The sequence below is a fragment of the Rattus norvegicus genome, chromosome 15 (genome assembly GCF_036323735.1).
Source record: "Rattus norvegicus strain BN/NHsdMcwi chromosome 15, GRCr8, whole genome shotgun sequence".
Classification (NCBI taxonomy): Eukaryota; Metazoa; Chordata; class Mammalia; order Rodentia; family Muridae; genus Rattus; species Rattus norvegicus.
In genome coordinates this window covers 26,041,835-26,186,013 of record NC_086033.1, presented here as the reverse complement: position 1 = coordinate 26,186,013, position 144,179 = coordinate 26,041,835, and the positions used below count along the sequence as shown (strand labels likewise).

At 39.4% G+C, this 144,179-nt stretch overlaps 5 protein-coding genes and 1 long non-coding RNA gene across 10 annotated transcripts; all 6 read right to left on the bottom strand.

Annotated features, from left to right (window-relative positions):
* Nucleotides 1–13,433: 13,433 nt before the first annotated feature.
* Nucleotides 13,434–14,369, bottom strand: Or11g26 (olfactory receptor family 11 subfamily G member 26). Its single transcript, XM_008770625.3, has one exon. The coding sequence runs from the start codon at nt 14,367–14,369 to the stop codon at nt 13,434–13,436; it is 936 nt and encodes a 311-aa protein (XP_008768847.1).
* A 41,128-nt stretch (nt 14,370–55,497) lies between these two features.
* On the bottom strand, nt 55,498–63,533 carry LOC134481959 (uncharacterized). Its single transcript, XR_010057909.1, has 2 exons — nt 61,287–63,533; nt 55,498–60,828 (listed from the first exon to the last, which is right to left on the bottom strand). It is a non-coding gene; the product is annotated as an uncharacterized LOC134481959 (long non-coding RNA).
* A 244-nt stretch (nt 63,534–63,777) lies between these two features.
* On the bottom strand, nt 63,778–101,549 carry Or11g26b (olfactory receptor family 11 subfamily G member 26B). 3 transcript variants are annotated; one of them, XM_039093558.1, is made up of 2 exons: nt 101,433–101,549; nt 63,778–65,119 (listed from the first exon to the last, which is right to left on the bottom strand). In XM_039093558.1, exon 2 carries the CDS (start codon nt 65,106–65,108, stop codon nt 64,173–64,175), a length of 936 nt encoding a protein of 311 aa, XP_038949486.1. In that variant the 5' UTR covers nt 65,109–65,119; nt 101,433–101,549; the 3' UTR covers nt 63,778–64,172. The 3 variants fall into 3 exon arrangements, with proteins under 3 accessions (XP_038949486.1, XP_017455255.1, NP_001000839.1); XM_017599766.2 differs by lacking the exon at nt 101,433–101,549 and adding an exon at nt 78,257–78,381; NM_001000839.1 differs by lacking the exon at nt 101,433–101,549 and having other exon boundaries at nt 64,173–65,108.
* On the bottom strand, nt 75,015–101,556 carry Or11g24 (olfactory receptor family 11 subfamily G member 24). Of its 2 annotated transcripts, XM_017599768.3 has the most exons (2): nt 101,433–101,556; nt 75,015–78,494 (listed from the first exon to the last, which is right to left on the bottom strand). In XM_017599768.3, exon 2 carries the CDS (start codon nt 78,481–78,483, stop codon nt 77,548–77,550), a length of 936 nt encoding a protein of 311 aa, XP_017455257.1. In that variant the 5' UTR covers nt 78,484–78,494; nt 101,433–101,556; the 3' UTR covers nt 75,015–77,547. The 2 variants fall into 2 exon arrangements, with proteins under 2 accessions (XP_017455257.1, NP_001000840.1); NM_001000840.1 differs by lacking the exon at nt 101,433–101,556 and having other exon boundaries at nt 77,548–78,483.
* Or11g1 (olfactory receptor family 11 subfamily G member 1) lies at nt 100,700–118,949 on the bottom strand. Of its 2 annotated transcripts, XM_006251847.5 has the most exons (2): nt 111,639–118,949; nt 100,700–101,670 (listed from the first exon to the last, which is right to left on the bottom strand). In XM_006251847.5, exon 2 carries the CDS (start codon nt 101,657–101,659, stop codon nt 100,724–100,726), a length of 936 nt encoding a protein of 311 aa, XP_006251909.1. In that variant the 5' UTR covers nt 101,660–101,670; nt 111,639–118,949; the 3' UTR covers nt 100,700–100,723. The 2 variants fall into 2 exon arrangements, with proteins under 2 accessions (XP_006251909.1, NP_001001003.1); NM_001001003.1 differs by lacking the exon at nt 111,639–118,949 and having other exon boundaries at nt 100,724–101,659.
* Nucleotides 118,950–136,343: 17,394 nt separating this feature from the next.
* Or11j4 (olfactory receptor family 11 subfamily J member 4) lies at nt 136,344–137,282 on the bottom strand. Its single transcript, NM_001000841.1, has one exon. The coding sequence runs from the start codon at nt 137,280–137,282 to the stop codon at nt 136,344–136,346; it is 939 nt and encodes a 312-aa protein (NP_001000841.1).
* Between the last annotated feature and the right edge of the window lie 6,897 nt (nt 137,283–144,179).

Genomic DNA, 144,179 nt, shown 5'->3' with positions numbered 1-144,179 from the left:
CATGTACTCAATTCTCAAACAATTAATAAAACAAATAACATTAAAAATATTACCTCAAATTTCCTTGTCTTTTGTCTATGTTTCAAGAATGAATCCTAGGATTTTTGGTACAGTCTTTACTGATAAGTGGCAAGAAGGAAATAACACAATTTTAAAACAACTAATGAATTCAAACCGTTTAATCACAGAAGCTAAGACTAACACACACATGCTCACAAATCATTGAGTAACTGTATTTGTGGTTTAACTTAGATAAATGATAACTTAAAAAACCCAACTCAAACAACTCATTGCCTAATAGTGGCTGAGCGTTTTGATATAAATAGTTTTACCAATTTTTCTAAATTCTCAACATTTGGACCAACATCTACTTGGACTATTTACTTTTGAAAGCAAAAATAACTGAGTAAATATTTCAAGGCTGTCTCTCTCTCCTTTGCAATGTCTTAACTACTCCATTTCCCTCAACTTCATATACAACAACGAAGTTGTCACTCTCACAGGCCCAGTTTCCAATCTGTCCCCTTATTCCTTGGTTGGTCTCTTTCCTATCCCACTCTGTGTACCTCAGGCTCAAGCCTTCATTACCATATCTCTGCACCATTACAAAATCTTTCTGACGGAGTCCTCTGATTTTTCACATTCATGTTGTAACCATATTGATTTTTTATAATTTGATCAGAAAACATAATTTCTTTGGATTGAGTAACCTTCCTACCCTAGTGCAATATCTAAGTACCAATTGACTGTGCACAGACCCCTAAACAATCTGGCCTTTGTGAATGTTTATTATTTTCCCACTTCTATTTCCTAGTCCTCCACCACATTTCCCATTTTTTTTTTCAGTTCCTCAGGACTACTTTCTCTAGAAGATGCCTGTTTTGTTCCTGCTTAGAATTTTACCTGCAGGTTTTCTCTTTGCCTAGAAATCTCACCTAATCTCATGAAGGTTTTCTGGCTCCATTTCATTTTTGTTGTCCTGAAAAATACACTGGGAAAAGTAATCTCACTGTTAAATATTAGAGTTTGTCACAGTGGAAAGTTCAATGGACCAGCAACTTGAGGCTGATGGTCCTATTTCATCTACAGTCAGAAGAATGTCATAAATGCATTGATGTCAGCATTTGGATCATTTTCTCCACTTGTACACAGCTCAGAATCCCTTACCTTTGGAGAGGAACAGCCACAGTTGCATAATCAAGACAGTAACCCACACAGTGGACATAGACAACACCTCACTGAAACTCTTCCCAGGTGATTCTCATCAAGTTGTCAATTAAGGCTAGCCAAATCAAAACAGATTTCTCAATAGAGCAATCACAAATGGCTGGGAAACACTAAGAAATGTTCAATGTCCTTGGACATCAGCCAAATGAAAATCAAAACTATTTTGAGATTCTAGCTTACGCTTGTCAGAATGGCTAAGATCAATGGCATGGGTGACAGGCCATGTGGCAAGGGTGTGGAGCAAGGGGAATACTCCTCCATTGTTGGTAGGAGTGTAAACATATACAGCCATTATGTAAAATTTTCTGAGTGTCTCAGAAAATTAGAAATCAATCTACTCAAGACTCAGGTATACCAATCTTGGGCATATATCCAAAGGACATTGCATCCTACCACAAGGACACTTGCTTAAATATGCTCATTGAAGCTTTATTCATAATACCCAGAAACTGCAAACAACTTAAATATCCTTCCAATGAAAAATAGAAAAAATGAGGTACATTTACACAATGAAATACTACTAAATACTGTTGAAAAAAATGACATCAGGAAATCTTCAGTCAAGTGGACGGAACTTGAAAAAAATGATCCTGAGTGTGGTAACCAGATGCAAAAAGACAAATATAGCATGCCTTCATTTGTCAGTGGATATTAATCATTAAGTAAATGATAACAAATGTACAATCCACAGACTGAGAGAGGTTATGTAAAGGGAGGGCTCTAGAGAAGATGCATGGATCTCCCTGGGAAGGAGAAATAGAAAAGATTTTATGGGTGGACTGAGGGAAGGTGTGTATGTGAGCAGGATGGATTGGGTGGGAGGAAGGGATGGATCGAGAGTGAGGGTAGAGACAGCTGGAATTGGGAAGTTCTCTCTCTCTCTCTCTCTCTCTCTCTCTGTGTGTGTGTGTGTGTGTGTGTGTGTGTGTGTGTTTGTGTGTGTAAAACTGGAGCAATGGGAAACTTCCTGGAATCCACGAAAGGAGAACTTAGTGGGCCTTCCTAGTTATGGAGTATATGGAGCCTGATGATAGGACACAAAGTTTCTCCCTGAAAACTGACCCCAAAGTGTCGTTGCAGAGGACAATACCACACAACTCACTGAAGGTAAAGAGGTCAGGGTGGTTCCTGCATGTAGCATTCACTCCTATGTTTTAGTCTCTTTGAAGTGAGAAGATACTCTGTAGACTATGGAAAGAGAAGCCTGCAGAACACTTGACTTACAATCTGTTCTGCCTGCATGATGTGCTGAGGTAATGCTGGCACAGAACTTATGGGAGGGGACAATCAATGTTTGGTTTAACTTGAGCCCCATCCCATGAGAGGAAGCCGATGCCCTACACTGCCTGGATACTGGAGCCTGAATAGTCCAGACACCTAGGTTGAAACCAAACCTGACTGGCAGACAATCAATCAATTAATCAATCAATCAGTCAATGAAATGATTCCTAATGATACTCTGCTATACTCATAGATTGGTTGTAATCAGAGAGACTTCCTCCAGCAGCAGATAGGAGTGAGTTTAGAGATTGCCAGACAATGTGCAGAACAAGTTCAGATAGGAGGTCTCCATTTGGTCTCTCCCCTTGGAGCTCAGAGAACCCAGCAGGGGAGAAAGTAAGATTGTTGGAGTCAGGGTGTATGGAAGACACCAGGAGAACATGGTCCAATGAATCAACTTTGCAGGACTCACTTGGGATGATGGAGACAGAAACTGCAACCCCAGTATCTGCACCATGTCCTCTGCATATATTATGGCGGTTAGCTTAGTGTTTTGTGGGAATCCTAACAGTGGGAGTAGCTGTGTCTCTGACTCTTTTGCCTGCTCTTGGAACTCTTTTCCTTCTGTTGAGTTGTCTTATCCAGCTTCGATATGAGGTCTTTTGCTTTGTCTTATGGTATCTTGTTTTGTCCTGTTTGACTGTTGTCTCTTGAATGCCTGCTGTTTTCTGAAGAGGAAATTAAAAATAATGGACTTCATAGAGAAGATGAAGTGTGTGTGTGTGGGTCTGGACAAGTAAAGGGAGGGGAAATTGTGGTCAGGATGTATTGTATGAGGGAAAAATTTATTTTCAATTGAAAAAATCAAAAGCTAGCCAGAACACTTGCACACTGTGTATAAAGAACTCTGACTTTTCTATGTTCATAACTTGCCAGCTGTTTTATTTCTGGGACTTTAAGCTTTTTGAATGTTTTATTCTTCCTCATTTATCTCCCCTTACCATCTACTATTTTGTTAATTTATTATTTATTATGTTTGTAGCATCCAGAAGTGTTAAATAAGTAAGCAGCTCTGTTATCACTTAAATATTTTTCTGTGTTAGGAACCACTAAGAGCAGCTATTCACCATAGCAACTATGATGGGTTCATCCCTATGGCATCACACCTGACCCAGTAGTTGAAAGAATCATAGAGAAGGTGGGTTTTTCAATGCAGTGGCTGTATGATAGGAGGTCTAGATCTTAGAGTATTCTAATTATGAGCTCATTGAGAAGCCTATTTGACTTATTGTTTCAAGTTTGTTATCAAGTTGGTGGTTGGTTGGCATTTAACCAAAAATAATTTGAAAACAGGTACATGTTAAATTTCAACCGCAACGATGAATTTTCTAGCACAGAGAGGAGATGGACAACTGGGTCTTTTGTGTTTGTGATGTCTGTCCTTCCTGGTACCCAGGACCTTGCGTCCTTGCCAATTCTTGCTAACTAAACAATAACGATGTCTAGTTGTAATATTTGGGACCAAATTGGTTAAAATACTGGTTACAGAATGGCTTTATCTTAACTTAGCCACGCCTAAGAAAATGTACACACTAAGATATTAACACACATATCACATTTATCAAAGCTCCAGAACATTACAAAAGAGGGGGTAAAATAGAATGTAGGAGCCGCACAGTGATAAAGAATGACATGGCTGCCTCATATTCATGAACTCGCAGCTCTGGGATTGCCTACTAGAACTTGTACATGTCTAGGATGGACAAAATTCAGTCATGGATAAGTAGGAATTCTTGAGTTCTAGCTCCTCCAGGGACAGTCATTACCAGTTGATGAATGCTGAGGGAGGAAGAGAAATTGTGTTCAGTGTTGGCGCTCATGTTCTAGTCAATATCTCCAAACACATCCTCACACTGGTGGCCCTGGTATATACAGTTGGCCATACAGCAAAATGATACAGAAGTGGCCGGAGGACTTGTTGATAAGAAGGAGGTTATTGAGAAAGAAAAGGAATAAAAGAAGGTAGAGAGTTGAGTGTGAACATTGTGCATTATAGACATATATGGAATTGAAAATAATAAAAAACTAGATATTTAAATATATTTGTAAAATTTTGCATATTGTATAAAATTTCAGCATGTTTCTGATCATCAGAGATCTTTCTGATCTCTCTTTCTGAATTTCTATGTTAATAGTTAATTCATAAATGATGCTACTGACTTAAGCTATACTTTCTATCATCCCCATAGTTTGTGTGATTCAAAGACCTGTTCCTTTACGAAAGCATTGGATGGTTCCTCAGAAAGTACTTGATGTTTCATAAAGTAAAGTACTGGAACAAAGGACCCAGCATTGCTATTATAGCAGACATGCACTATTATAAGAGGCCTTAGATAATAATTAAAAGTTTAGAATTGGTTGCAGAATTTCCACAGTGAGTTTCTGGGAGACAAGTAAGTACATGAGTAAGAATTAACACAAGGTGATTTCACATGGAAAAATACTCCACAACAAAGACTTCCTTCCATATACAGGAAAACAGTCCTATAAGGTACTTGTGACCACTTCCAATCATACAAAATTTCAGGAGAAAAACTCTTAGGTTTGTATTTCTTTCCTTAAATTTGTTATCAGTCCATGTCATATCCACATAAGTTCAGAAAATCTGGGTAACACTCATTGTTAACAACAACAACAGTTGAATACCTGAAGTAACTAAAGTCAAGGCCCCTCTTGTAATATTTCTACTGATTCTGATTTTTTATAGTTCCTAAATCCATTAATATTTAGTTTTTCTAAAGAATTTTCCAAAATATTTTGAATTTCCCTTGCTCTGCTCCTAACTGACAAAAATAATGCTAATTTTATTTTCAAATTTACATTTATAGCTTTATGCATTTACTTTGTGTGTGCGTGTGTGTGTGTGTGTGTGTGTTTGTGTGTGTGCTGTGTGAATGTATATGCATGTGTATTCATGCATTCATGTGTAAGTTCATCCATGATATGGTACATAGGTGATCAGAGGACAGGCTACATGAGTTGTTTCTTTGATTCTACTGTTCACGTCCCCAGGTCTCATACTCAGGTCAGCAGGTTGGACAGCAACACCTTTACCCATAAAATTATCCAGGGGATAAGCAGCTCTATATAGCCTTATATTCAATACATCTACAAATGGGGATATAATATTCTTTCACTTATAATATTTTTGCAATAATTTTGTGCTTTCTTCTCACTTAACCTATATTGATGTTATAAGAGATTCAAATTTTTCACTGTATCTCATAACAACTCTCTTATTATTCAAAATAACTTGAATAAAAGTATAGTTTTATAGATGACCAAGACATTTTTAATCTTCCAGAGGAACCCCATTTTGAGTACATTTTCCTTAGATCCAAATTCATGGAGACAAACCAAAATGAACTTCCTAATAGGAAGAAGTAATAACATTTATTAGGTCCATAAAAATAGATACTTTTATAAAGCTTAATTTATGAGGGTAGAAGAGACAGCTCAGTATCACCTGTATCTCTAGGTTCAGCAGGATCCAAGAATTCTAGCCTCTAGAAGTACCTGAACTCATATGCACATCTCACAATATCCACAAAATTATAAAAACAACAATGAATTAAAATTATCTATGATAAATGCCATAGATATAGTAAACAATTAGAAGTATGATGCTAATTATGTTTTCAAGTTTATATTCATTTTGATGTATTTAGTGTGTGCATGTATGTGTAAGTGCTTGTATATACACATGTGCATGCATGTATCCATGTAGGAGTACATACATGCCACGGTGCACATGTGGAGATGACAGGACATCTTACAGGTGTTAGTTCTTTCCTTCCACTGTTTAGATTCTCAGGAATCAGGCTCAGATTGCCTGAGTATAGAGCCATGGTTCTGAGAAACACTATGATACATTCAGACTTCTGCCACCTCAGAGTTGCTTCAGACTATTTTAAAAATAATCAAAGATTTAATTGACTCTTTTGTATTGAAAGTGAACAAAACAGCCACATGGTATTTCATAACTTGAGAACTCATGCCTGTATTTATTCATTTTTTGTATTTATTGGTTAAGCGATCTATAATACTTGTTGAAGACTTTAATAGCAATATTGGCTATTGAGGGTAAATAATCAATAGTACAAAATTACTTTTATTGTAGTACAATTTTCCTTTCCAATTATAAAACAAGAAATAAGATTTAATTAAGCCAAAAAGCTTGATTTATAAGTCTGGATTTGTTTTTATTCTTGTTTTTGGAAAAGTCAAGTATGTTAAAAAGTATTACTGTATTGTTATCTGAATTCTTTTGAAATATCCATAAATGAAAACCTTATGTACTATCAACATAACAAAATATTTAAATTATCAATCACAAGTAAGAATTATAATACCTTAGATATTATGGCAAATCTCCTTTGGAATTAGAGCTAATTACTCCTCATGAGTTTATAAATATGGAATTTTCCAGAAGGAAAATAAAACTAAAGGATGACAAACTATTTCAAATACTCCAAGCATCAAATAAAATATTTCATGTAGTATAGGTAACTACAAAAACATACAATCTAATCAAAGATTATGATTGGCCACCCAAAGTATCTGTTTTCGTGCACTGATATCTTTACTTCTTTAGGTCATCCTGTGTTCTTGACTGTCTCAACCTTAGATATAAAATTTCCATTATGTCAAAGGTAAATGCTGTGTTAGTTTCAGAAGGTGGAATAAAGAGAAGTCACACCCAAATAATAAAGCCTGATGAATTTGATAGCATGCAAGAATGAGCTCCTTAGTGGGTTTACTTTTCTCCTCTCCTGAAGACTGTGTTCTTGCCTTCTCAGACCCACCTTTATCAGACATGAGCAGTTCTAAGATATTTAACTTCCACATTCACAGAGAGTCTGATAAATGCACAAATCTATAAATTTCTTTATTGTGCAATCAATAAAATAATGTAAACATTTTCAAAGTGTAAGGCAACCTGCATTTCTGGGCATCTATGTAGGGTAAACTATTTCTTATCTGTACTGAGGTGGGAGCGGTGGGATTCTTATTAACATCATGCAGTGTGTTGTTTTGTGCAGCTCCCTCTCAGGGTAGTTTCCCAAGGATAAGCTTTAAGATAGTCTCCTGGAAAATTGGAAAATTTTGGGAGCTTTTAAGGTTAATAAAATTAGATGTGAGTTGAGGAAAGAATGTTTTCACTAGACTGCTGTCACTCAATTTTTGTCCGTTAGTGCTTGAATATGAAAAAATCTACTCTGCCAACACAATTGTGCTGAATTGACCAGTTCCTTCTAGTGTTGACCACTTTGTGTTGAGTCCTAGGAAGTGGCACTTAGAAGTAGGACTTCAGGGCTCTGTGGAATTTTGGACAATAATTTAATATCCTGGGTGTTTTTCATGGTTACTTCCTTTCCACTTAAAAATAAGTCCCAGAAACCAAGTAGAGATCATGTTTTGCATTTTTGCTAGTTAATTGTCCACCGATTCAGACAATATATACATCAACATATTCCATGACTCCACTTGCCTGAAAAGCATGTGTGGAAAGGCACAGATTCCAAAGATAGACCATGGGGGTTCAAGGACAGCCTCTGTGCTGTATATTTTAGACAAGTTATAATAACTTCTTCATATGTTGCTTTCCCCTTTGGAAAATGTAGAGTAACAGTCCTGTCCAAGTCATTTGTTTTGAGAATTAGATGAATAGTATTTGTTAAGTGCCTAGCATCCAGTTATTTCTCTCTATTGTATTTATAAAACCAAGCTCTCAAGAACATCTGTGTACTCTAAAAGCAGTGTTGTCATGGAAAATAAGATCCCAGCATAGGTTATGGCATTTAAAGACATAACTGAGAAAATGCTATGAGTAAATATTTATTTCTTACTTTCTTCTAATATCAAGTGGGTATGATAATGCCTTCCAGAAAGGGTTGTTATGAAGTGTGCTGAGTGAGATAGCGAATAGACAAAGTGCACTGTGCCTATATCTGACACATCAGACACTCACAATGTGAACAGTGGACCTTTTTCAGGTGCATAGATTCATTAACTATATTTCACCGTTGTCCTTATTTAAGCACTATATTACCTTTCTCTTTGAATGGGAAGAGAAGGTATGAAGACAAGCGTCTTCAATAGATTCTTCCAGGATTTTCTGAGGGCAGAGGTAGTTGACTTGGTAATAGACAGCTTGAAGATCAGACGCAAAAGTAAACTGTGAAATTCAGTGAAGCGTTTTCTCTAGAATCCTGGGATTTTAAATAGAGCTTCTCTGCTTCTTGACTATTCCTAATGCTAGAGATCAGCATCAGGCACAGCTCTCTAATACTTATTCCCTTGCCCACTCCCTTCCTCTGGGCATTGTGCCTGAATTTCTGATTCCTATTTTCACCCAAGGGTAAGGAAGTCATTCATTTTATTTGGTCTTGATCACTTAGAGGTCTTTGGAGAGACAATTTTAAATGTATCAGTCACTCAGCATATCTGTTCTAGAAACTTGTCTTATGCTCACTAAGCCCAGAGTATTGTGGTATTGTCACTACAGAGGTTTGCTCGTCTTTGTGACAAGTTAACTTCAATTGTGGCTTCTGATGACAGATCCTCCTCCCTTTTAGATAGAGATTCATGGGGGAGTAGTGGAGGGGTCTGTGGAGTTTCATCATAAATTACCCACTATTTGAATCATTATAGTGGCCTTTTTCTCCTTGCATTCAAAGCTCCTGAATCTTGTGGGGGGATTTACTGGATCTGAGGATACTCAGGGGATCAGACTAGGGTCATTCTGTAGAAATGTGCACAGAAGCTACAGTATGGAGTGGCTGAGTTTCAAGTTCATCATCCCTAATAAGGATAGTTTCCTCTTTCATTATTTTCTATGTTTTTATTAGTTCTTAGAGAATTTTGTAATATATTTTGATCACTCCAAGTCCTACCATATCTATTTCGCCACTCACTCAAATCTGTATCCTATTTTTTAACCCGTCCAGTTCAGTTTGTACTTCCCTTTTACTTTTAGATGTGGGACCTTCCAGTCTAGCATGACTCAACTATCATGGGCCACATCCTTAAAGAAAACAGATACCCCTCTCCCAGCAGCTATCAATTGCCAGTAACTCCTCAGCTAGGGACAGACTTCACTACCAACTTCTTTTTCCATGCTAGGGTATTTGTTTTTCTAGAGCATACATATATTATTTCTGCTGTAACAACCACTGTGAGTTCATACATGCAACTGCCCTACTTTATTTGGGAAGCATTCTTTCCTTATAGTCATCTACTACCTCTGTCTTTTGCAATTTTTTTGCCCCCTCTGCCCTGATAATCCTTGAACCTTTGGAGGTGGGGTATGATATAGATTTAGCATTTAGGAAGGAGAATTACAGTCTCATATGTCTCATGTCTTAATGTCTTGCCAAACTGTGGATCTTTGTGTTAATAACTATGTACAAAAAAGCTAGCTTTTCTGATGTGGGTGGAAAAATGTCCTATCTATGGGTCTAACAATAAGTCATTAGGAATCAGTTTAATAGTATATTTGTTTAACAGAATAACAGTAGGTTTTCCTATAGGGCTTTGAATCTGTCTAGATATAGGTTCTTGGCCCTCATCACCATGTTAATTATAGGTTTTACCTCATGTGACAGGCCTTAAATCTAATCAGAAAGTTGTTGGTACTCATGACTTTGCACCACTACTGCACCTTTGGCCATGTCTTGCCAGGCTGATCATTATTTTATCAGAAAACCACCACTGCTGTGTAAGACTGATGATTAGTTCTCTCTGGTAGCTTGCACAGCACTTTTCTGCACAATGAAAGCTAGTCAGTAGGGATGAGGGTTCTAGGTCAATACCAGCTTGATTTCTTCATGCTTCCCCCCCCCTTTTTTCCTTTTTTTCTTCATGTTTTCTAACACAGTATGAACTATCTCCAGTAATAGGGTCATCATGTTCTGAAAGATAAACATAAGCAATGGCTTTATCCTTTAAAGTTTAGGGGTCTACAGGAACATTCTGACTAGCAACTCCAAAAGAAGTAACTTATTACTGTCACTAGCCTTTCCTATTTGCTAATCTGTGGTATCTAGAGGAAATGTTTTTATCCCACATGGAGTGACTCCACTTTAGCTCTTGTTATAAATGTGTATGTGCATATTTTAGGAAGATTCTGCAGTTGTAAGCTTTCACAAGACCTTCCTTCCTTCCTTCCTTCCTTCCTTCCTTCCTTCCTTCCTTCCCTCCCTCCCTTACTCCCTCCCTCCCTCCCTCCCTCCCTCCCTTCCTTCTTTGTTTCTTAAATTTCTTGTGACAATGTTTCAGGTGGCCCACAGAGGTCTTGGACTTAGTAAGTATCAGCAGATGGCTTAGCAATTCTGATCGTCCTGCCTTCACTGTGAGAAGAATGACATATGTGTACCACTGAACCTAATTTTATATAAAGCTGGGGATATGACTCTGAGATCTCTACTTGCTAGGTAGGCTCTTGCCTACCAACTCTATCAACTCATCAATAGCCCACATCTCTTTTTGGATTTAACTACTTCAATATGCACTGATGTAATTCCTTAAATGCATGCAAATGTACACTACCTGTATTGCTTCTCCAATTGCTTTCTATTTCCTGCCTTTACCCCATTTATCTGTCTATCTATCTGTCTGTCTATCTATCTATCTATCTATCTATCTATCTATCTATCTATCTATCATCTATGTATCTATCTACGTATCTATGTATCTATGTATGTATCTATGTATCTATGTATGTATCTATGTATGTATGTATGTATGTATGTATGTATGTATGTATCTATCTATCTATCTATCTATCTATCTATCTATCTATCTATCTATCTTTCAACTTTACATCCTAATCACAGTCTTTCCTTAAACTTTCCACCTTCTGTTGTCCTCCAAAAAGGCAGAGACCCCAGTGGCCTTTACTCTACCCTGACATATCAAGTCTTTGCAGGACTAAGCTTATACTTTCCCAATGAGGCCAGATAAGGCAGTAGTTCAGTTAGGGGAACAAGATTCCTATGCAGGCAGCAGGTTCAGGGATAGTCTTTGCTCCTATTTTTGAGAGAGCTACATGAAGATCAAGGTGTCTATCTGGTACATATAAGGAGGGGTATCTATGTCCAGCCCAGGGTTGATTTTTGGTTTGTGGTTCAGGCTCTGGCAGCACCCAAAGGGTAGATATTCATTGAATCTGCTCTCTCTCTCTCTCTCTCTCTCTCTCTCTCTCTCTCTCTCTCTCTCTGTGTGTGTGTGTGTGTTGACTGTATCCCTTTTGGGTCCCTCAATCCTTCCCCCAACTCTTCCACAAGACTCTGTACTTGGTCCTATGTTTGGCTGTTTCTGTTGTTTCCATTGGCTGATGGGCAGAGCCCAACAGAGTATCATTAATGGTGTAAAGGATTGGTTCTTGTCCATGAGATAGATTTCAAATCAGGCCAGTCCTTATTTGGCCATTCTCTCTGTCTCTGCTCTATATTTGTCCCTGCACATAATGTAGGCAGGGCACATTTTGAGTCGAAGGTTATGGGAGAATTGGTGTCCTTATCCTTCCACTGGATACAGGAGGTGGCCACTTCAGGCTCTATATCTCCCACTGTTAGGAGTCTCAGGTAAGAGCCACACCTACAGACTCCCTGGATCCTCCCCTGACCACATCTGCCCCACCCATGGCAGATTTCCTTCTCTCCCTCACTACCAAGCACCTGCCTCGTTCACTACTTTCTCTTGTATCAAATTTAGTGCATCTGGTTTTATGCTGAGGTATTTGATCCACTTGGTTATTAAAGATTAATAGCAATGTGTTTGTGTGTCAAGTTGGCAAGTGACCATACATATTGCTTATTTTTTGTCTACTTGACATAAATTTTAGTCACCTAGAATTCGCCTCAGTTGGATTGGCCTATGGGCATATCTATGTGACATTTTCTTTTTTATGATTGGTGTAGGAAGGTCCATCCCACTGTGGGTGGTTCTGTTCATGGACAGGTGATCTAGTTTGCAGAAGAAAGCAAGTTAAGCAAGTCATGAAAAACAAACCATTAAAATATATTCCTTCATGTTCTCCAGTTCAGGTCTTGCTTCCAGTTTCATGTTTTAAAATCTTGTCTTGGTTCTGCAAAATGATGGATTATAATCTGTATACAACATAATCCTTCTCTTTCTTAAATTGCTCTTGGTCATGGTGTTTACTATAGCAAGAGGAGCAGTATCACAGACATGGGCCATTATGTTTTTCTATTTTGTTTTATGAAGCATGATCTTGCTGTGTATCCAGGCTCCCTTGAAATTCTGATCCTCTAGTTCTGGGATTACATATATATTCTAATGTGCATAGCTCTATATTTTTATTTTTAAATGATACGGCATTATACATATTTATGTAGTAAAAGTGATATTGAGTTTATAAGTATAATGCATATCATAATGCAATTATTATAAATATTATTTAAATGTTTATCATATTTTTTATGTTGAGAAGACACAAAATCTCAGTCATTTTGTGTTAAACAGAATTAATATCTGACAGACATATTTACTATATTATATTATCAAACACAGATGTTGAGTAACTATTCAATGGCACCAGCTGCAACCACTAACTCTATTGCTTCTCCTTATACTTCTTAGTTTCTGGTAAACATTATCCCATTCATTTTAAAACTTTCTACACATAAATGGGAGCATGCAGTATATGACTTCCCATAACTGACATATTTTACTTAACACAAAGTCTTCCAAATGGAACTGATAATGGATTAATGATGCTGTAAATGGCACAATTTAATCATTCTTGTGGTTGAATTATATATATATATATATATATATATATATATATATGTGTGTGTGTGTGTGTGTGTGTGTGTGTGTGTGTGTGTGTCTGTATTAGGATATATAGATGACTTTGACAACTATATTTAAATGTGATTTACATGCTTAAAATACAATTTTTATGTTCTTAAAATCTTCAGCAAGGCGTTTTTCATATCTTTGTTCCTCAGACTGTATATCACAGGATTAAGGAGTGGAGTACCCACAGAATAAAACAGAGTCACAAGCTTCTGCATTCCAGCTGCATGCGCAGATGTCGGGCTCAGATACATTTTCATCACTGAGCAATAAAAGAGTGAAACTACAGTCAGATGAGACCCGCAAGTGGAGAAGGCCTTTTTTTGTCCATCTCTTGAAGGAACTCTAAACACAGTTCTTAGGACCAATATATAAGATGCCATGATGAAGAGGAAAGGAAGAACCAGGAGCAGAGTCATTATAATTGTCCAAAAAACCTCCATCAATGGGGCTCTGGAACAGGCAAGGGCCAAAAGAGGACCTGGGTCACACAGGAAGTGGTCTATAATTCTGGACCCACAGAAGGACATCTGGGAGATGATGATGATGGGAACAGGGAACCAGAGGAAACCAAGCACCCAGCAACTGATCACAAGGATGTTGCAGAGGCGTCCGGTCATGAGGGCAGGGTAATGTAGAGGCCTGCAGATGGCAAGGTAGCGATCAAATGCCATGACTGCCAGGAAAAAGCATTCTGTAGAACCAAAGGAGAAGAAGAAATAGAACTGCAGGAAGCATCCAGAGAAAGAGATGACCTTGGTTTCAGAGAGGAAGTTGGCTAACATGTTGGGGACTGTGGAGGTGACATACCATATCTCCAGGAAGGAGAAATTGGCCAGCAGGAGGTACATGGGGGTGTGGAGTCTCTGATCACAGCACACAGCACAGATGATGGAAGCGTTGCCCATGAGGATGAGTAGGTAGACAATGAAGAAGAGGACAAAGAGGAGGATTTGCCCCTCCCTGGGATAGGGGAAGCCCAAGAGGATGAAGCCAGTGATGGTGCTGGAGTTTATGGTGCTGCTGAAGGTTTTCATCTGTCTGTGACCTGTGAAAGCACCAGAAAATTTTGAGTATTCTAGAAATAGCTGAGGGAGTTTAATTTTTGCCCAAACTGGAAACTGAATAGTTTGCTCATCATCTATTCAATATTTATTGGAGTCTTATTGTTTTCTAGGTATTTTTCTGAGTACTGGATATTCAGAATTGAGAAAAATAAGATGAAGCCCCAAATCTGTGTTGCATAACTAGCCATTCCTCGGTTTCTCTTCCATTGATGTAAAAAGACCAGGTTGAATGTTTGTTCATCAGACACCATTGTAAGCATAGATTGATGTAATTGGTATATCAAGGAATATTATTTTGAGTGTGATGGGAGATATGCATTATCCTTATATTTAGAAATATCTCTTGGTTAAGAAAAATGAGTGAAATCTGTTAATGGTTGTACATACCTGCACTTGAAAGGTTGAAGCAAGTGTGTTAGGAGTTCAAGGACATTGTCAAGCATATACTAAATTTGAGTTTAGCTTGGGCTACATGCAATCCTGTTTCAAACAAAAACAATCAAACAATGAGCTAAACAAATGAAAAAAGAAAAAATGAATGAATATATTTCATTAGTATTCTTTAAATTGTCACCCGGTATATTTGTTTTTAGATGTGTACTTGATAACTCTTAGCAGAAAAAAATTGAGAGTTTTGGATTATCATTGTAGCTTAATGGGAGAATACCCACCCAACATTCATTAAGTCCTGGCCTGGTCCTCAAGACTGCCAAAATAAGAAATGGAACTTTAATGTAACCTAATATTATTGGCAAATACCTGTATTTCAGCCTAATCTATTAAGTCATTACTTTAAGTAATTTACTCATGTATAAATACATAAAAATTTGTAGTAGCTGTTCATGAGTAACTAGAACTTAAAGACATAGGCAATGAAAGTTAAATTCAATATCAATAGTTTGATGAAGTTGACATGGGCTCACTAGGAGTTGTGTGTCTCTCTCAGAAGAATATTTATTTGGGTTTAGGATGCAGCTCAGTGGTAGCTGGGATGCATCTTAATGATAGAGTACTTGCTCCTCATGTGAGATACTCTGACATTGATATCTACCATTAAAAATCCAGAAATAAAGTGCCCTCCCTCAACCCCCAACTAGAAGACAACAACTGCTCTTAGTCTTTGTCAAGAACATCTAGATTATCCAAATAGAATAAAAGGGCAAGTAACATATGAAGGCAGACCTATTAGAATTACACTAGAATTCTCAACAGAGACTATGAGAGTCAGAAGATCCTGGGTAGATGTCATACCAACGCTAAGAGAACACAAATACCTGCCACGGCTACTATACCCAGCAAAACTCTCAATTAACATAAATGGAGAAACCAAGACATTCCATGACAAAACCAAATTTACACAATATCTTTCCTCAAATCCTATAAAGGATAATAGATTGAAAACTCCAACACAAGGAGAGAAACTACACCTTAGGAAAACCAAGAAATCAATTTTCTTGCAACAAACCCAAAAGAAGATAGTCACACAAATGCATAGTCCACCTCTAACAAAAATAACAGGAAACAATCACTATTCCTTAATATCTCTTAACATCAATGGTCTGAATTCCCCAATAAAAAGACATAGACCAACAGACTGGATATGTAAATAGGACCCAGCATTTTGTTGCATACAGGAAACTCACTTCAGTGACAAAGACAGAGACAACCTAAGAATAAAAGACTGGGAAGAAATGTCCAAGCAAATGGTCTGAAGAAACAAGCTGGAGTAGCCATTCTAATATCCAATAAAATCAACTTTCAACCGAAAGTTATCAAAAAAGATAGGGAAGGACACTTCATACTCACCAGAGGAAAAATCTACCAAGATGAACTCTCAGTTCTAAACTTCTGTGCTCCAAACGCAAGGGTACCCACATTCATGTTTTTTTTTTTGAGTTTTTTTAATTAATCATTTTATTTGTTTACATTTCAAATGTTATCTCCCTTCCCGGTCTTTCCTCCATGAACCCTCCCATCCCAACTCCCTTCCCTTTGCCTCTAAGGAGGTGCTCCCCCACCTGCCCTCCCACTCCTGCCTCACCTCTGTACCATCCCACTTCTCTGGGACATCAAGCCTCCCCAGGACCAAGTGCCTCCTCTCCCAGTGATGAGAGATAAGCCAGTCCTCTGCTACATATGTAGCAAGAGCCATGGAGCCGCCCATGTGTACTCTTTGGTTGGTGGTTTAGTCTCTGGGAACTCTGAGGGGTCTGAATAGTTGATACTTTTGTTACTCCTATGGGGTTCCAATCAACTTCAGTCCTTCCCTACGTCTTCCATTGAGGTCCCCGGGCTCAGACCAGTGGTTTTCTGTGAGTATCTGCATCTGTTGCTGGCGGAGGTATCAGAGGCTAGCCATACTGGCTCCTGTTTGTAAGCACCTCTTGGCATCAGCAATAGTGTCACGGTTTGGCGTCTGTGGATGGACAGGACTGTACATCGGGGCAGTCTATGAATGGCCTTTCCTTCAGCCTCTGCTCTGTTTTTTTATTATTATTAGATATATTCTTTATTCATAGTTCAAATGTTATTCCCTTTTCTGGTTTCCTGTCTATGAGCCCCCCCCCCCATCCCTTTCCCCTCCCCCATACAAGTGTTCACCCCCCCATTCACTCCCCTTACTGCCCCTGTCAGACATTCCCCTGCACTGGGGGTCCAACCTTGGCAGGACCAAGGGCTTCCCCTTCCACTGCACCCACATTCATAAAAGAAACTTTACTAAAGCTTAAGGCATGTAGAAGAATGCAAATTGACCCATTCTTATCTCCTTGTACAGTGTTCAAGTCCAAGAGGATCAAGGACTTCCACATAAAACCAGGTACACTCAAACTAATAGAAGAGAAAGTAAGGAAGAGCCTCAAACATATAGGCACAGGGTAAAATTTCCTGAACAGGACATTATGGCTTATGCTCTAAGATCAAAAATCGATAAATGGGGCCTCACAAAATTGCAAAGCTTCTGTAAGGCAAAGGACACTGTCAATAGGACAAAATAGCAATGAACATATTAAGATAAGATCTTTACCAATCTTGCATCTGATACAGGGCTAATATCCAATATATACAAAGAACTCAAGAAGTTAGACTCCAGAGAATCAAACAACCCTATTAAAAATGGGCTACAGAGCTAAACAAAGAATTCTCAACAGAGGAATACCAAATGGCTGAGAAGCACCTAAAGGGATGTTCAACATCCTTAGTCACCAGGGAAATGTAAATCAAAACAACCCTGAAATAGCAACTCATACCAGTAAGAATGGCTAAGATAAAATTTCAGGTGACAATAGATGTTGGCAAGGATATAGAGAAATAGGAACACTCCTCCATTGTTGGTGGATTGAATGTTGGTACAACCACTTTGGGAATCAGTTGGACAGATCCTCAGAAAATTGGACATTGAACTACCTGAGGACCCAAGTATACTGCTCCTGGGCCTACAACCAAAAGATGCTCCAACATAGAACAAGGACACATGCTCCACTATGTTCATAGTAGCCTTATTTATAATAGCCAGAAGCTGGGAAAACCCAGATGTTCTTCAACAGAGGAATGGATACAGAAAATGTGGTACATTTACATAATGGAGTACTACTCAGCTATCAAAAACAATTTCTACATGAAATTCTTAGGCAAATGGATGGAACTAGAGAATATCATCCTGAGTGAAATAATCCAATCACAAAGGAACACACATCTTATGCATTCACTGATAAGTGGATACTAGCCCCAAAACTTGGAATTCATAAGAAAAAATTCACAGATCATATGAAGCTCAAGAAGAAGGAAGACCAAAATGTGGATGCTTCAGTCCTTCTCAGAAGAGAGAACAAAATACTCACGGGAGGAAATACAGGGACACAGAGTTACAATTTGAAAACTTCTGAAAGTTGATGCTAAGGAGGTAGCAGCAAGAATCTTGGTATTGACCGTGGGCAGACATGTTGGGAGACTTCACGATTCTGCAAGAGCTTTCTCTGAAACCTCCTAAGGTAGAATTTTCTTGGTAAGAAGGAAGGATGCCAGGAGCCAGATGCAGAAATTATAGGAGACACGTAGAGAAATGATAGAAAAGGCACTGAGATTCAGCAGAGAAAAAAAAGGGGGACAATATTTGAAATGTAAATAATTAAAATAATTAGCAAAAAGTCAACTAACATAATCTCTTACCTAATACTGACTATGTGGTTTGGTATAAGTCGTTTTACCAATTTTCCTAAATTCTCAACATATGGACTAATATCTATTTTTGACTATTTTTGAAAGCTTAGATAACTGAGTAAATATTTGAGGACTGTCTTTCTCTCCTATGTAGTGTCTTGCCTATTCTCTTTCTCTTTTCCTTGATACACAACAACATAGATGTCACTTTCACAGGAACTGTTTCCAATCAGTGCCTCGATTCCTTAGCTGGTCTCTCACCTATGTGTACCTCAGGCTCAAACCTCCATTGCTGTATCTCTGGATTGTCCTGAATGAACACTCTGTTTTTTCACAGTCATGCTCTAGCCAAACTGAGTTTTCACAGTTTGATCAGAGAACATAATCTCTTTGGATTTAATAACTTTTCTACCCCAGTGAAAACATAAGCACCAATTTATTGTGTATGGACCCCTAAATAATCAGGCCTTTGCACCACCCAGTGCTCCCAAGGACTAGACCACAAACCAAGGAGTGTACAGGAGGGGATCCATGGTTCCAGATATAAATGTAGCAGAGGATGGCCTTGTTTAACATCAATGGGAGGAGAGGTCCTTGGTCCTGTGGAGGTTTGATGTGCCATTGTAGTGTGATGCTGGAGCAGTGGGGCAGGAGAGGGTGGGTGAACGCCCTTATAGATGTAAAGGGGAGCAGGGAGAGGGTAGATGTGGGATGGGGAGGGTGTTAGGAGGAGTAACCTGAAAGTGGGATATCATTTGAGATGTAAATGAATGGAATGCTTAATAAAAACATCAGGCCTTTACCTATGTTTATTCATTTTCTCACTTCTATTTCCTGGTGTCCCATCACATTTCCCATTTCTTTTTCCAGCTCTGCAGGATCTTCTTTCTGTAGAAGAAGCCTGTTTCTTTCCTGCTTAGGTTTTTGCTGAAGGTTTTTTCTTTGCCTGGAAATCTCACCAAATCTACATTTTTTGTTTGTTTCCAGCTCAGTATCTCATGAAGGGATTCTGGCTCCATTTCATTTCTGTTGCCCTGACAAAATACCCCGAGAAAAGCAACCTCATAGTTGGAGGTTGTAGTTGATCACAGTGGAACTGTCAGGGCCCCAGCAACTTGAGGCTGCTGGTCCTATTACATCCACAGTCAGAAGAATGTTATGACTGCTTCAATGTCAGCATTCAGCTCACTTTCTCCACTCGCACACAGTTTGGAATCCCTTGCCTATGGAGTGGAGCCACTCACAGTGGCATAATCAAGACCCCACACACTGACCATAGACAACATTTCTTTGGGACACTCTTCCCAGGTGATTCTCATCAAGTTAACAACCAAGGCTGTCTAAACATAATCAGAATTATCAATAGAGCAATTTCAAATGGCTGGGAAGCATTTAAAGAAACACTCAGCATTCTTAGCCATCAGGAAAATGCAAATCAAAACTATTCTGAGATTTTATCTTACGATTGTAAGAATGGCTAAGATCAATGCTGTGGGTGACAGGTCATGTGGCAAGAGAGTGGAGCAAGGGCAATACTCCTCCATTGTTGGTAGGAGTGCAAACATGTACAGCCATTATAGAAATCAATATGGTGTTTCCTTATAAAATTGGAAATCAATCCATTCAAGCCTTATTTGTACCCCTCCTGGCATATACCCAAAGAAAGTTGCATCCTAGCAGAAGGACACTTGCTTATTTATGTTCATTGCAGCTTTATTCATATTATCCAGAAACTGAAAACAACCTAGATGTCCCTTCACTGAAGAGTAGATAGGGCAAACGGGGTATATTTATACAATGAAACTGTTAAAGACGTTAAGAAGTTTTCAGACAAACGGATGGAACTAGAAAAAAAAATCCTGAGGGAGGTATCTAAGACCCAGAAAGACAAATACAGTATATCATCATTTATCAGTAGATATTAACTGTTTAGTAAATGATAATCAAGTTAAAATACACAGACACAGAGAGGTTAGGTAAAGAGGAGGTCTCTAGGGAAGATGCATGGATCTCACTGGGAGTGAGAATTAGAATAGGTATTGTAGGTGGACTGAAGGTAGGTGGGTCTGTCAGCAGGAGGTGAGGGGAAAGGATGGAGAGAGAGTGAAGGGAGAGACAGCAGTAATTGGGGAGTCTCTCTCTCTCTCTCTCTCTCTGTGTGTGTGTGTGTGTGTGTGTATGTGTGTGTGTGTGTGTGTGTGTGTGTGTGTGTATGTAATCCTAGAGTAATGGAGGCTTCCTGGGATCTATGAAGGAGAACCTAGTGAGCTATGCTAATTATGGAGGACATGGAGCCTGAACTGAGGATCTTTTGTGGCTTGATAAGGCCTCCAGTGATGGCACTGGGTTGTATTTGAAAGAGTTGTTGGCTAAGGGAATCCAATGGAAATCTCTAATCAACTTAAGCTGATGCTAGGACATAAGGTTGCTCCCAGAAAACTGATAGCAAGGTGCCGTCGCAGAGGACAATATCTACACACCTCACTAAAAGTAAAGAGATTGATCTAGTGCCTGCATGCAGAATTCACTCCTATGTTCTAGTCTTTGGAGTGAGAAGATACTCGGTAGGCTATGGAGAGTAAGGTCTACATACCAACCCAATTACAAAACACTTGACCTAAAATCTGTCTGCCTACTGGTACAACCATTCTGGAAATCAGTCTGGAGGTTCCTCAGAAAATTGGACATTGAACTGCCTGAGGATCCAGCTATACCTCTCTTGGGCATATACCCAAAAGATGCCCCAACATATAAAAAAGACACGTGCTCCACTATGTTCATCGCAGCCTTATTTATAATAGCCAGAAGCTGGAAAGAACCCAGATGCCCTTCAACAGAGGAATGGATACAGAAAATATGGTACATCTACACAATGGAATATTACTCAGCTATCAAAAACAATGCCTTTATGAAATTCATAGGCAAATGGTTGGAACTGGAAAATATCATCCTGAGTGAGCTAACCCAATCACAGAAAAACACACATGGTATGCACTCATTGATAAGTGGCTATTAGCCCAAATGCTTGAATTATTCTAGATGCCTAGAACAAATGAAACTCAAGATGGATGATCAAAATGTGAATGCTTCACTCCTTCTTTAAAAGGGGAACAAGAATACCCTTGGCAGGGAATAGAGAGGCAAAGATTAAAACAGACACAGAAGGAACACCCATTCAGAGCCTGCCCCACATGTGGCCCTTGCATATACAGTCATCCAATTAGACAAGATGGATGAAGCAAAGAAGTGCAGGCCGACAGGAGCCGGATGTAGATCGCTCCTGAGAGACACAGCCAGAATACAGCAAATACAGAGGCGAATGCCAGCAGCAAACCACTGAACTGAGAATAGGTCCCCCGTTGAAGGAATCAGAGAAAGAACTGGAAGAGCTTGAAGGGGCTCGAGACCCCATATGTACAACAATGCCAAGCAACCAGAGCTTCCAGGGACTAAGCCACTACCTATAGACTATACATGAACTGACCCTGGACTCTGACCTCATAGGTAGCAATGAATATCCTAGTAAGAGCACCAGTGGAAGGGGAAGCCCTGGGTCCTGCTAACACTGAACCCCCAGTAAACTAGATTGTTGGGGGGAGGGCGGCAATAGGAGGGGATGGGAAGGGGAACACCCATAAAGAAGGGGAGGGGGAGGGATTAGGGGATGTTTGCCCGGAAATCGGGAAAGGGAATAACTCTCGAAATGTATATAAGAAATACTCAAGTTAATAAAAATAAATCTGTCTGCCTGCAAGAAGTACTGTGGTAATGCTGGCACAGAACTTATGGAGTGTCTAATCAATGTTTGGTTTAACTTGAACCCCAGGCCACAAGAAAAGTCCAAAACCCTACACTGCCTGGATAGCCAGGAACTGGAGACTGAACAGTCCAGACACCTAGGTTGGAACCAAACATAACTGGCAGATAATTAGTCAGTCAGTCAGTCAATCAATCAATCAATCAATCAATCAATGAAAAGATTCCTAATGGTATTCTTCTATACTCATAGATTGGTGCCATGGTCAGTTGTCATAAGAGACACCTACTTCAGCAGCAAATAGGAGTGAGTTTAGAGATCATGGAGAAAGAGTCTAGATTGGAGACCTCCATTGGGTCTCTCCGCTTGGAGCTTAGGGAAACACAGCAGGCGAGGAAGATAGATTGTCAAAGTCAGAGTAGATGGAGGACACCAGAAGATCACAGCCCAGTGAATCAACTTTTCAGGGCTCACTTGGGATAATGGAGACAGAAACTGCGACCACAGTACCTGCACCGTGTCCTCTGCACATATGTTATGGCTGTTAGCTTGGTGTTTTTTTGGGAATCCTAACAGTGGGAGTAGCTGTGTCTCTAACTCTTTTGTCTACTTTTGGGACTCTTTTCCTTCTATTGAGTTGCCTTGTCCAGTTTTGAAATGAAGCCGTTGTCTTATTGTTTTTTGTTTTGTCCTATCTGACTGTTATTTTCTGAAAGCCTGCTGTATTCTGAAGAGGAAATGAGAAATAGAAGGTTTAGCAGAGATGGGAAGTGTGTGGGTGTCCTGGGAAGAGTTGAGAAGGGGAGGAGAAATTGTGGTGGTGAGGATGTATTGTATGATTGAAAAATCTATTTTCTAAAAATAACTAGGCAGAACAGTTAAACATTGTATAGAAAGAACTCTAGCATTTCTGTCTTTGCAACTTACTATATATTTTATTTCTGGAACTTTTAATTTTTTTAATTGATTCTTCCTCATTTGTCTTCCCTTATTTTCTGGATAAAAGCATGAACATTCTCTGAAATATATTTGTACGTTTTACATTTTGCATAATTGCTGTTTCGTCAATTTATTATTATGTTTGTAACACCCAGTGACTGTTTAATAAACAAACACATCTGTTATCACTTAAAATACTTTTATGTGCCAGGAGCCACTAAGAACAGCCACTGCCCACAGCAACTATGTTGGGTTCACTCCAACAGCATCACACTTGCTACAGGACTTGAAGGTTTCATAGAACAGGTGGGTTTTTCAATGCAGTGACTGTTTGACAAGGGCTCTAGGTATCAGAGTATTCTAATGATGATCTGATTAAGAAGCCTACTTAACTTAAATTTGTTACCAAGTTGATGATTGATTGACCTTTGACAAAAAGTAATTTAAAAGCAGCTCCATTTTAAACATCAACAGCAATGGATGAATTTTCTATTTTGTAGCACAGAGAGGAGATAAACAACTGGGTATTTGTGATGTCTATCTTCCTGGCATCCAGGTCCTTGCCAACCTAAAATACGGATGGTTAGTTGTAATATTTGGGACCAAACTGGATAAAATACTGGTTATGGAATGACTTTATCTTATCTTGGTTAGGCCTCACAAAATATATATACTAAAATATTAATAAATATATCACATTTTTCAAAGCTCCAGACCCTTACAAAAGAGGGAGTAAAATGTGTAGGAGCCACACAATGATGGGAATGATATGGCTGCCTCATATGTATGAACTTTCAGCTCTGGGATTGCCTACTAGAGCCTAGACAAGACTAGGTTGGACAAAATGCAGTCATGGATAAGTAGGAACTCTTGAGTTCTAACTCCTCCAAGGGTAGTCATTACCAGTAGATGAATGCTGAGGGAGGAGACGACATTATGTTCAGTCTAAGAGCTCATTTTCCTATAAATAGCTCCGAACACATCCTTACACTGGTGGCCCTGGTTAAATGCAGTTGGCCATACAGCAAAAGGATACAGGAGTGGCAGGAGGAGTAATTGACAAGAAGGAGGTTGTTGAGAAAGAAAGGGGATAAAAGAAGGTAGAGAGTTGAGTGTAAATAAAGTTCATTGAATACATGTGAATAATAAAAACTCTAAATATTTAAATATATTTGTAAAATTTTGCACATTGTACAAAATTTCAGCCTGTCTCTGATCATCAGAGGCTTTTCTGAAACACCTTGCTGAACTTCTAAATTAATAGCTTAATACATAAATGATGATACTTATAAAAACTGACTAAGGCTATGCTTCCTTAGCCAAAATCATTCCCACAATTTGTCTGAGTCAAAGATCTGTCGCTTTTGGAACATGTTGGATATTTCCTTAGAAAGTAACTATGTGATGTTTCATAAAAAATAAAGTATGGGAATAAAGGACCTAGCCTTGCTCTTATAGGGAGACATTCACTCCTATAAGAGGCCTTAAATCATAATTAAAAGTTCAGAATTGGCTTTATAACTTCACCATGACTTCCTGGGAAACAGATAACTACATGAACAAGAATTAACACAAGGCAAGTTCACTGATTAGAGAATACTCCACAACAAAGACTTTCTTCTATATATGAGAAAACAATCCTATTAGATACATATAATCACTTCCAACCATACAAAATTTCAGGAGAAAAACTCCTAGGTTTGTATCTGTTTCCTTAAGCTTTTTCTCAGTGTCTTCATATCATCACAGAAATTTCAGAAAATCTGGGTGATATTCATCTTCAACGACAACAGTTGAACAATTCAAGTAACTATAGCCAAAGTTCTATTTGTAACACTTCTATTGATTCTGGTTTTTATGGCTCTTAAATCCACTAATATGCAGACTTAAAAAAAGTTAAGACATATGAATTTCCTTTGGTATACTCCTAACTAATAAAATATGTTAATTTTGCTTGAACAGTTACATTTATATCTTTATGTATTTAGTTAGTGTACATGTGTATGTGTGTGTGCTTGTATGTACATACATGTGCATGCATGTGTCCTTGTGTGAGTACATACAAACATAGTGCACATGTGCAGATGAGAGGACATCTTACAGTTTTTGGTTCTCTCCTTCCACTGTCTAGGTTTTCATGGATCAGACTCAGGTCACAGAGTATAGAATAAAGGTTCTGAGAAACACTTCTGTAACCTCAGAGTAACTTTAGACTCTTAGAAATACTCTCAGATTTGGTTGATTCTTTGGTATCTAAACTGTACAAAACAGTCTCCATCGACAATCTACATTGTATTTTATAACTTGAGAGACCATAGCTGTATTTACTGATTAAGACATATTAATTTTTTTTGAAAATGTGATTCAATTATTTCAAATTGAATTGATTTTCATGAAAATTTTATTAGTAATATTTGCTAGTAAGGGCAAATGAACAATAGTAAAAAGTGACTTATATTATAGCACAATTTCTTTCTCTTAATATAAAATAAGAAATAAGATTCGATTAAGCCACAAAAGCCTGTGACATCTCGATAGCTCTGGCTTTTGCTTATATCCTCTTTCTATGGGATAAGACAATTTTATTAACTATTTCAAAGTGGTACTATATTGTTGTCTTAATTCTTTTGAACCAGCCACAAGTTAAAACCCAACATACTCCCAACATAAAAGAATACTTAAAATTATCAATCTTTAGTAATAACTATAATGTCTTAGATACTATGTCAAGTCTTCCTTAGAATTAGAACTAGTTGCCCCTCATGAGTTTATAAATTTGGAATCAATTTTTCCAGAAGGCAAACTAGAACTAAATGAGAGCAAATAATTTCAAGTACACTAAACATTAAATAAAATATTTCATGTAGCACAGATAACTATAGATAAGAGAGAAACATACAATCTAATCAATACTATGATTGGCCAGCCAAAGTATCTGTTTTCCTCAACTGATATCTTTACTTCTTTAGGTCATTCTGTGCCCTTGACTATCTCAACTTTACATATAATATTTCCATTATGTCATAGGTAATTGTTATGTCAGATTCAGAGGATGGTGCAAAAGAGAAATCACATCCAGATCATAAAAGCTGGTAATTTTGATATGATTCAAGGATTAGTTCCTTAGTGGATTTACTATTTCTCTCTCTTGAAGACTCTTTTCTGACTTCTCAGATACACTTTTATCAGACATGAGCATTTGTAATGTAGTGGGACAAAAGATATTTAACTTTCACATTCACAGAGAGTCTGATAAATGGCTAAATTTATACATTTTTTTGTCGTGCAGTCAAAATATCACGAAAGAATTTTCAAAAGTGTAACTTGTCTTTTTGCATTTGTGTTTCTAGGCTATGGGTATTCATGTAGAATAGACTATTTCTTATCTGTATTGAGGTGTAAGCTGTGAGTTTTCTATTAACATCATGCAGTGTGTCGCTCTGTTCAGTTCCCTCTCAGGGTAGTTTCACAAGGATAAGCTTTAAAATAGTATCCTGGAAAATAGGAAAAAAATTTTAAAAGCTTTTAAAGTTAATAAAATTAGATGTGAGTTGAGGAAATGGTATTTTCACTGGACTTCTGTTACTCCATTTTTATCAGTTAGTACTTAAGTATGAAAGAATTTCCTCTGCTAACATATTGTGGTGAATTGACATGTTCCTTCTAGAATTGGCCACTTTGTGTTGAATCCTAGGAAATGGGACATAAAAGTAAGACTTCAGGGCTCTGTGGAGTTCTGGACAAGAATGTAATGTCCTGAGTGTTTTCCATGGTTATTTTCTATCCCCTTAAAGCTAAGCCCCAGAAGCAAAGTAGAGCCCATGTTCTATATTTTCAATAGTCAACTTCCCACCAACTCAGACCATAAATATGTCAGCATATTCCATGGTTTTACTGGCCTGAAAGGGATGTTTGAAAAGACATACTTTCTAAGGCTAGACCATCAGGGTTTGAGGGCATTATATTGTAGAAAAACAATTATTTCTACATATCTTGGTTTCCCCTTTGGAAAATGGACAGTGACGGGCCTGTCCATGTAATTTGTTGTGAGAATTAGATGAATAATATTTGTTAAGCAATTGGCATCCAGTAATTTCTCTCTATTGTACTTATAAAATCAAACTCTCAAGAATGTCCATCTGTGTACTCTTAAGAGCACTGTTGCCATGGAAAATGAGACCCCAGCAAGGATTTTTGGCAGATAATACACAACAGTATGAGCAAATGTTTATTTCTCTTAATTTCCTCTAATATCAAATATATATGATAATGTCTTTCAGGTAGTGTTATTATGAAGTATGCTGAGTGAGATAGTGAATAGACATGGTGCGGTGTGCCTATATCTGACACATCACATACTTACACAATGGGAGCAGTGGACTTTTTTCAGATTCATGATATAGATTCATCAACCATAGTTTACTATTTTCCTTAGTTAAACACCACATTACCTTCTTTCTTGGACTGGAAGAGTGGATATCAAGAGAAGTTTCTTACATAGCTTCTTCCAGGATTATCTGAGCACAGAGGTATCTGACTTCATATCAGCCAGCTTGAAGAATTTATCATGAAGCTCAGTGGAGCATTTTCTCTAGGATCCTAAAACTTTAGACAGAGCGTGTTCTCTGCTTCTTGAATATTCTTTTATGCTAGAGAACAGTGTTATGACACAGCTCTCTGATATTTATTATCTTGTTCACTCCTGTCCTCTGGGCATCATGCCCTAATTGTTTAACAGGAGTTTGTTAATCTTGTGACAAGTTAACTTCAATATTGGCTTCCGAAGAAAGTTCCTCCTCCTTTCAAGAGCAAGATTCACTGGGGAATAATGGATGGGTCTGTGAAGTTTAATCAAAAACCACACACTTTTTGGACCATTGTAGTGACTTCTATCTCCTTGCAATCATGCTCTTGAATGTTGTGGGTAATTTTTTTTTGGATATAATGTATTAAATTTATTTAATATTTATTTTTTTTTATTAACTTGAGTATTTCTTATATACATTTCAAGTGTTATTCCCTTTCCCGGTTTCCGGGCAAACATCCCCCTCCCCCCTCCCCTTCCTTATGGGTGTTCCCCTCCCAACCCTCCCCCCATTGCCGCCCTCCCCCCATAGTCTAGTTCACTGGGGGTTCAGTCTTAGCAGGACCCAGGGCTTCCCCTTCCACTGGTGCTCTTACTAGGATATTCATTGCTACCTATGGGGTCAGAGTCCAGGGTCAGTCCATGTATAGTATTTAGGTAGTGGCTTAGTCCCTGGAAGCTCTGGTTGCTTGACATTGTTGTACTTTTGGGGTCTCAAGCCCCTTCAAGCTCTTCCAGTTCTTTCTCTGATTCCTTCAACGGGGGACCTATTCTCAGTTCAGTGGTTTGCTGCTGGCATTCGCCTTTGTATTTGCTGTATTCTGGCTGTGTCTCTCAGGAGCGATCTACATCCGGCTCCTGTCGGTCTGCACTTTGCTTCATCCATCTTGTCTAATTGGGTGGCTGTATATGTATGGGCCACATGTGGGGCAGGCTCCGAATGGGTGTTCCTTCAGTCTCTGTTTTAATCTTTGCCTCTCCCTTCCCTGCCAAGGGTATTCTTTTTCCTCATTTAAAGAAGGAGTGAAGCATTCACATTTTGATCATCCATCTTGAGTTTCATTTGTTCTAGGGATCTAGGGTAATTCAAGCATTTGGGCTAAAAGCCACTTATCAATGAGTGCATACCATGTATGTCTTTCTGTGATATGAGAGGATCAGACCAGGGTCATAACGTAGAAATGTGCATAGGAGCTGTATTTTGGAATGGTTTAGTTTTAAGACTTCTTCATCCCTAATAAAGTTAATTTTCTTTTTCATTATGTTCTCATTTTTTTTTTTGGTTCTTTTTTTTTTTTGGAGCTGGGGACCGAACCCAGGGCCTTGCGCTTCCTAGGTAAGCGCTCTACCACTGAGCTAAATCCCCAGCCTATGTTCTCATTTTTATTAGTTCTTTGAGAATTTGTGTAATGTAGTTTGATCATACTCACCATTCCGACCAGATCAATCTACTTCTTCACTCACTCAAATTTATGTCCTATTTTTTAAGTCATGCACTTGAATGTGTGTTTTTCCTATACTCTTGCATGTGTGATTCAATCTAACAGGACTCAACTACTAGGTGCCACATCCTTAAAGAAAACTGATTATTCCTCTCCCAGCATCTATCAACTGCCAGTAACTCCTCACCTAGGTTCAGACTTCACTGCCAACTTCTTTCTTTATACTAGGATATTTCTTTATCTTGAGCATGTACGTCTTGTGCATTCTATCACAACCACTGTGAGTTCATACATGTAACTGCCCTGCTCTATTTGGGAAGCACTATTTTCTTTTAGTCATAGACTACCTCTGTTTCTTGTAACTTTTTTACTTCTCTTGCTCTGATAATCCTTGACCTTTTGAGGCAGGGGTGTGATATATATTTACCATTTAGGCAAGAGAATTACACCCTTATTTTATACATATTGCCCAATTGTGGATCCTTGAGTTAATAATCTACCAGCTTTTATGATGTGGCTTGAGAAATGTACTCGTCTATGGGTCTAAATATAAGTCACTAGGAATCAGTTTTAATAGTATATTTAGCAGAATAATAGTAGTTTCTCTTGTAGGGTTTATAATCTTTCTAGATACAGATTCTTGGCTGTCAACTATCTTAGGTATAGGTTTTACTTGTGGATCAGGCCTTAACTTTAACAAGAAAGTTGGTGGTACTCATAACTTTGTGCTTTAAGTCAAAAATGGTGATACCTCAAGAATTTCTTTTATTTTTCAGGTTTGTTTTAGCTATCTTGGGTTGTTTTTCCATGTGAATTTGAGAATGGTTGTTTCAAGTTCTATAAAGAATTGAGTTGGAATTTTGATGGGAATTGCAATGAGTCTGTAGATTGTCTTGGTACGATAGCCATGTTCACTATGTTATGTTCAGGTCTTGCCTGGCTGATCATTATTTTAGCAGAAAGGCATCACAGCTGTGTAAGTCTGATGATTTATTCTCTCTGGTAGCTTGAACAGCACTTTTCTGCGCAATGAGCACTAGCCAGTAATGTTGAGCTTTCTAGGTCAGTTCCATCTTGATAACACAAATATGAGGTGCCTCCAGTAAGAGGGTCATCATGTTCTGGAAGATAAACATAAGCAGTCTTCAGTCTTTAAGGTCTAGGGGTTTATGGGAACATTCTGACTAGAAACTCCAAAATATTAACATATTACTGTCACTAACCTTTTTTTTTCCTCCACTGGAAGATATTCCGTTGTTATAGACTAGAAGAAACAATATTGATAAATATCATATTGCAAAATAATGTACAATTCACTGCAATCCGCCGTCAAAATTCTAATTAGCATATTTCTTTTTTTTAATTTTTTTATTAACTTAAGTATTTCTTATTTACATTTCGAGTGTTACTCCCTTTCCCTGTTTCCAGGCCAACATTCCCCTAAACACCCCCCTTCCCTTCTTTATGGGTGTTCCCCTTCCCATCCTCCCGCGATTAGTGCCCTCCCTACAACAATCATGTTCACTGGGGATTCAGTCTTAGCAGGACCAAGGGCTTCCCCTTCCACTGGTGATCTTACTAGAATATTCATTGTTACCGATGAGGTCAGAGTCCAGGGTCAGTCCATGTATAGTCTTTGGGTAGTGACTTAGTCCCTGGAAGCTATGGTTGCTTGGCATTGTTGTTCATAAGGGGTCTCGAGCCCTTTCAAGCTCTTCCAGTTCTTTCTCTGATTCCTTCAACGGGGGTCCTATTCTCAGTTCAGTGGTTTGCTGCTGGCATTTGCCTCTGTATTTGCTGTATTCTGGCTGTGTCTCTCAGGAGCGATCTACACCCGGCTCGTGTCGGCCTGCACTTCTTTGCTTCATCCATCTTGTCTAATTGGATGGCTGTATATGCATGGGCCACATGTGGGGCAGGCTCTGAATGGGTGTTCCTTCTGTGTCTGTTTTACTCTTTGCCTCTCTATTCCCTGCCAAGGGTATTCTTGTTCCCCTTTTAAAGAAGGAGTGAAGCATTCACATTTTGATCATCCGTCTTGAATTTCATGTGTTCTAGGCATCTAGGGTAATTCAAGCATTTAGGCTAATAGCCACTTATCAATGAGTGCATACCATGTGTGTTTTTTTGTGATTGGGTTACCTCACTCAGGATGATATTTTCCAGTTCCAACCATTTGCCTATGAATTTCATAAAGTCATTGTTTTTGATAGCTGAGTAATATTCCATTGTGTAGATGTACCACATTTTCTGTATCCATTTCTCTGTTGAAGGACATCTGGGTTCTTTCCAGCTTCTGGCTATTATAAATAAAGATGCTATGTAGTCTTGGTTTCTGTTGCTTGGGTTCCCTGAGCTTGCCTCTCCCCATCAGATTACCTCTAGTGTTACTTTGTTTTGGTATTTCTGACAGTCGCTATAAGCCTGTGTGTCAGGAGTGCTGTAGACCTGTTTTCCTGTTTTCTTTCAGCCAGTTATGGGAACAGAGTGTTCTGCTTTCTGGCGTGTAGTTTTTCCTATCTAAAGGTCTTCAGCTGTTCCTGAAGGTCACCAGGCAGGTCGCTTGGAGCAGAAAAGTTGGTCTTACCTGTGGTCCCGAGGCTCAAGTTTGCTCGTGGGGTGTTGCTTATGAGCTCTTTGTGGGGGCAGCAACCAGGAAGATCTGCGCCGCCCTTTCCGGGAGCTTCTGTGCACCAGGGTTCCAGATGGTGTTTGGTGTTTTCCTCTGGCATCAGAGATGTGGGCAGAGAGCAGTCTCTTCTGGTTTCCTAGGCGTGTCTGCCTCTCTGACGATTTAGCTCTCCCTCCCACGGGATTTGGGTGCAGAGAACTGTTTATCTGGTTGGTCCCTTCAGGTTCCGGCGGTGTCTCAGATGCAGCAGATTTGCTGCTCCTGTGCCCATATCCAAGGGAACCCAGAGGCAGTATACAGTTTCCTCTTGGGCCAGGGATGTGGGCAGGGGTGGGCAGTGTTGGTGGTCTCTTCCGCTCTGCAGTCTCAGGAGTGCAGACCTCTCTGGGCGGTGAGCTCTCTCTCTCACGGCGTTTGGGAGCAATGAGTATTTCAGAGTTCTCAAGGTGTATCTGACTTTCCAAACCACTGATGAAGTAACAGAATTCAGGAGCTGGCTTCAGGTTCTGAAGGATCAATTCATAATCATCCAGGCAGGAAGCATGTGGAATCTAGGCAGGCATGGTGCAGGAGGAGCTGAGAGTTCTACGTCTTCGTCTGAAGGCTGCTAGCAGAATCTGTCACTAACCTTTTTATTTGTTAACCTGTTGTATCTAGAAGAAATTTTGTTATCAAGTACAGAGTGACTACACATTAGCTCTTTTTATTAATGTGTATGTACATATTTTAGGAAGATTACATCATTATAAGTTTCCAAATGACTTTCTCTCTCTCTCTCTCTCTCTCTCTCTCTCCACACACACACACACACACACACACACACACACACACACACACACACACACACACACCTTTTCTCCTTTTTTACTAAATTTCTTGTGACAATGTTTCATGTAGCCCAGGGAGGCCATGAACATAGTATGTATCGGTAGATGGTATTGCACTTCAGATCTTCCTGCTTCCACCTTCCCACTGTGAGAAGGATAATATACATGCAACCCTGAACCTAATTTAATTCAATGCTGGGGACAGAAATCTGAGATCTCTGCTCACTAGGCTCCTGCCTGTCCACTCTATCAACTCACCAATAGTCCATGTCTTCATTTCAATATCTTTAACTACTTCAGTATGCACTGATGCAATTTCTTAAAAGCCTGCAAACTTATGCTTCTCTAATTGTTTTCTATTCTCTGTCCTTCCTCTCTCTTTCCATTTATCCATCCATGCATCCAGGCATCCATCCATCCATCCATGCATCGATGCATCCCTGCATCCATCCATCCATCCATCCATCCATCCATCCATCCATCCATCCATCCATCCATCCATCCATCCATCCATCCATCCATTTGTTTATCTATCTGTTTTACAGCCTGATCACAGCCCTCCTCCAACTTTCCTTCTGCCTTTCTCCTCTGAGAAACATGAGTAACACTTCACCTAAGCACATCAAATTTTTGCAGGAGCAGGCACATCCCCTACCATCGAGGCCAGACAATGCAGCTAAGTTAGGAGAATAAGATCCATAGGCAGACAGCAGATCTGGGGACAGCTCCTGCTCCTGTTTTGGAAAAAAACATGAAGACTGAGCTGCACATCTGCTATATATGTGCATGGGGGTGTGTAGGTCCAGCCCATGCTTGCTCTTTGGTTGGCAGTTCAGTCTTTGGGAGGGTCTAGATTCATTGATTCTGCTGTGGGTTTTTTTGTGGTATATTCATCCCTGTTTGGTCCTCAGCTGAGAATGTTCTGTTTAGCTCTGTACCCCATTTTTAATAGGTCATTTGGCTCTCTGGAGTCTAATTTCTTGGTGTCTTTGTATATATTGGGTATTGTCCCTCTATCAGATGTAGGATTGGTAAAGACCTTTCCCAATCTGTTAGTTGTCATTTTGTCCTAATGACAGTGTCCTTTGCCTTACAGAAGCTTTGCAATTTTATGAGGTCTCATTTTTTGATTCTTGATCTTAGAGCATAAGCCACTGGTGTTTTGTTCAGGAAAATTTCCCCAGTGCTCATGTTCTAGGCTCTTCTCCACTTTTTCTTCTATTAGGTTGAGTGTATCTGGTTTGATGTGGATGTCCTTGATTCACTTGGACTTAAGCTTTGTATAGGGTGTTAAGAATAGATTGATTTGCATTCTTCTAGATGCTGACCTCTAGTTCAACCAGCACAATTTGTTGAAAATGCTTTTTTCCACTGGATGGTTTTAGCTCCTTTGTCAAAGATCAAGTGACCATAGGTGTGTGGGTTCATTTCTGGATCTTCAACCTATTCCATTGATCTACCTGCCTGTCTCTGTACCAATACCATACAATTTTTGTCAGTATTGTTCTGTAATACTGCTTGAAGTCAGGGATGGTGATTCCCCCAGAAGTTCTTTTATTGTTGAGAATAGTTTTTGCTATCCTGATCTTGTGTTCTTTATATATTTTAGATATTAGCCCTTTATCAGATGTTGTTTTAGTGAAGAGATTTTTTTTCCCAATCTGTAGGTTGCAGATTGGTCCTAATGACTGTGTCTTTTGCCTTACAGAAGCTTTTCATTTTCTTGCTGTCACATTTATCAATTCTTGATCTTAGAGCCTGAGTCATTGGTTTTCTCTTTAGGAAATCTCCCCTTCATCCCCCAAGCCCAATGATCTCTTCTATTAGATTCAGTGTATTTGTTTTTTGTTTTTTGTTTTTTTTGTTGTTGTTGTTGAGGTCTTCGATACACTTGGACTTGAGTTTGTGCAAAGAGACAAATACAAATTTATTTTCATTCTTCTACATATAGACTACCAGGTAAACCAGCACCATTTACTGAAGGTGCTTTCTGTTTCCCATTGTATATTTTTGGCTTCTTTGTCAAAGATCAACTGTTCATAAGTGTGTGTGTGTGTGTGTGTGTGTGTTTATTTTTGGATCTTCAATTTTATTCCACTGATTGACCTGTCTGTCTCTGTACTAATACCATGCAGTTTTTTTTAATCACTATTGCTTGGTAGTAGAGCTTGAGGTCAGGTATGGTGATTACTCTGGAATTTTTTTTTTATTTTTAGGAATTGTTTTTGCTATCCTGGGTTTTTTGTTTTTCCATATGAGTTTGAGGATTGTTCTTTCCATGTCTGTGAAGAATTGAGTTGGAATTTTGATGGGGATTGTGTTGGATCTGTAGATTGCTTTTGGTAAGATGGCCATTTTTACTATGTTAATCCTATTAATCCATGTATGGGCGATCTCTCCAGGTTTTGATTTCTTCTTCCATTTATTTTTTCAGGGATTTAAAGTTCTTGTCATACATATCTTTCACTTGCATGTTTAGAGTTACTCCAAGATATTTTATATTATTTTGGCTATTGTGAATGGTGTTGTTTCCTGTCTCTTTAACTTGTATTTTTGTTGTTGTTGTTGGTGGTTGTCATTGTTTGGTTTGGGTTTAAAGTTAGCTGTAGCTTCATAAAATAAATTAGACAATATTTCTCCTGTTTCTATTTTATGTAAACATTTTAGGTGAATTGGCAGTAAGTCTTCTTAGAAAGTCTAGTGCAATTCTGTTCTAGAATCATTTGGCCCTGGGACTTTCATTATTGGGAGACTTTTATTACTATTGTTATTTCATTATGGGTCATTGATCTGGTTAAATTGCTTATATGATCTTGTTTTAACTTTGGTATATGGTATATATTCAGAAAATTATCCACTTCTTTTAGGTTCTCCAACTTAGTGGAAGACTGGTCCTTTTCTTTTCTTTTTTTTTTTTGTTTTTTTTTTTTAAGACTGGTCCTTTTCATTTATGGTTTTATCAGTTTGAATATTCTCATACCCCTTCTTAGTTTGGATAAGTAGTTGTCTTGTTGATTTTCTCAAAAAAAAAAACCAAACATATTGTTTGTTTCATTTATCCTGTTGAGTGAAAGTTTTGTTTTTGTTGTGTAATGAGATTGATTTCAGAACAAGTATGCGGAGTTAGCAGTTCAATTCTTTTGATATTCAATACTGGTTTTGGTTTGGTGGAAGTAGGATGATCTTGGTTCAGTAATAAACTAGAAAGTGTGCATATGGGACAAAGAGCTGCATCTAGTTGGTCTTGTCTGCAAGCTGCACTACTACACCTCTGTCTTGGAGTATGATGATAGAGTAGCTAGACAACAGCCTTTTTCCCTTACAAGGCTAGGGCTGGCATATAGTCTGTTTGACTTTAGCTAGACCTAAGAGGTTAGGATAATATGAGAAGGTATATTTGAAGGAATTGCCAAGTTGCACTGATACACAAATTATGCATTTCAGGATAGCTATGGCAGATAGGTATAGTGAACATGGTCTAGTATCTTGGAATGTCATTAGTCTGGAGCAGTGCCCAGGATATGTAATTTAAGAAAAACTTGGGTCTTTCAACAGTGTGGATGGGTTATTGTCTAGATGACTTACCAGACTGAGATGATGCACAGTTGTATAACTTGAGTCAAGTATAGAGGTTGGGAAATAGCATAGGAAGGCTAAGTTCTGTGAAACTTGACAGAACTGTTTCACAGGGTGTGCGATCCAGGCTATGCACTAAGTTTGGATATGGTATGGGCAGGCTTGGGTCAGGCAGACTTCCAGGGTGTGGCAATATACAGGAATTGCAACCACAGTCAAGATTGTTGGTTGAGAATGACACAATTTACCAGACTAGAGTAGAACACAGACACTGGGACCCAGATTAATATTGATTATTGGGGAGAGTTTCAGTTTGCCAATGTCAGGCTAACTCACCAGGGCTCCTACACTGGAAGCTCGAAACAACTTAGCTTTCCTTGATTTCTTTCTAGGGATATTTTCAGTTGATAGAAAGTATACCAAGCTTTTCGAGTTAATTTTGTATCATATTATATTGCTTAATGTGTTTATCAAAGGGGGAAGTTTTCTGATGGTCTGTTATGTGCTTTTTAGTCATACAACCATATTAGCTGACAAAGGACACTATAACTTCTTTCTTTCTCATTCATATACTATCTATCTATCTTTCTATCTATATGAAATTACTATTTCATTTATCTCATTGCTCAGCTAAAAATTTAAGCACTATACTGAACAGGAATCGACAAGCTAGATATCCCCTATTTTTGTGATGCTGGGTATTGACTTTTTGTATGTTGCCTTTATTATGTGAAGATAAGTTCCTTACATCCCGAGTTACTCCAAGATGTTTATCATGAGGGGGTATTGAAGTTATCCCTTTTCTTGAAATTAAATTTTTCTCTTTAGATAATATATCCTGATTATGGCTTCCCATTGCTCTAGTCTTGTGAATTTTTTCCTACCTCCCATACCATTTGGATCCATCCCTGTGGTGATTTGAATGGGTATGGTCCATGGGAAATGGCTCTATTAGGAGTTGTGATCTTGATGGACAAGGGTGTGGCCTTGTTGGAAGAAGTGTGTCACTGTGTAGATGGGCTTTGAGCTCTTTTCCTATGCTCAAGCTCAGCCCAGTATGTTCAAGAGCCACCTTCTGGATACCTGTAGAGAGCGGCGCGGCGAAACAAAGATGGCGCCGACATCCAGCCTTGTCTGGATATAAACGACTTACTGCGCATGTGCAGGCTTGTCCCCTTGCTAGGGCTCCCTCTGGTGGTGAACAGCGGTACTGCACATGTGCGGTTTATGCACCAGGTGTTAGTTGACCGTTAATATGCTAATGAGGTGATTCATTCTCCGCCAATCCCTGGAGGACAAGTAGTGGGGTGATCCAAGCCCCACCAATCCCTGAGAGATAATTAGCATACTGCTGTCTATATAAGCCGAGCGATTTTGCTGCTCGGGGTCCCTGTTCAAGAGAGCTGTAACACTAAGAGAGCTGTAACACTAAGAAGAGCTGTAACACAGTAAAGGCTTGTTCGCAGAAGAATCCTGTTGCCGCGCGTCGTTCTTACTGGCGGGACATTAGGCGCGCGACAAGTGGTGCTGAAACCCGGAAACCAACATCGTCGGTGCTGAGGGGACCCTTCAGTGTGCTGAAGAGGATTCAGAACTGCGAGAAGGTAAATTAAAAGGTAAGCTTCGAGAGGCATGCCCCTTTTTGGAAGAGAGCATGTCAGAAACGGAGCAGAGTGAGAAATTAGGCTTCGAGAGGCATGCCCCTTTTTGGATTTAAGAGAGCATGTCAGAAACGGAGCAGAGGCAGAAACGGAGCAGAGTGAGAAATTAGGAGCTCAAATTAGGAGCTCGCAAAAAGAAAAAGGTTACTAAAACAAAAGTGAAAGAGATACAAAAGGCAGAAAAAATGCCGCTGGAGGAAAAAATAAGAGTGCCCCGGAGGACGAAGTACAAGTCATCCGGAGAGGATACTTTGTATCCATTAAAAGAATTAGAAGCCTTAGAACTGGCTGGCAGTGACTCTGAGCAAGAGTTGTCAGAGTCCGAGGAGGAGGAATTAGAGGAAGAGGCAGCCATATATGAGGAAGAAAGATATGGGCCTAGGTGGAGAGCCACTGTGAAGAAACCTAAAGTTATGGATCCTTTGTGGGCAAGGCTGGTAATTTTGTTTCTTTTTTTCTTTGTGTGGGATAGAGAAGTCACTGACGGCAAGCTTAAGCCCGGACCAAAACCTCTTTGGCAAATGGTCCCTGCCTGCTTAGAGGATAAACGATGTGAGGAAGCCGTTAGAGCTGTTAGGACAGGTCAGAGGGTCCTTGCAGAACAACAAGAAAGTATGTCAGAGGGAGAAAAGGTCTCAAAAGAAAAAAAGAAAAGAAAAGGAGATAAAAGGAACAGAGAGAAGGCAAAGATAAAAAATGGGGTCAGTGCAGCTTTTGTTGTGGCTCAAGTTGAGGTTATTGCTAGGTATGTGATTAGGCTCTGGAAACCTCACAGAGTCATACTGATCAGATTTGATAGAGGTAGACCGCCTGAAAATTTATTCAGGAGAATCAAACAAAAAGATAAACTTGAGTGTGCCTACTTGGATTCCTGATCTCAAGGAGATTTAGCAAGTGACAAGGTGCTTCTCTTAAAAAAGCAGTTTCAATCGGCCCTTGGAGCCTTGCACCTGTAGCTAAGATATGTGTAGCCACTTCAATTTTGTTTTCTGATTGGTTTTAAATGTATAAATATTCTCTACATGCCTTGGTTATGGACTATTGGCTTTTAAGTTATTGGATATGGTTTAAAAAAATGTAACATTGATAACAGAAAGTTGACATAAAACTGGTAAAATTTAAAATATGCTCATGTTTCTGTTGATACCTGTTCTGGTATTATACACGCTACTCTGATGACTGGTGAAAAGACTCGTAATGCCATTAGCCATTGCTTAGAGGCATGGGCAGCCTGGGGAAAGCCTGATAGTCTCAAGACAGACAACAGGCCTGTCTACACTGCAAAGTCTTTCCAGGCATTTTGCCAGACAATGCAGGTCAAACATACTACAAGATTACCATACAATCCCCAAGGTCAAGGAATTGTGGAAAGAGTACATCGTACCTTAAAAGAGCTTATACAAAAACAAAAAGGGGGAATTGCCAGCAGCCGAACACCAAAAGAACAACTTTCTTTAGCTCTTTTTACTCTAAATTTCTTAATTTTGGATGCGCATGGCCGCTCTGCCGCGGATCGCCATGCTGCTACTATACCTATAACTAATGCAGAAGTAAAGTGGAAGGATGTCTTAACTGATGAATGGTGTGGCCCAGATCCCATGATTTCGAGATCTAGGGGAGCGATTTGTGTTTTTCCGCAGAATCAAGAAAATCCAATTTGGGTACCTGAGTGTTTGACTCGAAAATTGCCTTCTGCTCTTCCTGAAGATGAGACTACGAACCCTACTATTACTACTGGGAATGGTAATACAGGTTAATTCGCTCACCCTGTGGGCTATTGCCAGATCCTGGCCAGTACCCATGCCAGTTCATAGCAATTCTACTGTTTTGAGAATAAGACTGACAAGCATAATCTCTGGTCTTGGTTTCAATGGGTGCTGTCCAATGAGCAAGGGGCATATACATCCCTGACCCCCTTTGCTAGGTTGATGGGTGAGAACTTCGTGCTGTATAATGTTTCAGCTACCAGAAAAAAGTGATACCAGGTTGATCAATATTCAATATAATAACCTCTTGGTAAATAATACTGCCACTAGTACTTCAGTATGTGCTAGATCACCTTTTTTCTGATAAGCACTAATGTAAGCAGTGGTGCTTTAAATTGTAATAGCTCTGATGTAGTCTGCTATTTAGCTGAATGCTGGGATGGCACTAATGACACCGCAGTGATGGTTAAGATTCCCTCCTTTGTGCCAATCCCAGTGGAGGCAAACCCAGATAGCTTTCCTATTCTTAATTTGCTGAGAGCCAAAAGAGATTTTGGAATTACGGCAGCCATAATTTCAGCCATTGTGCTGTCTGCTGCCGCAGCTACCACAGCTGAAATCGCTATGACCAATCAAATACAGACGGCTGAGACTGTCAATCAGATTGTAGAAAGAACTGCAGTGGCGCTAGAGATACAAAAATAATTTAATACCCATTTGGCATCTGGCCTTCTATTAGCCAATCAAAGGATAGATTTAGTTCAAGAACAAATTGAAGCACTGTATCATATGACACAGCTGTCTTGTGTTTCCTCCCTGAGAGGTTTATGCATTATTCCTTTTTGAGCTAACTTTTCTCAGCATTTTCAACAGAGCAAAGAAATCTCGAATTATCTGAAAGGAAACTGGTCCATGAAAGCAGAGCAACTATCAAGACAATTGCTGATGCAGATTGCTGTCCTCAACAGCACTAGGCTGGACCCCATCACAGTTGAAGACTTTACCTCATGGATTACCAATGCTTTCTCCCTTTTCAAGGAGTGGGCGGGCATGTTTGTCCCGGGGAGCTATTGTCCTTCTGGGATGCAGAGTAGGTCTCTGGCTTATTGGCCGTTTAAAAAGAGAACATGCCAGACACAAAGTGGTTGTTTACCAGGCTATGACCGCCATCAAAAAGGGTACTTCTCCCAACATATGGCTGGCCTCTTTGAAAGATCAAGAGTTCGCCCTAGATCATTTTTGTCACAGTCATGTGGAGTCATTGTATCCAGGGACGGGCAACTTTCCTCGAACTCGGACCAACCTAAGACACGGGGCCCGGTGGCGATAGGGTAACTCTATGACGGGTAAGGCCGAGTTTGGGTGAGAACGACCTAAGACAGGAGCAATGACAAGATTGACGTGACACCCAGATCTAGACCAGTCATTTTATTAAACAAAAAAGGGGGAGATGTAGAGAGCGGTGTGGCGAAACAAAGATGGCGCCGACATCCAGCCTTGTCTGGATATAAATGACTTACTGCGCATGTGCAGGCTTGTCCCCTTGCTAGGGCTCCCTCTAGTGGTGAACAGCGGTACTGCACATGTGCGGTTTATGCACCAGGTGTTAGTTGACCGTTAATATGCTAATGAGGTGATTCATTCTCCGCCAATCCCTGGAGGACAAGTAGTGGGGTGATCCAAGCCCCACCAATCCCTGAGAGATAATTAGCATACTGTTGTCTATATAAGCCGAGCGATTTTGCTGCTCGGGGTCCCTGTTCAAGAGAGCTGTAACACTAAGAGAGCTGTAACACTAAGAAGAGCTGTAACACAGTAAAGGTTTGCTCGCAGAAGAATCCTGTTGCCACGCGTCGTTCTTGCTGGCGGGACATTGGGCGCTCGACAGATACCTGCTGATGACAGTCTTCTTCTGACCACATTTGGATAAAGACGTAGAACTCTCATCTCTTTCAGCATTATGTCTGCTTGTATTCTACCATGCTTCCTGCCATGATGAAGTGTATTGAAGCCCCAATAAAATGTGGTACGTCATAAGAGTTGCTTTTGTCATGGTGTTTTTACTCAGCAATGAAACCATCTCTTATTAGAAAACAAACAGGCTTCTAAGAGGTAATAATAAAATAAAATATTAAGATAAAAATACTAATACAATGGAATAGTAAAAACTGAACAAACAGAAGGAAAAGTACCAAAGAAAAGGCACATGAGACAGGTATATGACACACTCATAAGCATACTCAGAAAATGCATAAAAGTACTAAATTGGAAGCCATATTATATGTGCAAAAACTTTCACAGTATTAGGAGAGAAATAATATATAAATGAGAAACAAAATAAATAAAAATAAATTTTTTGTGTTTTTGTGTATTCTAGACATGACATTATCAGACAAAGAATTTCCAAAGATGCCCTTGATTTTACCTTCTGTTGGTCATGTAGTGCTAGATATGCAGCCTACTATTAATAATAGTTTAATTTTTTAATTAAAAATTTTATTTGATTTTTAAAAATTGATATTTCAAGTGTTATTCCCTTTCCCAGTTTCCTTTACATAAGCCCCGAATCCCATCCCTCTACCCTTCTCCTATAAGGGTGTTCCCCTCCCCACCCACCCCCCTTCCCACCCCTGAGGGATCCAACCTTGGAAGGACCAAAGGGCTTCTCCTTCCATTGGTGCCTAACAAGGCAATCATTTGCTACATATGCAGTTGGAGCCATGGGTCAGTCCATGTATAGTCTTTGGGTAGTAGTTTAGTCCCTGGGAGCTCTGGTTGGTAAGCATTGTTGTTCTTATGGGGTTGCAAGCCCCTTCAGCTCTTTCAATCCTTTCTCTAATTCCTCCAATGGGGGTCCCATTCTCAGTTCAATGGTTTGCTGCTAGCATTCACCTCTGTATTTGACATGCTCTGGCTGTGTCTCTCAGGAGACATCTATATCTGGTTCTTATCAGTATGCATTTCTTAGCTTCATCAATCTTATCTAGTTTTGGTGGTTGTATATAGATGGGCCACATGTGGGGCAGGCTCTGAATGGCTGTTCCTTCAGTCTCTGCTCCAACTTAGCCTCCATATCCCCTCCTATGGATATTTTCCCCCTTTTAAGAAGGAGTGGGATCATCCACATTTTGGTCATCCTTCTTCTTGAGCTTCATGTGGTCTGTGGATTGTATCTTGGGTAATTCGAGCTTTTGGGCTAATATCCACTTATTGGTGAGTGCATACCATGTGTGTTTTTCTGTGATTGGGTTACCTCACTCAAGATGATGATATTTTCTAGTTCAATCCATTTGTCTATGAATTTCCTGAAGTCATTGTCTTTGATAGCTGAGTAGTACTAATAGTTTATTTTCAAAAGGAGACTTCATTGGAGTAAAACAAAATTTCATTTACAAGTGGTTATCAATTGAACATAGCGTCTTGTTTGGGGATGGGGACATATATCCTCTTCTCCTTTCAGCTCTAGATCTACATCCTGTGCAGATCCATGCTGGCCCTGTGCATGCTGCCATATCTCTGTGAGTTCATATGTGCATAGGTTTAGTTGTGTGTAGAACACCTTGTTTCTTTGGTGTTCTTCATCCCCTCTAGGTCTTTAACTCTTTTTGCTTCCTTTTCCATATGGTTTCATGAGCCCTGAGGAATCTGATGGCCACACACCATTTATGGCTGAGTGTTCCAAGGCCTCTTACTCTGTATATTATCTGGTTGTGTGTCTCTGTGTGTATTTCCACATGCTTCAGGAAAAAGCTTCTCTGATTATGACTGAACAATGTACTGATCTATGAGTGTAGCAGAATGTCATTAGGTGTCATTTTATTGCTCTGTTTCTTTCATAGACATTCACTATTTTGCTTTTTACTACATTACTCTGCTGTCTATTCTCACATCCTTGGTAATAAAACAGTGTTAGATCAAAGAATTCACAGCTGAGGAATGCCGAATGGCTGAGAAACACCTAAAGAAATGTTCAACATCTTTAGTCATAAGGGAAATGCAAATCAAAACAACCCTGAGATTTCACCTCACACCAGTGAGAATGGCTAAGATCAAAAACTCAGGTGACAGCAGATGCTGGCGAGGATGTGGAGAAAGAGGAACACTCCTCCATTGTTGGTGGGATTGCAGACTGGTAAAACCATTCTGGAAATCAGTCTGGAGGTTCCTCAGAAAATTGGACATTGAACTGCCTGAGGATCCAGCCATACCTCTCTTGGGCATATACCCAAAAGATGCCTCAACATATAAAAGAGACACGTGCTCCACTATGTTCATCGCAGCCTTATTTATAATAGCCAGAAGCTGGAAAGAACCCAGATGCCCTTCAACAGAGGAATGGATACAGAAAATGTGGTACATCTACACAATGGAATATTACTCAGCTATCAAAAACAAGGAGTTTATGAAATTCGTAGGCAAATGGTTGGAACTGGAAAATATCATCCTGAGTGAGCTAACCCACTCACAGAAAGACATACATGGTATGCACTCATTGATAAGTGGCTATTAGCCCAAATGCTTGAATTACCCTAGATCCCTAGAACAAAGGAAACTCAAGACGGATGATCAAAATGTGAATGCTTCACTCCTTCTTTAAATGAGGAAAAAGAATACCCTTGGCAGGGAAGGGAGAGGCAAAGATTAAAACAGAGACTGAAGGAACACCCATTCAGAGCCTGCCCCACAGGTGGCCCATACATATACAGCCACCCAATTAGACAAGATGGATGAAGCAAAGAAGTGCAGACCGACAGGAGCCGGATGTAGATCGCTCCTGAGAGACACAGCCAGAATACAGCAAATACAGAGGCGAATGCCAGCAGCAAACCACTGAACTGAGAATAGGTCCCCCGTTGAAGGAATCAGAGAAAGAACTGGAAGAGCTTGAAGGTGCTCGAGACCCCAAAAGTACAACAATGTCAAGCAACCAGAGCTTCCAGGGACTAAGCCACTACCTAAAGACTATACATGGACTGACCCTGGACTCTGTCCCCATAGGTAGCAATGAATATCCTAGTAAGAGCACCAGTGGAAGGGGAAGCCCTGGGTCCTGCTAAGACTGAACCCCCAGTGAACTAGACTATGCGGGGAGGGTGGCAATGGGGGGAGGTTTGGGAGGGGAACACCCACAAGGAAGGGGAGGGGGGAGGGTGATGTCTGTCCGGAAACCGGGAAAGGGAATAACACTTGAAATGTATATAAGAAATACTCAAGATAATAAAAAAAAATAAAATAAAATTAAAAAAAAAAAAAGAAGAACTAGCATATTCTATGATCTCTTTTAAAATCATTAGGGACTGGCCAGGCATGGTGATACAGGAGAATTGAGAGTTTGAGGCCACCCTAAGCTGCATAATAAGCACTAACAAATAAGCAGATAATAAAGTGAATAAAAGACTTAAAAAAAAACAGTGTTAGATAAGGGTTTCATGCTGTAGAACATGCCTTAAGCCAAGTAAAGATATTGGTTGGTTACTTTCATAGCTCCTCCTACCCCCGCCAAAAACTTTCCACATCAGTGCACTAGCATATTTTGCAGGTAGAATACTATATCTAAGGGTTTGTGGTTGGCAAACCCTTGTATTTCTCCTTTGGATGGTGCAAAGTATCAAACTTCACTTTTTCATGTTCAATGAGTGGTAAAGGTGTTATTTTCAGCAATGTGTTCATGCTGTCAGTTTATAGAGAGTAATTTTTAGCTCTGACAACAGTCTGGGTTGTGTGGGTGATTACCATGGGACATGTCATTTAGATGTAACCAAGTCCAGGTACTGGAAGCTTCATTTGTTGTCATCAGATGCCTATGTGGGGCTTTATCTTTCCATTATATGGTGACTCTATTTAGATAAATGTGAATGTATTTTATGAAGTTTTAACTGTTTTAGATTTTCATATCACAAAGGTATCTAAATTTTACCTGCATCTACTTGTGTTCTCTCTCTTCCCTACTACCCTTAAGTTCCCCAACTGAATCTCCTGTTCTAGTCCACCACATCCATCTATAACTATGCATTCTAGGTCCCTTTCTTAGGGAAATATATTTGTCACCTAGTTATCTGTACTTTATACTGAGCCTGTATGGTTCTATGGATTGTATCTTATCAAGACTTTACATCTAATATTTATAGATAAGCAAATACATACCATGTTTGTATTTCTGGATCTGGGTTATCTCACTCAAGATGATCAAGATGAATTTTGTATTTGCCTGTGAATGTGCAGGGTTCATTCTTTCATTTTCTTTTTTATCTTGCATTTTTTGGCATTAAAGTAATATTCCAGCGTGTAAATGTATCATATTTTCTTAATACATCCATCTCTGAGGGATATCTGGGTTGTTTGCTGTTTTTGACTATTAAGAATACAACAGCGGGGTTGGGGATTTAGCTCAGTGGTAGAGCGCTTGCCTAGGAAGCGCAAGGCCCTGGGTTCAGTCCCCAGCTCCGAAAAAAAAAAAAGAACCAAAAAAAAAAGAGAATACAACAGCAATGAATATGCTTGAGCAAGTGTCTCTGTAGTAGGATGAAGCATCCATTGAGTTTCTGCACAAGAGTTGTATAGATGTATTTTGAGGTAGGTCTGTTCTCATCTTCCTGAGGAACCACCAAAGTGATTCCAATAGTGGCTGTACAATGTTCCATTCTCACAAAAAAATGGAAGAGTGTATCCTTTATTCTACATTCTCACCAGAATGATTTGCTACCTGTTTTATTAATCTTGGACATTCTGACATGTGTGAGAAGAAATCTCAAAGTAGGTTTGATTTGTTCAGGAACCTAAGCAATGGAAACCAAGACAACTTGGCATCATCAGAGGCCAGTTCTCCCACAAAGGCAAATACTGGATATCCAAACACACCAAAAAAGCAAGATTTGTATTTAGAATCACACCTCATGATGGTGATAGTGGACTTTAAGAAGGACATAAATAACTCCCTTAAAGAAATACAGTACAATACAGGTAAAGAAATAGAAACCCTTAAAGAGGAAACACAAAAAATCCCTTAAAGAATTACAGGAAAACACAACCAAACAGGTGAAGGAATTGAACACAATCATCCAAGATCTAAAAATGGAAATAGACCCAATTAAAAAAATCACAAATGGAGACAATCCTGGAGATAAAAAAGCTAGGAAAGAGATCAGGAGTCATAGATGCAAGCATCACCAACAAAATACAAGAGATAGAAGGGAGAATATCAGCGGGAGAAGATCCAATAGAAAACATCGACACAACTATCAAAGAAAATGTAAAACGCAAAAAGCTCTTAACCCAAAACATCCAGGAAACCCAGGACACAATGAGAAGATCAAACCTAAGTATAATAGTTATAGAAGAGAGCAAAGACTCCCAACTTAAAGGACCTGTAAATATCTTCGACAAAATTATAGAAGAAAACTTCCTCAACCTAAAGAAAGAGATGCCCATGAATACACAAGAAGCCTACATAACTCCAAATAGATTGGATCAGAAAAGAAACTCCTCCCATCACATAATAGTCAAAATACGAAATTAAAAAAAACAAACCAAAGAATATTAAAAGCAGTAAGGGAAAAAGGTCAAGTAACATATAAAGGCAGACCTATCAGAATCACACCAGACATCTCACCAGAGACTATAAAAGCCAGAAGATCCTGGACAGATGTCATACAGACCCTAAGAGAACACAAATGCCAGCCCATGTTACTGTATCCTGCAAGGCTCTCAATTAACCTAGATGGAGAAACCAAGATATTCCATGACAAAACCAAATTTACACAATATTTTTCTACAAATCCAGCCCTACAAAGGATAATAAATGGTAAAGCCCAACATAAGGAGGCAAGCTACACCCTAGAAAAAGCAAGAAACTAATCGTCTTGGCAACAAAACAAAGAGAAGTAAAGCACACAAACATAATCTCACATCCAAATTCGAATATAACAGGAAGCAATAATCACTATTCCTTAATATCATCAATGGACAGATCGTGGAAACAGAAATTAAACAGAGACATAGACAGACTAAATGAAATCATGAACCAAATGGACTTAACAGATATTTATAGAACATTCTACCCTACAACAAAAGTATATACCTTCTTCTCACCACCTCATTGTACTTTCTCCAAAATTGACCATATACTTGGTCATAAAAGAGGCCTCAACAGATACAGAAAGATAGAAATAACCCCATGCGTGCTATCAGACCACCACGGGCTAAAGCTGGTCTTCAATAACAATAAGGGAAGAACACCCCCATATACATGGAAGTTGAACAATGCTCTACTCAATGATAACCTGGTCAAGGAAGAAATAATGAAAGAAATTAAAGACTTCTTAGAATTTAATGAAAATGAAGGTACAACATACCCAAACTTATGGGACACAATGAAAGCTGTGCTAAGAGGAAAACTCATAGCTCTGAGTGCCTGCAGAAAGAAACAGGAGAGAGCATATGTCAGCAGCTTGACAGCACACCTAAAAGCTCTAGAACAAAAAGAAGCAAATACACCCAGGAGGAGTAGAAGGCAGGAAATAATCAAACTCAGAGCTGAAATCAGCCAAGTAGAAACAAAAAGGACCATACAAAGAATCAATAGAACCAAAAGTTGGTTCTTTGAGAAAATCAACAAGATAGATAAACCCTTAGCCAGACTGACGAGAGGACACAGAGAGTGTGTCCAAATTAACAAAATCAGAAATGAAAAGGGAGACATAACTACAGAATCAGAGGAAATTAAAAAAATCATCAGATCCTACTACAAAAGCCTATTTTCAACAAAATTTGAAAATCTGCAGGAAATGGACAATTTCCTAGACAGATAGCAGGTACCGAAGTTAAATCAGGAATAGGTAAACAATTTAAACAATCCCATAGCTCCTAACAAAATAGAAGCCGTCATTAAAGGTCTCCCAACAAAAAGAGCCCAGGTCCAGATGACTTCAGTGCAGAATTCTATCAGACCTTCATAGAAGACCTCATATAAAAACTATCCAAACTATTCCATAAAATTGAAACAGATGGAGCACTACTGAATTCCTTCTATGAAGCCACAATTACTCTTATACCTAAACCACACAAAGACCCAACAAAGAAAGAGAACTTCAGACCAATTTTCCTCATGAATATCGACACAAAATTACTCAGTAAAATTCTCACAAACTGAATCCAGGAGCACATCAAAATGATCATTCACCAGGTTTAAGTAGGCTTCATACCACGAATGCAAGGATGGTTCAATATACAGAAATTCATTGACATAATCCACTATATAAGCAAACTCAAAGGAAAAAACATGGTCATCTCATTAGATGCTGAAAATGTCTTCAAGGAAATACAACACTCCTTCATGTTGAAGGTATTGGAGAGATTAGGAATTCAAGGTCCATAACTAAACATAATAAAAGCAATATACAGCAAACCAATAGCCAACATCAAACATAATGATGAGAAACTTGAAGCAATTCCACTAAAATCACCAACAGGAGAAGGATGCCCACTGTCCCCATATCTATTCAATAAAGCTCTTGATGTTCTACCTGGAGCAATTAGACAACAAAAGGATATCAAATGGGTACAAATTGGGAAGGAAGAATTCAAGGTATCACTATTGCAGATGATATGATAGTTTACTTATGTGACTCCAAAAATTCTACAAGAGCAGTCCTACAGCTGATAAATAACTTCAGCAAAGTGGCTGGAAATAATCTTAACTCAAACAAATCAGTAACTTTCCTTTACTCAAAGGATAAATGGGCTGAGAAAAAAATTAGGAAATTGACACCTTTCTGAATAGTCATAAATAATATAAACTATGTTGGTGTGATTTTAACCAAGGAAGTGAAAGATCTATAGGACGAAAACTTCAAGTCTCTGAAGAAAGAGACTGAAGATCTCAGAATATGGAAAGGTCTCCCATGCTCATTGGTTGCAGGATTAACATAGTAAAAACGGCCATCCTACCAAATGCAATCTACAGATTCAATGCAATCCCCATAAAAATTCCAATACAATTCTTCACAGAGATAGAAAGGGCAATTCTAAATTTCATCTGGAATAACAAGAAACCCAGGATAGCAAAAATTATTCTCAACAATAGAAGAATTCTTGGGGGATGACCATCTTTTAACTCAAGTTGTACTACAGAGCAATAGTGATAAAACCTGGATGATATTGGTACAGGTATAGACAGATAGATCAATGGAATAGAACTGAAGACCCAGAAATAATTCCACACATCTATGATCACTTGATCTTTTACAAAGAAGTCAAAACCATCCAGTGGAAAAAAGACAACATTATCACCAAATGGCGCTGGTTCAACTAGTGGTCAGCATGTAAAGAATTCAAATTGATCTATTCTCTTCTCCTTGTATCAAGCTCAATTCCAAGTAGGTCAAAGACCTCCATATAAAACCAGATATGCTGAATGTAATAAGAGAGAAAGTGGGGAAGAGCCTTGAACACATGGGCACAGGAGAAAATTTCCTGAACAGAACACCAATAGCTCATGCTCTAAGATTAACAACTGACAAATGGGACCTTATAAAATTGCAAAGATTCTGTAAGGCAAAGGGCACTGTCAATAGGAAAAAAACAGCAACCTTCCATCTGATAGAAGCTAACATCCAAAATATACAAAGAACTCAAGAAGTTAAACTCCTGAGAACCAAATAACCCCATTAAAAAGTGGGGTACAGAGCTAAACAAAAATTCTCAGCTGAAAAATATTTAGTGGCTGAGAAGTATCTAAAGAAATCTTCAACATACTTAATCATCAGGGAAATGCAAATCAGTATGACCCTGACATTCTACCTCATACCAATAATATTTCATACCAATCATATTTCATACCAATGGCTGAGATCAAAAACGCAGGTGGCAGGAGAAGCTGGTGATAATGTGAAGAAAGAGGAACATTCCTCCATTGCTGGTGGGACCGCAAACTGGTAAATCCACTTTGGAAATCAGTTTGGCTGTTCCTCAGAAAATTGGAAAATTTTCTACCTGAAGACCCAGCTACACCACTGTTGGCATACACCCCAAAAATGTTCCAACCTATAACAAGGGCACATGTTCATATCAACCTTTTTTATAGTAGCCGGAAGCTAGAAACAACCCAGATATCCCTCAACAGAAGATTAGATACAGATAATGTGGTACATTTGCACAATGGTTAACTATTTAGCTATTAAAAACAAGGACATCATTAATTTTACAGGCAAAGGGATTTAAATAGAATATATTCTATTTGAGTGAGTGTCACACCATCTCCAGTAGAATCTGTGTGACAAGTTCCACAGACTGAGGCAAAAACTTCAAAGGAAGGAGGCTTCCTGGAACCTGGATTTCTTGGCTGGAACAAAATATTGAGCCATAGTTCTCATGGCAATTTATCTGTTCTGTCTTCTTCTATTCCCTTTCCATATTTACAAGATGTTATTGATGGCCTAGGCTGAGATTTTAAGTGAGAAAAATGGATACGAAACCATCCATTGAGATGGGGTCACTAGCCACAATCTTATCTCCAGGAAAACCAGTGCTTTACTTCACTAATCATTTATAAAATTACAAAATAGTATTGCGATAAAAACTTTCCCAACAATAAAATTTCATATGGCTATACGTGTGACATCAGAAGTGGTCTTTGGTGTATGGTAAAGCAAGCCTTAAATAATAAAGAACTAAAATAGTCTAAATTTACATCTTGAAGATTCACAAAAATTAGGTATTAGATGTTTAACAGTAACTGTACATAAAAATTTATTAATCTGTTCTTGGAGATATGCCATTAGTCTTGGATGATTTTGTACTTTACTGTGCCAAATGACAATTATGCTATCTGCCCTATCCATGATTGCTTCACTAAACACATCTAAGAAATTTAATACCGGTAGCATATGTGTAAAAATCCTGCTTGAATAATGAACAATACACTCAGATTCAAACTGCCTCTGTGTTTGTTTCTGTTTATCACTGCCGAATTTCTACCCACCTAGCCTTCAAGGATCCTCATCCCAGGGATCCCTATATCCGACCGTGGTGGTTCATGGCAAGTGTTATTACCCAGATTAAAAAAAATATACATGGTATATACTCACTGATAAGTGGATATTAGCTCAAAATCTCAGAATACTCACAATGCAACTCACAATATATATGGAGCTTAAAATGAAGAAAGACCAAAGTGTGGGTCCTTCAATTCTCCATAGAAGGGAAAACAAAATAATCCAGGAGGTAGAGGGAGGGAGAGACCTGAGAGAACAGAGTAGTGGGAGGGAATAAAGGAGGTCAGGATCAGATATTGGAAGGGACAGAGAGAATTACAAAGGGTCTGGATATAGAATAAAACTATGTAGCAGTGGGGGAATGAGGAACTGGAGGTAGCCACTATAAAGTCCAAGAAGCCAGGGAAGTGAGAGGCTCTCAGGGCCCAACAGGGATGACTTTAAGTTGAAATACACAGCAAAGGGGAGAAAGAAAATGCAGAGATCACCTCCAGTAGATAGGCACGGCCCCCAGGTAAGGGATTGTGACATCCACATAACTCAAAATTTTACACCAGAAATGTTTCTGTCCAAAGGAAAGACAGGAACAAAAAAATGAAACAGAGACCGAGGGAAAGGCCATCCGGAGACCTCCCCACTTAGGCATCCATTCCATTTGCAGACATCAAACCCCAAAACTATTGCTGATGCCAAGCAGTTCTTCCTGACAGGGGCCTGGTATGGCTATTCCCGGAGAGGAGAGGTTCTACTAGCACCTGACCAATACAAATGCAGTTACTCAAAGTGAACCATGAGACTGAGGCCAGGGACCCCATTGGAAGAGCTACGGGAAGGACTGAAGGAGCCGAAGGAAGAACAATATCAACTAACTGGACCACACAGAGCTTCCAGATACTAAAGCACCAACCAAAGACTATACATGGAGAGAACCATGGCTCCAGATACATATATAGCAGAGGATGGTCTTATCTGACATCGATGTGGGGGGAGGACCTTGAACCTGTCGAGGTTTGATTTCCCAGTGTAGGGGGCTGCTAGAGTAGTGAGGCAAGAGTGGGTAAGTGGTTAGAGGAGCACCCTAATAGAGACAAAGTGAAGGTGGGGAAGGGGATGAGATTGCGGGTTTGTGGAGGGATAACTGGGAAGGTAACAATGTTATTTGAAATGTAAATGAATAAAGTGATTAATAAAATAGATATATTGCAGAGCCATAGACATAAAAACACATGGTAAGGACACCAAAAAGACATATAGGCCATAGACCATAATCCAAGACTCCAGCATGAGCATATGTAACTTCATTCACTTAACATGTGATGACACAAAAACATAGTTTGGAAAAAGAGAGCATCTTCAATAAATGGTGCTGGGAAAAGTGGGTGTTCACATGCTGTAGAATGAAAATAGAGCTATTTCTATCCTCTTGCATAAAAACTAACTCTGAATGTTTCATACATCTAAATCTGCAACTTGAAACACTTGAAGCTGCTTGAAGAAAACAAGGCAGAGGCAGTCTTCACCATGATATTAGTGTAGGAAAAATGTCCAGAATAGAAATTCTAGTTGCTCAGGAATTAAGGACAATTATTAACAAATGGAACATCATAAAACCGAAAAGCTTCCTTACAGCCAAGGAAACTAAAAGCCAGGTAAAAAGGAAGCTCACAGAATAGAAAATAATCATTGCCAGCTATACACCCAATGGAGGATTAATATACAGCCAATATGAAGAACTAAAAACAAGTGTAAAAAAGGTGAAAAAAACCAAAGTGAAACTCAAACAAAACAAACAATGCAATGCTTGAAATCCAGTGATTAAAAAATGGAGCTAGTATTTATATAAAGAAATGCTCACAAGAAGGCAAAAATCACTAAGAACTATCAACAAAATGGAGCCTAGCATGGCTGTCCTTGGAGAGGACTAACAAGCAGCTGACTAAGACTGATGCAGATACTTACACATGACCATTGAACTGAAGTTGGGGGCTACTGTGATGAATTAGGGAAAGACTTGAAGAAGCTGAGACCAGGGTGGCCCTATAGGAAGACCAGCAGTCTCAGTGAACCCAGACTCCTGAGATCTCTCAAACACTGTGCCACCAAACAGGCAGCATACAAGATCTGGTCTGAGACCCCCAACACATATATAGATGAGGACTGCCTGATCTGGCCTCAGTGGGAGGAGATGTGCCTAACCATAGAGAGACTTGAGGCCCCAAGGTATGAGGAGATATCCTGTTGGAGATAGGGGGAAGGAGGGTTGGGATGAGGAACTGTGGGAGGGGGACGTAGAGGGTGGAATGTCTGGACTGTAAAAAATAATGTAATAAAATGTTTTATTATTATCATTATTAGCAATAGGAATGGAAAATGGAGTATGGCCTTAAACTCATTGATACAGAAGACAACTTTCTGAATTGGAAGTTTAAAAATTAGACTGTGTTTTATATAATATTAACACGGGGGCTTAATAATAAACAAAGGATGGAAAATATCATCCTGAGTGAGGTAACCCAATCACAGTAAAACACACATGGTATGCACTCATTGATAAGTGGATATCAGCCCAAATGCTTGAATTACCCTAGATGCACAGAACACATGAAACTGAAGACGGATGATCAAAATGCGAATGCTTCACTCCTTCTTTAAAAGGGGAACAAGAATACCCTTGGCAGGAAATAGAGAGGCAAAGATTAAAACAGAGGCAGAAGGAACACCCAATCAGAGCCTGCCCCACATGTGGCCCATACATATACACCATCCAATTAGACAAGATGGATGAAACAAAGAAGTGCAGGCAGACAGGAGCCGGATGTAGATCTCTCCTGAGAGACACAGTCAGAATACAGCAAATACATAGGCGAATGCCAGCAGCAAACCACTGAACTGAGAACAGGACCCCCGTTGAAGGAATCAGAGAAAGAACTGGAAGAGCTTGAAGGGGCTTGAGACCCCATATGAACAACAATGCCAACCAACCAGAGCTTCCAGAGACTAAGTCACTACCCAAAGACTATACATGGACTGACCCTGGGCTCCAACTGCATAGGTAGCAATGAATAGCCTAGTAAGAGTCAAAGGGGAAGCCCTTGTTCCTGCCAAGACTGAACCCCCAGTGAACGGGATTGTTGGGGGAAGGGTGGTAATGGGGAGAGGATGGGGAGGGGAGGAGAAGGGGTTAGGGGGATGTTTGCCTGGAAACCGGGAAAGGGAATAACAATTGAAATGTAAAGAAGAAATAGCCAATTTAATAAAGATGAAGGAAAAAATAAAAGGAAGCAAAAAAAAAAAAAAAGAAATACACCATTTGGTTGCCTGAAATAATTTAGTCAAAGGCTACCTTTGGGTGCCATTAAAGTTGTTTTCATTTTTCAAGAAAAAAATAAATAAAGGAAAGGTTAGTCGATTGCACTGCATTTATAGATCATGTCGCAGTGCATGTGTTCATATGTATTAGGTATTTTTTTGTCTTCTTGGCATAAATTATAGTTACTTACAACTAGCCTCAGGTGGATTGGCCTATGAGCATATCTGTGCAGCATTTTATTCATTAATGATTAATGATTGAACTGAGGAATACCAAATGTCTGAGAAGCACCTTAAGAAATATTCAACATCCGTAGTCATCAGGGAAATGCAAATCAAAACAGCCCTGAGATCCACCTCACAGCAGTCAGAATGGCTAAGATCAAAAACTCAGGTGACAATAGATACTGGTGAGGATGTGGAGAAATAGGAACACTCTGAAAGACCCCCAGACTTGGGGAGACTCTCGCTCCAGTCACGGGTTGAGGTACCCCCAGGAAACACGAGAAGCCGGTCTTGATGTAATCAACAAGAGGCAGTTTTATTTACGAGATCTCGGGCTGACACGTATCTCACACAGGAGATTGAGTCAAGCCCCGAGCCTCTCTAGGCAGGAGCTTATATAGGGAAAACCAGGGGTTTCGTGTGAATACACATAATTGGCTAATACAAAGGGTGTACAGTTACTTTTGGCACGGAGTTACATCAACAAAGCATACGTGTAATCTAGCATCTCAGCAATGTGGGCAGGGCAACTCATCTCACTGTAGCAGGGGGATGACCCATCCTCAGGGAGTGAAGGAAGGGGAGGGGGTGGCTCCAGATGGCCAGTGTCCTTGGGAGTTGATAGTCGGGCCAGTGAGCCCTATCTCAAATTCTCTCAGGCATGTCTGGACTTTGTTCATGACTAACTTTTAGAAATTTTAACCCTTCATTCCCCTCTACTCCTTGTGAATAGTCCTAATCTTAGGACTCCATGATGAATCTAGCGTCTAGTGGCTCTTCACTCCGTACAGCCCGATACTGTTGTCTCAACATAAGGACTTGTATAGCACTAATCCGTTCCCTAATAAAAGCAAAAAGGCGGTTAATGATGTAGGGCCCAACAGTGAGCAAAAGGAGGAGGATAATCAAGGGACCAGCTAAGGCTGACAGCAGGGTGGTAAGCCATGGGGACCTATCGAACCAGCTTTGAAACCAGTTATTAGTGGTTTCTCGTTCTCGTCGTCTCTTGTCCAACCTCTCCCTAAGTTTAGCCATAGAATCTTTAATGGTCCCGGAGTGATTGAGGTAAAAACAACATTCTTCTCTCAAAGCAGCACATAGCCCTCTTTCTTTAAGGAATATCAGGTCTAATCTTCTCCTATTTTGAAGGACTACCTCTGAGAGGGAGGTTAGGTATTCTTGGAGGTCAGCTAAAAAGTCTTTAGGATTCCAATCTGAACACTATCTAAACCTATATACCAAGGTCATGACTATCTTAGAACTTTTAAACTTGTGGTCCCTGAGGCACAGTCCCAAGAAGTATTAGGAGTATTAACATATGTAATGTTACATCATTTGTAATAGAAATCAAGCCTATCTCTATATTTTTTTCGATGGAACCCAGGGCAAACATGAAATTCTTGTTTCTAAAGCACACTCCTCAAGTGAGCATTATAGCAACATCTCAGTCACATCTCTGATGTATCCACTTATCTGATGTGCAAGTCTAGGGAGCTTTATGAAGATCTGAGTGTCCCTCTAGGTCCCAACTCTCAGCCCCAACAGCTAGTATGTGGCTGGTGAGGGCTGAGAATTGACGGCTGTCAGGGTGGTCAGCAGCACCAGGTACGGTCCTTTCTAGCGAGGCTCGAGTGTCTGGGCTCAGTGTAGCTGCTTCCGACCTGGAACTGATGGGATGTCAGGGGTCTCCGGGGCATAGGCTGTTGTCAGCTGTGAGCAGATTTCTTTCTGTATCCCCTGTAGGTCTTTTAGCCTGGCACACAAATCATTATTACTATGGCACTATGACATGTTGGTTCAGTAACATCATCTAATACAGTCAGGGGAGCTGAGGCCCCATATAAGGTCTCAAAGGGGGTAAGGCTGAATTTGGAAGGGATATTTCTTGCTCTGAAGAGAGCAAGAGGGAAGGAGTGTCACCCAGTCTGTGCCAGTCTCCATGGTCAATTTGTTCAGGGTCTCTTTTAGAGTTTTATTTATTTATTCTATCTGTCTTGAACTTTGAGGTCTGTAAATATAATGTAATTTCTAATCAACCTCTAAATACTTGGCCACACCCTGGCTTACCTTGGCAACGAAAGTAGGGCCATTGTCTGACCAGATTACTTTGGGCATTTCAAATCGGGGGAAAGATTTCTTCCAGTATCTTCTTGATGATTGTAGAGGCCGTCTCTTGTAGGCCTGTAACCAGGATAGGCTCCTGCATAGCCATTTTCCGAGCCACTTTATCTGCTTTGTTACTGTCCCATGCCACTGAATCTCTTCCTTCTGATATCCTGAGCAATGAATAGTATTCACAGTTGTTGGCTTCACCAGGGCATCCAAGAGATGGTAAAGGCATCTGTAGCACTGATGTGCTGGGGGGTGGAAGTTCAGCCATCCCAGATGACATTGTGTTGTCCACCACGGCAGCACCCACTTATCTCTGACCTTCATGAAGAGAACTGTTCCTGTCTGTGGACAAGGTCCTCGGCTTTCAGCAGGGGTCAATCATCCAGTCACAGAGGTCTTTCCTCCACCCATGGGCTTCTGTCAGTGCTTGACACTTGTGCTGTGGTGGCTCTAGGTCAGGGTTGGGCAGCAAGGTGACCAGATTGCCCCCAACAGGTGGAGAATCTAGTCCATGTCAGCTGATCAGTGATCCCATCCTCTGGGACATTTCATTTAAAGGCAAAACATCAGCCACTCTACCGCAGTTTAAGTCCTGGATTGGGTGATAATTGTCAGAGCCCGGTTGGCAGGAATGATGTGTTCCAGGCAGAACGGCACTAAGCCACACACACACATCTCCCAGCATCAGGTACTGGTGCACTGAGACAGGTCTTAAGCTCCACATACACAGTCTGTAGATATGTATACACATGGCCTCACCCAGCCATTTTAGCCCACACAAGCCATTTTGGAGAGCAATTTTCTCATGAGCAAGGGATAGGGGCAGTCAGGGATGACCATGAACTAGTGGGTGGGTTACCCGGCCCACGCCAAGGTCCACTGTTCTTCGGGCAGTCCATAAGTATTGTTCATTGCCAGTAGCCCCTTGCACTCAAGGTCTTTGGATATTGACCCACTCGGGGGGAGGGCATAGGAGCACAGAGCATTGGGTCCCAGTATCCACACTTCCCTTCTATCTCTGTACATAGCCAGCACTCTAGGACCAAGAAACTCTCCAGTGGCCCCTCTTGTTCTTTCTTGGGCAGTCCCTGACCCAGTGTCCTTTTTCTTCGTATTAGGCACACTGATCTTTAGCCAGGAATTCTCTTCTGTTGCCAGGTACTATCTTCCTAGGTTCCCTAACTACTGTGGCCAGTATATGTTCCCCTCTTGTCTCTTTCTCTTCCTCAGTCTCTCTGTCTGTATCTTCTTCTACAGCTATTAGTTGCTGTCTACTTTTGTGCACCGACCCTGAACCATATATCAACCTTATTTTCTCTGTAACTTACAACAACTCTCTCAGTGACTTAGCTTAACCCTTCATGAGTTTCTGTAACTTTTTCTTTATATCTTTTTTTTACTTTAGCCAAATTGGTGGGGCATTTTTTAGCCCCTCTGAGACCCACCCTTGGAGCCTGGCGGCAGACCTGGCACTCCCTACCTTTAGGCGTTTTGAAGTCAACAGGCAGAAGTGAGGGCCTTCCATCCATGTCTGGAACATTTTTTTCTGGCCTCTAGTAGAATTCTGTCTTTCCTCGGTGGTAAAGAAGACCTGTAACAGCTACTAACAAGCATCTTAAATGGGATGGTGAGAAAACAAAGGAATCTTGAGAATAGAGGTCCACTGAAGAGGGCAAATAGCATTTAGTCACACAGCTAAGCCAGGAGGCCTTCTTGGGACAAAAAGGCTGTTGTAGAAATAAGCACAAGCTTTGTGTCTGTGAAACAGAAAGGCAAGCAGAGAGGCAGCTGATCTGTTATCGACTATCTCTCTGGACTTAGATTTTATTTAAGAAGTACCTCCCTTCAGTGTCAGCTCAGTGGCTCTGTCTCTCAATAAACCCAGCCTCTGAAGGACACTAGGCTTCTAGTAAGAACTAATAACAAAAGGATGGAGAGAGGGTTAGAACCTGGGTGTTAGATACTAAGTGGCTGACAAAAGAATTGTAACCAGTTTACCTGGGGCTTCTTGTCTCTTACATCTAATAAGGAGATTGTTAATACTATAGTACCAACCTTTAATAAAAAAAAACTATAGCTCTCTCCATGTCTCTGAATATCAGGACTGTAGTAGTAGTCCTTCACCAAACTGTCTCAGTGGGCTAAAGGCCCATGGAAAAGAAAACATTAATCTTGACCTTGGCCACAGCCAAAGCCTGAATTCTAAATTTTGACTGGCAAAACAAAACAAAGTTCTTTACAGTTTGTTGTAGATTTTTTGAAACTATTTTAGGGGCTTCTCTGCCCCCCAACCTGGGGCATTTTGACCACAGGGGCAGGAACTGGCTGCTGTGGGGATAGGATCAAAGGCACTCTCCATGTCAATGACGACTAACAGGGAAGGTTACTTAATGTTGGAGATCAACTCCTCTCTTGGAATAGGGCCAGCAGATAAGGCAGGCTCCCTTAAAGAACTTCTCTAAATGAACACTCTCCTTTTGTGAGCAAGTGTTGAAGGTCTGGCCACTGAAGGCAGCAACTGGAATTTTTTTTTTCAGGGCCAAAAGTCTCATAATACAACCACTAACTCTACGCTATCTTTGTTGTCAAAGCGCCAACCCCAGCCAGCCTCCTTACCTTGAAACTCCTCTTACACTGGCTTGGCCAGAGCTGCGCTGTTGCCCACTCGCAGCCTGTAGCTTGCTAGCAGGCCTGTATGCTCACCACCCTCAGCCCCTACATTTTCCTACTCTGTGTTGTCCCTTCCTTAGAAGCTGTGAATGTTTAAGCAACAGGGAGAATTTTTCTTCAGGATCTAAGGTAAAGCTTTCAGGTTCTTGTTAATGCCTGCTTCAGACGGATCACTCGCTAACCTGGAGTCCTTCATACACAACGGTTAACAGCAGCTGGGCTGGACAATGGGAGTAAAGAGAGGGGCAGCTCTCCTTGGGGAGGAGGCTCAAGTGAGAAAGATAAAACTCCCCGACAGAAAACAATTTCTCTCAAGCAAATTATTTTTAACTTTTAAGTTAAGCACCAAGAGGACCAAGTAAAACTCTTTGACAAACAAAGCAAACAGTTTCATGATTTCAAACACAGTCGTCAGTCCAAGATTTCAAACACAGTTGTCAGTCCAAGATTTCAAACACAGTTGTCAGTCCAAGTCCAAAAACGAAACAAAAGCCAAAAAGACACTGGACAATACCACAGAAAACAAAGCAGACAAACAAGACCCAAGACAAAGCATCCTATAACCAATTTCCACAGATGCCTGGTACCTTCAGTACCTGGCCCAAACTGCAGCTTAACCTTAGCTGCTTCTGGGATACCAAACACAGAAACAGAATACAGACAACAGACACTAACACATCTAAGCACACTTGTCCATGCCTATACTTAAATAGGCAGCCGAACACGACCTCCGAAGTCAAGTCACAGTCAGATCTCTTTGACTGTCACCTGCTGGGTCCTCCCGACAAAAGTCGGCTCGTGGGACGTCTCCCAGAGCTGGGGCGTCCTCACTTCCGCTATCTAAAAAAAGAACAAAAAGAAAACAGCTATTCGAAGTAGAAACCCAGTACCTACTCACAGGCATCTGTCCAGGGTGGGAAGCCCTTCTATCCAAGCACACTTAAATACGGGGTAGGAAGCCCATCTACCCAAGTGCACTCAAAAACAACGGGGTGGGAAGCCCATCCACCCGAGTGCACTCAAAAACAACGGGGTGGGAAGCCCATCCACCCGAGTGCACTCAAAAACAACGGGGTGGGAAGCCCATCCACCCGAGTGCACTCAAAAACAACACAGAGTGGGAAGCCCATCCACTCGAGTGCACTCAAAAACAACGGAGTGGGGAGTCTTCTTCTGCCCAGACAGTGCACCAAGACCTTAAACCGGTACTGAAAAACACAGACTACAGGACTTAATTCACACACACAATACTCTCACACTCACACAGCGGCCGCTTTCCAGCACTCACACTAACGTACCTCCAAGAAGCATTCGGATCTCCGGGAGTTACGCTCCTATCCCGGACGAGCCCCCAATGAAAGACCCCCAGACTTGGGGAGACTCTCGCTCCAGTCACGGGTTGAGGTACCCCCAGGAAACACGAGAAGCCGGTCTTGATGTAATCAACAAGAGGCAGTTTTATTTACGAGATCTCGGGCTGACACGTATCTCACACAGGAGATTGAGTCAAGCCCCGAGCCTCTCTAGGCAGGAGCTTATATAGGGAAAACCAGGGGTTTCGTGTGAATACACATAATTGGCTAATACAAAGGGTGTACAGTTACTTTTGGCACGGAGTTACATCAACAAAGCATACGTGTAATCTAGCATCTCAGCAATGTGGGCAGGGCAACTCATCTCACTGTAGCAGGGGGATGACCCATCCTCAGGGAGTGAAGGAAGGGGAGGGGGTGGCTCCAGATGGCCAGTGTCCTTGGGAGTTGATAGTCGGGCCAGTGAGCCCTATCTCAAATTCTCTCAGGCATGTCTGGACTTTGTTCATGACTAACTTTTAGAAATTTTAACCCTTCAACTCCTTCATTGTTGGTGGGATTGCAAGGTGGTACAACCGCTCTGGAAATCAGTCTGGAGGTTCCTCAGGAAATTAGGCATAGTACTACCTGAGGACCCAGCTATACTACTCCTGGACATACACCCAATGGAAGCTCCAACATATTCCAAAGACACATGCTCCGCTATGTTTGTAGCAGCCTTATTTATAATAGCCAGAAGCTAGAAAGAACCCAGATGTCCTTCAGCAGAGGAATGGATACATAAAATGTGGTACATTTTCACAATAGAGTACTACCTACCTATTAAAAACAATGATTACATGAAATTCTTAGGCAAATAGATGGAACTAGAAAATATCATCCTGAGTGAGGTAACCCAGTCACAAAAGAGCACACATGGTATGTACTCACTGATAAATGGATATTAGCCCAAATGCTTGGAATACCTATGGAGAAATTCACAGATCATATGAAGCTCAATAAGAAGAAAGACCAAAAATGTGGATGCTTCATTCCTTTTTAGAAGGGAGAACAAAATACTCATGGGAGGAAATACCAGGGTAAAGAGTGGAGCAGAGACTGAAGAAAAGGTCATACAGAGACTGCCCCATATAGAGATCCATCTCACATACAGATACCAAACCCAGTCACTATTGCTGATGCCAAGAAGTGCTTGCTGACAGGAGCCAGATATGGGTGTCCCCTGAGAGGCTCCGCTGGAGCCCTACTGATACAGATGAGAATAGTTGCACCTAACCATTGGACTGACCAAGGGCACCCCAATGGAGGGGTTTGAGACTGAAGGAGATGAAGGGGTTGGCAACCACATAAGAAGAACAATATTAACCAACCAGATCCCACCAGAGGTCCCAGGGACTAAACCACCAACCAATTAGTACACATGGAGGGACCCATGGCTCCCACCAAAAATGTAACAGAGGATGGCCTTGTTCAGCATCAATAGGAGAAGCCCTTGGTCCTGTGAAGGCTCATTTCCCCAGTGTAGGGGAATGCCAAGGTGTTGAGGTGGGTGTGGGTGGGTGGGAGTGGGAACATCCTCATACAAGCAGGGGGAGTGGGGACGGAGTATGGGATAGGGAGGGAAGGGGATAACATTTGAAATGTAAATATGTAAAATATCCAAAAACCTTTAAAAATGGTTAATGATGGAGGTGGGAAGTTCCATCCCACTGTGGGTGGTCCTATTCCTGGGATGTCATCCTGAGTTGTAGGAGGCAGAAAGTTAAGAAAGCTATGGAAAGCAAGGCAGTAAAGTATGCTCCTTCATGGTCTGCCTCTAGTTTCCTGCTTTAATATCTTGTCTTTGTTCTACAGAATGATGGATTAAAATCATATAGAAAGTAATCCCTCTCTTTCCTCAATTGCTTTTGGTCATGGGGTTTACTAGACCATTGTCTTCTTCTATTTGTTTCATGAAACAACAATCTTACTATGTATTGAAGCTCCCTTGAAATTCTGATCCTTCAGTCCTACCTTTCAAGTTCTCAGATTATAGGAATGGTTTAAGATGTTTAATTCTATATTTTTACTTTTTATTTTTCATAATTGTACTTATTTGTAGATACGAGGTGACATTCACTCTATGAACACAATGTATATAATTTTATGTAATTGTCATAAATATTATTAAAATGCTTGTCTTAGTTTTTTAAAATGTATTTATTTGTTTTTACACTCCAGATTTTATTCCCCTCCTGCCCATCCCCCAACTGTTCCACATCCCATACCTCCTCCCTGGACCCCCAGTTTCTACAAGGATATATCCACCGCACCTCAACAGATCTCTAATGTTCCTGGGGCCTCCCATCTCTTGAGGGTTTGGTGCATCTTCTCTGACTGGACAAGACCCAGGAGTCCTCTGTATATGTGTTGGAGGCCTCATCTGTCTTATTTTTTATGTTGTGAAAATTCAAAATCTTGGTTCTTTTGTCTGAAATAGAATTAATGCTTCTCAGATATATTATATTACTATACTATCAAACATTTATGTTGAGTACCTATCCAACTGCACCCTCTGTAAACACTAACCACATTGCTTCTCCTTATACTTCCTAGTCTCTGCAAAGCATCATCCTAAGCATTTTTAAAAGAACACTTTCTACACATAAGTGATAACTTGCAGAATTTGTTATGTCCCATAACTGACATATTTTACTTCATAAAATGTTTTTTCCATGTTATTTATGTTGCTATAAAAGGCACAATTAATCATTCTTGTGTTTGAATAATATTCACATATATATGTATATATATACATATGTATGAAGTCAATATGTATTGAATATATGTGTATGTGGTTAAATGTGTTTTGGTTGCTTAAAATTTGAATTTTTATATTCTTAAAATCTTCTGCAGGGCGTTTTTCATGTCTTTGTTCCTAAGACTGTATATTACAGGATTAAGGAGTGGAGTACCCACGGAATAAAATAGAGTCACAAGCTTCTGCTTTCCAGCTTCATGCTCAGATGTTGGGCTCACATACATTATCATCACTGAGCCATAAAAGAGTGAAACTACTGTGAGATGAGAACCACAAGTGGAGAAGGCCTTTTTTTGTCCATCTCTTGAAGGAACTCTAAATACAGCTCTCAGGACCAATATATAAGTTCCCATGATGAAGAGAAACGGAATAAACAGGAGAAGAGATGTTATAATTGTCCAGAAAAACTCCATCAATGGGGCTCTGGAACAGGCGAGGGCCAAAAGAGGACCTGGGTCACACAGGAAGTGGTCTATAATTCTGGACCCACAGAAGGACATCTGGGAGATGATGGTGATGGGAATAGGGAACCAGAGGAAACCAAGCACCCAGCAACTGATCACAAGGATGTTGCAGAGGTGCCTAGTCATGAGGGCAGGGTAATGTAGAGGCCTGCAGATGGCAAGGTAGCGATCAAATGCCATGACTGCCAGGAAAAAGCACTCTGTAGAACCCAAGGAGAAGAAGAAATAGAACTGCAGGAAGCATCCAGAGAAAGAGATGACTTTGGTTTCAGAGAGGAAGTTGGCTAACATGTTGGGGACTGTGGAAGTAACATACCATATCTCCAGGAAGGAGAAGTTGGCCAGCAGGATGTACATGGGGGTGTGGAGTCTCTGATCACAGCACACAGCACAGATGATGGATATGTTGCCCATGAGGGTAAGGAGGTAGACAATGAAGAAGAGGACAAAAAGGAGAATTTGCTCCTCTCTGGAGCAGGGGAAGCCCAGGAGGATGAAGCCAGTGATGGTGCTGGAGTTTATGGTGCTGCTGAAGGTTTTCATCTGTCTGTGACCTGTGAAAGCACCAGAAAATTTTGAGTATTCTAGAAATAGCTGAGGGAGTTTAATTTTTGTCCAAACAGCAAACAGAATAGTTTGCTCATCGTCTCAATATTTAATTGAATTTTACAGCTTTCTAGGTATTTTTCTAAGTCCTGGATATCCAGATGTGAGCAGACATGTTTAAACCTGCACTCTGTGCGGCATAACCAGCCACTTCTGTTTCTCTTCCATTGATATAAATAGATTAGGTTGACTATTTTTTCATCAGACACAATTGTAAGCAAGGTTGATGGAACTGGGATATCAAAGGATTTTGTTTGGGGTGTAATGGAAGATATGCATGACTCATATTTAGAAATATCTGGTTGTTACAGAAATGAATGAAAGCTACACATGGCTGTGCATACTTCTAACCCCAGTACTTGCGAGATGGGAGCAAGAGCGTTAGTGCTAAAGGGTATTGTTAACCATATAATAAGTTTGAAACGAGTTTGGGCTCCATGTGATCCTGTTTCACAGAAACAAACAAAAGCAAACAAATATTTTGTAGTATACATTAAATAGTCAGCTGGTGCATTTGTTCTTAGATGAGTTATTTGATACTGTTTGTGGGAAAAATATGAAAGTGATGGGTCACAGTTGTAGCTCAGTGGAAGAACACCCACCGAACCCTCATTAACTCCTGGCTTGATCCACACACCTGCCAAAACAAGAAATGGAATTTTAGTGTCATCTAAGATATTATTGGAGAATAACTGTATTTCAGGATAATCTGTTTTTTTTTTCAAAATTTTATTGGTTATTGTATTTATTTACATTTCAAAAGTTACCTCCTCTTCCTGGTTTCCCCTATGAAAGCCTTCTATCCTACTCCCTCCCTCTGCTTCTATGAGGGTGCCCCCCCACCATCCTACCTACTCCTGCCTCACTGCCCTAGCATTCACCTACACTGGGGTATCAAGCCTTCACAGGACCAAGGGCTCTTCTCCCAAGTATGCCATATAAGGCTGTCTTCTACATATGCATCTACATATGCAGCTGGAGCCATGGGTCCCTCCATGTGCATTCTTTGGTTGCTGGTTTAGTCCCTGGAAGCTCTGGGAGAGCCTCTCTGGTGATACCCATATCAGACTCCTGCCAACAAGAACTTCCTGCATCAGCAATAGTGTCTGGGTTTGGTGTCTGCATGTGGGATGGATCCCCAGGTGGGGTAGTCTCTGGATGGCCTTTCCGTCAGTCTCTGCTTCACTTTTTGTGCCTGTATTTCCTTTAGACAGAAACAATTCTGAGTTAAAATTTTGAGAAGGGTGGGTGGCCTCATCCCTCAACCGGGGGCAGTGCCTAACTCTGGATATGGTCTCTATAGGTTCTCTCTCCCCTTTGTTGGGTGTAAGTCATTGTTTTAAGTAACAAATTCATGCATAAATCCATCAATTTTTCTAATGGCAATTTACAAATAACTGGAATTTAATACATAGGTAAAGTTAAATTTAATAGCAATAATCAAATGAAGTTGAAATTTATACCTCCACTCCTCTCTCAGAAGAACATTAATTTGGGGCTGCGATTCAGCTCCTCGGTAGCCTGGAGCTCACCTAGTTTGTATTACTTTAGGGGGTTCCTGGGATTGGATGGACCAGGAGGGCAGAGATGTCTGCAGGGAAACAGCTGTCTTGTATATGTTTGCTGAGATCTGTAACATCTGTCCAGTGCCCCAGAATCAAGTTGCAAATGGCAAAGTATTTACTTCTCATGAGAAAAAAAAACTGAAATCAAATTTCACAATTTTCTCAGATTTAAAATTGAGCATATACTGTAGCTAATAGAATCATAGCATTCAAGATGGACATCATTTTAACAGAAAAAATTACCCTATTTTCTTTTGCTTTTTGTATATGTTTCAAGAATGAATCCTTGGATCTTTTGGTACAATCTTTACTGATAAGTGGCAGGAAGGACATTAATAAGATTTTAAATAACTAATGAACTAAGGTATGTAATAGCAAAAGTTATGATAACACATACACATGCAAATCATTAAGTGGTTGTATTTGTCGTTTAACTTAGAGAAATGTTCACCTTTAAAAAAACAAAAAACAGTTCAAGAGGACGAACCTAATGTGACAGAGCTTCCTGCCCCATGGTGGGGGGATGTCCAGGCGGGCCCCACCCTCTCCCACCATCTCAGAGGAGAAGGGGATGGGTAATGTGGGGGAAGGACTGTGTGAGGGGGTTCCAGGAGGGAGGCAGCATTTGAGATGTAAATAAATGAATAACTAAATAAATAAAGAAGTAAATAAAAATAGATTCTACTTATGTATTGCCTACGGTGGCTGTGTGGTTTGGTATAAGTAGTTTTACCAAGTTTCCTAAATTATCAACTTATGAACCATCATAGTGTCTTATCTATTCCATTTCTCTTGCCCTTCATACACAACAACATAGATGTTACTTTCACAGAACTATTTCCAATCTGTCCCTCAATTCCTTGGCTTGTCTCTCTCCTATGTGTACCTCAGGCTCGATCCTCCATTATCACATCTCTGCATTGTTATCAAATTGTCCTCAATGTTCCCTCTGTTTTTTTTTCAGAGTCATACTGTAGTCATACTGAATTTTCATAATTTGATCAAACATAATTTCTTCGGATTTAATAACTTTCCTACCCTAATGAAAAATCTAAGTACTAATTTATTGTGCATGGACCCTAAATAATCAGGCCCTTGCCTATGCTTACTTATCTTCCCATTTCTATTTCCTGGTCTACCTCCCCATTTCCCACTTTTTCAGGTCTACAGGACTCCTTTCTCTAGCTTATTTCTTTCCTATTTAAGTTCTTTGGCATAGGTTTTCTCTTTGCCCAGAAATCTCACCTCATCTGTATTTTTTCAGTATCTAGCTCAGTATCCCACAGATGCTTTCTGTCTCCCTTTCATTTTGTTGCCAAGACAAAATACCCTGAGAAAACCAACCTCACAGTTGCAGGTTATAGTTTTATCACAGTGGAGATGTCAAGGCTCCAGCAATTTCAGGCTGCTGGTCTTACTTCTTCCACAGTCAGAAGAATGGTATGAATGTCTTAATGTCAGAGTTCAGCTTGCTTTCTCCACTATTGGGGTTTAGGATCCCATGCCTATGGAATGGAACCACCCACAGTGGCATAAACCCGACAGTCCTCCACAAATTGGACATAGACAGTGTTAACTGAAATTTGATTCCCAGGTGCTTCTCAAGCTGACAGTCAAGGCTAGCCAGATCTAAACTGAATTTTCAACAGAGGATTCCCAAACCACTGGAAAACATTTAAAGAATTGTTCAACGTTCTTCGCTATCAGGAGCATGCAAATCAACACCATTTTGAGATTCTATCTTACCTTAAACATGTGTCAGTGTCTTCATGTCAAATCCACGTAAACTTCAGAAAATCTGGGTGATATTTTCCTTTAACTAAGACAACAGTTGAATACCCTAAGTAAGTTCAAAGCCTGTTTTGCAGAGTTTCCACTGATTCTCCTATTTTATAACTCTCGAATCCATTAATACTTATATTCTTAAAACATTGTTTAAGATAGTTTGAATTTCCTTTGGCATGCTCCCAACCAATAACAATGATACTAATTTTGTTTTCAAAATTACACTTATAGCTTTATGTAGTTCTTTTGTGTGTGTGTGTGTGTGTGTGTGTGTGTGTGTATGTGTGCACATATGTGGATGCATGTGTTCATGTGTGAGTACAAACATACCATAGTGTAAGTGGAGATCAGAGAACAACATACAGGAGTCCGTTCTTTCCTTCTATTGCTTATGTCCCCAGATACCAGACTCAGGTCACCAGGCTTGGCAGAAACACCCTTACTAGTGGGGATATGATGTTCTTTCACTAATCATATTTTTGTGCTTTCATCTCACTTAACCTATTTGAATATGTTAAAAGGTTCAAGTTTTTTTTTACTACAGTTCATAACAAATCTCTTATTATTCAAAATGACTTGAATAAAAGTCTAGTTTTTAAATTAATTAAATTAATTATATTTTAAATCTTCCAAAGAAACCCCATTTGGAGAAGTACCTCCCTCTTCCATTGAAATTTTAAGAGACAAACCCAAATAAACTTCGTATTAAAGAACATTAGCTGGGTCCATAACAGTAGATTACTTTTATAAAGGTTAATTTGTGGAGGGAGGAGAGATAACTCAATCTCACCTGTATCTCCAGTTTCAGAAGGATACAAGAATTCTAGCCTCTGGAGATACCAGTGCTCATAAGCACATCTCAACACACACATGGTTAAAAACATAAAATGAATTAAAAATTGTCTTTGATAAATGCAGCAATACAGGAAAAGATAAAAAAGTGATGCTAATCTGTCTTAAATTTACATTCCTAGCTTTTTTATTTAGTTAATGCATGTATATGTGTGCTTGTGCATACACATATGTGCATGCATGTGTTCATGTGTGAGTACATACATGCCACAGTGCATGTGTGGAGATGAGAGGACATATTACAGGTGTTGTAGCTCTCCTTCCAGTTTAGGGATGAGACTCAGGTCACCCTAGGTTTAGGACGTCGAGAAACACTATGACACATTCAGTCTTCTGCCACCTCAGAGTAACTTTAGATGCTCTTAGAAACACTACATATTTAATTGACTCTTCTGTACCCAAATTGTACAAAACAGCCCCCATTGACAATGTTCATGGTATTTCATAACATGAGAGACCATGCCTGTATTTATTAAGTGCTAGTTAATACTTTTGATTTAATTGTTATTAAGCATTTTAATAGTAATATTTGCTAGTAAGGGTAAATGAGGAATAGTACAGAATTGACTCCTATTGTAGCACAATTTCCCTTTCCAATTACAAAATAAGAAATAAGATTTGATTAAGCTACAGAAGCCTATGCAATCTTGATTTACAAGTCTGGATTTTTGTTTCTTTCCTTATTTAATGGAAAAGGCAAGTTTGCTAAAGTGTATGTTAAAGCAGTTCTGTATTGTTATCTGCATTCTTTTGAAATATCTCAAATTAAAACAATGTACTACAAACATAACAGGATACTTATAATTATCAGTCACAAATAAGAATTATAATAATTTAGATATTTTGGCAAATCTCCCTTAGAATTAGAACTAATTATTCCTCATGAGTTTATAAAAATGCATTGAAATTTTCCAAAAAACAAACTAGAACTAAAGGAAAAATTATTTCAAGTACTTTTAACATCAAATAAAATGTTTTATGTAGTACAGACATTTGCAAAGAAAGGAAGAAATATACAATCTAATAAAAGACTGTGATTGGCCAGCCAAAATATGTTTTCCTCAACTGATATTTTCAGTTCCATAGGCCGTTTTGTGTTCTTAACTATTTCTACTTTAGATATAATATTTCCATTATGTAGTAAGGAAATAATTCATTAGATTCAAACTGTGGAATAAAAGTGAAGTCAGACACAGATTGTAAGGGCTGATATATTGATATGATTCAAGGATTAATTCTTTAGCAGATTTACTATTTCTCTCTCCTGAAGACTGTTTTCCTGGCTTCTCAGACCCATCTTTACCAGACACAAGGAACGAGCTTTTCTAATGTTGTAGAATAAGAAGTAACTTTCACATGCAGGGAGAGTCTGATAAGGATGTGTCTGATAAATGACTCAATTTATGAATTTCTTTATTGTGTAATAAGTAAAATACTATTTAAGCATGTTCAAAGCATAACGTCTTTTTGGGCAATCTGCACGTGTGTTTCTAGACTATGAGCATTCATGTAGCATACTGTATTGTTACCTGAATTCTTTTGAAATATCCACAAATTAAGACTAGCCCTTATCTGTACTGATGTGGAAGCTGTGTGCTTTATATCAACAACATACAATATGTTCTTGTGAGCAGCTCCCTCTCAGGGTAGTTTGTCAAACATAAGTTTTAGAAACTTTTCTGGGTAATAGGAAAATTATGAAAGATTTTAATGCTAATAAAATTAGAAGTGAACTGAGGATAAAATGCTTTCACTAGATTGCTGGTACTCAATTTTTGTCAGTGCTTGAATATGAAATAATTTCCTCTGTTTACATATTGTTGTAAATTGACTTGTTCCTTCTAGTGTTGACCACTTTGTGTTGAGTTCTAGGAAGTGGGACATAAAAGTAGGAGTACAGGGCTCTGTGGAATTCTGAACAATAATTTAATGCCCTTGGTCTTTTTCATGGCTACTTTCTTTCCCCTTAAAGCTAAGTCCCAGAAACAGAGTAGAGCCCATGTTTTTGCATTTTCACCAGTTAACTCCCCACCAGTCCAGACAATAGACACATCAGCATATGCCATGACTTCGTTGGCCTGAAAAGCATGTGTGGAAAGGCACAGATTCCAAAGCTAGACCATTGGGGTTCATACAGCCTCTGTGCTGTGTATGTTAGACAAGTTATAACTTCTTCATATGTTGCTTTCCCCTTTGGAAAATGTAGAGTGACAGTCCTGTCCAAGTCATTTGTTTTGAGAATTAGATAAATAATATTTGTTAAGTGTCTAGCATCCAGTTATTTCTGTCTATTATACTTATAAAATAGCAACAACAACAACAAAAAAAACCTCTGAAGAACATCTACCTGTGTACTCTAAAAGCAGTATTGTCATGGAAAATGAGACTATAGCATGGGTTATGACATTTAAATACATAATTAAGAAAAATGCTATGGGTAAATATTTTTTCTTACTTTTTTCTAATATCAAGTGAGTATGATAATGCCTTTCAGAAAGGGTTGTCATGAAGTATGCTGAGTGAGATAGTGAACAGACAAAGCGCACTGTGCCTATATCTGACACATCAGACACTCACAATGTGAACAGTGGACCTTTTTCAGGGGCATAGATTCAGTAACTATATTTTACTATTTTCTTTAGTTTAGTACTACAATACCTTCTTTCTTGAATTGGAAGCGAGAATAAAAAGAGAAGCGTCTTACATAGCTTCTTAGAGGATTTTCTGAGGGTCGAGGTAGCTTACTTCGTAATAGCTAGCTTGAGATAAGGTGCAAACATTTGTCAGGAAGGTCAGTGGAGTATTTTCTGTAGAATTCTGGGATTTTAAATAGGGCTTTTTCTCTCCTTGTTGAATATCCTTTATTCTAGAGAATGGTGTCAGGACACAGTTCTTTAATACTTATTCCCTTGCCCAGTCTCTTCCTCTGGGCATTGTGCCTTAGTTTCTGATTCTTATTTTCACCCAAGGGTAAGGATGTCGTATACTTGTTGGACTGTATTCTCTTAGAGGTCTTAGAGAGAGAATTAAGTTCATCAGCCACTCAGCACCCCTGTTCTAGATACTCTGTATATGGTGACCAATCCCAGAATATTGTGGTATCTATACTACAGAAGTTTTTTAATTTTGTGACAAGTTAACTTCAACTGTGGCTTCTGATGACAGATCCTCCTCCCTTCTTGAGAGAGATTCATGAGGGAGTAGTGGAGGGATCTGTGACGTTTCATCAAAAATCACACCCTTTTGGACCACTATAGTGACATCTCCCTCCTTGCAATCAAAGCCCCTGAATCTTGTGGGGGCATTTATCAGCTCAGAGAACACTCAGGGGATCAGACTAAGATCATTCTGCAGCAGTGTGCACAGAAGCTACACTTCAGGGTGGATGAGTTTCAATCCTTCTCTAAGTTGGTTTTCTTTTTCCACTATTTTCTTATGTTTTTATTAGCTATATGAGAATTTGTGTAGTATATTTTGATCATACTCACAACTCTTAAGCTCTACCAGATCTATGTACGTCCATGCTCACTCAAATTTGTGTCCTTTTTTAAAAAAAAAAACAACAAAAAACAACTCATCCAGTTCAGTTTGTGTTTCCCTTATACTCTTTCGATGTGTGGCCTTCCAGTCTAGCATGACTCAACTACCAGATGACACATCCTTAAAGAAAACAGATACCCCTCTCCCAGCAGCTATCAATTGCCAGGAACTCCTCAGCTAGAGACAGACTTCACTCCCAACTTCTTTCTCATGCTAGGATATTTGTTCGTCTTGAAAGTGCATATCTTGTGCCCGCTGTCACAACCACTATGAGTTCATACATGCAACTGCCCTGCTGTGTTTGGGAAGACTCTTTTGTTATAGTCAACCACTTCCGTTGCCTCTTACGACCTTTCTGCACCCTTCTATCCTTGAGCATTTTGAGGGCAGGGTTTGATACAGATTCACCATTTATGAAGAATTATACTCTTTTATTTTCTGTATCTTGCCCAGTTGTGGATCTCTGTGTTAGTAACTATCTACTAAAAATGCTAGCTTTTTTGATGAGGGTTGAGAAATGTACCTTGTGGATCAGGCCTTAAATCTAACAATAAAGTTGTGGGCACTCACGACTTTGTGCCACTCTTGTACCAGTGGTCATCCCTTGCCAGGCTGATCATTATTGTAGCAAAGAGGCATCATAGCTGTGTAAGACTGATGTCTGGTGTCCTGCATAGCACCTTTCTGCACAATGAAAGCTAGTCAGTATAAATGAAGTTTCTGGGTCAGTACCATCTTGATTTCTCCAGGTTCTATGATGCAAGTATGAGTTATCTCTAGCAATAGGGTTATCAGTTCTGGATGATAAACAAAAGCAATGGATATAGCCTTTAATATTTAGGGGGTCTATGGAACCATTATGACAAGAACCTCCAAAAGGAAGAAACTTATACTGTCACTAGGATTTTTATTTTTTTAATCTGCGGTATCCAGAAGAAACATTGCTATCTGATGTAGACTGACTCCACTTTAGCCCTTTTTATAAATGTGTATATCCATATTTTAGGCAGATTCTACAGGTATAAATTTTCAAATTCTATTTATTTCCTTCCTTCTCTATTTCCTTCCTTCCTTCTTTCTTCCCTTCCTTCATTTCTTTTTTCTTTCTTCTTTTTTCACTTTTATTCCTTTCATTGATGCTTTTCTTAGATTTCTTGTGACAAGTTTTCAGTAGCATATGGAGGCCTGAACTGATGCCTTTGTACTTCTTTTTTTTTTTAAATTAGATATATTTCTTTACTTACATTTCAAATGTTATTCCCTTTTCCGATTTCCTATCCATAAACCTTATCCCCTCCTCCTCCCCCATACAGGTATTCCTTCGTCCATCCCCTTTACTGCCCCCCATATTCCCCTGCACTGGGGGTCCAACCTTGGCAGGACCAAGGGCTTCCCCTTCCACTGGTGACCCAACAAGGCTATTCTCTGCTACATATACAGTTGGAGCTCTGGGTCAGTCTACCTTCCCCTGGTGGTAGCTCCTGTTCACTGGTTGGGTGCACATATCTGCATCTGACTCTTTCAACTGCCTGTTGGGTCTTTTGGAGGGTAGTGATGGTAGGTCCCTTTATGTGAACACCTCATAACTTCAGTAATGGTGTCAGGTCTTAGGGCCTCCCCTGGAGCTGGATCCCACTTTGGGCCTGTTGCTGGACCTTCTTTTCCTCGGGCTCTTCTCCATTTCCATCCCTGAGTTTCTTTCAGACAAGAAGAATTATGGGTCAAAGTTTTTGTTGTGGCATAGAAACCCCATCCTTCACTAGATGTCCGGTCTTTCTGCTGGACGTGGATTCAATAAATTCCCTCTCCCCATTGTAGGGTTTTTCATCTAGGGTTCCCCACTTGAGTCCTGAGATTCTCTCACTTCCTACATCTTTGGTACATTCTAGGGTGTCCTCCCAACTTTTTTCCTTCTGTGGTCACCTGTTTCCATTCTTTCCTTGCCCTAAGGGCTTCAGTCCTTCCCCCACCACTCAATACCAGATCACGTTCCTTTCTCTCCTTCATCCCCATCCACTTTCCCTCCCATGTCCCTTCCTCCCTCCCTCCCCTCCTTGTGGTTGCTTTCTTCTCCCTCCCAATTGGGACTGAGATGTCCTCATTTGGACCCTTCAGCTTGTTGACCTTTGTGACTGTATCTTTGTTGACCTTCTGTGGACTGTATCTTGGGTATTCTGTACTCTTTTTTTTGGCTAATATACACTTATTAATGAGAACATACCATGCATATCTTTTTTGGTCTGAGTTACGCCACTCAGGATAATATTTTCTAGTTTCATCCATTTACCTGCAAAACTCAGGATATCCTCATTCTTAATAGCTGAGTAGTATTCCATTGTGTAAATGAACCACATTTTCTGTATCCATTCTTCTGTTGTGTGACATCTGGATTGTTTCCAGCTTCTGGCTATCACAAATAAGGCTACTATGAACATAGCAGAACACATGCCCTCATGGGATGGTGGAGTATCTTTTGGCTATATCCCCAAGAGTGATATTTCTGGGAACACCCAAATTGATTTCCAGAGTGGCTGTACCAATTTGCAATCCTACCAGCAATGGAAGAGTGTTTCTCATTCTCCATATCCCTGCCCACATGTATTGTCACCTGAGATTTTGATCTTAGTCATTGTGACTGGTATAAGGTGGTATGGTATCTCAGGGTCATTTTGATTTGCATTTCTCTAATTGCTAAGGACATTGAACATTTCTTTAGGTGCCTCTTAGCCATTCAAGATTCCTCTGTTGTGAATTCTATGCCCTATTTTTTTTATTGGTTTGTTTGGTTTTTTGATGGTTAACTTCTTAAGTTCTTTATATATTTTGGATGTTAGCCCTTTATCAGATGTGGGTTAGTGAAGATTTTCCCCCCCAATCTGTAGCATTATAATTCTCAGCTGCTTTTTAAATACCTATCCACACATACACACACAGATAAACACATTTTTCAACATATATATAATTATATATGCATGTGTGTGTATGTATGTGTAACAATAATAGTTAAGAAATAAGAGGTTTCAGACTTATGAGGGCATGGGAGGCATCAGAGTAGTTGCAAAGAGGGAGAGGATAGGATGGAAATAATATAAATATAGTCTTCATCTCCAAAGTTCTAAAAAGGAAAATTTAAAAAAGTAGCAGGTAATTTATTGTAGATTTTCCAGGGTTTCACCCTGATGAGTGTTTGGATATTTTACAGATGCACTCAATTTTTAAAGAGTTGAAAAGTTTAATATAATATGGGAGTTTTAAAAAGTTAGACTGTATTTTACATTATTAAATTAACATGAGGGCTTAGGAATAAACAAAGAAAGGTTATCTAATAGCTATGGGTTTATAGATCAGGTTGTAAAGTGATCATATATATTGGTTATGTTTCATCTAAATGACATAAATTATAGTCACCCAGAATTAGCCTCTGTTGGATTGGCCTATGAGCATATCTGTGCAGCATTTTCTTCATTAGTAATTAATGCTTGATTTGGAAGGGTTCATCCAACTGTAGGTGGTGCTATTCCTGGGCAGGTGAGTTGTAGAAGACAACAAGTTAAGAAATCCATGAAAAGCAAGCCGGTAAAGTATGCTCCTCCATGGTCTTCAGTGTCTGCTTCCAGTTTCCTGTTTTAATATCTTGTCTTGGTTCCATGGAATGATGAATTATATACATAATCTCTATACAAAGTATTTCTTCTCATTACTAAATTTTTTGGTCATGAGGTTTACTATAGCAACAGGAAATATAAGTATCACAGGCATGGACCACCATGTTCTTTTATTTTGTTTCATGAAACATGATCTTACTGTATATCCAAACTCCCTTGAAATTTTGGTCATCCAGTCCCACCTTTCAAGTTCTGAGTTTATAGACATATTCTAAGATGTGTAGTTCTACAGTTTTAATTGATTCAATAATTATATATATATATATTTGTGATATAAGGGAGATATTTAGTATGTGAATACAGTACATATAATCCCAAGGTAATTGCTATAAAAATCATTTGAAATGTTTATCACTTTTTTATGTTCAGTACACTCAAAATCTCAGTCCTTTTGTTTGAAACAGAATTAATGATTGTCAGACATAATCATCTTATTACACAATCAAAGGCATATGTTGAATAACTATCCAACAGAACCCCACAAACACTAGCCATATTGCTTCTCCATAAACTTCTTAGTCTTTGACAACCATTATCCTATTAGTTTTTTAAAAAATTTCTACACATAATTGAGAACATGCAGTATTTGACTTTCCATATCTGACATATTTTACTTAATACAATGATCTCCATGTTGGTGTAAATGATACAATTTACTTGTTCTTGTTGTTGAATAATATTAATATTCTATTATATATTGTCTTAGATATGGTTTAACTGCTGCAAACAGACACCGTGATCTACAAGGAAAACATTTAATTGGGGCTGACTTATAGGTTCAGTGGTTTAGTCCATTATTATCAAGTTGGGAACATGGCAATGTAGAGATAGAAGACTGACTTCCAGGCAGGCCCACACCCACAGTGTCACACCTACTTCAACAAGGCCACACATCCTTATAATGTCATTCCTTGGGCCATATCTATCTGTCTGTCTTCTGTCTTTTGTTTGCTTAAAATTCCAACATTTTTACGTTCTTAAAATCTTCTGCAGGGCATGTTTCATATCTCTGTTCCTCAGACTGTATATCACGGGATTAATGAGTGGAGTAACCACAGAATAAAATAGAGTCACAAGCTTCTGCATTCCAGCTGCATGTTCAGATGTTGGGCTCAGATACATTATCATCACTGAACCATAAAAGAGTGAAACTACAGTCAGATGAGACCCGCAAGTGGAGAAGGCCTTTTTTTGTCCATCTCTTGAAGGAACTCTAAACACAGCTCTCAAGACCAATATATAAGATCCCATGATGCAGATAAAAGGAATAAACAAGAGCATAGAACTTATAATTGCCCAGAAAACCTCCATCAATGGGACTCTGGAACAGGCAAGGGCCAACAGGGGTCCTGGGTCACACAGGAAGTGGTCTATAATTCTGGACCCACAGAAGGACATCTGGGAGATGATGGTGATGGGAACAGGGAACCAGAGGAAACCAAGCACCCAGCAACTGATCACAAGGATGTTGCAGAGGCGCCCGGTCATGAGGGCAGGATAATGTAGAGGCCTGCAGATGGCAAGGTAGCGATCAAATGCCATGACTGCCAGGAAAAAGCATTCTACAGAACCCAAGGAGAAGAAGAAATAGAACTGCAGGAAGCATCCAGAGAAGGAAATGACCTTGCTGTCAGAAAGAAAGTTGGCCAACATGTTGGGGACTGTGGAGGTAACATACCATATCTCCAGGAAGGAGAAGTTGGCCAGCAGGAGGTACATGGGGGTGTGGAGTCTCTGATCACAGCACACTGCACAGATGATAGAAGCGTTACCCATGAGAGTAAGGAGGTAGACAATGAAGAAGAGCACAAAGAGGAGGATTTGCTCCTCCCTGGGGCAGGGGAAGCCCAGGAGGATGAAGCCAGTGATGGTGCTGGAGTTGCTGGGGCTGCTGAGGGCTTTCATCTGCCTGTGACCTGTGAAAGTAACAGAAATTGTTGAATATTCTAGAAATAGCTGACAGAGTTTAATTTTTGCCAAAACAAAAACAGAGTAGCTTTCTCACCATCAACTAATTATTTATTGTAATATTAAATAATTTTACATACTGTAAATTCAGGCATTACAATATTTGTTATAATTTCTGGGTATTTTTCCAAGCACTGGATATTCAGCAATGAATTGAACAAGTTTAAGTCCCTATTTTGTGCTTCATAACAGCCACTTCAGTTTTCTCTTCCATTGGAATAAATAGACTATGTTGACTATTTCCTCGTCAAATGCCATTGCAAGCATAGACTGATAGAAATGGTACATCAAAGAGTATTATTTTAGGTGTGATGGAAGATTCACTTGATACTTTTCTTTAGAAATATCTCATAGTTAAGAAAAATAAATGAAAGCTACTCATGTTTGTGATCTGTAACCCTAGCACTTGAGAGGTGGAAGCAGGAGCATTAGGAGTTCAAGGCCACTGACAATTATGTACTAAGTTTGAGGTGAGCTTGGACTAGAGATCCTGTTTCAATCAATCAATCAATCAATCAATCAATCAATCAATCAATCAATCAATCAAACAGACACCAAATAGAAGATGAAGGAAAACTAAGTAAGTACATTGTGAAAATGAATTATTTTAAATGTAAATTGTGAATTAATCTTGCTTTATATCTTTACCTTTGCTAGTCCTTAATAACCAGACAGAGAAACCAAGATTTATTTCAAGCTGCACCTCAATAGTTGGGCAGTTAAATCTATTAATTCTCCATGCTAATCTGGCTACTTCCAAGCCATTATCTTTCAGGATACTTATTATTGTTCTGGCTCTTTGCATTCACATGTGTTCCATGATCTCTCTTTGGACCCCTTCCTCCTGGCTCTCATTCCAACTTCTCCTCACCAATATGACTCTCCCCCTGCCCCCGCTTTTCTTGACTGCTGGATGTTCTGCCATATTCTCCTTTCTTCACAGCTATTGGATGATCAGCTTCTATTGGCAAGGCAAAGAATATATGTTAGGAATTGTTTCCACAGGAAATCAGTCTGGAGGTTCTTCAGAAAATTGGACATTGAACTACCTGAGGATCCAGCTATACCTCTCTTGGGCATATACCCAAAAGATGCTCCAACATATAAAAAAGACACATGCTCCACTATGTTCATAGCAGCCTTATTTATAATAGCCAGAAGCTGGAAAGAACCCAGATGCCTTTCAATAGAGGAATGGATACAGAAAATGTGGTACATCTACACAATGGAATATTACTCAGCTATCAAAAACAATGACTTTATGAAATTCATAGGCAAATGAGGGCACTGGAAAATATCATCCTGAGTGAGGTAACCCAATCACAGAAAACCACACACGGTATGCACTCATTGATAAGTGGCTATTAGCCCAAATGCTTGAATTACCCTAGATGCACAGAACACATGAAACTCAAGACGGATGATCAAAATGCGAATGCTTCACTCCTTCTTTAAAAGGGGAACAAGAATACCCTTGGCAGGAACTAGAGAGGCAAAGATTAAAACATAGGCAGAAGGAACACCCATTCAGAGCCTGCCCCACATGTGGCCCATACATATACAGTCACCCAATTAGACAAGATGGATGAAGAAAAGCAGTGCAGGCCGACAGGAACCGGATGTAGATCTCTCCTGAGAGACACAGCCAGAATACAGCAAATACATAGGCGAATGCCAGCAGCAAACCACTGAACTGAGAATGGGACCCCCGTTGAAGGAATCAGAGAAAGAACTGGGAGAGCTTGAAGGGGCTCGAGACCCCATATGAACAACAATGGCAACCAACCAGAGCTTCCAGGGACTAAGCCACTACCCAAAGACTATACATGGGCTGACCCTGGGCTCCAACCTCATAGGTAGCAATGAATAGCCTAGTAAGAGCACCAGTGGAAGGGGAAGCCCTTGGTCCTGCTAAGACTGAACCCCAGTGAACGTGATTGTTGGGGGGAGGGTGGTAATGGAGGGAGGATGGGAGGGGAACACCCATATAGAAGGGAAGGGGGAGGGGTTAGGGGGATGTTGACCTGGAAACTGGGAAAGGGAATAACATTTGAAATGTATATAAGAAATACCCAATTTAATAAAGATGGAGGAAAAAAAAGGCTAACCAGTTCTAACAATTTTCAATAGAGCAGTCACAAATGACTAGGAAACACTTCAAGAAATCTTCAATGTCCTTAGGCACCAAGAAAATGCAAATCAAAACTATTTTGAGATTCTACCCTACATTTGTCACAATGATTATGATCAATGGCAGGGGTAGGGGGACATTGGGGTGGGGAACATCATGCTGTCAAGGATGTGTTACAAGGGAAATACTCCTCCCTTTTTGGTAGGAGTGCAAACTTGTACAACCATTATGGAAATACATATGGTGTTTTCTTAGAAAATGGGAAATCAATCTACTCAAGACTTATCTATACCAGTATTGGGCATATACTCAAAGGATGCTATATCCTACCACAAGTACCCTTGCTCAAATATACTCATTATAGCTTTACTCATATTAGCCAGAAACTGCAAACAATTTAGCTATCCGTCAAATGAAGACTGGATACAGAAAATGTGGTACATTTATACAATGAAGTACTGTTCAGCTGTTAAAAATGACAGCATAACATTTGCAGGCAAATGGATGGAACTCGAGAAAATCATCTCAGTGAGGTACCCAGACCCAGAAAGACACATATAGTATGGGTTCACTTATGAGTGGTTGTTAACTGTTAAGAAAATGATAATAAAGCTACAACACACAGACTGACGGATGTTAGGTAAAGAAGAGGGCTTTGCGGGAGACAGATGGATCTTCCTGGGAAGCAGAAATAGAATAGATATTGTAGGTAGAGGGAGGGCAGGTGGAGATGGGAGCAGTAAGGATGAGGTAGAAGAAAATAATGAAGGGAGAGAGTGAGAGGAGATACATCTGGAATTGGGGAACATTGTGTTGGGAGGGGGTGGTGGAAACTTAGTGCAGTGGAAACTTCCTGGAATCTATGAGGGTTACTGTAATGAGGACTTCTAGTAATGAAGTGTATGGAGCCTGAATTAGACATGATTTGTAGCTTGACAAGGCTTCCAGTGGTGGAACTGTGCTGTATTTGGTTGAGCTGTTGGCTGAGGGGTTTCCAGTAGAAATCTCTAAACTCAGGATGATACTAGAACACACAGCTGTTCCCTGAAAACTGACAGCAGGACGCCATTTCCAAGGGCAATATCCACCCAGCGCATTGAATAGAGAGGTCAAGCTGGTGCCTGCATAGAACAGCCTATGTTCTAGTCTGATTGGAGTGAGAAGATACTCTACAGGCAATGTAAAGAGAGGCTTGGATACCAACCCAGGCATAAAACCCTTGATCTACAATCTGTCTTGATTGTAAAATGTACTGGGCCAATGGGGGCACAGGACTTGTGGAAGAGGACAACTAATGTTTGGTTTAATTTAAGGCCCATGCCACGAGAGGGAACCAATAACCTACACGGCCTATGGCATGAACTGGAGATTGGATAGTCTATAGACCTATGTTAAAACTAAACACTATTGCCAAGCAATCAAACAATCAATCAATAAAATGGTTCCTAATGATATTTTGCTCATAGATTGGTGCCATGTCCAGTTGTAGTCAGAGAGCAAATAAGGCTGAGTGTAGAGATGGACAGATATGGTGCGGAAAGAGTCTGGATTGGAAGTGTCCACAGGGTCTATCATTTTGGAGTTTGGAAAACCCCACAGAGGAGAAGGGGAAAGATTGTAGGAGTCAGAGGGGATGGAGGACACCAGGAGAACCTTGGTGACCCCGGTTAAACAAACTCAGTGGGCCATAGAACATAAGAGAATGGCAGAAGGCCTTGTTGATAAAAGGAGGTTGATGAGAAAAAAAGTAAGTAAAAGAAGGTGGAGAGTTGAGTATGAACTGAGTACATTATATACATGTATGGAATTGTAAATAATAAAATAAAAACTAAATATATAAATATATTTGTAAAAGGTTGCATATTACACAAAATTTCAGTGTGTCGCTGATCATCAGAGTTCTTTCTGATCTCCCTTTCCGAACTTCTAGATTGATGGTTAATTAATTAAATGATGCTGCTTTTCGAAACTGACTTAACATATGCATTCATAGCAAAAAACGTTCCCATAATTTATCTGAATCAAGGATCTGTCTATTTTGGAAAATGTTGGATATTTCCTCATAAAACAACTACTTGATGTTTTATAAAAATAAAATATATATGTATAAAGGACCTAGCATTGCTAGGGAGACATGCCCTATTAAAAGAGCCTTAAATCATAATTAAGAGAATTGGTTACGGAATTTCCACCATGTGTTCCTGGGAAACAAATAGCAAGGTGATCTCATGGATTGGAGAATACTCCACAGCAAAGGCTTCCTTCAGTTTACAGGAAAACAGTCCTGTAAGGTACAAATAACCACGTCCTATGCTTCATCATTTCAGGAGAAAACCCTTTAGGTTTGTATTTCTTTCTTTAAACTTGTATCAGTGTGTTCATTCTTCATTTTAAATCCACATCAACTTCAGAAAATCTGGGCGATATTCATCTTCAACAACATTAACAGTTGAGTGCCCCAGTTAACCAAAGTAAAAGCCTTTCTTGTACTATTTCTACTGCCTCATATTCGGTATTGCTCTTTAATCCTTTAACGTTCAGATTTTCAAAAAAAATTGTCTAAGATATTTGCATTTCCTTTGGCATTCTAATTTTGTTTTCAAATTCACATTTCTATCTTTTTTTTTAGTTAATGTGTGCGTGCTTGTGTGCACATATGTGTGCATGCATGTGTTCATGTGTGAGTACATACATTCCATGGTGCACATGTGCAGATCAGAGGACATCTTACAGGTGTTTGTTCTCTACTTCCACTCTCTAGGTTCTCAGGGAGCAGACTCAGGCTACAGAGTTAAGGTTCTGAGAAACACTAGGATACATTCAGACGTCTGCCGCCTTAGAGTTACTGTAGACTCTTTCAGAAATGCTCCAAGGTTTTGTTGATCTTTTGTACCCAAGTAGTACAAAACAGTTTCTAGTAACAATGTTCAAGGTGTTTCATATCTTGAGAGCCCATGCCTGTATGGTGATAGTTAATAATTTTAATTATTATTAATAACTTTAATAATAATATTTACTAGTAAGGATAAATGAGAAATAGTACAAAGGGACTCTTATTGTGATACAATTTCCCTATCCAATTACAAAAGAAGATTTGGTTAAGTCATAAAAACCTATGCAATCTTGATTTATAAATCTGGCTTTCTGTTTCCATTGTGGTTTTATGAGATAAGACAATTTTCTTAACGAGTATTTCAAAGTATTAACATTTGTTATTTGAATTCTTCTGAAATATACACAAATTAAAGCCCAATATATTACTAACATAACAGGATACTTAAAATTATCAATCACAAATAAGAAATATAATAACTTAGATATTATGGCAAATCTCCCTTAGAATTAGAACTAATTATTCCTCATGAGTTCATAAATATGGAACTTTTTAGAATGCAAACTAGAACTAAAAGAATAAATTAGATCAAATAATCTAAACATCAAATAAAATAGTTCATGAATTACAGATAACTATAGACAAAGGGAGAAACATACAATTTAAACAAAGACTAGGACTGGCCAGCCAAACTGTTTTCCTCAACTGAAATCCTTACTTCTTTAGGCCATCCTGTGCTCTTGACTATGTCTACTTTAGACACAATATTTCCATTTTGTCATTGGCAAGTGTTATATCAGATTCAAAGTGTGGAATAAAGAAAGTCAGACACAGACTATCAGGCTGATGAATTTGATATGATTCAAGGATTAACTTCTTAGTGAATTTACTATTTCTCTTTCCTAAAGACTGCTTTCCTGGATTCTCAGCCCCATCTTTACCAGATTCTAGGAATGAACTTTTCTAATGCTACAGGACAAAAAATATTAACCTTCCTATGCCCAGAGAGTCTGATAAAGGTGTGTTTGATAAATGATTTAATTTATTAATTTTTATCATGCAATCAATAAAACATCATGTAAGCATTTTCAAAGTGTAACGTCATTTTTGGGCAATCTGCATTTGTGTTTTTGGGCTGGGGGTGTTTATGTAGAGTAGACTATTTCTTATCTATATTGATCTGGAAATTGTGGGATTTTTACTAACATCATGCCCTGTGTTGTTTAGAGCAGTTCCCTCTCAGGATAGTTTCCCAAGCATAAGCTTTAAGAAACTCTCCTGGGAAATAGTAAACTTGTGGAAGATTTGAATATTAACAAAGGTAGATGTGAGTTGAGGAAAAGGTGTGTTCACTAGACTATTGCTACTCAGTTTTTTTTCAGTTAATGCTTAAATATGAAAGAATTTCATCTCCTAACATATTATTGTGAATTGACATGTTCCTTCTAACGTTGTCCACTTTGTGTTGTGTTCTAGGAAGTGGTATATAAAAGTAGGGCTTCAGGGCTCTGTGGAATTCTGAGCAATAATTTAATGCCCTGGGTCTTTTTCATGGTTACCCCCACCCTATTAAGCTAAGTCCCAGAAACAGAGTAGAGTCTGCGTTTTGCATTTTCACCAGTCAACTCCCCACCAGTCCAGACAATAGACACATCAGCATTTTCCATGACTTCATTGGCCTGAAAAGCATGTGTGGAAAGGCACAGGTTCCAAAGCTTGACTGTTGGGGGGTTTAAGGACAGTCTATGTGCTGTATATGTTAGACAAATTATAACTTCTTCATATATTGGTTTCCTCTTTGGAAAATGTAGAGTGACAGTTCTGCCCATGTCATTTGTTTTGAGAATTAGATAAATAGTATTTGTTAAGTGCCTGGCATCTAGTTGGTGCTCTCTATTGTACTTATAAAATCAAACTCTTAAGATTATCCATCTGTATACTCTAAAAGCAGTGTTGTCATGGAAAATGAGACCCCAGCATGGATTAGGGCAGTTAAATACTCAATAGTGAATAATATACAAGTGAGTATTTATTTCTCTTAATTTCTTCTAATGTCAAGTGGATACAACTGTATTTTATTTTCCTCAGTTAACCAGTACATTACCTTATTTTTTGAATTGAAAGAGAGAATATCAAGAGAAGAACCATCTTCAATAGCCTCTTCTAGGACTTTTCAAGTGCAAAGGTAGCTGATTTTGTAACAGCCAGCTTGAAGATAAGGTGCAAAAATATGTCCTGGGATTTTAAACAGGGCAGGCTCTTTGCTTGAGTATTTTTTTTTTTATTCTGGAGAACAGCATTAGGGCACAGCTCTGTAATATTATTCCCTTGTTCACTCCAATCCTCTGGGAATTGTGCCTTAATTTCTGATTCCTATTTTCACCCAAGGGTAAGGAAGTCATTCATTTTGTTTGGTCTTAATCTCTTTGATGTCTTAGAGAAGTGACTATTAAGTTTATGAACCAGCCACCAAACCTCTTCTGGATACTTGTCATATGCTTGCTAAGCTCATGTAATAGTGGTATCAGTGCTACAGAAGTTTGTTAATCTTGTGATGGCAGATACTCCTCTCTTCTAGAAAGAGATTCACTGGGGGCATGATGGATGGGTCTGTGAAGTTTAATACACACACACACACACACACACACACACACACACACACTCTGTGTATCATTATAGAGACTTCTCTTTTCTTGCAACCAAAGCCCCTGAATTATCATACTTCCTCTGGAGAATCCTGCCTCTTGTGGGAAACTTCTCAGATCTGAGGATACTCACGGGATCACACTAGAGTCATTCTGCAGCAATGTGCACAGAAGCTATAATTTGGAGGTAGCTGAGTTTCAAGACTTCTTCACTCCAAATAAAGTTAAACATTCTTTTTTTTAATGTTTAAAATATTTTATTTTTAATTTAATTTTATTTTTGTTTATGTATTCACTTTTTCATTATTTTTATATGCTTTTATTAATTCTTTGAGGATTTGTATAATATAGCTTGGTCATATTCAACACTGTAGCATATACTACCAGATGTATTTACTTCTCAATTCACTCAGCTTTGTGTCCTATTTTTTCCAACACAATAATGCTATTTATTTATTTATTTATTTATTTATTTATTTATTATTCAGGTTACATCCTGCTCACTGCCTCACCCCCATCACCCCTCTTACAATTCTTCCCACATTCCTTCCTCCCCTTCTCCACTGAGCTGGTGGGGGCTCCTTTGTTTCCCCTAACCCTGGCATATCAAATCACTGAAGGCTAATTGCATCCTCTCCCAGTGAGGCCAGACAAGGCAGCCCAGCTAGAAGAACATACCCTATGTACAGGCAATAACATTTGGGATAGCCCCCTATTCCAGTTGTTCAGGATCCACATGAAGATCACACTGTGCTACATATGAGTGGGGAAGCCTAGGTCCAGCCTGTGAATTTTCTTCGGTTGGTGGTTCAGGCTCTGAGAACTTTAAGGTCCAGGATAGTTGACTCTGTTGGTCTTCTTGTGGAGTTCCTATGCCTCTAGGGTACAATCTTTTCTCTTTTTCTTACACAAGAATCCCCAAGCTTCAATTACTGTTTGGCTGTGAGTGTATGAATTTGTCTGAGTCAGCTGCTAGGTAGAGCCTCGCAAAGGACAACCATGCTAGACTCTTTGCAAGTGTAACAGTATCATTAAAAGTGTCAGGGATTGGTGTTTATGCATGGGATGGGTCTCAAGTTGGGCTGATTATTGGTTAGCCATTTCTTCGATTCTGCTCCATCCCCCGTCTCTGCATTTCTTGTAGACATGATAAATTTTGGGCTGAAAGTTTTCTGGGTGGGTTTATGCCCCTATCATTCCACTGGGGTTCCTGCCTGGCCTCCTCGGGTTCCATATCCACAATGTTGTGTGTCACATTTAAGGTCACCACCATTGATTCTTGGGCACCTCCTTTATCTCAGGTCTCTGTCTACTCTGGGAGATGCCCTCTACCTCTTCACCCCATCTGTCACACATTTCCATCCATTCTCGAGGCCATCTGACCTCTTTTTCCCTGTGGGTCTCCATGCTGAAGGCTTTCCTTGGAGATCTCTGGTCTGGCTAGGGGCGTGGGTTAAGTTGAAGTGGGGAGAACTTGGGCAGACTGGGAACGGCTTTTGCTGCTTCCACTGCATCTCAGTCACAGGACATCAGGCGAGGCTGAACCAGCAGGGAACTGACTAGCTGGTGAAGGATGCAGGGAGATTCTGGCAGTGAGTTCGGGAGAGCAGATCTCTTTCCCAAGCAGTGGTGTTACAGCTCTTATAACAGAAGCTCTCAGATTATGGAGTTATTCTTGAACACATCTTTAATCCTTCTTAATAGGATTCTTCAATACAGTTTCAGGATGGGTCAGGGTTTGGCAGCAGGAACTTCCTATTGGTTTGACTTGAGAGCTTGGGAAGACCTCATCTACATATTTAGGGGCCTGGTTCTGCTTCTACATGACTAATATGTCTTGAGCCTACATGACCTGGTCACATCCTCATCTGCAGAGGAGGGCTTGGGGCATTGTCCTATGTGACTCATATGTCTCAAACCTCTCTACCAGGGGTTATGGGGGCTGTAGCTATGTGAGAGAGGCCTGATCTCATAGGAGACTGGGAATGCTCCTGCTGTCCCATAGGGTATCAGGGATTCAATCTGTCTTGACTAGGAATCAGGGTACCTTTCACAGCCCCACATTTTCCCACAACCAATCTTGACCCCCTTGCCCCACTTACTTTCCTACTCTTCTACCTTGTTCCTTCTATCTGCCTCCAATGACAATTGTATTACCCCTTTAAGTGAGATTCAAATATTCTCCCTTGTGCTTTCCTTCTCTGTTAGTTTCTTTGAGTCTATAGAGTGTAGGTAGCATAGATATCTATACTTTATGGCTAATATCCACTTATACGTGAGTACATACCATGTGTTTCCTTAAGGAACTGGGTTACCTCACTCAGGATGATATTCTTAAGATCCATCCATTTGCCTGCAAAATTCACGATGTCTTTGTTTCTAATCGCCGAATAGTATTCCATTGTGTAGATGTGCCACATTTTTTTTTTATACATTCTTCAGTTGAGGGACATCTAGGTTTTGGCCATTGCAAATAAAGCTGCTATGAACATAGTTGAGCATCTATCTTTGTGCTATGGTGGAGCATTTTTGGGGCTATGCCCAGGGGGATAGCTGGGTCTTGAGGTAGTTTTGGAGAAGCTGTACAAAGTGATTGTACAAGCTTGCACTCACACCAGCAATGACGTACTCCACACATTCGCCATCATGTGCTACATCTTGAGTTTTTGATCTTAGCCATTTTGACCAGTGTGCGATGGTACCTCAGGGCTGCTTTGATTTGAATTTCCCTGATGACTTCGGACTTTGAACATTTCTTTTTTTTTCTTTTATTGGATATTTTCTTTATTTACATTTCAAATGTTATCTCCTTTCCCAGTTTCCTTTTCAGAAACCCCCTATCCCATCCAACTTCCCCCTGCTTCTATGAGGGTGCTTCCCCCTACACACATCTACTCCCTCTCGCCTCACTGCCCTGTCATTTCCCTACACTGGGTCATCGAGCCTTTACAGGACCAAGGGCCTCTCCTCCCAGTGATGCCTGACAAGGCCATCCTCTACTACATATGGGTCCCTCCATGTGTACTCTTTGGTTGGTGGTTTAGTCCCTGGGAGCTCTGGGTTGTCTGGTTGGTTTATATTGTTGTTCTTCCTATGGGGTTGAAAACCCCTTTGGCTCATTCAGTCCTTTCTCTAACTCCTCCATTGGAGACCCTGTTCTCAGTCCAATGGTTGGTTTTGAGTATCTGTCTCTGTACTTGTCAGCCTCTCAGGTGACAGCTATATCAGGCTCCTATCAGCATGCACTTCTTGGCATCTGCCATAGTTTCTGGGTTTGGTGACTATATGGGATGCATCCCCAGGTGGGGCGGTCTCTGGATTGCCTTTCCTTCAGTCTTTGTTCCACATTTTGTCTCCATCCTTCTGTGAGTATTTTGTTCCCCCTTCTAAGGGGGATAGAAACAATCACACTTTGGTCTCCCTTCTTCTTGAGCTTCATGTGGTCTCTAAATTTTGCCTTGGGTGTACTGAGCATTTTAGTGCTTCTCATCCATTTGAGATTTCTCTTTGAGATTTCTCCCTTAAGTTCGGGAATCCATTTTTAATTGGGTTATTTGTGTTATTGGTATCTAACTTCTTGAGTTCTTTGTAAATTTTGGACATTAGCTTTCTGTCAGATGTAGGGTTAGTAAAGATCTTTTCCCCATGTGTAGGCTATTGTTTGTCCTATTGACAGTATTCTTTGCCTTACAGAGGCTTTGCTGTTTCATGAGGTGCCATTTATCAATTATTGATCTTGAATCCTGAGCCATTGGTATTCTGTTCAGAAAAATGTCTTCTGTACTAATGCACTCAAGGGCATTTCCCATTTTCTCTTCTATGAAATTTATTGTATCAAGTTTAATGTTGAGGTTCTTGATTAACATGGTCTTGAATTTTGTGTAGGGTGATAAATATGGATATATTTTTGTTCTGCCACATGTAGACATCTGGTTAGAGCAGCATCATTTGTTGAAGATGCTTTCTTTTTTACACTGTACAGTTTTGGGTTTTTTATAAAAAATCAAATATCCATAGATATGTGGGTTTATTTCTGGGTCTCCAGTTTTGTGGAGTACAAGCTTTTGAACTAAGACCTAACGACTTTTAATTTCATCAGCGTCTATTGTTGTTTCCCCTTTCATTTCTGATTTTGTTTATTTGCATACTATGACTCTGTCTTTGGGTTAGTTTGGCTATGAGTTTGTCTATCGGATTCTTTTTATTCTTTTCTTTGTTTTTTAACTAATTGATTTCAGCCATGATTTTAATTATTAACTTCTTTCTACTCCTCTTCGGTGTGCTTGCTTCTTTTTGTTCTAGAGCTTTCAGGTGTACCTTTAAATTACTGGTATGGGAACTTTCTAATTTCTTTATGGAGGCCCTTATTGTTCTGAATTTTCTCTTAGCACTGCTTTGATAGTTTCCCATAAATTAGGGTATGTTGTGCCTTCATTTTCATTGAGTTCTAAAAAGTGTTTAATTTTGTTCCCTATCTTTTCATTGATGCATAGGTCATTGAATAGAGAGTTGTTTAATTTTGATGAGTATGTAGGCTTTCCAGTGCTTCTGCTGTTGTTGAAGTGCATCTTTAATCTATGGTGGTCTGATAAGATGCAAGGCATTATTTCAATTTTCTTGTATCTGTTGAGTTTGCTTTGTGGCCGAGTATATGATCAATTTTGGAGAAGATCCATGAAGTTCTGAGAAGAAGGTATATTCTTTTGTGTTTGTGAAATATTCTACAAATGTCTATTAGGTTTATTTGATTCCAAATGTCTGTTACTTCTGTTATTTCTCTGTTTAGTTTTTGTCTGGCTAACCTGTCAGTTGGCGAGCATGGGATGTTGAAGTCTCTCACTATTAATGTGTGGGGTTTGATGTGCGATCTAAGTTTTAGCAATGTTTCTTTTATAAATGCTCTCGTCTTTGGGGCATAAATTTTAGAGTTGAGATATTATCTTTGTAGATTTTTCTTTTGGTGAGCATGAAATATCCTTTCCTGCCTCTTTTAATTAATTTTGGTTGAAAGTCTATTTTATTAGACATAAGAATGGGTACTCCAACTTGCTTCTTGAGTACATTTGCTTGGAAAACTCTTTTTTCCAGACTTTTACTCTGAGGTAATGTCTATGTTTATGGCTGATGTGTTGTCAGGAGCCAAAATGGGACAAGCTAATAACTAGAAGGTGATTTCCCTAAAATGGCCTGCTTCGGATTGTATAATCTAAGACAGGTTCGCCCTTATTAAGTCTGGAATTTATTTTAGGAAAGATTCCTGCTATTAATATGCTTTTCCTGTTATTATTAAACATATATAACAATCATTAAGTAATAGCCCATCTCTTTAGAGCAGATCTCTGCAGATCTACAAAGATGTACTGTCTTGTGGTGATGCTACATAGACAAATAGATGGCTTCTTCAGTCCTAATGATGATCCTGAAATAATTGCTAAAATTATAACAGTGGTTATTAAGCTTTTTTACAGTGGGAATGCTATTGGGTCCTTTTCTGATAGTCAAAACTGCAGTGAGAACTCTGCCAGTCTCCAAGTGTCACCAGTTAATTGCTCTTAGATGGTAACCAGACTTTCTCTTACTCAGAGCACATTCCAAGAGGTTGTAAAACAATTAACTAAAAATCATAAAAAGGGAGCTAATGATTTATTATAGGTGCTAGGACAGAAGATAAAATATTGACTGGTTTTATCTATACAAAACTTCACTAACAACTAATATGGTTTTAAACTTTCAGTGAACCTGTGGAGCTGAGACAGGTGATGGATGTTTAGCCAGATAATTTCTCCCAATGGATATGCATGTAAACATCCTCTGTTGTAAACTTCTATTTCGATTTATAATTTGATTTTTTGTGTGAACCTGTGATGAACTTTGTAACATGTGATCATGTAATCTAAAAGATGTATAAGTACTGAGGACAAGGAGATGAGAGAGAGATAAAGGAACTTTTCCCCTTAGGGAGAATTTTTTGCCTTTCCCCACTTAGAGTAGAAGCTTTTTCCTTTTCCCCACTTAGAAGAGTTTTTCCCCTTCTCACTGAGGATCTTTCCACTTTCTCCCTTAGATAGCTTTCATAGGAAACTTTTTACATTTAGTAATAAAGCTGTAATCACTTTTCCAAGTGTCCCCCTTTCTTCCTGTGACCTCAGACCAGCAGGCTGAAAGTTAGAGCCTGCAGTTCCTGCAGAGAAAGAACAAAGGCTATTTACTTAATCCTTTGCTGTTTTAGGAAGAGTTTGCTAAATGCCAGAGGCTGCAGTTTCTGGCCTCAGAGGAATGCAGAAGGCAGGTCAGCTACAGTAGCATAGTAACTTAGACTTAGATATAAGCAAACTTTTTGTTATACAGTAACCTTAAATATCTCGTAAGACAAAGTCTTACCCTCTGCCAACACTCTTCCACACCTGCTGCCTCTAGAAGAACCAACAAGAAAGAAGACCCTCACCAGGGCTGGTCCCCAGCAATGTGTGTTTCTTGTATACATCAAATGATGGATGCTATTTCCACATCCATTCTTGTTTTAGGGTTTTACCGCTATGAACAGACACCATGACCAAGGCAGTGCTTATAAAGGACAACATTTATTTGGGACTGGCTTACAAGTTTAGAGGTTCAGTCCATTATCATCAAGGTGGGAGCATTGGCATCCTCTAGGCAGGCATGGTGCAGGAGGAGCTGAGAGTTCTACATCTTTATCTGAAGGATGCTAGCAGAATACTGACACCCAGGCAGCTAGGACAAGGGAATTGAAGTCCATATCCACAAGACCACACCTACTTCAACAAGGCCACACCTCCCAACAGTGCCACTCCCCGGGCCAAGCACATACAAACCATGACATATACAAGCCACATAGGCTTGTTCAAACATATGCATTTATGTGGGCCATATCTAGCCATAGCATAATTTAAAAAGTACATTTAGTCCAACTTCCAAAGCCCCTATAGTCTATAGTGGTACCAACAATGCCAAAAGTCCAAAGTTCAAAGTTCCACTCCTTGTTAGCAACATTCCTCAGGAGATATCCTATGGTTCTGGCATCTCGAAAATCTTGGAGTCTCTAAAGGCAACTTCAATGTTACAGCTTCTTGTTTTAATGTCTGTGATCTACACATGATCTTTTGGGCTCCTCCAATGGGCTGGTGTCCCTTCTCCAGCTCTGCCCTCTGTACCACTCTAAACTCAGGTTGATCCACTGCACTGCTGCTGCTGTTCTTGGTGATCATCCCATGGTACTGGCGTCTCCAATATGCTGGAGTCTTCCGTTGCAACTAGGTTTCACCTATAGCCTCTCATAGGCTCTCTTCATGGTGCCAAATCTCAAATCCTTTGCATGACCCCTTCAGGCCTGGGTCTTCAACTACAACTAAGGCTGCACCTTCACCAATAGCTTTCCATGGCCTCTCACAGTGCTAAGCCTCAGCTGCTTTATATGACTCCTTCATGTCTTTAAGAACAGTACCACCTGGATGACTCTTACACATTACCAAGTACAGCTGCAGCATGAGGTACAACCTCAGCTATCTCTGGAACACAGCTTCTTTGTGCTTTCAGAAAGCACTTCCCAGAAGATTTCACCTCAGTGATGTTGGTCTGCTTTTAATTACAGTTATTTTTTTTAGCTCCAGCCATCCAACATCAATTGTCCCAGTAGTCCCTTCTTTTTTTTTCACTCTACAGCCAGAGCTACTTGACCAAAGCTGCCGTGTTCTGCTGCTTGCTGGAGCTGGAAATTGGACCCCCTTATTCTATTCCTAGCTTTCTGTTTCTGACTAAGCTTGGCTTTCCTGGAACTTGCTCTGTAGATTGACCTTGAACTTAGAGATCTACATGGCTATGTGTTCTGTAACGCTGGGATTAAAGGCATGTACCACCATGCCTGGATTGAAGCTTTTCTCTACCTAGAGCCTGCTTTGTCCCAGGAGAATGAATGGAAATATGCACCTGCTGGGGGTGGGGGTGTGGGGGTCGGGTAGCTCTAGAAAGTCACAGAGACCTGGTATGTGAGAAGCTCGCAAGACTCAATGGGGATGACTTTAGCTGAAATGTTCAACAATGGGGAGATGGAACCTGAAGAGACCACCTCCAACCCTCTCCCCCCAATGGAGGGATGGAGTCATCAACCCACCTTTGAAATTTTTGACCCAGAATTGTACCCATCTAAAAGAAATGCAGGGACAGAAGTGGAGCAGAGACTGAAGGAAAGGCCATCCACTGACCAGCACAACTTGGGATCCATCCCAAACCCTGATACTACTACTGATGCTATGCTGTACTTGCAGGCAGGAGCCTAGCATGAATATCCTCTGAGAGGGTCTACCAACAACTGGTTGAGACATATGTAGTCACTTAGGGCCAACCATTGGACTGAGGTCAGGGACACCTACGGAAGAGTTAGAGAAAGGATTGAAGGAACTAAAGGGGATGGCAACCACATAGGAAGACTAACACTTTCAACTAACCCACCCGCTGTGAGCTCCCAGAGACTAAATCACCAACCAAAGAGCATACATGGGCTAGTCTGTGGCTCCCCCATATGTAGCAGACTGCCTTGTTTGGCCTCAGTGGGAAAGGATGTGCCTAATCTTGTAGAGACTTGATGCCCTGGGGAAAGAGAATGCTGAGAGGATGTTTTGGGATGGGAATGGGTGGGGGATCACCTTCTCTGGGCAAAGGGGATGGGGATGGGGTGAAGAACTCTGGGAGTGGGGAGGGAGAGGTGAGGGGCAACATTTGAAGTGTAAGTAAATAAAATGTTTAAAAGAAAGAAGGTGCTGTGATGGTTTGCATATGTTTGTCCCAGGGAGTGGCACTATTAGAAGGTGTGCCCTTGTTGGAGGAAATGTGTCACTGTGGGGGTGGGCTTGGAGACCCTCCTCCTAGCTGCCTGAGGATGCTCAATCTGTCCCTGGCTTCCTTCTGGTGAAATTGTAGAACTCAGCTCCTCCTGAACCATGCCTGCCTGGATGTTGCGATGCTCCTGCCTTGATGATAATGGACTGAACCTCAAAACTTGTAAGCCAGCACCAATTAAATGTTGTCCTTTATAAAACTTGCATTGATCATGGTGTCTGTTCACAACAATAAAACCCTAACTGAGACAGATGCATTCCCCCTTTCCTCTTCAGAAAAGAGCAGGCTTCCAAGAGATGACAGCTTAATAGGGCAAAACAAAATATGAAATTTGTTGATTGAATTTATACTCAATTTTTGTTCTTTCTTTTTTTTTGAGTTTATATATGTTCTGGACAATAAACTTTTGTTAAAAAATAATGCCTACACAGGATTTTTTTCACTTCTGTAGGATGTTTCATTCTATTGATTATTTTTGTTCCCCATGTAAACTTTTTTTTATTTTATTAACTTGAGTATTTCTTATTTACATTTCGAATGTTATTCCCTTTTCTGGTTTCCGGGCAAACATCCCCCTAACCCCTCCCCCTCCCCCTCTATATGGGTGTTCCCCTCCCCATCCTCCCCCCATTACCGCCCTCCCACCAACAATTACGTTCACTCGGGGTTCAGTCTTGGCAGGACCAAGGGCTTCCCCTTCCACTGGTGCTCTTACTGGGCTATTCATTGCTACCTGTGAGGTTGGAGCCCAGGGTCAGTCCATGTATAGTCTTTGGGTAGTGGCTTAGTCCCTGGAAGCTCTTATTGGTTGGCATTGTTGTTCGTATGGCAACAACCCCTTCAAGCTCTTTCAATCCTTTCTCTGATTCCTTCAACGGGGGTCCCATTCTCAGTTCAGTGGTTTGCTGCTGGCATTCGCCTATGTATTAGCTGTATTCTGGCTGTGTCTCTCAGGAGAGATCTACATCCGGTTCCTGTTGGCCTGCACTTCTTTGCTTCATTCATCTTGTCTAATTGGGTGGCTGTATATGTATGGGCCACATGTGGGACAGGTCCTGAATGGGTGTTCCTTCTGCCTCTGTTTTAATCTTTGCCTCCCTATTCCCTGCCAAGGGTATTCTTGTTCCCCTCCTAAAGAAGGAGTGAAGCATTCACATTTTGATCATCCGTCTTGAGTTTCATGTGTTCTGTGCATCTAGGGCAATTCAAGCATTTGGGCTAATATCCACTTATCAATGAGTGCATACCATGTGTGTTCTTCTGTGATTGGGTTACCTCAGTCAGGATGATATTTTCCAGATCCATCCATTTGCCTATGAATTTCATAAAGTCATTGTTTTTGATAGCTGAGTAATATTCCATTGTGTAGATGTACCACATTTTCTGTATCCATTCCTCTGTTGAAGGGCATCTGGGTTCTTTCCAGCTTCTGGCTATTATAAATAAGGCTGCTATGAACATAGTGGAGCACGTGTCTTCTTTATATGTTGGGGCATCTTTTGGGTATATGCCCAAGAGAGGTATAGCTGGGTCCTCAGGTAGTTCAATGTCCAATTTTCTGAGGAACCTCCAGACTGATTTCCAGAATGGTTGTACCAGTCTGCAATCCCACCAACAATGGAGAGTGTTCCTCTTTCTCCACATCCTCGCCAGCATTTGCTGTCACCTGAGTTTTTGATCTTAGCCATTCTCACTGGTGTGAGGTGAAATCTCAGGGTTGTTTTGATTTGTATTTCCCTTATGACTAAAGATGTTGAACATTTCTTTAGGTGTTTCTCAGCCATTCGACATTCCTCAGCTGTGAATTCTTTGTTTAGCTCTGAACTCCATTTTTAATAGGGTTATTTGACTCCCTGCAGTCTAACTTCTTGAGTTCTTTGTATATTTTGGATATAAGGCCTCTATCTGTTGTAGGATTGGTAAAGATCTTTTCCCAATCTGTTGGTTGCCACCGTGTAAACTTTTTAAACTCAGTGCATCCCATTTGAGAATTCTTGATATTTTTCTTGAGGTATCAGAGTCCTTTCTAGAAAGCTAATTCTCATGACTACACATTGAACTATTTTTCATATTTTTTTCTACAGTGCTTTCAAAATTTCCTATCTCTAGTCTACCTTGAGTTTTTGGTAGATAATGAGAAGTGGGAATGTAATTCCATTTGTCTGTATGCATATGTTCAATTCACTCTGCATCGTTTGTCCTTTAGCAGCATAATTTGGGGCTGTCTCATGGAGAATCAGATAACTAGAGCTGCTAACACCTTTGTGCCTCCAAGTCTATTTCAATAGGGTCTCTACTTTTTTGCAATTTCCATTTTTATTCTGGCTTTGCAGTACAACTTTAAGTCAAGCCATGTGTTATCTCCACAGTTGCTCTTTTCACCCACAATTGCTTAGGTAACTCAAGTTTTTGTATCGCCATATGAATTTTGGGGTTAGATTTGCTATTGATTTGAAAAATATCATAATTTTGGTAGAAATTTCATTGATCACATAGATTACTTTTTATGATATGACCATTTAATTCATATCAATTCTGCCTACTCACAAAGATGGTAAGTTTTCTTCATATAATGTCTTCTTCAAATTTTTTCTTCTCTATTTTATAATTTTTATTCGTGAGGTCTCTCACCTCTTTGGCATTTTTGAGGGAGAATATTGTGAATGAAATGATTACTTTCTGTTTTCTTTCTCATCAAATTTGCTGGTGTGTAGAAAAGATAGTAATCATATTTGTTCCTTGATACTGTGCCTTCACCGTTTCTTAGATGTAAAAGCTTTCTAGTAGACTCTTCGACCTATAGGGTTATGAGTCTTTGTGGGTGTTTGTGTTTATGATCGGCAAGGAAATTCACCTGTGCTTTTCTTCATTTCTTCTGCTCTTATCCATCTTGTTTTGGTATCAGACGTCATAGAATGAACTTAGAAATGTTCCATTATGAATCTGTGTTTGCCTAGCTTTATTGGATTGTCCTTGTTGCTATCGGGTAGTGGCATTTTCATCTCTGCTGATTAATGCTGACTCAATATCTGCTTTATCACATATCTCACTAGATAGAGAGGTTGGGACATGGTGTTGTAAGAGTCCTAACTACCAAGTAACTAGGTGAGTAACTAGAAGGCGACTCCAAATGGCTATAACAAACAGTTTTTATACTTTTTAGGGGTACAGGTTATATCATCAAGGTTACCATTTAAACTTATTTTTTAAGCATATTGACCTTTGAATCTATTGGCTAGCAAACATGGGAAGATTATGACATGCCTTTGATCTCTATCTGGAAACAGAGGTTCAGGTGACTATCAGTCAGTACATTCTGCAGTTTTTCAAGAATGTTTCTGTTCCTCCCGAGAGCTGTGGGTAGAGAATGGAATCTGGCCTAGCCTTGACCTGAGGCAGGTGGGCATAAGGCTGGAAAAAGACCCTAGGATCCTTCAGTGTGTGTCTGTAGGTTGAATGCAGACAAGGCAGGTCATGGCTAGACTCTGGAGGTTGGCGATCACAAAAGCAGAGGAGGAAAGACTAGTGCAAATCAAATTCTGATAAAAAACATACTGAGCTTTTTATTTTTTAATTTTCAGTGACATCTGCATACATAAATATCACTGAACTTTGTTTTTGTTTGTTCTTCTACTGTGATTCCTTCTCCTCCGTGTCCCTTCCAGCTTTCATACGCCGTACTCCATTCATTGCATTCTCTCATTCTTCCTTCCATTTCCCTTTAGATTGCTTCCTTCTCTCTTGTACTATTCTTCTAAATATTACACACTCGCGTGCGTGCACACACACATAGTCACAAACGCACACACACACATACTTCTGCATATTTTAAAATGTGATATTTGTCTTTGTGAATCTGACTTATCTTACTTAACAATATGATCTCCAGCTCCATCAGATTTCCTGAAAACATCATAATTTCATTCTTTACAACTGAATAAGATTCCACTGTGTGTATATATATATCACAGTTTTAAACCCAGCTCTCTGTTGATGGAGACTTAGTCTAATTTTATAACTTGGCTACAATGCATAGTCTGTAGTGAACATGCATGTAATTATTGTCTTTGCTTGGAAGCTTTTTCCATACAATCTCACTTGTGAACTCTTCTTGATTTTATCTCTGAGCTCTTGACATCCTAGTCACAAAGCCCTTTCCTATTTCTGTACTGTAAAGTGTTTCTTTATCTTTTCTTTTGTTTCAGGGTCTTAGGTCATATACTAAGGTATTTGATTAATTCAGAGTTGTTTTTTGTTACAAGTTTTTATATTAGTCTTAAAAAATAGAATACAATTTTGTTTTCTTATATGGAAATCTAGGTTTTCCAGCATTATTTGGTAGAAGAGACTTTATTTCCTGACTTCTTTGAACAATAATCAAGTCACTGTAGGTCAGAGGCTCCAAATCTGGGTCCTATTTTGTACCATCCACTTGCCTCTATTTATGCCAATGTCATGCTACTTTTGTTACTGTACCTCTGTGGTAAATTTCTTGGATTTAATTTTAGTTTTCCTCCATTAACTAAAATAGAATATCTTTTTAGACTTCTAAATCTTCTTTGTTGTACTTAATATATTTCTCAGTTTTCATATTCTAGCACTGGCGTTTTATTCATCTGATCGGGACATTTTCATATTTCAAAGATATTAACCTTTTATTATTTAATGTTACTGTGATAGATTTTTCTGGAGGAGAGAAATATAAGTTCGACTAAAGGTATAAAGGTAACTTACTGTTGGAGTAAAGTTAGTGGAAAGTTTTAGGTTTTGTCTGAAGGTTATGCTACTGTTACTAGAAAAGGAAAATACTGGAAAAGACAATACACTTAATTGTCTTTATTGAAAACAACCAAAAGAGGCTTTCTTATCTTGCTAATCTTATCTCTCTTCTTTCTTACCTCTCTTCTCTTAGATCATTTACTTTGGAGAACTTGCAATCTCCCTCAGAGTTATGTGTGTGTGTCTTTGAGGTATAACCATCAAAGAGCATAGTGCTCTCATCTCTCATCTTCTGTATTTGCAGGATCTTAACGTGTCACAGATGACTTAATGTATTATTTGTATAAAGTTTGTTAGCAAACACAGATGTAATCCTACTACCAGCTGAGTATAGGTTGATCTCTGCTCACAGACTTTGCCCTTAGACTTTGTCAAGCCTTATGTCTTGATAAAATATATGCAATTTATTGTAGTCTTCTTACTATATAAAACTACAGAACTTTTCTCATGTTTACAATCATTTAGTGAATTCTTTGTAATTATCATACAAATAATATAATTATCATACATTATGGCTTAATGCTCACTGAGAAACAAAATTATTTTATTTCTCTTCTGCTTCTGGGGAAAGATTTTCTGTGTCAGTAGAAGATTTGCTTTCAGATACATTTTTATTTTCCCAACAAATCAAGCTTCTAAAAGTTCACAGTTCTATACTAATATCTAGTGGTCCCTTATGCTCCTACATATTCTAGGAAATAAAAAAAAATAACAACGTTCCAAGTGAAATCAGTTAGCTTCTTTTCATTTTTCTTCCTGTTTGTTTTATTTTGGAGACAAGCTCACATTTCAGACCTTAGACTGGCCTCAAACTGACAGCCTTCCTGTGTTAGCCTCTGGAGTTCTGGGATTACAGATCCATACCATCAAGACTGGTTAGTTTTCCTTTAATATATAGGCAAAATGAGATTCTTTTTAAAAACAAGAATGCAAGTTTTATATTTTCAGTAATTTCTTCATTGCATGTTTCATATCTCTGTTCCTCAGACTGTATATCACAGGATTAAGGAGTGGTGTAACCACAGAGTAAAACAGAGTCACAAGCTTCTGCACTCCAGCTGCGTGTTCAGATGTTGGGCTCACATACATGACCATCACTGATCCATAGAAAAGAGAAACCACAGTCAAGTGTGACCCACAAGTGGAGAAGGCCTTTCTTCGTCCAGCTGCTGAAGGGACCCTCAGCACAGCTCTCATTACTAGAGCATAAGACCCCATGATAAAGAAAAATGGAACAAATAAAAGCAGGGAACTTAAAGTAGAACTAGTCAGTTCAAGTAAAGAATTTCTCACACAAGTGAGGGCCAACAGGGGGCCTGGGTCACACAGGAAGTGGTCTATAATTCTGGACCCACAGAAGGACATCTGGGAGATGATGATGATGGGAACAGGGAACCAGAGGAAACCAAGCACCCAGCAACTGATCACAAGGATGTTGCAGAGGCGTCCAGTCATGAGGGCAGGATAATGTAGAGGCCTGCAGATGGCAAGGTAACGATCAAATGCCATGACTGCCAGGAAAAAGCACTCTGTAGAACCCAAGGAGAAGAAGAAATAGAACTGCAGGAAGCATCCAGAGAAAGAGATGACTTTGGTGTCAGACAGGAAGTTGGCCAACATGTTGGGGACTGTGGAGGTTACATACCAGATCTCCAGGAAGGAGAAGTTGGCCAGCAGGAGGTACATGGGGGTGTGGAGTCTCTGATCACAGCACACAGCACAGATGATGGAAGCGTTGCCCAAGAGGGTAAGGAGGTAGACAATGAAGAAAAGCACAAAGAGGAGGATTTGCCCTTCCCTGGGGCAGGGGAAGCCCAGGAGGATGAAGCCAGTGATGGTGCTGGAGTTGCTAGGACTGCTGAGGGCTTTCATCTGCCTGTGACCTGTGAAAGTATCAGAAATTATCAAATGTCAGTTCAAAGAGAAATTTAACCATGAAATATTTTAAGTCATTTTCGAAGAATGCAAACATTTATACATCAAATGTCACTATTTTGTTTAATCTTAAATTTGTATGCTGGGCATGGTTTTGATTTGTAGAACACCCAATATAAGATGACACCAACACAAAGGCACAGAAATTTTCTTTTTGTGCAGTGTGGTGAGTGACGCTGTGTTTAATATGTAAGTATAAAGTTTAATAAACAATCAAACACCATACTTAGTATCTATATTGTCCCAACCTGTTGTCACATCACTCATTTTTTTATTTATGACAGTTGCTTCCTCTTTCCTTATAACTTCATGTCACTTTAACCTACAATCTTTCTTTGTTTTTCCCCTTTTTGTATTTGCCACAAATGAAATTGTCCTGTTGGTCTTTTGGGTGATATATCTTTTGTTCCATAGCAACATTATGATATTTTATGGCTCTATGTATGTCTTACAGAAATAAAGCACTTTTTCATTCTTTTATCATTCTATTGTGGATGAATATTTTGGTTTATCTCCAGGATCAATGATTCCTTTATCATTCATTTATACAGTATCATCATCTAACTGATATTTTATCACTCCCATTGGCATATTTATAGTCTGTCAATGTCTTCACCTTTTAGGGCAAGGGGCTTTACCTCATGCTGAGCAATGATAGAAGTTGTATTTTAACAACTTTCCTTTCTGTCTTTCTCAGATTGGATGGTGCTCTCTTACTTTCTTCAGAGTGGACTGCCATATTTAACATGCTTTTCTTTCAACAAAAATATCATTAAAAGATCATGAGAATTGCCAATGAACTGTTCTAGGAGACCATTTTAGTATAGATTAAAACTGACAGCCACTCTGCAAAGTTCTCTATAGGAGATGAGCCTGTGATCAGTATTATGATTTGAACTAAAGGTTTCTTTTTCTTAAATTTTCTTAATACAATTTTTCTTTTATTAAAAATAGATTCTTTTCTCATAGTATATGCCCTGATTATAGTTTTTTCTCCCTCTGCTTCTCCCAGCTGCTTCCTACTTCCCTTCCCTTCCAGATCTACTCTCTTCTTGTCTCTCATTAGAAAAGAATAGGCTCCTAGTAGGTAACATGACAAGATTGAAATATGAAAGTTGAGACCAAAACTATCAGATCAAAGTTAAACATGGCAACCCGACAGGAGCAAAAGAGTCCCAAGAGCAGGCAAAGAGTCAGAGTCCTATTCACTGTCAAAGTTAGGAGTCCCACAAAAATATTAACATAGCAACTATAGTGTGTATACAGAGGACCTGGTGCAGACCCATTAGGTCCTGTGCTAGCTGCTTCTGTCTCTTTGGTCTCTTATGTGTCTTGACTATTGTAATTACTTTAGCAGATGTTTCTTAATTCCACTTTTTGCTTAACCATGTCTCTCCTCAAAAGAAAATAGTGTAAGTGTATATTTATAGATTTCTAATGAAATTTTTCATGGGTTTATCCATTTCCTTGAAAGTTGTTTTTAAGTCATTGGGAATCATCCACATTTTGCTTATAGAAAATTTCCAACAAGCATACAGAAAATGAATCTATGAGAGAGAGAGAGAGAGAGGGAGGGAGAGAAGGAAAGAGAGAGAGAGAGACAGAGAGAGAGAGACAGACAGAGAGAGAGAGAGAGAGAGAGAGAGAGAGAGAGAGAGAGAGAGAGAGAGAATGTAGCTCACAGGTGACTGAGTGAAGCAGTGGGACAGAGAGTTTAGGAGAAATATTATTTTCTGATATATTGATTCATGTTTTCTGATAATGCAACACATCAGTTTTGGTAGGAAGACATTTAGATCAATTAAATAATTTAGATTCATAATTTTATTTTACTTCTGTTAAAGCATTTTTCGTGAGCATCAAGAGTAGACGTAGCTGAGGCATGGAATCAACAATTTTATTTTCTGAAGTAGATATTTGACTGTTATGTTATAAATAGAATCATCAAAGTTCTGGTTCCCAATCCAGTTATGTGAAAGGTGGATTCTGTAATTGCTAGTACAATATTAAATTAAGTTCCCTTGGAAAGAAACTTGAAAAAGGTCCGTCTCCCTCTTTTTCTCTTCCTTTTTTTCCTCCTCCTTCTTCTTTCTGTCCCAAACAGTGCTAAGGAATATCTCAAAGTACAATGACTATGGAGAGTTATATTTCCACAAAATTGCTTTGTTTTTCTTAATTAAATTACCCCAACTATCTATATTTACTAATGCTACAGTTAGATATTCAACCTGTTTTTCCCCTTCTTTTTCTTATTGATTATTTTATTTATTTACATTTCAAATGTTGTTCCCCCCTTTCCAGTCTCCCCTCTGCAATCCCTCCAACCCATCCCTCCTCCTCTTTTCCTCTATGAGGGAGCTCTTGTCACCCACCCACCCACTCCTGCGTTACCAGTCTAGCATCCTCTTATATTCGGTCTTTAAAAAACTTTGTAAATAGGACAGGCCTATATTTGTGAAAAATACTGTCTTTTCTGTTTGCTATTTCATATCAATCAATCTTAAGTTTTCTTTTTAATTATGCAAGGAGTCCAAAAACAATCTATATGAAAAATTCAAAACGGTAAGTCATCAGATGAAAGGCAAACTATCAGAAGAGAAGCAATTCAATACAATTTTTAAAAAAATGGGATGAGTAGACCCTTTAATACTTTGAAATTCATAAATTATGCATGTGAGATTCTCTCGGTTTGAGTCTTTGTTTGAAGGAAGGACTATCTCTGGGTCTTCTCCCACATGCATTCCTGCTGGCCCTGCCTTATCCAGATAGCTGTATGCTACTTTACTTAGTCCAAGCTTTTCTTCCCATCTATAGGACTAGAGAAACACTGGTTTTCCTGTGCTCCAAACCTGCTGTGTGCATTCGCTCAGTACCTTATCTGCAGGGGATCCTCAGCGCTCTGTCTGCAGTGAGGTTTTAGGTTTTAGGCTGTTAATTATTGTGTTTACGAATGATTGATCTTACGTGCTCTCATTTGTTAAAGATCTGATTAATAGTGTTTCTTGTCACTATTTTTTTTCTCCAAAACTCTCATTAAAAAGTAGCAAATCTTCTGGCCAAATAATAATCCTTTAATTTGTTTAAAAATAAAAAATGATTATTTTAACGATAAAAAAGGTTCTCTATGATCTTTATCTAAATTTTAGATATTTTTCTGACTTCAGTGACAGTAGGCTCATGAAGCTAAGAAAATTTCCCAATATTTTATTAGTTTATGTCCTAATTTATGGCTTTAATTAATCTAGTGCTTCTGTTGTCTTAAGAACAGACTCTGTTCCTTATATCATAAAGGTACATTTCCTAAGTATCTTTTCCACTCAGATTTTAAGGTACTATAACTAGAGACTGAGATAATGCTTCAACTAGAAAGATTTACTTCATTTGGAGATAAATTTTAAAAGTTATAAAAATTCTAATGTACATTGAGCTATACTTTTCTTATGCATGATGAAAAATAATAATAAAACTGTATCTATTTCCGAAGAAATCTTCTAACCATAATCTGCCTCTTATTCTCCTGATGCTAAAGAATGGAGACCAGATTCAAGGGGAAACTTGCTCTAACGTATGAAGAGAACTTCCTGATTCTACATTTCATAAAGTTAAAGCAAAGTTCTTTTTAAGCTTAAAAGTTTAACATCAATTCAGAGACAAATCATTCAATGCTTTGAAAGCCAAATGATTGGATATTTAGTCAAGTTTTTTTTTGCAGCATATTTTAAAATGCTGTAGTTTGACGAATTGCTATGCTAACAATTTAAAGATATTTCAGTATTTTTGAATAGTTTAATTGTCAAAAACTCATTTTCATACTTATTTTAATATTACACGTCTTTATGTTGACTCTCATAGTAAATCTATCCATGCCCCACTCGCCCCCCTGGTGCCATGTCCTAAACTTATATTCTTACTTTCCACTCAAATTTCTTCAGAAGCATCATTACTTATGTGCTTGCCTTTCTATATTTCATTTTTTTTCAAAATAGCTCAAGTATGTTAGACACTTGAGTAAAACCATTCTTTTACAGAATAAGACTGTTAGTTTTCATAGAGCTTCCTTACAAGTGGGATGTGAAAATAATTTTGGGTTAGCCAACTCTTACTTTGTGCAGAGTAACATACTCAGCAAGACTGCACTGTTACTCACCTTGCATTGCTTAGCTTTTCTGTGTGGAAGATGTTTACTCAGGACAGTTCTGAGCTGGAGTAATCAAATGTGTGCTTCACTAATAAAACAGCAGCAGCAGCAGCAGCTGCAGCAGCAGCAGCAACAACAACAACAACAGCAGACTTAGGGTTGAGGAAAATTAGCTTGGTGGAGGAAGGGTACTTGCTTAGCTTATGCAAGGCACTGGTCTGCATCCTTAGAAATGCATAGATACACACACAGTCTCATATAGAGACACACACAGAGATATACTCACAGATGTTCCCTTACTCTTTCCACAAGTTTAGCAGACTAAGCTCTCATCAACTGTAGATCCTGTGAGCATAGATATGACATCATGCTTAAGAACCCAGGGTATTTGGAATATTAGTAATCTCTTTGGGGGATTTGCTTCCTTGTTAATTAGTCAACCATTGGAAACTTGTAAAGTCTGTATGAATGAGGTAGGCTGTAGCACAATGTAAAGGAAAGGCATTGTCTCAGTATTTTAATTTTGCTTCACAGTCTTATTGCCAAAGTTTACTGTTTCCACAGACAATCCAGAGTCCTGTCACAGAATAAGTTTGTTATCGTGCTCATCTGTGCAGGTACAGCCAGGATATACCATGTCTGTAATGCTGGTAGCTATTTGTAAAGATGTTTCAAAAGGATAACTGCCCATATTGAAACAGATAGTCCAAAGTTGTGTTTAGTAGCAAAAAACCTGAATTTAGAGCTAAGGATTTTCTTTACTATTCACAAGAAACTAATACTGTTGCTGCCTTTAACTATTAACGTAAGCATAATTATGCCAATTTAAAGGGCTAGGGAATATCTTGACCAGGCTCCTGACTAGAAGGAGTATAAGGAACATTGGTTTTATGTTAGAAATTCAGAAAGCTGTGGAGGCTATTAGATTCTATAGGTATATTATTATTTTATTTTTCTAGGCCTATATTATCTTATTACCTGTATTAGAAAAGGGAATCCAAGATAAAGTATCTTAGAAGTTTGCCTTTTTATTCTTACTTTCTCATAGTAACACAGTTTTTTTTTCTTTTTCTCTTTTTTAGTTGTTTGATAAAAACCAGAGAGGAGGAAGATGTGATGGCAATGATAAGGAGGACACTTAAGCTTCTCCATCCGAAGATGTAGAAGTATAAGCAGAATCTGTCTGGAAATTAGTTGATCATTTTCCCAGGTCCTTGAGGATCCATTTACTGATTCTGGAAGAGCAGTGTCAGGGGACAGCTCTGTGCTTGTTACTCACTTTCCTTGGGGTTGTGCCCCCCCCTTGTGTGTTTGTGTGTGTGTGTGTGTGTGTGTGTGTGTGTGTGTGTGTGTCTGTGTCTGTGTAAGGTGATATATTTTGTGTGTTTCAAGCATCTCACAGAAATTTAATTAAAGATTAATAATCTGGTTGATTGATTAATTATTTGACAGCACTGTTTCTAACTCCTGTAAGTGTACTTACCATACAGCCAATTAAAAAAAAACTTCCCTGTCTGAAAGGAAGGGATTGCAGTCATCTACCACACACAGATAGGCCTCTGATGTGTCTGTTCTTGTCTGACACTTGGCTAAGCTGTGTCTCTTTTGAAAGAATGTAGCATTTGCACTAATTATTTGAGAATTTGATAACTCAATCTCAATATATTTGATCATATTCACCCCTATACCACTCTTTACACTAATTCCTCCCAGATCTATCTCTATGTACCTATCTTTTCATTTCACTAGTATTGTTACCTGCATGCATATATATTAATATATAAATACAACCTGCTGAGTTTAGTGTTGCACCTAAGTATATGCTTTTAGAGTGATCACATAGTTTTGGACAACTACTTGGGGATCGGGGGGGCCTGATTCATTTAGGGATGATGCCTTGTATATATTTTACTCATGCACATTGATATGTAAAGTGCCATTTACATTCTGCAGGTCCTATTTGGGTTGACCACTTTGCTAAGATTTTATGGGTGTAGCTTTGCTGTCTAATATAGAAGATACAACCTAACAACAGATATACTAGTCTTCTAGCTTTTACAATCTTTCTTTTCCCTCTTCTGAGATGTCACCTGAGCCTTGGGTTATACCTTAAGGGATTTAAAATAAAGTAACAAAAACAAATAGCCTTTCTGCATACCAACAACACACATGATGAAGAAGAGAACCTGTCATACGCTCATTCACAAACATCTAAAAAAAAAACCCCCACAACATCTAGGAATAAAACTATACACGGGGGTGAAAGACCTTACAATGAAGACTTCAATTCTCTGAAGAGAGAGATTGGGACATACATATTTTTGTCATTTATAACAATATAAATTGAATAGCAGATAATTATTTTAAATGAAATGAACCAGGCACAAAGAAACATCAATAGGATCCTATGTGGAATCTTAAAAAGGCAAATTCACAGAGATTCAAAGCAAAATAGTGGTTACCCAAGACTAGGAAGAGACCTTGAGAGGCAGAGATGGTAACAATTGATCACTGGGTATTAAGTTACAGTAAGATAGGAGCAGAAAAAATTCCTGTTGTATTTAACAATAGTCAATACAAATTTTGATACTATGCTGTACAATTTTAAAAGTTGTAAGTAAAAATTTTGAATTTTATCCCTCTAAAAGAAATCAGAAATGACGTCAGACTGGACCTGATGAAAGTGTTACCAGATAAACAGATGTATCATCACATGCTGTTGCCAGATGTTGTTCTATTACGATATATAATTTTTATGTATTGGCTTCAATAAATTTAATTATAAAAAGTTTTAAATACTTTTTGGTATTTAAATGAGTGGCTAGTTCATAGAAACAAAACTGCATGAGGTAACTCTTGAGAACAAGCTTTATTAGTAGATGTACAGGTTCATGACTACATCCAACCAGGAATCCTAAAAATGAGACAGTGTAGAAGAGTTATAGAATCATACTGGAAGAAGCATCATGAAGTCATTAAGGTAGAGAGAAGCTTCAATTCTGAAGAAGAAGGGGAGTTTCTATCTTTTCTAGGTTTTGAAGGATCGAGCCTGGCTTAGCTTACATGGCAGGAGTCAAAAGACATGAAGGGATTGATAACTGGTTAGTCTTGGAAAGCAGATGGGAAGCTGGCCTTGCTTTCCTGTTTTACCTGTGAGTGCTAACGGTTGTTAGCTTTTGTTGAGATTTTGTCTTTCAGGGAGACTGCAGGGTATGAGGCTTGCTTGCACCAAGAAAAACCAGGTAAAACCTTGCCCCAAGCCCTTTTCCCCCATATCCCCTTAAAGCACACTCAACAACTTTAAACTGCACCCCACCCCCTGGACTCCATTTTCCAGCCTGAAACTCTGCCTGCTTTTGGGGAGGCCTGCTGACACCAGAGACTACAGACCATGCTGATTCTAGGGATCCAGAGGTAAGCAATCAAAACCCCAGAGATGACACCAGCCAGAAAAACCCAGAGGACACCCCTTACTAGATGTGAATGCCTACTAGTTACCAGAAACTCAGACCACTCAGGCCAAAAAAACAGAAGAAACAGAAATCAAGGGGGAAAAATCTGAAAAACCCCATCCGCAAAAGATTATCTCAGAAATCAGCATCCAAACCTATATAACTACAAATCCTAGATGGCTAAAGGATAGTGTAATGATATAACCAACAACAGACAGGGCGACAGGGCACCGCTGGAGTCAAGCTATCCTACTATAGCAAGTCCTAGATATCCTAACACAGCTGAAGCATGAGAAGATGACCTGAAATTCAGCCTTATGAAGAAGATTGAGGTCTTTAAAGAGGAAATGAATAAATCCCTTAAAGAAAAACAGGAAAACACAGATAAACAGGTGAAGGAAATGAATAAATCTGTTTAAGACCTGCAAATGAAAATAGAAATAATAAAGAAAACACAAACAGGGAATCCTGGGGATGGAAAAAACTAGGTAAGAGAACAGGAACTACAGATATAAGCATCACCAACAGAATACAAAGGATGGGAGGAAGACTCTCAGGTGTAGAAGATGTGATAGAAGAAAATGTTAATCTAAAAAGTTCCTGACACAAACATCCAGACAATTTATAATTTAGGACACTCTGAAAAGACCAAACCTAAGAATATTAGGAAGATAAGAATGGAAAGATTCATGGAGGCAGGAGGTAGAGGGATGGGATAGGAGGTTTCCAGAGGGGAAACTGGGAAGGGGGATAATATCTGAAATGTAGATAAAGAAAATATCCAATAACAAATTTCAAAAAAGAATGAGAAGATTTTCAGATCAACAGTTCAGAAAATATTTTCAACAAAATTATGGAAGAAAATTTCCCTGTAGAGATTCCTACAAACATACAAGAAGCTTACAGAATACCAAAGAGATTGGGTCAGAAAAGAAAACCCTCCTGCCACATTATAATCAAAACCAAAAAGGTAAAAAACAAAGAAGTAAAGTTAAAAGTTGACAGAGAAAAGGGCCAAATAACATATAGATTCAGGTGTGGTGTAGTCTCTTAGAGACCACAGAAATCAGCCCAGACTACTATACACAGCAAAACTTTCAATCAGCATAGATGGAGAAAACAAAATATTCCATGACAAAACCAAATTTAAATAACATCTTTCCATTAACACACTATTCTACAGAGGATACTAGAAAAAACCTCCCAATACAAGGAGGTTAGCTACACCAGAGAATAGACAGGAAATAAATACACACCAGCAAAAGCAAAAGAAAGGAAATATACTCATGCCCGTGCACGAGCATGCGCACACACACACACACACACACACACACACACACACACACACACACACCGTGACCATCAAAATAAAAGGAACTAAAAATCATTGCTCATTAATATTTCTTAAAAATCAATATGCTCACTTCCCCAATAAAATGAAATGGGCTAACAATCAATTTGAAAACAGGAACTGCTATTCAGCTGGATATGAGAAACACACCACAGCATTAAAGGGAGACATTACCTCAGAGAAAAGGACAAAAAATAATTTTTCAAAAAAATACACTCAAGAAGCAAGCTGCAGTAACCCTTATAATACCTAATATAGACTTTCAACCAAAATTAATCAAAAGAGATGGAGAAGGACACTCCATTCTCATAAAAGAAAAAATCTATGAAGATGACATCTTAATTCTGAATATTTATGCCCCAAATGCAAGGGCACCCACATTTCTAAAGAAACATTAATAAAGCTTAAATCAAATATCAAACCTCACACATTAATAGTGGGTGACTTCAACACTCCACTCTCACCAATGGACAGGTCATCCAGACAGAAACTAAACAGAGAAATAATGAAACTATCAGAGGTTATGCGTCAAATAGACTTAATAGATATCTAGAAAAAATTCCACCAAACACAAAAGAATATATCCTCTCAGTACCTCATGGAACCTTCTCCAAAATTGACCATATACTTGGTCACAAAGCAAATCTCAACAGATATGAAAAAAATAAAAAAAACTGCTTGTATCTTATCAAACCACCATTTATTGAAGCTGTATTTCAACAACAGAAACAACAGAATTACTACAAAACTCATGGCAATTAAACAGGTCTACTCAATGTTCACTGGTCCCTTTCCCGTTTTCTGGGCCAACATCCCCCTAACCCCTCCCCCTCCCCTTCTATATGCATGTTCCCTTCCCCATCCTCCCCCCATTACCACCCTCCCCCCAACAATCACGTTCACTGGGGGTTCAGTCTTAGCAGGACCAAGGGCTTCCCCTTCCACTGGTGCTTTTACTAGGCTATTCATTGCTACCTATGAGGTTGGAGTCCAGGGTCAGTGTCGCGCGCCCAATGTCCCGCCAGCAAGAACGACGCGCGGCAACAGGATTCTTCTGCGAGCAAGCCTTTACTGTGTTACAGCTCTTCTTAGTGTTACAGCTCTCTTAGTGTTACAGCTCTCTTGAACAGGGACTCCGAGCAGCAAAATCGCTTGGCTTATATAGACAACAGTATGCTAATTATCTCTCAGGGATTGGTGGGGCTTGGATCACCCCACTACTTGTCCTCCAGGGATTGGCGGAGAATGAATCACCTCATTAGCATATTAACAGTCAACTAATACCTGGTGCATAAACCGCACATGTGCAGTACCGCTGTTCACCACTAGAGGGAGCCCTAGCAAGGGGACAAGCCTGCACATGCGCAGTAAGTCGTTTATATCCAGACAAGGCTGGATGTCGGCGCCATCTTTGTTTCGCCGCGCCGCTCTCTACATCTCCCCCTTTTTTGTTTAATAAAATGACTGGTCTAGATCTGGGTGTCACGTCAATCTTGTCATTGCTCCTGTCTTAGGTCGTTCTCATCCAAACTCGGCCTTACCCGTCATAGAGTTACCCTATCGCCACCGGGCCCCGTGTCTTAGGTTGGTCCGAGTTCGAGGAAAGTTGCCCGTCCCTGGATACAATGACTCCACATGACTGTGACAAAAATGATCTAGGGCGAACTCTTGATCTTTCAAAGAGGCCAGCCATGTTGGGAGAAGCACCCTTTTTAATGGTGGTCATAGCCTGGTAAACAACCACTTTGTGTCTGGCATGTTCTCTTTTTAAACAGCCAATAAGCCAGAGACCTACTCCGCATCCCAGGAGGACAATAGCTCCCCGGGACAAACATGCCCGCCCACTCCTTGAAAAGGGAGAAAGCATTGGTAATCCATGAGGTAAAGTCTTCAACTGTGATGGGGTCCAGCCTAGTGCTGTTGAGGACAGCAATCTGCATCAGCAATTGTCTTGATAGTTGCTCTGCTTTCATGGACCAGTTTCCTTTCAGATAATTCGAGATTTCTTTGCTCTGTTGAAAATTCTGAGAAAAGTTAGCTCACAAAGGAATAATGCATAAACCTCTAAGGGAGGAAACACAAGACAGCTGTGTCATATGATACAGTGCTTCAATTTGTTCTTGAACTAAATCTATCCTTTGATTGGCTAATAGAAGGCCAGATGCCAAATGGGTATTAAATTCTTCTTGTATCTCTAGCACCACTGCAGTTCTTTCTACAATCTGATTGACAGTCTCAGCCGTCTGTATTTGATTGGTCATAGCGATTTCAGCTGTGGTAGCTGCGGCAGCAGATAGCACAATGGCTGAAATTATGGCTGCCGTAATTCCAAAATCTCTTTTGGCTCTCAGCAAATTAAGAATAGGAAAGCTATCTGGGTTTGCCTCCACTGGGATTGGCACAAAGGAGGGAATCTTAACCATCACTGCGGTGTCATTAGTGCCATCCCAGCATTCAGCTAAATAGCAGACTACATCAGAGCTATTACAACTTAAAGCACCACTGCTTACATTAGTGCTTATCAGAAAAAAGGTGATCTAGCACATACTGAAGTACTAGTGGCAGTATTATTTACCAAGAGGTTATTATATTGAATATTGATCAACCTGGTATCACCTTTTTCTGGTAGCTGAAACATTATACAGCACGAAGTTCTCTCCCATCAACCTAGCAAAGGGGGTCAGGGATGTATATGCCCCTTGCTCATTGGACAGCACCCATTGAAACCAAGACCAGAGATTATGCTTGTCAGTCTTATTCTCAAAACAGTAGAATTGCTATGAACTGGCATGGGTACTGGCCAGGATCTGGCAATAGCCCACAGGGTGAGAGAATTAACCTGTATTACCATTCCCAGTAGTAATAGTAGGGTTCATAGTCTCATCTTCAGGAAGAGCAGAAGGCAATTTTCGAGTCAAACACTCAGGTACCCAAATTGGATTTTCTTGATTCTGCGGAAAAACACAAATCGCTCCCCTAGATCTCGAAATCACGGGATCTGGGCCACGCCATTCATCAGTTAAGACATCCTTCCACTTTACTTCTGCATTAGTTATAGGTGTAGTAGCAGCATGGCGATCCGCAGCAGAGCGGCCATGCGCATCCAAAATTAAGAAATTTAGAGTAAATAGAGCTAAAGAAAGTTGTTCTTTTGGTGTTCGGCTGCTGGCAATTCCCTCTTTTTGTTTTGTTTTTTTTTTTTATAAGCTCTTTTAAGGTACGATGTACCCTTTCCACAATTCCTTGTCCTTGGGGATTGTATGGTAAGCCTGTAGTATGACCGACCTGCATTGTCTGGCAAAATGCCTGAAAGAACTTTGCAGTGTAGACAGGCCCATTGTCTGTCTTGAGACTATCAGGCTTTCCCCAGGCTGCCCATGCCTCTAAGCAATGGCTAATGGCATTACAAGCCTTTTCACCAGTCATCAGAGTAGCGTGTATAATACCGGAACAGGTATCAACAGAAACATGAGCATATTTTAAATTTTACCAGTTTTATGTCAACTTTCTGTTATCAATGTTACATTTTTTTAAACCATATCCAATAACTTAAAAGCCAATAGTCCATAACTAAGGCATGTAGAGAATATTTATACATTTAAAACCAATCAGAAAACAAAAATGAAGTGGCTACACATACCTTTAATATTTAAATCAATCACCATTTTTACTTTTTCTAGCTGTAGTTTTAAGAGAAACACCTTGTCACCTGTTGAGTCCAATAATCACAGTCAAAGATTTTTCTAAGAGAGACAGCGATCAGTTCCGTTACCTTAGAAGCTGTGAAGCTCCTTGTGTCTTTAGGATCGGCTAGTGTAAACATTTAGCCAGCCCCCTGGGGAGCTTGCCCAGCCAACTTAGGCTTCTAGCTACAGATGCAGGCTCCAAAAGCCAATTGAAACTTTTTATTTATTTGTTCCTTTCTTGAAAGGAGTTAAAGCTACATCAATGGGTGAATCAACCAGCATTTAAAATTTTAACCTTTTCTTTTAAACATGAAACACAAAACATTCAAGCAAGGAGAAGCAAAACCCAGACATAAATTGACATACATGGACAGCTTGGTGCACCAAGGACAGACAATAGACACAGAGGAAAAGAACTAGATGGTGTTCCACCAAAAGGACCCAAACATCCTACCTAAAGAACCCAGAACCAGAAATAAGCACTTCTCCAATAGGAGCCAGCAAGGAGGCAAGACGTCTCCCACCTCCTTCTGTTCCCAGGAGAGCTCCAAAAAGTTTAAGCTCATTTCCTTCTTTTGCCAAAGCATCTGTGGAGAGTTCGGGAGGAATGTTTTTCTCAACCCCATTCTCTCTCTTGTCCAGGGTGTAAACTGTCTCTAGTCAGGGTCCAAAGACTAGAAGCATCTGTGAGAATCGACTTTGCTTCTCTAGATTTTAACATAACTCTAAAAGAACACATACACAAAAACATTTTACCATTATTACCTTGTCCACTACCACTACCCCAAATCTTTATCTTTGCACATGCTTTCAGTTTCTGTGATCCTTCTGAATTCTGCTTACTGGGGCCTTTAAAATCTGTATCCACCACCTGAGTTCCCATTCGAGGGGTCAATACGAGTCTGGTGGTCGAACTGAGGTCGAGTCCTGCGCTTCCTTTTGTTGCTCTGCGGGAGGCCCGGGACCCGATGGTTCTACCTTTAGTTTCACTTTCTCTAAGCTGTCGGTGATGCTTTCTAGATTGTCTGACATTTCTAAGGTCAAGGCTTTTAAAGAATATATCTTATTTGTTTCCTGGTCCTGATTATCCTCTTTTTTTATCTCTGCCTTCTCTCTGTTCCTTTTATCTCCTTTTCTTTTCTTTTTTTCTTTGGAGACCTTTTCTCCCTCTGACATACTTTGTTGCTCTGCAAGGACCCTCTGACCTGTCCTAACGGCTCTAACGGCTTCCTCACATTGTTTATCCTCTAAGCAGGCAGGGACCATTTGCCAAAGAGGTTTTGGTCCGGGCTTAAGCTTGCCGTCTGTGGCTTCTCTATCCCACACAAAGAAAAAAAGAAACAAAATTACCAGCCTTGCCCACAAAGGATCCATAACTTTAGGTTTCTTCACAGTGGCTCTCCACCTAGGCCCATATCTTTCTTCCTCATATATGGCTGCCTCTTCCTCTAATTCCTCCTCCTCGGACTCTGACAACTCTTGCTCAGAGTCACTGCCAGACAGTTCTAAGGCTTCTAATTCTTTTAGTGGATACAAAGTATCCTCTCCGGATGACTTGTACTTCGTCCTCCGGGGCACTCTTATTTTTTCCTCCAGCGGCATTTCTTCTGCCTTTTGTATCTCTTTCACTTTTGTTTTAGTAACCTTTTTCTTTTTGCGAGCTCCTAATTTGAGCTCCTAATTTCTCACTCTGCTCCGTTTCTGCCTCTGCTCCGTTTCTGACATGCTCTCTTAAATCCAAAAAGGGGCATGCCTCTTGAAGCCTAATTTCTCACTCTGCTCCGTTTCTGACATGCTCTCTTCCAAAAAGGGGCATGCCTCTCGAAGCTTACCTTTTAATTTACCTTCTCGCAGTTCTGAATCCTCTTCAGCACACTGAAGGGTCCCCTGGCACCGGCGATGTTGGTTCCCGGGTCTCGGCACCACTTGTCGCGCGCCCAATGTCCCGCCAGCAAGAACGACGCGCGGCAACAGGATTCTTCTGCGAGCAAGCCTTTACTGTGTTACAGCTCTTCTTAGTGTTACAGCTCTCTTAGTGTTACAGCTCTCTTGAACAGGGACTCCGAGCAGCAAAATCGCTCGGCTTATATAGACAACAGTATGCTAATTATCTCTCAGGGATTGGTGGGGCTTGGATCACCCCACTACTTGTCCTCCAGGGATTGGCGGAGAATGAATCACCTCATTAGCATATTAACAGTCAACTAACACCTGGTGCATAAACCGCACATGTGCAGTACCGCTGTTCACCACTAGAGGGAGCCCTAGCAAGGGGACAAGCCTGCACATGCGCAGTAAGTCGTTTATATCCAGACAAGGCTGGATGTCGGCGCCATCTTTGTTTCGCCGCGCCGCTCTCTACAGGTCAGTCCATGTATAGTCTTTGGGTAGTCAGCCCAGGATATTCTATTCAGCAAAATTCTCAATTACTGTAGATGGATAAACCAAGATATTCCATGACAAAACAAATGTAGACAATATCTTTCCACAAATCCAGTCCTACAAAGGACAATAAACTCCAACACAAGGAGGGAAACTACACCCTAGAAAAAGCAAAAAGTAATCTTCCTGCAACAAGCTGTAAAGAAGAGAGTCACACAAACATAATTTTACCTCTAACAACAAAATTAACAGGACACAACAATCACTATTCCTTAGTATCTCTTAACATCAATTGACTCAATTCCCTAATAAAAAGACATAGACTAGCTAACTGGATACATAAACAGGACCCAGCATTTTGCTGCATACAGGAAATATACCTCAGGGACAAAGACAGACTCTACTTTTAGAGTAAAAGGCTGGAAAACAATTTTCCAAGCAAATGGTTCTAAGAAACAAGCTGGAATAGCCATTCTAATATCAAATAAAATTGACTTTTCACCAAAAGTTATTAAAAAAAGTTGAGGAAGGACATACAGAGGTTGATGCTAGCAGCCAACCATTGTACTGAGAACAGGGTCCCCATTGGAGGAATTAGAGAAAGAATTGAAGGTGGTGAAGGGGTTTGCAACCCCATAAGAAGAGCAATACCATCCAACCAGAGCTCCCAGGGATTAAATCACCATCCAAAGAATAATTCATGGACAGACCCATGGCCCCAGGTGCATAGGTAGCAGAGGATGACCTTGTTAGGCTCCAATGGGAGGAAGCCCTTGGTTCTGCCAATGATCGACCCTCTCCCTTGCAGGGGAATGTCAGGTCGGGGCGGCAGAAATGGTGGGTGGATGGGTGGGAGAATACCCTCATGGAAGAAGGGGTTGGCGGATGGGTTAAAGGATTTAGAGACATGAAACCGGGAAAGGGGATAACGTTTAAGAAGCAAATAAAAAAATCCAATAAAAAAAAGGAAGGGACGTATAGATCTTTACTGCTCCCCAGGGATCAAAGGCTGGCAGGAACAGAGAAAAGAAGACTGAGTAAGTGTGGACGAAGTTGGAAAGTGGTAGAAGGATTGAACAGCCATGGAGGAGCTGACTATGCTCTGCACCTATAGAATGGTGCTCTGAGGAGTTGTCAAGGGGCGTTCTGCAGCTCCAGCCTGCAGAGAAGAGGCCCTTATACCGGAACTAGAGTCCCAAACAGAGCTGAAAATCACCTCTTTTCACATCAGTACTTTTCCTTTCAGATCCTGTTCAAGCTCAAATTGTATTATGGTCTTGTGAGCTTCCTCTGCTGTCACTTTTAGGGACATGAGGCTAATGATCTACTGAAGACTTCCAGTTCATGAGAAAGGATGATATGAGTTCAGATTCAATCTGCCCATCACCAACTGCCATTCCTTCCAAGGTCATGCAGCTTTGTAGCCTCTCTCCATTATTCAGATACTGAGTCAGAGGGAAACTGTTAAATGAGCCCTTTAGAAGGAAGGAAAGTCACTTTGTTTTTTCATTTGATGAGATCACTGCTCTAAGGTGAACAAGCAGTTAAATGCATACGTAGGTATATGGATGCACACAGTTCTGTAGATGCCTAATCAGCTGTAATAATGTAAAGGATGCCTTGTGATCAACTGTACTAAGGCCAAAAATTACATATCGCAGGATGTGGTTTCTCCATAAAGCCACTTGGCAAAACTTGCTTGATTAATGTCACACCAGGGAGGCGTGACAGAGGTGAGGAGAAGAAAACGGGGTTTAAGTGAAGTAGAATATCTGGATAAGCAATCAGTTATGGAAAAAGCTTAAGGAGTCTATATTACCTTTACCTACTGTTTTAGCAAGATCAAAATTAGTTTCATTCCAAATATCTAATATATTTGTTTTCAGAATATGAGGCTATAGTTCTTTACCTCAAATATAGATGAGGTATTTTTGTAATTAATAAAGAAATTTATCATCTTCATGTTTTCAGGAGCATAGAGTACGAATTTTCTGTAATCAATTCTGATAGTTTATTAGTGTCAGTTGTTTATTTAATTACCGATACAGAACATTGGAGATTTATGAACACAATGAAATTTTTGTATAATGGGCAAACATTATAAATAGATTTAGGAATTTATCAAGCAAAATAAGTTTTGTGATTATTATGCAATTTAGAAAGGTAAGTTTTATCATAATTATGGCCATTTAGTAGGAATGCCTCTGATGATATTAGATTTTTCCTACAGTTAAGACAGCACTTACCTAGCAGGTGGAAGTTATATCTAGTGGCAAATAATATGAAGATCCTTGTTCTATGCGCACGCACACGTGCGCCCGCGCACCCGCGCGCGTGCGTGCGTGTGTGTGTGTGTGTGTGTGTGTGTGTGTGTGTGAGAGAGTGCTTTCCTTTGTTTACAAAGCAGTGTTTTCCATGTCTGTGTGACATAGTGCTTTTCTTTTCTTGTTTTTTTTTTATTGGATTTTTAAAAATTACACTTTAAATGTTATCCCCTTTCCTGTTATCCCCTCCAGAAACCTGCCAGCCCATCCTCCCTGACCCTGCTTCTGTGAGGGTGCTTCTTCACCCACCTAGCCATACCCTCCCACCTCCCTGCCTGAACATTCCCATATACTGGGTCAATGAGTTTTGGCAGGACCAAGGGCCTCTCCTCCCATTGATGCCCAACAAGTTCCTCCCCTGCTACATATGCGAATGGAGGCATAGGTCAAACTCTGTGTACTCTTGGGATGGTGGTTTAGTCCCTGGGAGCTCTGGTTGGTTGATATTGTTGTTTTTCTTATGAGGTTACAAACCCCTTCAGCTCCTTCAGTCCTTCCTCTAGCTCTTCCATTGGCGACCCTGTTCTCAGTTTAATGGTTGCCTACGAGAATGCATCTCTGTGTTTGTCAGGCTGTGGAAGAACCTCTCAGGAGATAGCTATATCAGGCTCCTGTCAGCATGCACTTCTTGGCATTAGCAATATTGTCTGGGTTTGATGTTTGTATATGGGATGGATGCCCCAGGCAGGGCAGTCTCCCGATAACTTTCCTTTAGTCTCTGCTCCACAATTTGTCTCCATGTTTCCTTCTGTGAGTATTTTTGTTCTCCCTTCTAAAAAGATCTGAAATATCAAGAAAATGGAAAGATCTTCCATGCTCATGGATTGGCAGGATTAATAGAGTAAAAATGGCCATCTTGCTGATAGCAATCTACAGATTCAATGCAAGCCCCAGCAAAATTCCAATTCACTTCTTCACAGAGTTAGAAAGAGCATTTTGCAAATTCATTTGGAATAACAAAAAACCCAGGATAGTGAAAACAACTCTTAACAATAAAAGAACTTCTGGGGGACTCACCATCCTTAACCTCCATCTGTATTACAGAGCAATAGTGATGAAAATCTGCATGGTATTGGTAACGAGAAAGGCAGGTAAATCAGTGGAATAGAATCGAAGACCCAGAAATGAACCCATACACCTATGGTCACTTGTACTTTGACAAAGGAGCTAAAACCATTCAGTGGAAGAAGGACAGCAAATGGTGCTGGTCCAAGTGGAGGTCAGCATGTAGAAGAATGAAAATTGATCCATTCTTATTTCCCTGTACAAAGCTCAAGTTTATGTGGATCAAGCACCTCCATATAAAATCAGATACACTCAAACTAATAGAAGAAAAAGTTGGGAAGAGCCTCGAACACATGGGCTCTGGGGAAATTTTCCTGAACAAAACACCAATGGGGTATGCTCTAAGATCAAGAATGAACAAATGGAACCTCATAAAATTGCAGATCTTCTGTAAGACAAAGGATGCTGCCATTAGGACAAAATGGGCACCAACAGATTCTGAAAAGATCTTTACCAATCCTACGTCTGATAGAGGGCTAATATCCAATATATACAAGGAACTCAAGAAGTTAGACTCCAAAGAATCAAATAACCCTATTTAAAAATGGGGTTCAGAGCTAAACAAAGAATTCTGAGCTGAGGAATATTGAATGGCTGACAAGTACCTAAAGAAATGTTCAACATCCTTAGTCCTCAGGGAAATGCAAATCAAAACAACCATGAGAATCCACCTCACACCAGTCAGAATGGCTAAGATAAAAAATTCAGGTGACAACAGATACTGGCGAGGATGTGGAGAAAGAGGAACACTTCTCCATTTTTGGTGGGATTGCAAGTTGGTAAAACCACTCTGGAAATCAGTCTGGAGCTTCCTCAGAAAATTGGACATAGTACTACCTAAGGACCGAGCTATACCACTCCTGGCCATATATCCAAAAGATGCTCCAACATATAAGGGCCCATGCTACCCTATGTTCATAGCAGTCTCATTTATAATAGCCAGAAACTGGAAAGAACCCAAATCTCCTTCAACAGAGGAATGGATACAGAAAATGTGGTACATTTACACAATGGAATACTACTCAGCTAATAAAAACAGTGGTCTCATGAAATTCTTAGGCAAATGGATGGAACTAGAAAATATCTTCCTGAGTGAGGTAACCAAATTACAAAAGAACACACATGGTATGCAACCACTGATAAGTAGCTATTAGTCCAAAAGCTTGGAATACTGAAGATACAATTGACAAACCACATGAAGGTCCTTATTCTTAAAGTGTGTCTTAAAATAAGCATTATTTAAAGCAAAGCGATACTTATAAAAACTCACTATTGTAAGCAGAGAACCAATCATCAAATTTGTCTCTGAGTATTGAATTTTGATCTTAGAAATTTTATGACACAATGGAACAATTTAATATTTCTTCTACATATATTGGTAAACTATAGAGTTTCCATCTGTTTTATGTAAGTGGTTCCATGCTCATCACATGTTTTCAATTCAAGGCTTTCTAGCAAGATCATCTGCCAAGCTGTAGTAATTTTCCAGAGAATGCTTGCTTCCTGGATGCTTCTAGGCCTCAGCAGTCCCCTCCCCCAGCAAAAGATTCACAGAGGAATGTCTTACCTCTATTGTATCTTCATTCAGTCCAGGAAGATTGCAATGTTATGTCTCTCAAATGGCCTCATCTTATTATTTTTTTTTCAGAATCTTCTCCTGTCTTTCCTCAAAATTTCCTCCACTATTTTTTAAAAGCATTTTTTAATGTCATGGCTTCATGTTTTCATTTACTTATAATCTGTGTACTTAATCAGAATACACATTTTACAAGAGCAGGGCTAGGTCTTTGTATATATTTAGTTTCACAGCATTTCACATAGCTAAATGTATGTTTATTGAATATGTAGTTGAATACATCAACTTTAGATGTCAACTGTAGTTGAGAGCATGGCATGAAGGTGCTTTGTGCTCATAGATCTCCAGGAAGACTAGGAATGTTAAATGTACACGATTGCCCTCTCAAAGGAATGGACGTAAACCTATTCTTATATCCAGAAAGATGAGAATTGGAGGTGATTAACAGCCTGGTGATCTGCACTATATGTTGGTCCAGGACATATCAAGCTCCTATAACCAAGGCTGGAGGTGGTTAATGCTCTAAAAACCCTTACAGCCAGGGGCTCCCCAGGTTCCTACAGACATTACTAGAGATATGTACCTGTCTAAATGACCATTACATTATCTGAAAAGCCAGAGGCTTCCCACGTTCTCACAACCAGGAATAGAGGCAGTTTATATCCCAAATGACCTCTATGATATATCTTTGAGTTTCTTCCTTAGGCTTTTAAGTTAATACAGGTAGTTTATCTTTAGGGCCCATCTCCATAGCAGAAATGACATGCACCCCATGTTGAGTTTCAATGTAATTGTTCACTTAGATAATTACATAATCTTGTGCACTGGAGATTGTATTACACCTGGAAAGCTTTTATCCAAATTGATTGTCTTTAAACATGCTGTCAAGAAGCCCCACCCTGCCATCAGACTCCATGAAGTTTGATCCAGGTTGATGAAGTCCATCTGAACTGAGCTTTCATTTTTACTTCTATATCATTCATTGACTGACAATTGTGGTTGTAGATTCTTATCAATAACTATGAATGACTACACACCCCACACGCTGAGTAGTTAGCTTGGTTTCCATTACCAGGCTTGGTCTCCACCTTGTCAAGAGGGTCTCAAGTTAAGAGAGATATTGACTTCTGGCAAGGTATTCATGGCATTATTGTACCTTAGGTTATCATGCTATACTGGTCATTTATGTGGTTCATGGTTAACTAGATGGATAGAACTATTGATTGTGTCTTTCCTTTGAAAGATTGCATGGTACCTTCTGGTACGATGAAAAGCTAGACCTCAGGGACGGGGACTCAGCTCAGTTCTATCTCAGGGGACTCTCAGCCCTGTTTCCAAAGTGCATGGTGTCCTCAGCAATAGAGATGTATTTTCTGCTTTTGGAGCGTGTGTGTGTGTGTGTGTGTGTGTGTGTGTGTGTGTGTGTGTGTGTGTGTGTGTTTCTGTGTGTGTCTGTGTCTGTGTATGTATGATAACCAAGGACAGCAGCAATAGGCTTTATGTCTTGGTAGTCTTTCAGAAATCTTTGGCAAACGATTAAAAAGAGATTAAAAACACTATCAGCCCAGACGAAAAAAGTTTATTACAAAAACATATGTATATTTGTACACTGAATTGCATGCTTTATAGCTTTTTAAGGTAAAGAGTTAATGATTCTTTGTACCTTTAAAAGCCATCTATATTGCTATTTTATTCACCTTTCATTTTCTTTTGCAAGAAAGAGCCCTTTCCTAAAGAGCCTCCTTTTCCATATTACCTATTAGATAAATTGTATCCTGCTGTTTCCCTTTACCCACCTCCTACCTTCTTCTCTCCCTAAAGAACTCACCTTTTTCTTATTTCATTATCAAATCACTTGCTTCCTGCCTACCCCTTTAACCCTCTTCTCATCTTCTTCTGTATTTACCTCTGCTCTGCTCAGGGATCATTCTTCTCATTTTTCTCGACTAGGTTAGTTGTACCTGGCTATTCTCTCCATTGCTTCCCATTACCCCTATTCAGTCAATGGTCCTGTTTTACTCTTCTGGTTTCCATTGTTATGATAAATTATGTATTCACATCTGAAGATTTGGATCTAGGAGCCTCAAATAATGAGAATATGGGAAGTTTGTCTTTTGGTTCTGTATCATCTCATTTATTGAATATGATCTTCTCTTGGTCCATCCTTTTACCTGAAAAATTCATGACTCAATTTTTCTTTATAGATGAATAATATTCCAAAGTGTATATGTACTATATTTTATCATCCCATAGTTGTAGACTATCCTTTCCATTTTCCTGCTATTATGAATAGAGCAGTAATAAATAGGGATGAGTATGTATCTTAGGAGTATGATGTTGGGCATATGTCAATATAGATAGTGCCTTTGGGCATATGCCAAAGAGTGGAACAGATATGTTGTGTGCAAATTTAATTTTAGCTTTTTGAGAAATTTTCACACTGATCCATGATGACTGCACCAGTTTGCAACCTCACCAATAGGAAATAAGTGTCCCCCCTTCCTGCATTTCCTCCAGCATTTGTGGTTGGTTGCTTCATTGATCTGGGTCATTATGACTGGAGTAAGATGAAATCTCAGCATTGCTTTGATTTGCATTTCCATAATTGTTAAGGACAGTGAACAGTTTTTTTTTGAGAAAGTTTAGTCATTATTTCTTCTTCTTGTGAGAACTCTCCATTAAGGTCCCAGGCCCATTTTTCTAGTAGATCACTGTTATACTTACTACAGTCTTTTTAGTTCTTTATGTACTCTGGATGTTGATCCTGTCAAGTGTGGGCTCCCTCTTTACCTGGGACTTGTTTAGTTAGCTATGCCAGAACGTTTTAGTTTCATGACGTTCCACTTGTCAGTCGTCTGCCTTAGTTCTTGAGCAAATGAAGTGCTATTCAGGGAGTCCCTTTCTACATCTATATCGTGGACAGTAGTTCTTGGTTTTGTTTGTTTTCTAGCAGTTTCAGCATTTCATGTTTCAGGCTTTAGGTCTTTGATCTACTTGGAGCATTTGTTTGCAGAGCGATAGATACAGATCTAATTTTATTTTTCTGCACATGGATATCCAGTTTTACCTGCACCATTTATTGAAGATGCTTCCCATCAGATGGTTGGGTGTCTTTGTTAAACAGTAAGTGGCTGAAATTACATGTGCTCATGTTTGGCCTTCAATTTTGTTTCTTTGATCTATGTGCCTGGTTTATGCCAGTGTGTAATTGTTTTTATTGCTATGTTTCTGTAATGTATCTTAAGATCTGGAGTTTTAATATCCCCAGCACTGTTCTTTTTTCACAGGGTTGTTTTGCCTATCTGGAGTCTTTCATATTTTTTATTTGTGCAAGGAATGAGATGCAGATATTAATTGGGGTTGCATGAAATCTGTAAGTAGCTATTGGAAGAATGGCCGTTTCAATATCTACTAATACAAGAGGATGAGATATCTTTCCATATTTTAGTATCTCATCTTTTTCTTCAGAAGTTTCATTGTAGAGATTTTGTGCTATCTTGGTTTGGTTTATTCTTAGATATTTTATTTTCTTTGAGGGTATTGCGAATGGGATTGTGTCCATAATCTACTTTGAATATTTGTTGTACATGTCCTAAAAAGCTACTGACTTATAGAAGGTAATTCTGTGTCCTTTCACAATTCTAAATTTGTTTATTATTTCTGTAAGTTTTCTGATAGAATTTTTGGGATCTCTAATGTATAATATTTGCCATCTGCACACAGCGATAGTTTGATGTTTTTCTTTCCATATTTGTAGTACTTCAATTTCTTTCTTTTGTCTTATTGTTCCCAATAGTACTACAAGCACAATGTTGAAAGTGAATGGGGATGGTGGACACCCTTGTCTCATCCCTGATGTTTTTATGGTTTTCTCCATTTAGGATGATGTTGCCTACGGACTTCTCATGTATAGCTTTTATTGTGTTAATGTAAGTTCCCTCTAGCTATACAATGAAAGTGTCCCTTGCCATATGTTTCATTCATTAATTATAAATTTAGTGTGTCTGCTATTGGTATCATCTTCAGAAATTCTTTTTCTGTGTGAATAAGTACAGAATTACCACTAGTGTTAGGTTTGTTGATTGGATGTAGGATGGGTGGGCTAAGCTCAAAAAGTCTTCTTAGTATGTGTTTCCATGGACAGCAAAACCAATATTGATCAGAATGAGCCTGTGGACAGGGTATGAGACCTAGGCTAGGTCTGAGAATTAAAGGGAGTGTAGCTGGATTACATTGAAGGAATTCACCAGACGGGACCTCGCTACAGGATGTGGGACCCTGGGAAGGCTTGTAGGTTGGATGTGGAGTGTGAATGAAAAGGAGTGAATGTAGCTTATCTGGGTAGTGCCATGAGTAGTGAATACAGAATTTTTTTTTATTAACTTGAGTATTTCTTATATACATTTCGAGTGTTATTCCCTTTCCCGGTTTCCGGGCAAACATCCCCCTCCCCCCTCCCCTTCCTTATGGGTGTTCCCCTCCCAACCCTCCCCCCATTGCCGCCCTCCCCCCATAGTCTAGTTCACTGGGGGTTCAGTCTTAGCAGGACCCAGGGCTTCCCCTTCCACTGGTGATCTTACTAGGATATTCATTGCTACCTATGGGGTCAGAGTCCAGGGTCAGTCCATGTATAGTCTTTAGGTAGTGGCTTAGTCCTGGAAGCTCTGGTTGCTTGACATTGTTGTACTTTTGGGGTCTCGAGCCCCTTCAAGCTCTTCCAGTTCTTTATCTGATTCCTTCAACGGGGGACCTATTCTCAGTTCAGTGGTTTGCTGCTGGCATTCGCCTCTGTATTTGCTGTATTCTGGCTGTGTCTCTTAGGAGCGATCTACATCCGGCTCCTGTCGGCCTGCACTTCTTTGCTTCATCCATCTTGTCTAATTGGATGGCTGTATATGTATGGGCCACATGTGGGGCAGGCTCTGAATGGGTGTTCTTCTGTCTCTGTTTTAATCTTTGCCTCCCTATTCCCTGCCAAGGGTATTCTTTTTCCTCATTTAAAGAAGGAGTGAAGCATTCACATTTTGATCATCCATCTTGAGTTTCGTTTGTTCTAGGGATCTAGGGTAATTCAAGCATTTGGGCTAATAGCCACTTATCAATGAGTGCATACCATGTATGTCTTTCTGTGATTGGGTTAGCTCACTCAGGATGATATTTTCCAGTTCCAAACATTTGCCTACGAATTTCATAAACTCGTTGTTTTTGATAGCTGAGTAATATTCCATTGTGTAGATGTACCACATTTTCTGTATCCATTCCTCTGTTGAAGGGCATCTGGGCTCTTTCCAGTTTCTGGCTATTATAAATAAGGCTGCGATGAACATAGTGGAGCACGTGTCTCTTTTGTATGTTGAGGAATCTTTTGGGTATATGCCCAAGAGAGGTATAGCTGGATCCTCAGGCAGTTCAATGTCCAATTTTCTGAGGAACCTCCAGACTGATTTCCAGAATGGTTTTACCAGTCTGCAATCCCACCAACAATGGAGGAGTGTTCCTCTTTCTCCACATCCTCGCCAGCATCTGCTGTCACCTGAGTTTTGGATCTTAGCCATTCTCACTGGTGTGAGGTGAAATCTCAGGGTTGTTTTGATTTGCATTTCCCTTATGACTAAAGATGTTGAACATTTCTTTAGGTGTTTCTCAGCCATTCGGCATTCCTCAGCTGTGAATTCTTTGTTTAGCTCTGAACCCCATTTTTTAATAGGGTTATTTGTTTCCCTGCGGTCTAACTTCTTGAGTTCTTTGTATATTTTGGATATAAGGCCTCTATCTGTTGTAGGATTGGTAAAGATCTTTTCCCAATCTGTTGGTTGCCGTTTTGTCCTAACCACAGTGTCCTTTGCCTTACAGAAGCTTTGCAGTTTTATGAGATCCCATTTGTCGATTCTTGATCTTAGAGCATAAGCCATTGGTGTTTTGTTCAGGAAATTTTTTCCAGTGCCCATGTGTTCCAGATGCTTCCCTAGTTTTTCTTCTATTAGTTTGAGTGTGTCTGGTTTGATGTGGAGGTCCTTGATCCACTTGGACTTAAGCTTTGTACAGGGTGATAAGGATGGATCGATCTGCATTCTTCTACATGTTGCCCTCCAGTTGAACCAGCACCATTTGCTGAAAATGCTATCTTTTTTCCATTGGATGGTTTTGGCTCCTTTGTCAAAAATCAAGTGACCATAGGTGTGTGGGTTCATTTCTGGGTCTTCAATTCTATTCCATTGGTCTATCTGTCTGTCTCTGTACCAATACCATGCAGTTTTTATCACTATTGCTCTGTAATACTGCTTGAGTTCAGGGATAGTTATTCCCCCTGAAGTCCTTTTATTGTTGAGGATAGCTTTAGCTATCCTGGGTTTTTTGTTATTCCAGATGAATTTGCAAATTGTTCTGTCTAACTCTTTGAAGAATTGATTGGTATTTTGATGGGGATTGCATTGAATCTGTAGATTGCTTTTGGTAAAATGGCCATTTTTACTATATTAATCCTGCCAATCCATGAGCACGGGAGATCTTTCCATCTTCTGAGGTCTTCTTCAATTTCTTTCCTCAGTGTCTTGAAGTTCTTATTGTACAGATCTTTTACTTGCTTGGTTAAAGTCACACCGAGGTACTTTATATTATTTGGGTCTATTATGAAGGGTGTCGTTTCCCTAATTTCTTTCTTGGCTGGTTTCTCTTTTGTATAGAGGAATGCAACTGATTTATTTGAGTTAATTTTATACCCAGCCACTTTGCTGAAGTTGTTTATCAGATTTAGTAGTTCTCTGGTGGAACTTTTGGGATCACTTAAATATACTATCATGTCATCTCCAAATAGTGATATTTTGACCTCTTCTTTTCCGATCTGTATCCCCTTGACCTCCTTTTGTTGTCTGATTGCTCTGGCTAGAACTTCAAGAACTATATTGAATAAGTAGGGAGAGAGTGGGCAGCCTTGTCTAGTCCCTGATTTTAGTGGGATTGCTTCAAGTTTCTCTCCATTTAGTTTAATGTTAGCAACTGGTTTGCTGTATATGGCTTTTACTATGTTTAGGTATGGGCCTTGAATTCCTATTCTTTCCAGGACTTTGATCATGAAGGGGTGTTGAATTTTGTCAAATGCTTTCTCAGCATCTAATGAAATGATCATGTGGTTCTGTTCTTTCAGTTTGTTTATATAATGGATCACGTTGATGGTTTTCCGTATATTAAACCATACCTGCATGCCTGGGATGAAGCCTACTTGATCATGGTGGATGATTGTTTTGATGTGCTCTTGAATTCTGTTTGCCAGAATTTTATTGAGTATTTTTGCGTCGATATTCATAAGGGAAATTGGTCTGAAGTTCTCTTTCTTTGTTGGGTCTTTGTGTGGTTTAGGTATAAGAGTAATTGTGGCTTCGTAGAAGGAATTCGGTAGTGCTCCATCTGTTTCAATTTTGTGGAATAGTTTGGATAATATTGGTATGAGGTCTTCTATGAAGGTTTGATAGAATTCTGCACTAAACCCGTCTGGACCCGGTCTCTTTTTGGTTGGGAGACCTTTAATGACTGCTTCTATTTCCTTAGGTGTTATGGGGTTGTTTAACTGGTTTATCTGTTCCTGATTTAACTTCGATACCTGGTATCTGTCTAGGAAATTGTCCATTTCCTGAAGATTTTCAAGTTTTGTTGAATATAGGTTTTTATAGTAAGATCTGATGATTTTTTGAATTTCCTCTGAATCTGTAGTTATGTCTCCCTTTTCATTTCTGATTTTGTTAATTTGGACGCACTCTCTGTGTCCTCTCATTAGTCTGGCTAAGGGTTTATCTATCTTGTTGATTTTCTCAAAGAACCAACTTTTGGTTCTGTTGATTCTTTCTATGGTCCTTTTTGTTTCTACTTGGTTGATTTCAGCTCTGAGTTTGATTATTTCCTGCCTTCTACTCCTCCTGGGTGTATTTGCTTCTTTTTGTTCTAGAGCTTTTAGGTGTGCTGTCAAGCTGCTGACATATGCTCTTTCCTGTTTCTTTCTGCAGGCACTCAGCGCTATGAGTTTTCCTCTTAGCACAGCTTTCATTGTGTCCCATAAGTTTGGGTATGTTGTACCTTCATTTTCATTAAATTCTAAAAATTTTTAATTTCTTTCTTTATTTCTTCCTTGACCAGGTTATCATTGAGTAGAGCATTGTTCAATTTCCAAGTATATGTGGGCATTCTTCCTTGATTGTTATTGAAGACCAGTTTTAGGCCTTGGTGGTCCGATAGCATGGATGGGATTATTTCTATCTTTCTGTACCTGTTGAGGCCCGTTTTTTGACCAATTATATGGTCAATTTTGGAGAAAGTACCATGAGGAGCTGAGAAGAAGGTATATCCTTTTGCTTTAGGATAGAATGTTCTATAAATATCCGTTAAGTCCATTTGGCTCATGACTTCTCTTAGTCTGTCGACATCACTGTTTAATTTCTGTTTCCATGATCTGTCCATTGATGAGAGTGGGGTGTTGAAATCTCCCACTATTATTGTGTGAGGTGCAATGTGTGTTTTGTGCTTTAGTAAGGTTTCTTTTACGTATGTAGCTGCCCTTGTATTTGGGGCATAGATATTTAGGATTGAGAGTTCATCTTGGTGGATTTTTCCTTTGATGAATATGAAGTGTCCTTCCTTATCTTTTTTGATGACTTTTAGTTGGAAATTGATTTTATTTGATATTAGAATGGCTACTCCAGCTTGCTTCTTCCGACCATTTGCTTGGAAAGTTGTTTTCCAGCCTTTCACTCTGAGGTAGTGTCTTTCTTTGTCTCTGAGGTGTGTTTCCTGTAGGCAGTAGAATGCAGGGTCCTCGTTGCGTATCCAGTTTGTTAATCTATGTCTTTTTATTGGGGAGTTGAGGCCATTGATATTGAGAGATATTAAGGAATAGTGATTATTGCTTCCCGTTATATTCATATTTGGATGTGAGGTTATGTTTGTGTGCTTTCATTCTCTTTGTTTTGTTGCCAAGACGATTAGTTTCTTGCTTCTTCTAGGGTATAGCTTGCCTCCTTATGTTGGGCTTTACCATTTATTATCCTTTGTAGTGCTGGATTTGTAGAAAGATATTGTGTAAATTTGGTTTTGTCATGGAATATCTTGGTTTCTCCATCAATGTTAATTGAGAGTTTTGCTGGATACAGTAACCTGGGCTGGCATTTGTGTTCTCTTAGGGTCTGTATGACATCAGTCCAGGATCTTCTGGCCTTCATAGTTTCTGGCGAGATTTCTGGTGTGATTCTGATAGGTCTGCCTTTATATGTTACTTGACCTTTTTCCCTTACTGCTTTTAATATTCTTTCTTTATTTTGTGCGTTTGGTGTTTTGACAATTATGTGACGGGAGGTGTTTCTTTTCTGGTCCAATCTATTTGGAGTTCTGTAGGCTTCTTGTATGCCTATGGGTATCTCTTTTTTTAGGTTAGGGAAGTTTTCTTCTATGATTTTGTTGAAGATATTTACTGGTCCTTTGAGCTGGGAGTCTTCACTCTCTTCTATACCTATTATCCTTAGGTTTGATCTTCTCATTGAGTCCTAGATTTCCTGTATGTTTTGGACCAGTAGCTTTTTCCGCTTTACATTATCTTTGACAGTTGAGTCAATGATTTCTATGGAATCTTCTGCTCCTGAGATTCTCTCTTCCATCTCTTGTATTCTGTTGGTGAAGCTTGTATCTACAGCTCCTTGTCTCTTCTTTTGGTTTTCTATATCCAGGGTTGTTTCCATGTGTTCTTTCTTGATTGCTTCTATTTCCATTTTTAATTCCTTCAACTGTTTGATTGTGTTTTCCTGGAATTCTTTCAGGGATTTTTGTGTCTCCTCTCTATGGGCTTCTACTTGTTTATTTATGTTTTCCTGGAATTCTTTCAGGCATTTTTGCGATTCCTCTCTGTAGGCTTCTACTTGTTCTCTAAGGGAGTTCTTCACGTCTTTCTTGAAGTCCTCCAGCATCATGATCAAAAATGATTTTGAATCTAGATATTGCTTTTCTGGTGTGTTTGGATATTCCATGTTTGTTTTGATGGGAGAATTGGGCTCAGATGGTGCCATGTAGTCTTGGTTTCTGTTGCTTGGGTTCCTGCGCTTGCCTCTCGCCATCAGATTATCGCTAGTGTTACTTTGTTCTGCTATTTCTGACAGTGGCTAGACTGTCCTATAAGCCTGTGTGTCAGGAGTGCTGTAGACCTGTTTTCCTCTCTTTCAGTCAGTTATGGGGACAGAGTGTTCTGCTTTCGGGCGTGTAGTTTTTCCTCTCTACAGGTCTTCAGCTGTTCCTGTGGGCCTGTGTCTTGAGTTCTTGACCTGTGCCGCCCCTTCCGGGAGCTTCAGTGCACCAGGGTTCCAGATCGTCTTTGGCTTTTTCCTCTGGCGTCCGAGATGTGTGTGCAGAGAGCAGTCTCTTCTGGTTTCCCAGGTTTGTCTGCCTCTCTGAAGGTTTAGCTCTCCCTCCCACAGGATTTGGGTGCAGAGAACTGTTTATCCGGTCTGTTTCCTTCAGGTTCCGGCGGTGTCTCAGCGTGAATACAGAATTTATGGTAGCAAATGTAGCTGGGATTGACATCTAATACAAAGAATGAAGATGGGTCAAGTAGAGGGGGACATATGAGACAAGTCGAGACTGTATCAAAGGGGAAGGAATAGAGGAAGAGGGGAGGAAAAACATGGGCAGCTTACTGGGTCCATGCTACATGTGCTGGTTACACGGTTCTGATAGAAAGGGTGACTTAGATTGGCAGGGTGTCCCAAAGGAGAAGAGAATTTTTTAAAAATCTTTTTATTGAATCTTTGTGAATTTCACATCATGTACCCCAATTCTACTCATCTCTCTGTTCCATTGGTATCTGCCCTCCACCCTTGCAACCCCCTCAAAAGAAAATAAGAAATAAAAATAGAAATAATAATAACAATAATAATAATAATAATAATAACCCAATCAAACAAAAATTCATCTAATAATGGAAGCTGCAGTATGTCACACAGTATATCCTTTTGTCCACACATTTTTACTTGCCAATTTTCACTGAAATGAGTAATTGGTCTCTAGCTCAAGGCCTCTGACTTCAGCTGTGCTATCAATACTGGATCCTTACTAGGACTTTTCTCAGATATCTGGTTGATGCCCATGTTATGAAGATCCGGTAGCTTAGGATCTGAAGGAATGTCTTCTTCACATACCCCTGCAGTTCATAGATAGGATTGATACTGGAGTGGTTGATACTTAGAGCCAACTCAAAGCTCTGGATCTGGGCCTACATGATAATGGAGTTGGTCAGTCCACCAGCTCTCCTGCATCTACCTCACCAGGGCAAACTCTCCAGCACTGGTACCTCCAGCTATCCAATGTCAAGGCCAGCAAGGGTGGAGGCCAGCACTCTCACTCTCATGACTTCAGAGTCTTCTGAGGGGTGCAGTGGGGGCATCTCTTCCACACCCATGCTATTTCTCAGCGGATGAGGGGTGGTGCTGGCTCTCCTGTTGTAGAGATGATGAGAGGTGATGGGGGAGGAGGCATCCCCCCTTACATAGGGCAAAAGATGCCTCTTGGTATCTTTCCAGAGAATTTTAAAAACATGTATAGTCTCAAATCGCTCTATGAGACCACAGGTGTCTTACTATACCCAGCAAAACTTCAACCACCACAGATGGAGAAAATAAGATATTCCATAATCAAGTCAAATTTATACATATCTATGTATAAATTGAGTCCCAGATAATGTACTAGAAGGAAAATTCTAAGAGTCTTCATTGAGCTTTTAGGTGTAATTATCTTTTCTTTTTTTCTTTTCTTTTATTGGATATTTTCTTTATTTACATTTCAAATGTTATCTCCTTGTGTGTGTGACACTATGCTTTCCTTTTGTGTGTGTGACACAGTGCTTTTCTTTTCTTTTTTATTGGATTTTTTTAAAATTTACATTTTAAATGTTATCTTCTTTTCCAGTTTCCCCTCCCGAAACTCCCATCACATTCCCCCTCCCGCTGCTTTTATGAGGGCGTTCCCTACCCACTCACCTACTCCCTCCTGCCTCTCCACCCTGGCATTCCTCTAAACTGGGGCATGGAGCCTTCACAGGACCAAGGACCTTTCCTCCCATTGATGCCCGACAAGGCCATCTTCTGATACATATGCAGCCGGAGCTGTGGGTTGCTTCACATGTACTCTTTGGTTGGTGGTTTAGTCCCTGGCAACTAATAAGTCTGTCTTTATTTAGTCTTTTTTTTTCTCTTGCAGCTTTTAATATTTTTCTGTCTTTAGTGTTTTGATTTTTATGTGGTAAGTAAGGGTCTTTTCTAGTCTAAATCTTTGGTTTTTGGTAAGCTTCTTGTACCTTTATAGGCATATCTATTTTTCGGTTAGAAAAAAATTTCTTCTATGATTTTGCTGGAATAATTTTTCTGGGCCTTTGAGCTTGGTTTATTCCTCTATTCCTATTATTCTTAGCTTTGATATCTTTATAGAGTCCCAGATTTTCATGATGTTTTATGTCAAGAATATTTTATATTTAATATTTCTGTTAGATGCATTATAGCTGTTTGTGCTAATTGTGCTAATGCTAATGCTAAACTTTGCATGAAAGGGTTTGTATGGCATTTCTGAGAACCTGCCCCCCATTAATTATGATTGATTGGGAAATAAAGATGCCAGCACCAGTAGCTGGGGAAATCAGAATGAGGCAGGATTTTAGGTTTCCTGGGCTCGGGACTGTGAGAAGGAAGAGGGAAGAAGAGAGACCCATGCCTGGCCTGAAAGACTTGCAGGACAGAGAGGCAGAGCCAGCATGTAAAGGGGGAGGGAGAGAAAGGGCCAGAGGACTGTTCAATTAGGTCAAAAGTGATTAAGATGGAATATAGAAATTAGTAACTAACTATTCGGAATTATTAGTGTGAGGTAGATTCTAGCAGCAAGGAGGCTAGGCAATCACCCAGCTATTGTGATGCTGAAGGCATACTAAAATACAAAGGCTGTGTGTGTGTGTGTGTGTGTGTGTGTGTGTGTGTGTGTGTGTATTTCATTCTGGAACATACACGTGTAGTCGAGGCAGGAAGAAATGGAATTTATTAAATAATTAATACAGCAATGTATACATTTTTAAAAATTGTGTCTTCAATGCCTAAGATTTTCTGTTCTATCTCTTGTATTCTCTCGGTGAAGTTTGCTTCTGTAGTTTCCTGTTTGCCTTTCTAAATTTTTCACTTTCAGAATTCTCTCAGTTTGTGTTTTCTTTATTCCTTCTATTTTCTTTGTTGGCTCCTGAACAGTTTTCTTAATTTTCTTCAACTCTTTTTTTGTTTTTAATTTTTCTTTGCTTTTGTTAAGGGGTTTATTCATTTACTCCAGTTGTTTGTGTTCCCTAGATTTTTAAAGGGATTTATTAATTTCATCTTTAAGGACCTCTATCATCTTTATACAGTTGATCTTAAGGTCTTTCCTTGTTCTTCATCTGTGTAGGAATATTCAGGGCCTGCTGTGGTAGGATAGCTGGGTTTATGTGGAGACATGTTAACCTGGCTGTTATTGATTGTGTTCTTAGTCTGTGCTTAGGCATCTGAGTTTGGGGTTATTATAGATGTAGGTGCTCATTTGGGGGTTTGTCTTTGTATGGTGGATATTTTGATCATTTATTCTTTAGTTTCTGTTTTCTCTCTGGATTTTTGAAAGTGTGTTGGCTGTGTTTTGCCTGTTTTATTGGCCTTCTTGACTGGTATGTTCATGGGAACTGCTTGCTGGTGTTGAGGCTAGGGGAAGGGGAGACCAGAGGGAGATTTATTGATTTATTTACTTATTTATTTACTTTATTTATTTGTGTTATTTATTTATTTATTTATTTATTTATTTATTTATTTATATGCTGAGGTGTAAAGGCCACCCTAAAGATTGGGTCTGGGTTAACAGAAAGAGTAGAAAAGCAACACGACCACCTACCTACCTGTCTTCTGGCAAGCATGGCTTATGGTTGAGCAAGGGGTGTCTACCCAAGTTAGAGGGTAGGATACAGCAATGAGTTGGAGAGGGCAGGCTGCTCAGAGATGACCAAAGAGATCCACAGGAGTCATGGACTGAGGGGAGAGAGGACTGCAGCTTCTGTTCTGTTGCAATACTAGGAGTGACTCTGCTCATTGCGTCTGGGTTAACAGAGAGAGTGGAGAAAGTCCACAGGCAGTCTTCCTGGTCTTCTGGCTTTTTATTTATTTTTATTTAAATTTACTTTAGTGGAATTTATATGCTGTGCTGTTTTCTGAAAACACAGCAACTAATGCAGTATAGTTTCCATTCTCAAGGAATCTTCAATTTAATAAGGATAAAAAGGCATGAAGAAACAGACTCTGGACAGCTAATTGTAACACAAGGATTAAAGAAAACATGCTATAAATAACATGTTATAGATGATACAGTATATTCTGCCAGGGGAGAGTCTACACTGATGGCATAGTATTTACAATTTTGAACTGTCTTTCTGTGAAAAGTTCCTATCTACCTGCCAGTCTCACAGTTAATTAATGACTGTGACTTCAGGTTTCTGACATTACCATACAAGGTTGTGGTCTACAAATATGTTGGATAACATTCTGCAATGTATAAAACCAGTGGTTACATGTTGAACATGTCTGGGACTCCAAACTCACTTTAAATAATTCACTATATCTAAGACCTCCTATGAACCTCCTACAACTTTTTTCAATGCATCTTTCATTTCTTTATTTCGGAGGCTGTAGATCATGGGGTTAAAGAAAGGAGTCAAAACTGAGTAGAACAAAGTTGTGAACTTTTGCATACCCTTTGCTTGTCCTGATCCTGGGCTTACATATGTTATCATGACTGAACCATAAAATAGAAATACAACAGCCAGGTGCGATGAACATGTGGAGAATGCCTTCTTTGATCCAGCAGAAGATGGCATCCGTATCACAGCCCTCAGAACTAAAGTATATGAACCAATAATGTAAAAAAATGTGCCAAAGATAAGGAGGGAACTCATAGTGCCACAGATGAGAACAGTGCCTGGGATTGGGACACAGACTGAAGCCAGGGCCAGCAAGGGACCGAGGTCACAAAGAAAGTCATCAATCACATTTGGTCCACAAAATGGCAGTTGAGTAATGAGTATAACTGGGATAAGAAACCAGAGGAACCCATAGACCCAGCAAAATATGACAAGGTTGCCACAGAACCTAGTGGTCATGACAGTGGGATAGTACAGTGGGCGGCAGATTGCCAGGAATCTGTCATAGGCCATGATAGAGAGAAATAGACATTCAGTTGTGCCCAGGGAGAAGAAGAAGTACAACTGGAGTAGGCATTGAGTGAAGGAGATGGTTTTGGTTGTGGAGAGGAAGTTGACCAGCATGTTTGGCACATCAGAGTTGACGTAGCATATCTCTAGGAAGGAGAAATTGGCCAGAAGAATGTACATGGGGGTATGAAGCCGATGATCCCAGTGCACTGCATACACAATTGCCATATTTCCAAGCAAGGTCAAAATGTAGATCATAAAGAATACAGAGAAAAGGAAGATTTGTATTTCTCTGCGGCAGGGGAAGCCTAAGAGGATGAAGTGACTTACAGTATGGGAGACATTTCTGGCTGAGTTCATTGTCTTCTACTCTGTGATGATCACAGGTCCAGAAATTATGACTTTCTGACTCCTCTTCAGGAGAATTCGTATACATTCCAGGCTATAGAACAGGGCATCCAGAAAAGTGTTTTCTATTTGTCATTTGATTGAACACCCCAATGGAATTGTTGTTGAGAAAACCTATATATTTATATTCATAATTAGAAACCACTGATCAACATAATGGCTATAAACAGTCTCGTGAAACATTTTTAAAAATTTTCTTGGAATTAAAATAAATGTAAAAATAGACATATTTCCTCTCTCATTTCTCAGCATGTAGTCAGAGAAATGTCTGGCAAAGGTAACCTTGTATTTCAAATTTGTGCTTAATTCACTTATAAAGGTAAGAATTGAAGCAATTCACAATTGAAACAACACAGAGGAGAGAATACGAGGTTTAAGATTTCATATATGCCACTACATCTTCCAGAGTCTGGCCTAGTGATTCACATGACCCTTTTCCAAACCCACCACATACAGCCCAGATCCCACATTACTACCCAGGTCTAGTTGGTCACCCCATTCTATGCACTGCACTTTCTCTTGGTTTTAGCAAGCAACCACCATACCTAGACCACAAGTTTGTCCCTTGTGCAATGTACCCAATCTCTTTGCCCATTCAGATCTCCCTCCTGCTTCTCTTCATCCTCCTAACCCAATGAGTTTCCCTGTTTTCCCCATTCACATAATCTCTCCAAAATGCAATGGTTAGCCCAAGTTCCATATCCAGTGTTCTGATTTGTCTGGTTACACATATCAGCACGGATAGACTCTTCCTAATTGCTGCCAAACCCCACACCCTTCTATGGCATATCCAATTTTCCTACCTAATCAGATATGCTCCTATATTCCAGGCTTCAACCAGAAAGCACATTATGCCTATCAACCTGCTTCTCTCTGTCCATCTGGCTTTATTTCACCCAAACTATTCTCAACATTTAGGCCCAACATGCCAGCACATTCACTCTTCTGCCCCAATCTGCTCTGTCCACATCAGACTTAGAACTAATAAAAGAAGCCCACATCCTGAGGTCTGATCACAAAATATAAAATATCTGACCAACAATGTAAAATAAGAAGTCAGAACATTTTATCCCAAACCTACTGGTCTTGTAGAAATGCTTGCCAATGAGAATTTCCTGGATGAATTTCCAGACAAAGAATCTCAAAGAAAAAATGATAAACTTCATCAAAGTATTTAAGGAGTTTAGGGAAGACACAATGAAACAGTCCAGTGAATTTATGGAAAAAGACCTTAAGGAGAATAAACGCTTACGTGATGTCTAAGAAGAAAGCAAGCATAAGAATAATGGAAGAGACAACAGCATTTCAGGATTTGAGAATGGAGTTAGAAACATTGATGAGGACTCAATCTGAAATGAAAATGGAATTGAAAAGCCTAATAACCAAACTAGAAAAGTCAAAGAAAGTCCTTAGAAGTATAGTGACTCAAACAGGAGTAGAACATCAGGTGTTTAAGGCAGAGTAGTTAAGATCTAAACCAAATACATAAGGAGCCCGAAAAAAAAGCTGAAAAAAAAGCATACAAGAAATGTGGTATTTCCAAGTTATTCCAATGACATAGACCAGTCATTATGACCAATGGTCATAGACAGTCCATATGACCTTCAACAAGGTCATAGAAGAATTTCTTCAAACTAAGAAAAGATACACTCACATTGATACAAAAAGAACATCAAGACTAGTAAAAAATATCCTCACAGATCATTATAGTTAAAACACAAAATAATAGTAGCAAAAATGTATTAAACCTGCAAGAAAAAACCCTAAGCCATATATTAAAGAAAACCCACCAGAATAGCAATGGATTTAAAATCTAGAAGAGCCTGAGGCAATGTATATCAAGTCTTAAAAGACCATGATGGCCAGACTAGACTAATATACTCAACAAAATTATCCGCTATAATTGAATTATAAAGAAAAATTTACCATAATGTAAACGGACTAAAAAGTGTATCCAATAAATCAAATCTGAGGGAAAAAGACCACAGTTATCAAAACACAAAATAACACTGAAAACAATAATAAAAAATCAACTACAGATTGCCTTCAATTAACATACTCATTTCAATAATATCTTTATCAATGGTCTCCATAGCCAATCAAAAGACACAGACTGACTAACTCAAGAAACAAAACCTACCCGTTTGTTATCTTTGCTTTAAAGATAGGTACAGTTGTAGAGTACTGGATGAAAAGAAAAACCCATCCAATGGAACAAAATGGCAAGCAGGCATCACTGTCGTAATTTTTGGCAAAATAGACTTAAAATTAAAACTAATCAGAGAGGCAGACATTTTATTCTATTCAATGGAACAGTTAATCAAGAAGACATTAACATCTTAAATATTTATGCATTAAATCCAGGTGTACCTAATTTTACAAAATATATGCTACTGGATCTAAAGACACACAGATTAACATCAATCCATTACTAGTATGCGATTTCAATTCCATATTTTTATTGATAGACAGGACATCTACACACAAGAAAAAAATAGAAACATCCAAATGAACTGACATCAAACATAAAATGGACTGAACAGACATCTACAAGATATTCTACCAAAACCCATAGCATATACATCCTACTCACTATCACGTGAAAGCTTCTTGAAAATAGAACATATTCTTGAACGCAAAACAAATCTTTAGAAATTTAAAATCATTGAAATTACTCTTTGAGTCCTTTCTGACCACATGCAAAGAACTTAAAATCGACTGCAAACAAAACTCTAGGAGATATACAGACTCATAGACTAAAAGCTAGTAGATTAAACAGCTCATTACTGAATGACGAATTGGCTAAAGAAAAAAATCAAGACAAATTTAAAAATCCTTGGAAATAAATGAAAATGAAAAACAAAACAGTATACCAAAACCTCAGGGACATATTGAAAGCTACCCTACCAGGAATATTTATATGTCTAAGTGCCTATACTAAAAAAAACTAGAAGAAAAGGCAAATACAAATAGCTTAATGATGTAACTTAAGATGTTAGAAAAACAAATCCCAACCCAGCAAATGGCAGGAAATAATAATAATGCAATGAAATAAATACAAAGGATAGAATTCAAACAACCAACAAGCAAGAACAAGAAATATTTTAACAAACATCAAAGAAATTAAAAATATTGTGATGATATATTTCAAAAAGCAATACTCCAACAGGTAGGAAGCTTAAACGAAATGGATGAATTTTTGCATGCATGCACACCAAAAAAGTAAGCCAAAAAAATGAACATCTTAAATAGATAGATGAGGAGATTGAAATAGTAAAATACAAACAAAAAAGAAATAAAACATTCAAAAAGGTCTACATCTTATCCTTTGGGAGCTATTAGAACAATAGAAAAGAAAGAGCACTCTAAAATTCTTTTTATGAAATCAGTACTTCTCTACTAACAAAAGTAAATAAAGATATAATTACCAAAGAATTCTAGGCCAATATCCCTGATGAGCATAGTCTGAAAAAAATTAAAAAAAAACTTGATAGCAACCTAAATATATAGATCAAAAAATTATTCACCAGGACTAACTTGGCTTTATTCCTGAATTGATGTGATGGTTCAACATTTACAAGTCAATAAATGTAACAAACTGCAGGAGCAAATGTGAAGACAAAAGTCATATGATTATCTCAAAAGATGCAGAAAAATCTTTGGCACAATACCCGTGCCTTCATAATAAAATACCTAGAGGATTTTGGTCTAGAGGAAAATCTCAAAATAATAAAAATTATATACAAGAAACGTATATCCAACATAATTTTTAATGGATAAAAGTTTGAAACAATCCCATTGAAGTCATTAGTGAACAGGGCTGTCCACTATCCTCACTACTTTTCAATATTGTGCTTAAAATATCAGCTAGAGCAATAACGCAAGAGAAGCAGCTTAAAGGGTTAAAAACAGGAAAAGATGAAGCCAAACTATACCTATTTGCATGTTACAAGTTACTATACATTGGCAAACTCCAAATTCTATCAGAAAAGCTCTGGAAATTATAAACAAATTCAACAATGTGTTGGGATACTGAATTAATTTGTGCAAATCAATAGCTTTTCTATACACACTACCAACAAATATACAGATATGGAGATCATGAACAGACTCCCAGCCATAGTGGCTTCAAAGAAAATAAAATACTAGGAATGACTGAACCAAGGCAGGGGAGGACCTCTAAAATGAAAACATTAGACCGCCGAGGACAAAGAAAATTTACTAGAAAATGTAAAAGGATTCCCTGGTCACAGATGACTAGAATTAATACTGTGAAAACCATCATTTTTTCTAAAAGCTATTTACAGATTTAATGCAATCACAATCAAAATACTCATCTTATTCTTTTCATAAATGGAAAAAAAGCCCTACCCTTAAATTCATATGGTACCACAAAAGCCCACTGGTTGCTGAAGCAATCTTGATAAAAACGAACAATGCTCAAGTGATTACCATTTCAGACCGTGAGATGTATTACAGAGCTGTAGTAGTAAACAATATGAACTGGCACAAAAACAGATGTGTAGATCAATGAAATAAAACCAAAGATCCCAATACAAGTACACACAACTCATTTATTATTTGACAAAGATGACCGGAGCATAATCTGGATAAAAGAACTTATCTTCCACAAATGGTGCTTAGCAAACTGGCTGTCCATATGTAAAGGAATGGAATTAGACCTGTATTTATCACCTTGCCCAAAAATTAACACTGAATGGATCAAAACCCTAAATCCCAATCCTGAAGCACTTAACCTGCAAGAAGAAAGCATAGAGTCCTCTCCATGACATTTGTGCAGAAAGACTTCCTAAATATGACCTCATTTCCTCAATAATTAACAAAGGGGACCTCGTAACACTTAAAAAGTGTTGGTACAGCTACAGAAGCAATCAACCAGGTAAAGAGGAAGCCCAAAGAATGGAAGAAAAATTTTTGTTAGCTATTCTTCAGAGGTTTAATATCCAGAGTATATAAAGAACTCAAAAGACAATTTAAATTATAGCAAGTGTCCCCTTACAAAGATGGGTCAGGAACCTGACTTGAGAGTTTGCAAAAGAAGAAAAGAATGATTAAGAAATATTTTTACAAAGTTCACCACTCCTAGCAACTAGAGAAATATAAATGAAAACAACTTTAAGACTTCATCTTACCAACCAGGATGACAAAGATCAACAAAATGGCCTACAGCGAATGCTGGAGGGAATGTGGGTAACAGGAAGCCCTCATTCTCTGTTCATGGACTTACACAATTGTGTGTCCACTCTGAAGAATTCTCAGAAAGATAAGACTAAATCTACCACATTATAACACTCCTTGGCAAATGTCCAAAGGACCAACATCTTACTCCACGACCCTTGCTCAACCACTATCATTACTGCTCTATCCACAATGCCTAGGAGGTGAAAACAACCCAAATGTCCTTCATCCAGTAAAAATGGATAATGAAAGTGTGGTACTATAGAATACCTCTTGTGTGTTAAGAAAAATGAAATCATGGACTTTGTAGCGAAATGGATAGAACTAGGAAAATTCTTATTGAGTAAGATAACCTGGACCCAGAAAGACATGGGGAGCGATAGAGAGGGAAGAACAGGGTACAAGTTATATGAAAAGGGAAGTAGGAAAGGAGGTCCTGATAGGGAAGGGGAGGAAGATAAAACAACAGTAAGGATGTCTGTAAAGGACCTACTGAACCATACCATTAACTACCTATAAAACCTTATAATAGATAGGAATGTGTGCTCCTACATATATAGATTTAATGAACATTTCTAATCCGGGCTGACAATGCTCCGTCCAAGAGCCAAATAGCTTAAAGACTCCAACAGGCATGAGAAGCCTTCTTGATTTGTTGGTTAAAGCTGTCCAAAAGATACACAAGATACCCAGCCTACTTCTACTTCCCTTGTTTTCCCCCCCACCCCCCAGCAGGTAGAAGTTGAGTCCCTGCTGTTGAAGATACAATGAACTTCAGACACAAGGCTCAGAGGCCCCTGGGCTGTAACCAACCTGACTTCCTCCTCACAGAAGGCTCCATGCAAGCTTCCAAAGCAGAGAAGCAACCAACAGTCTTACCCAGGTATGATACCAATAACCACATTCTGTGATCTCAGTATTTTGGGAGCCTGAGGCAGGAGGATTGCCATGAAGAGGATTGAGGGCAGTCTGAGCTACATCGTGAATTCTAGGGACGTCTATGCTATGGATTGACATGCTGTCTCAAAACAAGCAAACAACAAAACAAAACAAACAAAACTAACTCAAACAGATCACACTAAACCAAACTAAGTTGAAATGGATGTAGCTTAGTTGTAGAGTGATGGCAAAACAAAACAATGCCTCTCCCCTTTTTCCTCTACCAAAGAAACTAGGGCTCCCAATTTCTTCCTTATCAGCTGTCTCTGAGCTCTCTGGAAGATACCAACATTGTCTTTGCCCAGAGCACCCTTTCCTGGTTGCTGCTCTTATGATTTGTCTTACGGACACCTAGGTTCCACCTGGAAAACTTGCTGGCTGACTTGGCTTGCCAAGGCTTTGTCCCCACCCTGCTTTCCTGTGGAGGTCAAAACCACTGCACTGAAAGCAGCACAGGAGGCAGCCTGGGGAAGCTGTGTTTTGATTGATCCTTATTTTCTTGGTTATTCTCTGACTTAATGTTTTATTCGGCTCAGTAAAATCTGGATTTTATTTTATTTTTAAATTCAAAGGAAAGAAGGAAGCTTATCTAAATCTTAGGCTGCAACCTCGCTCAAGGTTTAACTCAAAAAATTATTTTATGAATAAGTCTACTACCTCTGATCCTTTTATATTCTTTTTCCATTTTATAAGCCTAGGGTTCTCAAATTG

What these genes read in the sequence shown, in the direction of transcription:
- Or11g26 (XM_008770625.3), bottom strand. Translation starts at nt 14,369, where the DNA reads ATGAAAACCTTCAGCAGCACCATAAACTCCAGCACCATCACTGGCTTC.
- Or11g26b (XM_039093558.1), bottom strand. Translation starts at nt 65,108, where the DNA reads ATGAAAACCTTCAGCAGCACCATAAACTCCAGCACCATCACTGGCTTC.
- Or11g24 (XM_017599768.3), bottom strand. Translation starts at nt 78,483, where the DNA reads ATGAAAGCCCTCAGCAGCCCCAGCAACTCCAGCACCATCACTGGCTTC.
- Or11g1 (XM_006251847.5), bottom strand. Translation starts at nt 101,659, where the DNA reads ATGAAAGCCCTCAGCAGTCCTAGCAACTCCAGCACCATCACTGGCTTC.
- Or11j4 (NM_001000841.1), bottom strand. Translation starts at nt 137,282, where the DNA reads ATGAACTCAGCCAGAAATGTCTCCCATACTGTAAGTCACTTCATCCTC.